The sequence below is a fragment of the Microcaecilia unicolor genome, chromosome 14 (genome assembly GCF_901765095.1).
Source record: "Microcaecilia unicolor chromosome 14, aMicUni1.1, whole genome shotgun sequence".
NCBI lineage: Eukaryota > Metazoa > Chordata > Amphibia > Gymnophiona > Siphonopidae > Microcaecilia > Microcaecilia unicolor.
In genome coordinates, this window is record NC_044044.1 from 49777742 (window position 1) to 49897370 (window position 119629).

Below are 119629 nucleotides of genomic sequence, written 5' to 3' on the forward strand. Positions count from 1 at the left end.
TGTCAATTGAATCACCTTTCTTACGCTTGCATGTGGCATGCTCTAGGCATAAGTCTATAGCGCTGGGCAAGGCCATAGTTAGCACTATTTCCATAGCTGATTTCACAGTTCTTCCCCTTTTTCTTGTGATTTGCAATTCTTCTTCCTTCCTGCATGTCACAGACTTTCAAAGCCCTTTGGATTCTCCATAGTCTTCATATAAACCAGTCAAGGTCTCTCTCCTGTAATGGTTAATCCTGTTGACACTCCCTTCTTACTAGTCTTTGCTGTCGTTAGTGTTTCCAGCTTTGTTTTGTCAGCTCCGCTGGTTTGGAGAAGACAGAAGCAAAGTGCATTTGAGTTTGCAAGGAAGTTGCCAGTTACTCTCCTGGAGTCCCCCTGTCATCCGTGTCTCAAAGCGGAAGCTGTGAGGGTTGTTTTCCACAGGCTTCTCATCCTTCAACGGTTGACACAGTACTTCTGGTAGCTGTTCCTGGATTACTCTTGTGTCTGCTCTGCGGTCTACCTCTTGACTCTGCCTGTATCTGCATTACTCTCATGTCTGCTGCCTGCCTACTGCCTGTACCTGGATTCACTTTCTTGCCTCCTGCCTGTCTGGCTGTCACGTTCATCATCCCCGCTTCCTGCTCCTTCTCATAAGCCCTGCAGGCCGCCCGCACCTAGGGGCTCAACCTCTGGTGAACGGCGGTCAGCGCAGGTGACACCCGGGGTTGTCCAGCCGCTAAGCAGAGCCTGGTCCGAGTTCAGTGCTCGGCAGCGCTCTATTTGGTATGACAACTCGCAGATCTGACATCGACCTTTCTCCAACTTCATGGTAGTAGTGGCTGCAACTTTCAGGTTGGAGGGTATTCTAGTTCACCTTTACCGAGAGGATTGGTTAGTCGTCACTAAGTCACTCCTAAAGAGGCTACAAGGTACTTCGCCAGTTACCCAGTTTTTTGTCTGCTGCCCTCGGTTACGTAGTAAGCCCTGTTGAAAGGCGATTTGGAGCTCTCTCAGTTCCTTCTTATCTTCTTCGATGTGGAGCCCTCTCAGTACCTCCTTATCTTCATCTTGCCAGGGGAAGGCCACTGGATGCTCCACAGTGGACAATGGTTACGACGGATGTCAGTCTGAAGGACTGGGGAGCACATTGTCTGGGACAATTTGCTCAAAGTCTCTGGGTTCCGGAGGAGGCAAATAGCTCTGGAACTCATTGCTGGAGGATGTGGTAACAGAGGTTAGCATATCTGAGTTTTAAAAAGGTTTGGACAAGTTCCTGGAGGAAAAGTCCATAGTCTGTTATTGAAATAGACATGTGGGAAGCTACTGCTTGCCCTGTAATGTTGCTACTAATTGGGTTTCTGCCAGGTACTTGTGACCTGGCTTGGCCACTGTTGGAAACAGGATACTGGGCTAGATGAACCATTGGTCTGACCCAGTATGGCTACTCTTATGTTCTTATGAGTTGGGTGTCCAGATTTCTTTATAGAATACTAGTTGTCAGTATTTATGCACCATTCATTTCTTTATTTATTCACAATATTCATAGCCTGCCTAAAACTCAGGAGTCCCTTTACCAAGCTGTAGGAAAAAGAGCCCAGTGTGAGCAGTGGGGGCCATTTCCCTCACACGCCAGGGCCCATTTTACCGCAGTGGGTAAAAACCCCCCAGACACACATGGCTGTACAGTGAGAGAACTCTTACAATGTGGCATGGAGCCCTTACTGCCACCCACTGAGGTGGCAATAAGGGCTCCCATGGTAACCCAGCGGTATTACCACTGGGTTACTGCAACGCAAGCCATTTCTGGGGGTTTTCTTTTTCTCCCGGAAATGGTGCACACTTGGGGCGAGACTATTGCCAGTGGCTGCATTGGGCCAGTGGTAGTCCCAGAAGAGCTAGCAGTAAGCCTGCGTTGGGTTTACTGCTGCTCTGTAAAAGGGTCCCCAAGTGGGAATACATGCAATACACACCTAATCAGAAAAACAAGAAAATACACAAGACACTAATAAACACAAGACCAAACATAACACAAGAACATAAGCATTGCCATACGGAGACAGATTGAAGGTCCATCAAGCCCAATGTGTTTCAGCGGTCCCTCCTTTTCCTTCCAAAAGAGAGAGTATTTTGCATAGAGATTTTATCATACCGTTTTAATACTGGCTTTCATCCCTTGCAAGAGACATTGCTCTTTTTATTAGAGGTCGCATGTCAAAAATGAAATTACCGAAAGGGCCACGTGGTAGCCGGGCGGTAACTCCAAATTGACCCGCATTGGGCGTGCGTAGGCACCTACGCGGTTTTGTAAAAAGGTCCCCTGAGCATACTAATTGGCTCCATGTTTATTTGGAAAAGTGCAGCCCATTCCTGATTTTCCTTCATCACATGGACAGGCACATAGTTCCTGGGAAAACAGAACTACAAGTCCATGCAGGGGGTAGCAAATAAAAACCTTATTAGTCCATAGCACACACATGGCACAAGGGGGAGGGTATTTTTTTTATGCTGGTGTGATGTCATTTGTTCCAACCTGAGCAGATAGAACTAGTGAAGAATTTCAGCAGCGTCATTTCTTTTAGGAATGTCTACTCCCCTAATGCTTATTGCACAGTGGCTGCAGTGTGCCAGTTGGGCCTGCCCTGTGACATTCAATCTATGCTTTTGCTTCCAAGCACACATCAGCATCGTGATTCTAGGCACCCTAATTTTGGACAGGGTTTTAAGCCTCGGAAATCATTAGACTGTTGCAGGGCATCAAATGCACTAGACCCCTCCATAAGTATATAAATATTGCCATACTGGGACAGACCAAAGGTCCATCAAGCCCAGTATCCTGTTTCCAACAGTGGCCAATCCAGGTCACAAATACCTGGCAAGAGCCCCAAAAAAGTACAAAACATTTTATGCTGCTTATCCCAGAAATAGTGGATTTTCCCCAAGTCCAATTTAATAATGGTCTATGGACTTTTCCTTTAGGAAGCCATCCAAACCTTTAAAACTCTGCTAAGCTAACCGCCTTTACCACATTTTCTGGCAACGAATTCCAGAGTTGAAGTACACGTTAAGTGAAGAAATATTTTCTCCGATTCGTTTTAAATTTACTACTTGAAAACCCTCTGCTCAGTGTGTAGCGGTGGCTAAGAAAGCAAATAGAATGTTAGGTATTATTAGGAAAGGAATGGAAAACAAAAATGAGGATGTTATAATGCTTTTGTATCGCTCCTTGGTATGACCACACCTTGAATATTGTGTTCAATTCTGGTCACTTCTGGTCACTTCATCTCAAAAAAGATATAGTGGAATTAGAAAAGTTACAGAGAAGGGTGACAAAAATGATAAAAGGAATGGGATGACTTCCCTATGAGGAAAGGCTAAAGCGGCTAGGACTGTTCAGCTTGAAGATGGCTGAGGGGAGATATGATAGAAGTCTATAAAATAATGAGTGGAATGGAACAGGTAGAAGTGACTCACTTGTTTACTCTTTCCAAAAATACTAGGACTAGGGGATACACAATGAAGCTACAAAGTAGTAAATTTAAAACGAACCGGAGAAAATATTTCTTCATTCAAAGTATAATTAAACTCTGGAATTCATTCCCAGAGAATGTAGTAAAAGCAGTTAGCTTAGCGGGGTTTAAAAAAGGTTTGGATGGCTTCCTAAAGGAAAAGTCCATAGACCACTATAAAATTGGACTTGGCAGCATAAAATGTATTATACTGTTTTGGGATCTTGCCAGGTACTTGTGACCTGGATTGGACACCGTTGGAAACAGGACACTGGGCTTGATGGACCTTCGGTTTGTCCCAGTATGGCAATACTTATGTACTTATGACAAAAAGAATCTGGCATGAAGGAGGCAGCGAAAGCATGAGATGACACCAAGTAGTGCAGACCAAGCTAGGAAAACCAAACACTGACTGGGTTTATATAGGACTTCAAATGGGAAAAAGATAGCCACTGGCAGAAAACAGCAGACATGGTGTGACCAGACAAAGCCAGCTTGCCTGATAAGGCACACTGACATCAACTGGTAGGCAGTGGCGTACCAAGGGGGGGGGGGGGGCGGTCCACCCCGTGTGCACGCCGCTGGGGGGGGGGGGGGGTGCCGCGCGCATGTCGGCTCTTCGTTTTCATGCTCCCTCTGCCCCGGAACAGGTTACTTCCTGTTCCGGGGCAGAGGGAGCATGGAAACGAAGAGCCGACAGGCGCTCGGCACCCCCCCTCAGTGGCATGCACCCGGGGGGGGGGGTTCTTTCGCCGGGGGGTCACGCTGCACCCGGGGGGTTATTTTGCCGGGGGGTGTCGCGCTGTTCCGGGGGGGGGGGGGGGCACTGCACCCGGGGGGCGGGGGCGGGGCGCATCGGCAATCCGACCCGGGTGTCAGCGCCCCTAGGAACGCCACTACTGGTAGGAGGTCAGAAGTTCAACCAGCAAAACTCTTTCCCCCGCCCCCTCCCCCCCAGGAGCTGAAGCCCCTGCAGGCTTGCAGGTTGGGATGAAACCTAGAAGGTCTTTTACTAAGGCGCGCTTATGGTTTTGGCACACGATGTATTCCTATGGGCGTCTCTAACGTTTAGCGTGACCACAATTTTAGCGTGCGCTAAAAACCTGAGCACCGCGCCTTAGTAAAAGACATCCATAGAGTCCTTGGAGAATTGGCCCTCATATGCACTTGATTCTTGTTTCATCTCAGGGCCAAAGCAGTGGGGTTGGTTGAATGAGCTTTCTGGGGTTATGAATAGATTTGTTTTGTAAAGGCCAGGTATGATTCTCCCCTCTACAATAGAGTTCTTCTATGATTTATTTATTTATTTTGTTACATTTGTACCCCGCGCTTTCCCACTCATGGCAGGCTCAATGCGGCTTACATGGGGCAATGGAGGGTTAAGTGACTTGCCCAGAGTCACAAGGAGCTGCCTGTGCCTGAAGTGATCATTTTATCTTTAACTTGCCTCTTTTTTTTCTTTATAGGTCTTTTGCCTCTTTGCATTCCTGACTTTTTCTCTGCTTACTATTATCTCTAGCTTCCTCTTCATTATCTGTAGGGCATTCTCTCCCTCCCGTTTCGGTTTCTAGTTCTGCCTCCCTCCTCTATTCCTGCTTCTTTCTGTCAGCCTCTCCCTCCATCTTTTTCAAGTTCTTTGCCCTTTTTCCAAGACTTCATCCCCCTCCTCCCAAACAGCCAATTTTTTCTTCTTTGAAATTCAGAACGTTTATTGGTCCCATGCACTGTTCCCGCTGTGTGCCAGCCTGGCTCTTTCCTTTCTAGTTATATCCTCTTTGTGCTAGTCCCATCTCTTTCTCAAGCACGCTGAGACAGAAGCTGGCAAATGCGTTCTTGCCTACAAACAGTTGCTGCCTAGGACAACAAGAGGCCCTTGGACATTGGACTTCAGAAGGTCTAGAAGCACCCCATATCCTGAATTCTAATTGGCTTTGCCATTGACCTTGAGAGAGGATCTCAGGAATATTAATGAACCTATAGAGGAAGCCAAGATGCAATTCATTGTAAACTGGAAAGATTAATGTATTGCCATGAATGTGCCCGAAAATCCCTGTGATAAATCCATTAAAAAAAAAAGTCCTTCTTATTTTTTGATGAAACTTTTAGCCAAGAGGCCAACACATAAGTTGTCAGAAAGCAAATGTAATTAGGTTAAGCTCAGGGTTTTTTTTTTTATTAATTCTGAACTTATAAATGAGGTATGTTGTTCACTCAGAGGAGAGGTACCCTGCATACAAATGCAGCTATAGATCTTTAAGAAAAATGCTCAGGACGTTAAGAAAAAAATGCAGACAGAGACTAGTGAATAATCAAGTGGCGCTTTTAGTAAGCTGTGGTAAAAGAGATCCTGCGCTAGCAGTGGTGGCCATTTTTGCCACACGCCAGGGCTCCTTTTACCACAGCGGGAAAGAGGATCGAAAAAAGAAATGGCTGTGCGGTAAGTTCACAGTTGCTGTGCAGCCATTTCAGGGGTGGGGAGCACTTACCGCCACCCATTCAGGTGGCAGTAAGGGCTCCCGCGATAACCCAGCGGTAATCGGGCAGCATGCGATGCTGCCTGATTAACGCAGGGTAACCCCCTGCAGAAATAAAATATTTCCGCTAGTGCAGGAAATGGCGCATACTGGGGCGGAGCTACCGCCAATACCTGCGTTGGGCTGGCTATAGTTTCAGGTTGCTGTGTGGCAACCCTTTAGTAAAAGGGCACTTTACACTCTTCAGGGATTTTAGGAATTCTGTGCAAAGATAAGAAAGCTATATAACAAATGTAAAGCTGTTCAGAACTTTGAACTTTAGGCTTCCAGCTCATTCAGAACCTGCCTCTTTTGGGTTTGGCCCCATGAACATTTATTCACAACTGTCCACAGATTTTCTTCCAGTATTTTATCTTTTTCGCCAGCATACTTAGAGGCCTTTTTACTAAAGCTTAGTGCACACTAAGGGGAAAATTCTATATATGGCGCTTAAAAAATTGGCATTAAGCGAATTCTATAATCGGCACCTAAATTTAGGCACCAATTATAGAATACACTCAGTTATTTCAGCGCCTAAATCTATGCGCATCCATTTACACCAACAAAAACATGACGTAAATCTCGGCGTGTTGATGTAGGTGCCATATTCTATAACTAGACATGGAAATTTTGGAACACCCATGAAATGCCCATTTCCCAGCCCAAAACCACGCCCTGTTTTGTCTGCACACGTTAGAAGTTCAGCGCACATCGCTACAGAATATGTTTAGTGAGTTTTGCGCCTAAATTCTAATCAGTGCCAATTAGTGCTCATTATTTCTTGTTAAGTGCTGTTATCAGCACTCAATAACTTGTTGTCAGAATTGTGAGTTCTTGTACCAAGTAGAGCGCTGCTGAGCCCGGTACTCAGGCCAGGTTCTGTTTGGCGGCTGGACAACTCCGGGTTTCACCTGCACTGACAGCTGTTCCCCAGAGGTTTAGCCCCTAGGTGCGGGCGACCTGCAGGACTTACGGGATGGAGCTGGAAGCGGGGTGATGAATGTATCGGCTAGGCAGGCAGCAGGTCAAGAGAGTAATCCAGGTACAAGCGGCAGTCAGTAGGCAGGCGGCAGGCAAGAGAGTAATCCAGGTACAGGCGAAAGTCAGTAGGCAGGCAAGAGAGTAATCCAGGTACAGGCGAAAGTCAGTAGGCAGGCGGCAGGCAAGAGAGTAATCCTGATGCAGGCAAAAGTCAGTAGGCAGGCAGCAGGCAAGGAAGTAATCCAGGTACAAGCGAAAGTGAGTAGGCAGGTGGCAGGCAAGAGAGTAATCCAGATGCAGGCAAAAGTCAGTAGGCAGGCGGCAGGCAGAGGGGTAATCCAGGTACAGGTAAAGTCAGCAAAGAGGGACCAGTAGAAAGAAGCAGACTACAGAGTTAGAAACACCTACCAAAGTAGAAGCCAAAGCACAGAGGCAAAGGAAAGTTCAGTAGAAATAGTGCTGGTGTTTGACGTCAGCAGAAACCAGCAGAGAAGGGAAGCTGCCATAGGACAGAAGATAACAAGGAGACAGACAAGGGCCAATGAGAGAGAGGCACAAGGGAATCCAAGACGCCCCCGTGAACTTTGGTCATCCTTGCGACGGAAAGCATTTGAGGACGCCCAAAATCGGCTTTCGATTATGCTGATTTGGGCGACCCTGAGAGAAGGACGCCCATCTCCTGATTTGTGTCGGAAGATGGGCGCCCTTTCGAAAATAAGCCTGATAGCCAGTCAGGTTTTCAGGATACCCACAATGAATATGCATGAGATAGATGTGCATGCCCTAGCTCTATGGTATGCAAATGTATCTCATGCATATTCATTGTGGGTATCCTGAAAACTGAAAACCTGACTGGCTAGGTGTGACCTGAGGATTGGGTTAAGAACCCCTAATTTAGCCAAACTGTGAGGAGATGGTCCCATGGATGAATTTTTTTTTTAATTATTTGTACCTTGCACTTTCCCACTCATGGCAGGCTCAATGCGGCAGGCAATGGAGGGTTAAGTGACTTGCCCAGAGTCACAAGGAGCTGCCTGTGCCTGCAGTGGGAATTGAACCCAGTTCCCCGGGACCAAAGTCCACCACTCTAACCACTAGGCCACTCCTCCACTCAGTTGGGGGGGGGGGGGAATAAAAATAATAGGTGTAGATTGTGTTTTCAGTTCTATGATGTTCTCCTTGAAAAAGGTATGCATGCAAAAACAAATGCAAATATAAATTTAAGTTTATTTATATTCTGTTTGAAACAAAAGCGGAGTACATCATAAAACATCTATATAAATAATTCTCACCTGCAACATTCTGAAGCTCACTCTGTGGGAGGGAAACACTGAAGCCCTGCACTGTTGGTAGGCTAGGCTGTCAGCAACACTCACTCTCACTGTCAGTCATAGACCCGCCCTCAGCCACGCCCCATCCACACATAATTCACAACCCCAACGTTCTAAATGAAGCCTCCCGGAAGTGTGAAGCGTCCAGATATCCTTTTTGCCCATGACTGTGTGCCCCGCCCTCACGTCACAACGTGATGACGACGAGGGCGGAGCACTGACACTCCACGAAACGTGATCTCCCCCTGCCCCTCGGCGGCCATTTTTCATACGGAACCCGCATCACGGAGCGGACAGGTGCCTGGAGGGGGGGTTGGGGGACAGCTGGGTCGCTGACGATGGGTGGCTGCAGGGGGGCCCGGGGGACAGAAGGCTCGCTGGACACCAAAACCTTGCTAGCGCCCATTTCATCTCTCACAGAAACAGGCCTTTTTTTTTACTAGTATATAATTAAAATACAGTAAAAATTAAAATTCAATAAACAGAGCAGAAAATTAAAAAAATATATCCACGATTTCGCATAGAAAACTGATGCAATATCCAATGTAGACTGAAAATTGTCCATTATTTTTACAAGCTACATACGGTCTTATATGGCAGAATATAAACTCATCAGTTAACATTGCTGCGGTGGGGGGATTTTTCTACCACTGACACTAGTAAGAACTTATTTTATTTTATTTATTCATTTATTTTACAGTTTAGCAAGGGTGCATTCTCATTTGGGAAGCCGGAATTCCAGCCCTAGCAAGGGCATGAGTAAAATCTGCTGTGCCCGGAACTGCTGCAAAATCCAGGGCGGCACCTGTGTGAGTCTGAAATTTATTACTCTGTGATTCTTTTCTAATACTCAGGGAAATGCTGACCTCTGCTGGTCACTTGGAAATTTGATATGACTTTTCCTCCAGAATTTTAGTGGCTTTTTCAGGGACCTTTGACATTCCAATCGTTGATGTATGCATCCCTACTAGTAACATAGAGGAGCATTTTTGATATGACGTTTAAATTTAACATTGGATGTTGTTGCTCAAAATGTCTAAAATCCAAGTGGTGAAATTTAACAATTTTCAAAAACGAAAAAGGTTTATCTTTCTTTTCAAAATGGCTTTTTTTTTTTTAGATGTTGCTGTACTCAGTGTCAGGGCCACCGAGAGACTGAGCTGTTGCCTCCCTCTCCTGCTCTCAGGCTGTTGGTGTCGCAGTCCCCTGTCTCCACCTGCCCACCCCTGGCCCCGTCGACAGCCCCCTCCATCCACCACCGGGCCCCCTGCATTCAAATCGGCAGCGCCTCACCTCCGTGTGAAAGCGGCAGATCGCCTCCCTTCGGGCCCTCCCTCACTGTGCCCCGCCCTCGCGGAAACAGGAAGTTATGTCAGATGAAGGCGGGACACAGTGAGGGAAGGCCCGAAGGGAGGCGATCTGTAAAGTTATGTCAAGCTGGATACAATATTGTATCCATATTGTACTATAGCAAAAAGAAGAGGGAGTGTTGGCTTTTGTTTATAAATCTTTTTTTAAGGTAAAAGTTCTAAAATCAGTGCGTGAACCTGGTTTGGAGTTAATGGTTTTACAAATTGTTGATGATGTATTGGATGGCTTTTGTCATTGCATTTTGTTTTATTGTCCTCATTCAAAATAGCCTGAGGTTAGGGAAGAATTCTATGATATTCTGTCTCAGAGCTCTATAGGTTGCGATCATCTGCTCCTTCTTAAAGGTATCAATTTACATCTAGAGGATACTTCAAATCTTAATGTAAAAGATTTATTAAAAATTATAGAATCCTGAAACCTGAGCAGTTCCTGAGTAATAAGGCAGCATCAGTCCCCTGAGGAAGCCATTTGGTGAAACGGGTCTCTATAGGGATGTTTCACAACTGCCACAGACTGCTGCTCAAAAGATAAGTTTATTTTTTATATTTTTAACAAACGAAAAGTTAAACATTTTGTTTCATTTTTGCACAAATAAATTGCATCATTGGGGATTTTTATGACCTGTGATCGAAGTCAGCACTGTGACGCAATCGCTATACCATATTATATAACAGCGTAAGCATAGACTACTACTACTACTTATCATTTCTATAGTGCTACCGGACGTACGCAGCGTTTCACACTTGAACATGGAGAGACAGTCCCTGCTCAATGGAGCTTACAATCTAATTATGACAGACAGACAGGACAAGTAAGGGATAAGGGTTAGGACAGACAGGACATATCAGGGATAGGGGACAGTTGAAGGTTTAGGTTTAGGAGTTAAAAGCAGCATCGAAGAGGTGGGTTTTTAGCTTAGATTTGAAGATGGCCAGAGATGAGGCTTGGCTTACCGGCTCAGGAAGTTTATTCCAGGCATACGGTGCAGCAAGATAAAAGGAACGGAGTCTGGAGTTAGCGGTGGAGGAAAAGGGTGCAGATAAGAGAGATTTGCCCAGTGAGCAGAGTTCCCAGGGAGGAGTGTAGGGAGAGATGAGAGTGGAGAGGTACTGAGGAGCTGCAGAGTGAATGCATTTGTAAGTCATAAGTACATAAGTAATGCCATACTGGGAAAAGACCAAGGGTCCATCGAGCCCAGCATCCTGTCCACGACAGCGGCCAATCCAGGCCAAGGGCACCTGGCAAGCTTCCCAAACGTACAAACATTCTATACATGTTATTCCTGGAATTTTGGATTTTTCCAAGCCCGTTTAGTAGCGGTTTATGGACTTGTCCTTTAGGAATCCGTCCAACCCCTTTTTAAACTCTGCTAAGCTAACCGCCTTCACCACTTTCTCTGGCAACGAATTCCAGAGTTTAATTACACGTTGGGTGAAGAAAACTTTTCTCCGATTTGTTTTAAATTTACTATACTGTAGTTTCATCGCATGCCCCCTAGTCCTAGTATTTTTGGAAAGCGTGAACAGATGCTTCACATCCACCTGTTCCACTCCACTCATTATTTTATATACCTCTATCATGTCTCCCCTCAGCCGTCTCTTCTCCAAGCTGTATAGTCAGTAAGAGGAGTTTGAACTGAATGCGGAAACGGATAGGGAGCCAATGAAGTGACTTGAGGAGAGAGCTAATATGAGCATAACGACACTGGCGGAATATTAGTCATACAGCAGAATTTTGAACAGATTGAAGAGGAGAGAGATGGCTCAGTGGGAGACCTGTGAGAAGCAAGTTGCAGTAGTCTAAGCGGAAGGTGATAAGAGTGTGGATGAGGGTTCTGGTTGCATACTCAGAAAAGAAAGGGTGAATTTTGGTGATGTTATAGAGGAAGAAACGACAGGTTTTAGCAGTCTGTTGAATATGTGAAGCGAAGGAGAGGGAGGAGTCGAAGATGACCCCAAGGTTACGTGCTGATGAGACAGGAAGAATGAACGTATTATCCACAGAAATAGAGAAAGGGGGGAGAGGAGAGGTCAGTTTAGGTGGAAAGATAAGAAGCTCAGTCTTGGTCATGTTTAGCTTCAGATGGCGGTGAAACATCCAGGCAGCAATGTCAGACAGGCATGCTGAAACTTTGGCCTGGATGCCTGCTGAGATTTCTGGTATAGAGAGGTAGATCTGAGAGTCATCGGCGTAAAGATGATGAACCATGGGATGAGATCAGAGTACCAAGCGAAGACGTATAGATGGAGAAGAGTAGAGGTCCAAGGACAGATCCCTGAGGTACACCAACTGACAGCAGGATAGAGGAGGAGGAGGATCCACCACCAGAGTATAAGCTAAAAGTACGTTTGGAGAGATAAGAAGAAAACCAAGAAAGAATAGAGCCTTGAAAAATCAAGTGAGGATAGCGTATCGAGGAGTAAGCTGTGATCGACTGGGTCAAAAGCAGCAGATAGATCAAGAAGGATGAGGATAGAATAAAGCCCTTTGGATGTGGCCTGGAGCAGGTCGTTGGAGACTTTAGTAAGCGCCGTTTCAGTTGAATGATGGGGGAGAAAGCCAGATTGAAGTGGATCAAGAATTGCTTTAGATGATAGGAAGTCAAGGCAACGATGGTGAACAGCACGTTCAAGCATTTTGGATAGGAAAGGGAAGAGGGAGATGGGGCGATAGTTGGAGGGACAGGTAGGGTCCAATGAGGGTTTCTTTAGGAGTGGTGTTACTACAGCATGTTTGAAGGCATCGGGAACAGTCGCAGTGGAAAGTGAAAGATTGAGGATATGACAGATGAAAGGGATGACAGTGGGTGAGATAGTGTTGAGTAGATGAGTGGGAATAGGGTCAGAGGAGCAGGTGGTTAGTTTTGAGGAGGAGAGAAGGAGTATAGTTTTGTCTTCAGTGATTTCAGGAAAGAAAGAAAAGGAGGCGGGGGTTGGGGGGTTGAGAGAATGGACTAAGGGAGGGAGAGGTGGGGGTGAACTGGTTGAGAATTCAACCTTATCGTGGAAGTACTTAGCTAGAGTCTTGGGAGAAAGTGAGGGGGGAGTTGGAGGAGAAGGCACTTTGAGGAGAGAGTTGAGAGTGGCGAAGCGGCGTCGAGGGTTTGAGCCAAGAGAGTTTGTCAACTGGATGTAATAGTCCTGTTTGGCGAGGAAAAGAGCAGACTGGAAGGAGGTCAGCAAGAATTTGAAATGTATGAAGTCAGCATGGGCACAAGATTTTAGCCAGAGGTGTTCGGCAGAGCGGGCGCAGGAACGTAAGTAGCGGATTGTAGAGGTCAGCCAAGGCTGGGGTTTGGTATGTTTTACAGGACGAAGCATGGGAGGGGCGAGAGTGTCCAACGCAGAGGAGAGAATAGTGTTATAGGCCAAGACAGCCTCATTGATGGACTTGGACACCATAGCGGTAGAGAAGAGATTTGAGACGTTGGAGGATAGGGTCGAAGGGTCGATAGCCTGAAGATTCCTAAATGTGTTGCTTAGGATTGGACGTGCCTGGGGAGGAGGGTGTTTAAGTGTGAAAGTTATCAGATGATGGTCGGAGAGGGGAAGAGGTGAGGCACAGAAATGGGAGAGTGAGCAGTTTGAGGAGAGGATAAGATCGAGACAGTGGCCATTCTGGTGAGTCGGAATAGATACAGGCATCTGTCTTTCCCCCCAATGTTTCACAGAATCTTTGCATAATTATTATAATTGCATTGGTAGCACAGCAAGCACATGTTTTTCCCACTTTTTTTGGATTGTATGATTTGATCTTTAGTGGGTTTCCAGCGTTTTTTGTTACTAGAGGTAAAATAGACAAATTGCAAGTAGAAATAACCCTGTCTAAAAAAACGTACAGGCTCTTTGGAAGTTTTACCAGTTGTTACCGACTCAATACCTGCAGACAGAGTATGGCATGATTTTGAGACTATCGGTGAACCTGATTTGCATTCACTGTTTTGCCAATGTATTTCATCCTATTTCTCTCTGGACACCTGCCCTCCCTATTTAATGAAGTCAGCCCCAGAATCGTTTTTGTCACTATTATTGAATTGGATTAATCATCAATTAGCCAAGGGTAAATTTCCAACTAAATATGGTAATATAATTCTCACCCTTATTGTTAAATTTAGCACAGAAACATTAGTAGCGGAAGAAAGAACACTCTTGGGTAAAGGCCAAAGGGCCATAATTTTACAATTCAATTTACTGAGTGCATTTGACCTTGTGGACCATCAGTTGATTTGGAATATCTTAGATAGCTTCGGTATTGGTGGCAATGTATTGAGAGTTTTCTCACCTCTAGGACCTATAATGTGAAATTTCAGAACTTATCTGAGCCATGGAGTGTTGGCTGCAGGGTTCCACAAGGTTCCCCTTTATCAACATCATTGTTTAATATATTGATGTCATCATTGGGTCATATAATGAATTTGACTGGTTTTAAGGTGAATTTGTTCCCAGTTGCTCAGACATCAGGACTAACTCCAGAAAAGGAGTATATGACACTTATAGTTTATTGAGAACTTACTAAACCGCTCAAACCTGAACAAAACAGAGCTAGGCGATGTACAGAAAACAAAGGAATTCTGATATATTGGCAGGACATAAATGACATAAAGTAAGGTAAGCAGAAAAGGGAATTAAACAGAGTAAAGAATCAGATAGGGGAGGGAAAAGGAACAATAGGGGTGGTTTCAGGACTCACGTCAAACGGACCAAGGCATCAGCCAGGGGTGTCATAGGCTTGATTAAACAGCCAGGTTTTGAGGTCCGATTTAAAACTCTTGTAAAACAAATTACCACGGAGGGTCAAGGGGAAGCTATTCCAAGTACAGGGTGACAGGAAATAAAATACACAGTGCCTCGTTGATTCTGGACGAGCTGATTTCGTGTTAGGCAAAATGAGGCAGTGGCTTTAAAGGTGAGTATTGCCACTTTGTAAATAATTCTTTGTTGAACTGGTAACCAGTGGTGGTCTTTCAGTAAAGGTGTAATATGCTCAGAGTGGCAGGCATGACATTTATCAGGCACCTTTGTTGTGGAACTCAAAAACTATATTCTTTTTAGAAAACTTTTAAAATCTTTTCTTTTTCAAAAATAATTGGGATAACTGAATTTGTCTTATGGCTGGTTTTAGTTGGGGGATTTTTCAGATATGTTCCTGTTAGAATTAGGCCAGAGGATTATATTATTACATTTTTTATGCTGCTGTTAATTCACAGGCTATGTCTGTTCTTCTTTTCTGCTAGCCACACTGAACCCTTTTGGGCATTAGCGGCATATAAGAATTTAATGTAATGTAACAATTTTTCAGCAATATGGCATAGAGGCTTATTTTCAAAGCACTTAGCCTCCCAAAGTTCCATAGAAATCTATGGCAGTTAGCCTCCCAAAGTGCTTTGAAAATATGCCTCATATTGTACTATTTCTATTCTGATGATATTGTTTTGTTTTTCCCTTTTAAAACATCTGTAGAATTTACTTATAAAGTGATGGATGAGCTATTTCAGCAAAAAATCAACCAAGTCCCACAATTTCCCCACTGAGGGGTCTTTTACAAAGGTGCAGTAGCGTTTTTAGCGCGTCCTAATCATTGGCGCACGCTAAATACTAGAGACGCTCACAGGAATACATGGGCATCTCTAGCGTTTAGCACACACTTATTCTTAGCGTGCGCTAAAAATGCTAGCACGCCTTTGTAAAAGGACCCCTACATGAGATTAAGCTGTTGGATATTTTTGTAGATTCCTATCTGACCATGAATTCTCATTTAAATTTAATGGTGAAAACGACTTATGGTAAATTGTGACATGTTAGATTCATTACGCCAGGAACGTAGACAGACCTCGACTCACAGCACAGATCAGCAAATGCGCTGGAGACCGGCGCTGAAGAAGACTAAAGCTGGCGGGGTTTGGAGACCCCCGCCAGCAAAGGTACCTTGCAGCGGCGGGTCTAAAGTGGTGGGGGAGGGTCGGCGGCGGGGGGGGGGGGGGGGGTCGAAAGTAGAGGGGGCCAGGACTAAAACTTTTGGGTCCCATGCCCCCACCTAGCTACGCCCCTGCATTACACCATATCTGAACCAACAGCAACTACGAACAGTAGTTCAAGCGGTTATTATGTTTACTTTGGACTAAATAGCGTCCTGCTGGGACTACCTGAGGTTCAGTTGGCCAGACTTCAGATTTTACAAGATGTGGCAGCTAAAATGATTTTGTGAGGTTCCAGATGGGACAGTTCAACACCATTTTTAACTGCATTACACGGGTTGCCTATTTACGTAAGAACAATGTTTAAAACTCGTTTGTTTTTAAAAATCTTATTAGTCCCAGTTTATATGGCCCGTTGGCTGACATGGGATGTCCAAGCACGTAGCTTACGTTCTGAGAATCAATGGAAGGTAGTTCTTCCATCAGCCAAGGAATTTAACTTGGTTTCCTGGAGAAAAAGATGTGTAGTGGGATATGGTCCCTTATTATGGAACACTTTGCCTTTAAATTTACTATCACAGCAGCAGGTTTTGTCAAGATTTGAAGACTTCTCACCCAACTAGTTGTCTCCCTTATTAAAGTTGTTACAAAAAACTCCAGTCATAAATCTAGATACCAACTATGTCTTTTATTGCTGCCGTATGAATTCATACAGTAAACAATCCCAATATGTAATAAAATCTAACCTTCAACTCATTCATACCTCATTCACTCAATCACCTACCCCTTCAAATCCACCATCCTATTTATTTATTTATTTTTTGCATTTGTATCCCACATTTTCCCACCTATTTGCAGGCTCAATGTGGCTTACATAGTTTTATTATGACACTATCATTCCAGGATATCAGATACAATTAGTAGTGTGCAGAGATTGAGTAAGGGAAGAAAGAGGAAGTGATTAGGCGGGTGAGTATAGAGGTGGACTTTCGTAGCTGGGTGGGTTGGTAAAGTGGATTAGTGAAGCTATTGGTTCTCTTTGTAGGCCTTGTTGAAGAAATGTGTCTTCAGAGATTTGCGAAAGTTATTTGTTTTGACAATTGATTTCAGGTTTGTGGGTAATGCATTCTGAGTGCTAGTGTAAGAGAAGGTGGTGGCATGCATCAGCTTGTATTTTAGTCCTTTACAGCTGGGGAAGTGCAAATTAAGAAATTTGTGGGATTTACAAAGTCTACATTTCCATCTCCATTGTTCATATGATGTCATGCAATGGTATATCACTGGAACACAAACTAATGATCCTGATATCATGATCTATCATAAGTATTTATACACTTAGCAGTTATTAAATCCAACTGTTTCACAGATTGCAGATAATAATGTCTGTTCCCTTATAGGTCATAACCACCATCTCCCCTGCCCACAGTGCCCAGGCTTTATCTGGGAATATTTAAAATTAAAAAAAAAATGGCGGGCTCGCCTGAAAGGCAGGATTAGAAGATTGAAGCGTTCCAAGCCTCGTTCTCAACCGAACGGGTTAGAAGAGCGCCCAGCGCAGCAACAGAACGAGGCTTGAAACTCGCATCCAGCCCCGCCCCTTTCTTACGCTCGTGCCGTCGCTATGGAAACAGCGTGTGAAATAAAAGCGGGTGTAACGGCTTTCCTTTCTTTCCCCCAAAAATTGCGCTTTAAATTTAAAAAACCTGAACCTTCCTGTTGTCTTTTGTCACGTTAGGGAGTAAGCAGAATAATGTGTATTAAAGGGGAAGGGTCTTCCTAAGAAAGGAGGGAGAGGCGGTGGTGCTGCGGAGCTGGGCAACAACAAACCCAGGAGGGGGCGGTAGAGAAATTAATTTTACCGAATCTCCAAGTCAATATTGCAAAAAAACGGTAAAAGCAAAAACGTTCTAGTTCCCGCCCAGCGCCCGAAGTTTTCCTGTTGATTGAAATGTGTGTGGTGGGCGGCGAAGGAGAGGCAGTGAAAACAAATTTGAAGTCCAGAGGGGAATAAGCGCAAATCAAGGCCTGGCGTGGGCTCGGGGGAGATTATTATTGCTACGATACAGAATTTCTTAATAGACGTCTATTTTTTTTTAAAAATACAAGCGCAAATCGTCCACTGCTGCGAGACGTTCCGGGTCAACGCCAGCAAAGTCCTGCTTTTGCTCTGTTATGTGCAGTTCTGATTTTTCTTAGTGATGTTAATAGAAAATGTGAACTACAAATCCGTGGCTGCGAAGGGGATCAGCTCGTTTGGGACTGATCTGGCGTGAAGTGGCAGCAACCCCTTAATTCAGAAAAATCTTCCACGTCCAGAAAAAAAAAAATAAGAAAGAATTAAAGAAGGAAAAGAAAGAGAAGAGGTGCTAGGAATAAGATCGGCTCCATTTTACAACACTGCCGTTATCTGATCTTTGTCCCTGCTGAAAAAATGTTATGTAATGCCCCCAGGCACCTCCTGTCCTGAAGCAACAACTATAGATCATATAAATGTAAAGAAAAATCAGTGGCAGTAATTAGAGAAGGGGAGGAGTTGGCAGGGGAAGAGACCAGCGAAAAACAGAAACTGAAAAGAAAAAGCAAAACTCGGGGAAGGAAGGGGAAATCCGGGCTGTGGTTAATTTTTTATTCAGAAGGCAGCAGAACAAGGGGGAGGAAAGATTATTTTTGTTTTCTGCATATCTGGAGGGAGGGGTAGAGAGAAAGTGCGATAGGATAGGACAAAAATCATGAGCCAGCACAGCAAGGGGAGGACACCAGTTAAAGAGAGAAAGAGGAGTTACCCCTTGGTCTACAGAGCTAGTGCATAACAATCAGGTTCCCCTTTATTTTATTTTATTTTCACAGTATTAGCATTTTTATTAAAGTTCCATTTTGAACGGTGCCAAGATGAAAGGCATTGGGATCCTCCTGCTGCTGCTGCTGCCTGTATTCCTGGGTGAGAATTCCATTTATTCTATGTGATTATGTGCAATGGTGGTGAGGGCTGAACCTGGTGCATGCAAAATCTTTGTTGAATGCAATCAGAAGTATCTATTACATGTATATGCTTGAAAAAGAAAATGCTTTGAGGCTTCCCCGGTAGCATGGATCTGTTATTGCACCTCTGCAGTTATCCCCTTAATGTTTGTTTATGATTGGATGTCAGCCACCCTTTGAAGTTCCAGTCATTGAGAAATGTCTGTATATAATTCTGTTTTTGTTTTCTTTGAAAGTATAATCCAGCCTTTTATATGGGCTTCTTCTGAATATATTCAGTACTTGTCTGAATTTGTTTTTCAGTAGCCAAGACATCCTTTTTTTATGAGTTTAGGCTAGCCTCATCTTTTTGATTTTCTCCTCTCCTAATGCCATTTCACATCTGTGGTTGATTTGAAATGAAAGAAGCAGGGACTGCATATCTCATAATGAACCGGGTGTAAATAAAAACCGAGGGTTTCAAAAAAATGGGTTGTTTGATGTCCTTGAATTCCATAGGAAGTATGCAATACAATTCAAATAAACGGAACCTTAAAAATATAATAACTCAAGTCGAAATAAACGCTGTATATGAAGAACTTAACATGTAACATTTATAAATCCATTTCGGAGGCAATTCTGCAACTGGGCACCTAGATGCAATGTGCTAAGGGCTAGATTCTGTACATGGTGCCTGAAAAAAATCTGTACAGAAAAAATTACGCCTAGGTGTATTCTCTCCAGGGTAGACTTAAATTTCTGCACGGTATATAGAATACGCTGAGCGGCTTGCCACAGGACCAAATTTGTGCACGTCCGTTTAGGCCACATTTTACTTGGTGTAAATTCCGACGCCTTAAATTAGGCACATATTGGAGGTATTCTATAATAATGCACATAGATTTTAGAAACGCCCATGCCCACACCTTTTCAACTATGCGACTTAGAATTTAGTTGCACCACGATATATAGAATACATCTAGCGAGTTGTGTGTGTAAATCTCAATGCCAATTAGTGTTGATAATTGCTTGTTACCATCCAATTAACAGCAATGATTAGCTAGTTAACCAATTAAGTTATGCACATTGTTATAGAATATGCTTTGGTTTCCGTGCAAATTTTCAGGTGCCATATATAAAGTCTTGGGGGTAAGTGCTAATTCTGTAACAGCATCTGGATTCCAAGATTCCATTATAGAATGATGGCATAAGTTGGTATCTAGATATTTTGTTGACCCCGAAAGCTGATTTTGTGGTATATGTCTTTTATTGATATTGATTATATCTCAAAAGGGGGCATGGCCATGGACGTGTTGGGGTATTTCAGAAAACCTGCATGTGGAATTACAGAATACAGCCTAATTGTGCCTAAATTGGATGCTGGTATTTACACCAGGTTTCAGCAGGCCTAAGTCCAGCGCTCAAAAGTTAGGTGCGGGATCCATGCTAAATGCTATTCTATATAAGGCATGCAACCTTGCTGTTTATTTAATTTTTTTTTTTTTGTTAACACCTATTTTGTTCTCTCCCACTCTCCCACGCCTCTCTTTCAGTGGCAGCTAGGCTTGGCTTTTCTCACAGGAATATTCTAATTCAGGTGAAGCATTTCTGTACGGCCAACTTTCAGTGTTTGTTTTGCTCAGGTTCAGGGCCGCCGAGAGGGGGGGACAGGGGGGACAAAAGTCCCCGGGCCCGGGCCTCCGGAGGGGGCCCAGCGCCACCACAGTCAGGCCCGCTCGCCGTCGCTCCCGAACTAACTAACCTTAAATGCCTCCTTCCTTTCCTTTCACCACCTTCGCGGCAAGCAGCAGCAGGGCAGGCCACTCCTTCCTTCCGTGTCCCGCCCTCGCCTGACGCAACGTCCGCGAGGGCGGAGCACGGAAGGAAGGAGAGGTCTGTCCTGCTGCTGCTTGAGGTGGTGAAAGGAAAGGAAGGAGGCGTTTAAGGTTAGTTCAGGGTCCGGTAGCGGGTGGAGGGGGGGCCCGGCGACCTCGGGTGGGGGGGGGGGGCCCGGCGGCGACGACGATGACCTCGGGTGGGGTGGGTGGGGGGGCCTGGGGGCGGCCTTGTCCCGGGCCCGGCTCTGGCTCTCGGCGGCCCTGCTCAGGTTCAGAGTTAATTATTTTTTCTTATCCAGGGGACAGTGCACTAAGCTTTATTTGGAGGCGTGCTATCATTTAGCTCACGGCTTCCTAATGCAAGCCTAACACAAAATGTAGCTCCCCAGTGCACGAACCAAACAGTATGCAAATGAGACCGGTGCAAAAAGCATATGCTCACAGGGTAGATTGTACTGGACCCATGCACACACAGGTCTTCACTAGCGTCAGCGGGAGACTTTGAGCAAGACCTCCAGTTGATGTTAGCACAGACCTAACTTCCCAATTTCCCTTCCTTCTGCTAAACACCTGCAACACCTCTGTCCCTGGTGGCCCCGATCTTCTGACTCCAAAAATGTCCATGGTGGTCCAAGTAGGCACCCTGGACAGCAGGAGAGAGTTTGCTAAAACAATGATTCCACCTCTTCAATTACCATCTGGTTTTACAGTACTGTTTTCCTCCCTCCCTTCCCTTTAGCAGTTTCGTTCTAGCTCGATGCTGGTGTTCTGAGCTCTGACCCCTTAGCAAACCGTTATCATCAGGGGACCGTACTGGGCCATAAAGAAAAAGGCTTGTCGGTGGGCCACTACCTGTTGGATCTTTGCCAAAGGGCCAAACCAAAGGGTCTTTGTCTAGCAGGTGCAGCCAGGATAGTTCATTGTTTATGAATTTTACTTCCTTAAAAAATTCTGTATTTCACCACGAGAGGGCTTTTTAAAATTCTTGGTATTTATTGTGGGAGAGTTATGGTTAAGTTCAAATGTGTATTCTGTTGCTGTTTTACAGAAAGCATATTATCATTGGTTTAAATTTAGACCGAAGTTCACTTCTCAAAGTAGATGCTTAACTGTGCTGACGTAATGCAGAAAAATATAGAGATAATTATGGGTTATGCTTCTCATAAACTTACTAAAAAAAATCTTCAGGTCATTATGAGCAACTGACCTGTTTAAAACCAATTCCTAGAGCTTCTAGCTGCTTTAGAGAAATTTACGTACCTGTTCCTTGCTATTATTCCCGGGTCCTGGAAATAACCCTGTTTGTGAGGTGGCTCGCAAGCAGCATCATTCTTTTAAAATGGGATTCAGCTCCTTGATTAATTCTCCCCTAAATCTTTTTTATGAAGGCACAAAGAAAACTACAGCAGCTCGTCAAGATTCACAATATATCACACCATGCAAAAAATTAACTTCAAGGTCCAACAAGTTCAATTTTCCAAAAATTACTTCCCGACTCCAACTAGTTATGTAGGACACCTGGACATTTATAGCACCCCACGCGACTACCTCAGTCTCCTCTCTTAAGCCCCCAACCCTTCCCTCCCCCCAAAACAGAAGTTATCTATACCTGGTAGTCTTATTCACTACTGCACTCCTACATCTAAAGTGTTAAAGGTAAACTGCAAGCTCTTGAATTCCGTGATCGTAGATAGGAATCCCACACCTTTAAAACTGTTTCCTATGCTTAAGAAAGTATCGGGCTCCTGTGCTTCCAGGATCAAGGATTCCTCCAATGCCAATACCCTGGTGGGCGTCCTGTGTCCAATATTGCAAGATAACTTTTCCCCCTACTACATCACTTTTTCCTAGTAATAGCCAAGCTCCTCCGCTACTTATGTTTTGTTGATTTATAGGCCTCCAATGAGCTGGGAGCAAATCTAGGAACTTATGCATTTACTATGCAGAACTCCCTGTGAATTAATCAGATGATTATTTTAAGTGATTTAAACTCTCACCTTGAGGATAAGACTTCTTAGCATTGATGGGTACCCTGAATTTATATCCTTTTAATTTACAATGTACTCATGTAAAAGACCATCAATTAGATTTTATTATGTTCATCTGATATCATTTGGGAATGAGTATTGTATCTAACTGTAAATCATATCCTGTAATTTGGCCAGATCGTCATTTGATAGATTTATCTAGAGGGAAGATGAAGCCTATTGGTCTTTAGGCACTTAATTGAATTAACTGGTCCTGACCCTTTACAAATGTTGGCTAGTTGGAATATTATTATTATTATTTGTAGCATTTGTATCCCACATTTTCCCACCAATTTGCAGGCTCAATGTGGCTTACATTTGCCGTAGTGGCGATTGCCATTTCCGGTCAATAGGATTACAGATGGCATTACATTCAAGTGCGTACATTCATGGTAGAAGAATACATTATGATATTACTTAAGTATCAGCATTATGTTGTTGCATAGGTCTCGACATTACCGCACCATACCCCATATAGGTTACAGGAAGATGTATGGGGGAGGGGGGCAGGCTACTCAAAAACGAGCCCTGCTTTGCTGCCTCAAACAACCGGCTAAGGAGCAAATGACCCTCCACTGTCACAGGGACTCCTAGCAGCTCTCTCTCTCACACACACACATATACACACTGTCACTCTCTCTGTACCCCCAACTTTTCCCCGCACCCTTTCAAGCACTACACATTACGTTCATCAAATTTTACATTATATGTCAGAAATAAAAAATATTGCCCGTTTTATTGGGCTTAACGGCTTGTATAGGATAAATATCCTTCATGCCCGTAGCCAGACAAATCTCGGTGCCACAGCTCAGACATGTCCCCCAGGTAACAATAACTGCCCCCAGTTGTCCTTGTCTCCCAATAGCTAGCTGCACCACTATGCAAGCCATGTAGGATGACACCACTATGCAAGCCATGTAGGATGTGTTCATCTCAATTTCAAACCTTTTAAATACACAGGGCACACTCTTGCTTCCAACCAGGCTGCCCACCCAGGACCAGCCTGCCCTGGACCTGCCCTCTGGAGATGCCCACTTAGGACCAAGCTGCCCCTGAGAGAACATTGGAAGTGGTCATGGACCCTGTGTCCTGGGAGGTGCCACTCTCTCCACAGCAAGCTCACACCTCACAACATCTGGAGGCTGAGGAGGGGGACCCCTGGAGGGATGCCTGCTGGGGAGCCCCCCTCCCCAAGAGACACCATAGTCTAGCTCCTACTGTATGTCTCAGCCATGCACAGCGACTTTCAGCAGAAGCTGGTGGCCCAACTACACATACAGGGCCAGATTTTGGCAGAGTTTAGGATGCTCTGTGAGGAGCAACAGCAGCCTCAATGAGGTCAGTGGACTAGCACCAGTGAATATAGTTGATAGTGGTTTTTTTTATTTTTGCTAATGCAGTGTTTACAGTTTTTGACATACGAAGGTCTGTGTCTCCATTCTGTCAAAAATATGTTCATATCCTGATATACAAGGCTGACAGGTGCTGTGGTGCCAGCACTACTAGCCAATCCATTTGGAAAGGGAGACTACAGAAATGGGGGGGAGGGGAGAGGTGACAGACAGGGAGAGAAGTGTCCACAGTCACAACAGCTTCCCCTAAATGTCAAGTTATCGACCAAAGGGCTGCACTAATGGAGAGGAATCTAATGAGCCCTGCAGAAGAAGATTCACTGTTGGACTTGAACCTGGCCTTCCAGGATCACCTGCCACACCATCATGCTGTGCCTCCAGTAGGCAAAAATTGGTAATGGGAAATGTCTTAGGGCCTGCCAGTGATAATGGTTGAACTAAGGTTGCCCACCACAGCACTTGTAAGGTCAATGGAAACTTCTTCCTAGTTCCTAGTGTGTGTCTCCCTTTCCACTCCCTTCTCCTACCTCATGGCTGTAAGGCAACTGGGAGTGGGGTCCTTCCCAAGCTGAGTCAAGAGGCCAGATATTGCTCTGCCAGGTCCTGGGGACAGGCCGGTGCCTCACTTGGCGAAGAGATGACTAGACATCTTTCTGAGAGATATGTGCAGGGAATGTTGGTGCATTCACATGTCTCTCAGACAGATTCTTGGGCTAGCTCCCCACCAACTCAGGGGCCAGCCTGCCCCCAGGACCTAACAGGGCAATATCTGACCTCTTGACTCAGCTCTGGAAGGGCCCCATTTCCAGATGCCCTACATCCATGAGCTCAGCAAGTGTCCCTCTGGGGATAGGGGAGGTGTTTGAAGGTGAAATGAACAAAGGAGATTATCCCCTAATGTAGCTACAGTTACTTGGACATGAGAATACAAAGCAGGTCACAGAAACAGCATCGTGGGTCACAGTATACGGCCACCTCCATCACCATTGCACTCTGGAACCATCTGTCCCTTGGGGGTTCACAATCTGGCCATTATCCTTTACCAGTACTGCCACCAGATATCTGATACGAGAGAGAGCTCCTCAGAGTAAAGGTGTGTTGTTTCACACTAGCCACCCATCTGGTACCAACCAGCAGGTGTGCATAGGCAGTGCCTAGATTATAGTTTACTTTGGGTTCTGCATACGTCCTTGCCCACAACCAACATGGCTGAAGGCTTTAGAAAATGCAGAAACAGCTGTTTCATATCTACAAACTATATACAACTATGCGGGATATATACATTTGGAGGGAAAAGAACTGTTATACATGTGTCTGTTGTCTCCCAATAGCAACTACTACTACAAATCATTTCTATAGTGCTACCAGCTAGTCAGGTACTAACCAGCAGGTGTGCTTAGCCATAGCAGATATTAGAGTTTACTCTGTGTTCAGCAGGCCAGAGGGCAGGAGAATAGTGTAGGCACCAGACAAGAGCTGCCTGCGGGGGAGGAAGAGTAGGAGCAGTTACTGGAGAACCCCCCCCCCCCCCCCCCATCTTTACAGATGGCCCTGTAGAGGGTGGAGGGCTCCACCTCAGAGCCTGCTGAACATGAGCGGCACGACAGGGATAAGGTTAAAAAATGGTAGAATTCTGATGATTGTGGGGTGAATTACTTTTTAGGGAATTGCAATACATAAAATGGTCTCTCTCAACCCTGGGAACAGGTGGGAACATGGGCAAAGCTGAATGGGGTTTACCACACAAATGGAAATGTGGAGGACTGCCACTAAGCAATAGGAAGTGCAAGGCTGGAGAGAAACCACAATATGTGGACCCCGTGAACCTCAGGCCTGTGGAGAACTTGGTGCCACTTGTTGGTACTCCTGGAAGCCTGGTTTAGGTGGAATTGTGATATACCTGTGTACGTTATAAAATACACATAGGGCTTTGGAGCAGGTGTAAATTTGTGCTGTTGGGGATAGTTCTGGGTGGTTATTTTATAAAGACACATGGGTGCCTATTTTGCCTTTATAAAATAAGATGGCATTTTAGACTTTTCACGAACGCTCCTTGTTATAAAATGGCAATCTGTGCTCTCCTCAACCTTGAACTCATTTACATTTGTCATTTGTAAGATAAAACTTCAAAATAATGTCTTTATTGATCCTTAGTTTTGTTACTTTGTGTCCTAAAACTACAACTCGTATCTACATGTTGCAATTTTGCTGCTCTTGTTCTGTTTCCTACACTTATTCTTCTTTTCAGTAATTCATTAATCAATTGTTTACACTGTTGTCTCTCTGCCTTGCTGATCTTATAAGCAGCACCAGCAGTAACAAAAACTATATTCCTTTTGTTTTGTTTTTGGTTGGTTTGTTTTGGTTTTGGTTTTTTTTTTCTTCAGGCACTTGTTCTAACAGGGACTTCAAAAAGTGATCAAATAACACTTGTATTAAAATCCCTGTGTTGTCTTCCAACCATTTCCCAGTACAATTTAAAGTGTCATTTCTGTTTTTTAAAGCACTGCTGCTCTTACATCCTCTCCACTGGTGATTCTATTAAAACTGCATTCACTCATCTGGTATTTATTTGTTCAAGTCCAACATCTTCTTCACGTCAGTTCAATGCGAGATTAACAAATACAGGGTCTTTTGCATGTTAACTAGCAATCCCTAGAGACTTTGGAATTCCTTGCCAATGGAATCAAGGTGGTATATGGATATGAAAGACTTTTACTCACTGATGCATATGTGGGTTTGAGCATTTTTGTTTTACGAATAATGGAACTGTTTAAATGATTCGTGTTTTGTTCACCAGTTGTGGATATTATATTGTAAATTGCTCAGAATTTAAGATGGATGGCATAGAAAAGCATTAAGCATGTATTCTTCTGATCTCTTCAGGCACTTGTCTGGCTCGTGAGGTCCACGTCCCTGAAGGCCCCCTCTATCGTGTGGAAGGCACATCCATCTCAATTCCCTGCAATGTTTCGAACTATGAAGGGCCCTCTCTTCAGCATTTTGAATGGTTTGTTTACCGTCCCAGTGCACCGGATGTTTCCATTGGTATTATTAGCACCAAAGACCCCCGTTTCACTTATGCGGTATTTGAATCTCGCCTGAAAAGTGGAGATGTGCGCATTCACAGAGTCCGTGGTGACAGCGCAGAGCTTCAAATAAAACGCTTGCGAACTGAGGATGCTGGAATATATGAGTGCTACACCCCCACCACAGATGCAGAGTACTACGGCACTTACAGTGATAAGGTGATGGTTAAAGGTAACTATGTTTCACTGCTTCATTCGTGTAATCTTACATTCATTTTATAATTAGTTTAGTTTATTCTTTTGTCTGTTTATTTTGGATGCTTCCCTAGCATATGTACATTTCTGAGTTTTTTTAAATATGGACATTTGGATATGAAAAAAGGCCATATGAGCCTGTCAGCACATATTTAATCAAAAGGTACAATGTGACAACTGTTATATTTTGGTGAGCTAATGCTGATCTCTGAACTTTACAGAGTAAATATTTTATTGGGCCAACACAAACTGTGTGTGACAGTCGAAGCGGGAAATAGAGGAAAATGTATTAAAATTGAAACTTTAATACACATGAAGTAGTATTGGTGGTTGAGGGGAGAGGAGTAGCCTAGTTAGTGCAGCATCCTGCAAGCCAGGGGAAGTGGGTTTGATTCCCACTGCAGCTCCTTGTGACTCTGGGCAAGTCACTTAACCCTCCATTGCCCTAGGTACAAAATTGCTACTTGTATATGATATATAAACCACTTTGTAACCACAGAAAGAAGGTACTGTAACAGAAATTGTAAATTGCATAGTCGCCTCAGGGATCACTTGCGGTATATCAAGCGATGGAAATAAATAAATAAACATCAAATCCCATCCCTCTAAAATGCAGCAGATAGCACACACTGACCATTAGTAAATGACCCCCATTATGTGTAATGTGCATTAAAGGCTTCACATTTTGATGGCTAGTTAGATATTTTCACATTTCTTCCTGTGCTTGACTTGTGATAATTTTGCCTTTTTCCTGTTTGGTTAAAGATACTATTAAGTTCAAATGTCTTTCCAGCATTGATAAAAAATGCAAATTTTACCTCTCAAAGATTTCTTTTGCTAGTGTTGCTGAAGATAGTGATTGGCAGATTGATATTGATGAAAAGAGTAATGGGAGGTAATAAAATGTCTGTATACAAGTAATGCTATACTCCAATATGACTAAACTGCAGAGAATTGGGTGAAGTTAAACATGATAGCATAGACGATGGATATGGACTTGATTAAATACAAAACAGAGTTTTTTGTGGCTTATTCCTGGGCTGGTATATGGAATGACCTTAGAAGGCAATACTCAGAGGACTTACTTGGTTAACTTTGGAGTTCACAGCGTAATTCTTTTTGGATTTGGACCCAGACAACAAATGATGTTTGATAGACGTCTCGGTGTCAGACAAAAGCTATGCAGGCAGTAGAGGCACGACTTAAACTTCACCAGACAGTGGTGATTTTGAGTTGCTATCCAGTTAAGTTTATCCATATAATTAGGACCATATAAGTTATTCAATTAAGGTTGGACAGCTGCTTATTTTTTTACATTTAGATTTGCATATCCAGTGGGTTTGCTTATTGATCTGAAAGAATTCCTGCCAACATATACCTTCAGAGTGGTAGGTTGGCTATCATGGCACCAGATGAGAAACATCCCAGCTGCATTCTTCAACTATGATGAACAGATAGGCAGTGACCTCTTCTTGCAGGTGGCCAGCTTGTAGATTTGACAGCTGGGAAATATCCTTAATTTGCAGGTTGATGGCATGACCAGAGTTAAAACAGTGTAGGTTGAGGCAACTGAGAAGATTGGATGGGACAAATCTGCTGACATTTAGCCCTCTTGTTACATGTTGGGATATGTTTGAATTCTAACAGGGTAGATGATAAGGGGCTAAATTAGCACAAGTGTGAAACTTGGGAGCAGTAGCATATATCATTAGATTTTCATCTCTGACTGCTGTCTGGTTGTGCTTCTCTCAGTGATCAGTTGATCAATGAGAAAGTAGGTTATTTGGTGAAACTGTCTCATGAATCTGTTGATGCTTAAGTGACAGATGCTGGGGTAGAAATTATGCAATCAAAATTGTATGTTCCCTAGGTTAAGATGCTGGCATGCAAGAGGAGTTTTGTTATTGATTTGTTTTTCATGTTAACAGTATGTGTAATTCTGCATATGGCTGCAGTGACTTTCGCCATAGTAGATTCATCAGTAATTTGTACCATTTCTACTTCACTTTAAACAGCATCTGTGTTCAATTTGAACCTCCTTCTGTTTAAAAAAATGAGGAGCGATGAAAGAGCCCTAGTGCAGTTCTTGTATTAGCTTGGAGTCAAAATAGCTGCATGAAACCCATAGGGCAGCTATGTGATAGGCAGCAAGCTGCTGGTGCTATGCCGACAGGCTGCAGCAGCATGCATAGCATGAAAATTCCCAGTCATATCCTAGAGCTTCTCCATCATACAGTTGAACAAATACCAGTTAAGTGTGCTCCCAAAACATTGCTGTGTTTAGATACTACTACTACTTACTACTGCTTAACATTTCTAGAGCACTACTAGGGTTACGCAGCGCAGTACAGTTTAACAAAGAAGGACAGTCCCTGCTCGAAGGAGCTTACAATCTAAAGGACGAAATGTCAAGTTGGGGCAGTCTAGATTTCCTGAGTAGAGGTGTAGTGGTTAGGTGCCGAAGGCGACATTAAAGAGGTGGGCTTTGAGCAAGGATTTGAAGATGGGCAGGGAGGGGGTCTGGCGTATGAGCTCATGGAGTTTATTCCAAGCATGGGGTGAGGTGACTGTTAACTGCTCGTGTTTTAGTCAATGCAGGATCTAGGATGAAGCGACAAGGAGAAAGTTTGTGGCTTATGCCTCCTCTGTTGAATTGTTGGAAAGAATTTTATCTATGATTTGAGGGCAGACCTAGAGCATCCTTGAATGCTGTCAGTTTCCTGGGTGATCAGTGGTGCAGGAAAATTCAGCAAGCTGGCATCCTGGATTTTTTGTTGATGACTAAGCAAATAAGATTTTCTCAGCTGTGTGTAATAAAAGAAAAAAAAAAGACCCCTTTTAGAAGATTTTCTATTCTCCTTTGTCTTTAAAAAGAAAATCCAGGGGCACACCGAAAAGAGAAACAAATTTTAACTTTAAATTTTAAAAAAATGCTATGTTGTAGTGTGGTGAACCATTGTGGTTCACAAATTGCGGAACCTTCAATTCAAACAATATGGGAAGCAAGAAACTCTGATAGAGGCAGAATGATGTGGGGAAGTTGATGTAAATTCTTAAACCCATTGATCTTCAGAATGTGATTGAATTATACACAATAAAGTTTCAGTTATATTTTGGATCACAGGCAATAGTCGCAAGTTAAGTTCTGCAGTTCGGCCGTGCAGAAATTAAGAAGCCTTCTGCTACTAAACTCTATTTTCAAAAACAGGAAAGGCACTTCATTTATTTAATGGGATTTATTAACCGCCTTTATGAAGAGATTCACCCAAGGCAGTGTACAGCAGGTACAGTTTAACATAAAACTTACAATTTTGTTAACAACATAAAATAACCAAGAATAAACATAAATACAATAAATGAGTTAAACTTGAAAACAGTAAAGTGAAACCTAATAAGTACCGTGAAACAGTATCAAAATATACATATTTAACTTTATTGTTCTCCCTCTAGCTACTGTTAAGTTTTTGTTCCAGACTGAACTAACTTGTTTAACAAAACTTGCCTAAGGCAGAGAAGGGCATCCTTCTGCAAGTTCCAAGTATTTAATTCTAGCTGCTTTGCATTTTGCTAGCTGAGGGAATATTTGTTGCCAGTTTCCTTTCTGGAGTTTTCTTGCATAGATTTTTGTCTCCTTTTTTTTTTTTTTCTTCCTTCTAATGGATAACAGGTGAGGTCATTAATCTTCATTGTTTTGTTGGCAGAAAATAGAAGTCCACGGTGGATAGGGTATCTTTAGTATGAATGAAGCTGCTTCTACCTTCATTATATGGGTGGGGGTGACAGTTTTTCCAAACAATTTTATCTTGGTAACTAAGCAGTTTAACAGGGAAAAATTTGGGACTCTGCTAGATGTCTCATCTGGATATCTACCACCCTTCCAATATGTTCTCTCCTGATTTGGGGGGTCAGTTATTGCAGCTGCTCTTGGAAGTCAGAAGACAGACTAACTGATTTATTCATGTATTTATTTTAACAAATGCAGAAATAGCTTAGCCGAGGAAAATAAAATTACATCTGTTCCCTATCACAGCTTGCTAGCAGTAAAATGGTTTAGATATATTCTTGAAAACTGAGCAGAGGACTTTTTGTGGTTGATTAAACACAACAATGTGATTTTGTGGTGAACAATAAATAGAAAGGCACATTTATATTCAGAATGGGCTGCTTGCCAATCAAATCAGGAGGATAATCTGGGAGATATTGTGGATCATGAGTTACACACTTTTGCTCACACACTATTGAAAAATGCAGCACAAAGAAAGCTGGTGGGATAAATGTGTTCCATATCATCAAGCTGATCAATCCATAGACTGGTGGGTTGTGTCCATCTACCAGCAGGTGGAGATAGAGAGCAAACTTTTGCCTCCCTATATGTGGTCATGTGCTGCCGGAAACTCCTCAGTATGTTCTCTATCTCAGCAGGTGGTGGTCACACACAGCAGCAGCTCTGGCTAGGCCTCCAAGCCTAATTTTTAGGTTTTGTTGAGTGCCTGGGGTTGAGGGCTCTTTTGAGCAAGTGCAAACCTGGTGGTGCCAGGTCCCTCCTTTTCTCCCCCCTCCCGCTGGCTCCGTTAAAAAAAAAAAAAAAAAAAAAAATTTTGAACGGCCTTAAAGGCGTTTATTTCGACGTTTATTTAAGCGTCTATTGCAGCTACTCACTGAGACACCAGGTCGTTACAACTCGGAGCGGACAGCAGGTAATTTTACCTTTTTATAGCGGGCGGGGGTTCCCCGATTCTTCTCCTCGTGGCACATGGCGTCGGAGGGCGAGGGCGCAAAGGGTCGCTCCCCGGGTCGCTCGAGCGCTTCTAGAGGGGATGCGGGGGTCTTCAAGCCTGATTCGCCCTTGGTGGGTGACAGTTTCGCGACCGATGCATGTCCCGGTCCTTCCTCCGGCGTGGCGGTTTTTCCCGCCATAAACGCCCATCCCCCGCTCCTCGCCTCCGCCATCTTGGCCGGCCACGCGGCTCGGACGGCTTCTTCTTGGGCCGCCCTTGAGGTTGGAGACATTAATGCCATGAACGCCCTTAATTTGGGCGACGGCACAGAAGCGGCTAAAGTTAAGAGCCGTTCTTCCCGCGCGGCTCCTTCGCGGAGTTTCGCGCCGGACGCCATTTTGGATGCGCAGCATGTCTCTCCCCCGCTGTTGCGAGCGCCTAGGGCTGTTGCCCAGGCTGCGGAAGTGCACAGTCTGGGGGGTTTCTCCCCCGAGTTTGTTTTGCTGCTGCATCGGGCCTTCCTCATGCACAACACTGCCCCCGCTCCCTCCTCTGGTAAAGAGGTTGAGGTTCCCAGAGGTAAACGCCCTCGGGTTGATTCCCAGGCCTTGGAGGAATTTGTCTCCTCCGATGTAGATGAGGGCAGCGTGTCTGAGGTCTCCCAACGGTCCTTTGCGGATTCCTTGGAGGAGACGGATCCCCGCTCGGATGGAGCGGATGACCCCTCTGCAGCGCGGCTTTTTCGCCCAGAGGATTTGCCCAACCTGTTGTTACAGGCCATGGACACTTTGAAGATATCCTCTCCGGAGGACGTCTCTCCCTCAGCCCCTGTTGGCTCTGCCATTATGCTGGGGACGAAGCGCCCGCCTAGAACCTTCCACGTGCATGATGCCATGCACACCTTAATTTCGGCTCAATGGGATGTCCCAGAAGCGAGCCTTAAAGTGGCTAGTGCTATGTCCCGCCTCTATCCTTTGGCTGTGAGTGAACGTGAGGCCTATCTGTGGCCTACCGTGGATTCTTTAATCACTGCGGTGACTAAGAAAACGGCATTGCCGGTGGAAGGTGGCACGGCCCTAAAGGACGCCCAAGACAGGAGATTGGAGGCGGCCTTAAGGTCGTCCTTTGAGGCGGCTGCTTTAAGTTTGCAGGCCTCAGTTTGCGGCTCCTATGTGGCCAGGGCGTGCCTGACTATGGTGCAGCGGGCTTCCCCCTCGGATCATTCCTTGAGGGATGATTGGCCAGCCCTGGAATCGGGCTTAGCCTATTTGGCAGACTTGCTGTATGATGTCTTGAGAGCCTCAGCTAAAGGCATGGCTCAGACTGTCTCTGCGCGGCGGTGGCTTTGGCTGAAACATTGGTCTGCTGACCACGCCTCAAAATCCCGCCTGGCTAGATTGCCTTTTAAAGGCAAGCTGCTCTTTGGGGTCGAGCTGGACAAAATCGTGACCGATCTCGGCACGTCTAAGGGCAAGAAGTTACCGGAGGTCAGGGCTCGGGCTAGTGCTCGTCCTGGTACCTCCAGAGGACGGTTTCAGGAAGCCCGTCGGTACCGCCCGGGCAGGTCGGGTGCTTCTGCCCCCTCTTCCTTTAAGAGGAATTTCTCCCCCAAGCAGCATTCCTTTCGCAGAGACCGCCGTCCCGGAGGTGCTCCCTCCGGTCCTCCCCCAGGGTCTCGTACCCAATGACGGGGTATTGGTCCACGCCCCAGTGCAGATTGGAGGACGGCTGTCCTCGTTTCTGGGCGAGTGGACCACAATAACTTCAGACGCGTGGGTGCTGGAAGTCATCAGAGACGGCTACAAGCTAGAGTTCTGCCGACCCTTAAGAGACGGGTTTGTACTCTCTCCCTGCAAGTCTCCGGTCAAAGCTGTGGCAGTGCAGCAGACTTTGGACAATCTGATCCGCCTGGGTGCGGTCGTTCCGGTGCCAGAAAGTCAGCTTGGCAAGGGGCGTTACTCCATTTACTTTGTGGTACCAAAGAAAGGAGGTTCTGTCCGGCCTATCCTCGACCTCAAAGGGGTCAATCGGGCCTTGAAAGTGCGGCACTTTCGCATGGAGACTCTCCGCTCTGTTATAGCGGCAGTGAAGGCAGGGGAGTACCTGGCATCCTTGGACATCAAGGAAGCGTACCTGCATATTCCTATCTGGCCTCCTCATCAACGCTTTCTGCGTTTTGCAGTCCTGGGCCGACACTTCCAGTTCAGAGCCCTCCCGTTCGGGTTGGCTACTGCTCCGCGGACCTTTTCCAAGGTAATGGTGGTCATAGCGGCCTTCCTGCGAAAGGAAGGAGTACAAGTCCATCCTTATCTGGACGACTGGTTGATCCGAGCCCCCTCTTATGCAGAGTGCGGCAAAGCTGTGGACCGGGTAGTTGCTCTTTTGAGCTCCCTGGGATGGATCATCAACTGGGAGAAGAGCCAGCTGCGCCCGACTCAGTCCCTGGAGTATCTGGGAGTTCGATTCGACACCCAAGTGGGCAGAGTGTTCCTGCCAGACAATCGGATTGTCAAGCTTCAGGCTCAGGTGGACCAGTTCCTAGTAGCCTCTCCTCTTCGGGCTTGGGACTATGTGCAGCTGTTGGGCTCTATGACGGCCACGATGGAAGTAGTGCCCTGGGCCAGGGCTCATATGAGACCACTACAACACTCTCTGCTGCAGCGCTGGACTCCGATGTCGGAGGATTATGCGGTGCGTCTTCCCTTGGATCCAGCAGTGCGCAAGGCGCTGAGCTGGTGGATGCAGACAGGCAAGTTGTCTGCGGGAATGCCTCTGGTGTCCCCAGAGTGGATTGTCGTCACGACGGACGCCTCGTTATCGGGCTGGGGAGCCCACTGCTTGGGAAGGACAGCGCAGGGGCTCTGGTCTCCTGCAGAGGCAAAGTGGTCTATCAACCTCCTGGAACTCAGAGCCATTCGGTTGGCGCTTTTGGAGTTCATCCCGGTACTGGTGTTGAAGCCTGTACGGGTCCTGTCGGACAATGCCACGGCTGTGGCCTATGTCAACCGCCAGGGAGGTACCAAGAGCGCACCTCTAGCCAAGGAAGCTATGAGTCTATGCCAGTGGGCGGAAGCGAACCTGGAACAGCTGTCAGCGGCCCACATTGCCGGAGTCATGAATGTCAAGGCGGACTTTCTCAGTCGCCATACCTTGGAGTCCGGAGAGTGGCAGCTATCTGCTCAGGCGTTCTTGGACATCACAAAGCGCTGGGGCCAGCCGAGCCTAGATCTTATGGCGTCATCGGCCAATTGCCAAGTGCCGCGCTTCTTCAGCAGAGGACGGGACCCTCGATCCCTGGGAGTAGATGCTCTTCTCCAACAATGGCCGACACAAGAGCTTCTCTATGTGTTCCCGCCCTGGCCCATGTTGGGCAGGGTACTAGACCGGGTGGCAAAGCATCCCGGCAGGATAATCCTGGTGGGTCCGGATTGGCCCAGGCGTCCCTGGTATGCGGACTTGATCAGGCTCTCAGTCGACGATCCTCTGCGGCTGCCAGTGGAGCAGGGCCTGTTACATCAGGGTCCCGTGGTGATGGAGGATCCCTCCCCCTTTGGTCTTACGGCCTGGCTATTGAGCGGCAGCGTCTGAGGAAGAAGGGCTTCTCAGACAAGGTCATCGCCACTATGCTGAGAGCGAGGAAACGCTCTACTTCTACTGCTTACGCCAGGGTTTGGCGTATCTTTGCAGCGTGGTGTGAAGCAGGCTCTCTTTCTCCTTTCACTGCTCCAATTTCTTCAGTGTTGGCGTTCCTGCAAGAAGGTCTGGACAAAGGCCTGTCGCTCAGTTCCCTTAAGGTCCAGGTAGCGGCTCTGGCTTGCTTCAGGGGCCGCCTGAAGGGTGCTTCCCTGGCTTCGCAGCCAGATGTGGTGCGCTTTCTCAAGGGGGTTAATCACCTGCGCCCTCCTCTGCACTCAGTGGTGCCTGCGTGGAATCTCAACCTGGTGCTAAGAGCATTGCAGAAGCCGCCGTTTGAACCCTTGTCAAGGGCATCTCTGAAAGACCTGACGTTGAAAGCAGTCTTTTTGGTGGCTATCACTTCAGCCAGAAGAGTTTCCGAGCTCCAGGCGCTCTCATGTCGAGAGCCTTTTCTACAGTTCACTGAGGCAGGAGTGACTATTCGCACAGTGCCTTCCTTCCTGCCCAAGATTGTTTCTCGCTTCCATGTGAATCAGCAGCTATGTCTCCCTTCCTTTCGCAGGGAGGACTACCCAGAGGAGTACTCTGCTCTTAAATATCTGGATGTGAGACGAGTCATCATCAGATACTTGGAAGTGACCAATGATTTCCGGAAATCGGATCATCTGTTTGTCCTGTTTGCAGGTCCTCGTAAGGGTCTGCAGGCTGCTAAGCCTACAGTGGCAAGATGGGTCAAGGAAGCCATTGCAGCGGCTTATGTGGCCGCAGGGAAGGTGCCGCCTATCCAGCTGAAGGCTCACTCCACGAGAGCTCAGGCGACCTCGATGGCAGAGGCCGGATCCGTCTCCTTGGAAGAGATATGCAAGGCGGCAACTTGGGCTTCGGCTCATACATTCTCCAAGCATTACCGTTTGACTGTGGCTGCACGGGCGGAGGCCCGGTTTGGAGCTTCAGTGTTGAGGTCAGGGATTTCTATGTCCCGCCCTGGGTGAGTACTGCTTCGGTACATCCCACCAGTCTATGGATTGATCAGCTTGATGATATGGAAGGTAAAATTATGTATAATCATACCTGATAATTTTCTTTCCATTAATCATAGCTGATCAATCCATAGCCCCTCCCAGATATCTGTACTGTTTTTATTCTGGTTGCATTTCAGGTTCAAGTTTAGTCTTCAGTTACTTCAGAAAGACTTCGTGTTCAAGTTTTTTCACTTGGATTCTTCAAGAGTTAAGACGAGTTTGTGTTACAGTGAGCTGCTGCATTCCTCTCCCCTCCGTTTTACGGGGCTGGATTGAGACATAAATTCTGCCGGCACTCCCTCCCGCTTCGTGCGGCTGTAGGGCAGCTTTGTACCCCTCCCGCTTCGGCGGTGTTAGGGTCAGTCAGCTCCTCCCGCGGTTGCGGTTGCAGGATAAGCCAGATCCCCCCGCATCGGCGGGTGTGGTGTCCCTCCCCCGCTCCGCGGGGATGAGCTGGACGGATTCCCCTCCCCCACTTGTGTGGGGATGAGCTGGGTTAATTCCCCTCCCCCGTTTCGGCGGTGGTGAGCTGGGCAGAGTGTCCCTTTGTGGGTGTAATTCTCTAAGTGCTGAGTCCTGCGGATGGAGCTTTGATATCGACATACTGAGGAGTTTCCGGCAGCACATGACCACATATAGGGAGGCAAAAGTTTGCTCTCTATCTCCACCTGCTGGTAGATGGACACAACCCACCAGTCTATGGATTGATCAGCTATGATTAATGGAAAGAAAATTATCAGGTATGATTATACATAATTTTACCTTCCTTTTTTACCATCCATTTTGTACAAGTGAAGGTGAACTCCCAACTGTACAAGGCCAGGTTTTGTAGTTCCCCCTATAGCTATTCTTACTGACTTGGTATGTTTAGTTCTGCGGAGGTTTCAGCTCTTCTTATCACAGTGGCACTGCAATTTCCCTCTGGTTTTTGACTTGATGTACCACATTCAGCACAGTGTGCACTGAGGCTTTAGTACATTACATATTCATTATTTGATACCAAGTGTTGAATGAATATTGTACAAGAAGTATTCTCTTTTTTTCCCCTCCCTTCTGTCTGGTAGCTCTGAATATCCTGCAGAGTCCTATGAATCTAAGGTTTTCATTTCTATAATTTTAGTTATTCCAGACCTGCTGCAGGTGTCTGCAACTTCAACATCTCCTCTCAAAGGCCGACTTGCTTCTGTTTCTCCGCTGCATCTGACCATGACAGAGAGCAAAGAGCTGCAGCTCAGCTGCACAGCGTTGACTCAGTCCCAGCAACATACCCATCTCTCCGTCTCTTTCGGTGTGTCTGCACCTGATACACCAGTTGGGCGACAGACCCTACAAGAAATTATTGCAGTACGACGAGATTTTACCACAGAGGTTGGAGCCAGCAGTTTGTTTGCTGACCGTTATGAGAGTGGGGAGCTCCGCATAGAGAAAGCAGGCAATGACAAGTACAAGATGGTGATCACCAGCCTACATCCGGAAGATAGGGGCACATACCATTGCACAGCTGCAGAATGGATCCAGGACCCTGATGGAAGTTGGCAAAAGATTACTGAGAAGCGCTCTGTGTTGGCTCAAGTTAACATTCAAGCAATAGGTAAAGCTACTTACCATAGTGTTGTCAGTTCCCCTGAATTCTATATAGTGTGCCTAGAGATCCGCGCCAAAATCCAGGCATATTCTATAACAACGTGCATAGCTTAATTGGCTTTAAAAGCTAATTAGCATTGATAACTGCACTTAACAAGCAGTAATGAGCACTAATTGGCAATAATTAGAATTTACATGCAAAACTCACTAAGTATATTCTGTAACATAAAGGGGCAAGGAAATAGGCATTTCGTGGGCGTTCCAAAATTTACCTGCATTGTTATAGAAAATGGCCCTCTGCCCCTAAATCTACGTGCCGGGATTTATGCCAAGTTTTGTTGGTGTAAATGGAGGCGCATAGTTGTATGCACTGGGATATCAACTAAGCATATTCTATATACCACGTCTAAATCTAGACGCCATTTATAGAATACGCTTCAGTGGGCATTGTTTCCGTGTGGATTTTTCAGGCACCAAATATAGAATCTAGCCCTTCATGCCTAGCTTTGGGAACATTAACAAGTCTGGTTGTATTGGTCTAGGAAGGGGGGAATATGTTCAGACTAAGCTAGATATGCACCAAAGCTGCTGCTGATGTCAAGAAGTCTCTCAGTGCATTCAAGTGAGCAGACTTATTACTGTTTAAGGAGCCCTTTTACTAAGCCGCATAAGCATCTACGTACGCCCAATGCGCGCCAAAATGGAGTTACCGCCCGGCTACCGCGTGGCTCTTGCGGTAATCTCATTTTTGGCGTTCATCTGATATGCGCATCCGAAAAATAATTTTTCGGACATGCATATTGGATGCGCGCCAAGTGGCATTTGACGCATATAGGTCATTACCGCCCAGTTACCATGCGAGACTTTACCACTAGGTCAATGGCTGGCAGTAAGGTCACAGACCCAAAATGGACGTGTGGCAATTTTGATTTTGCTGCACGTCCATTTTCCGCAAAAATTTTAAAAAGGCCTTTTTTACAGGCGCTGGAAAATGGATCAGAGCGCGCCCAAAACCCATGCCTATACTACAGCAAGCCATTTTTCAGCGCACCTTAGTAAAAGGACTCCTCAATGACTTACATTTGCGTTTATTTGTAACTTTTTAAAATTCTATTCAACTATTTCATCATTTCTTCCTCTTTGTTTTTCTTTTCTACTGTTCTTTTTATAAGGGTCATTAGCATAAGTGTGCTCTTAAGACGTTTATTTTAGGGCAGTTCTATAAGGAAAGTAGGTGCCTACTTGTCTTTTAAAAATAATAGTGTAAATGGCAGAAATTGTCTACGTTATTGGGTGCAGCCGCAGTGTTTACTCATGTTCTGGAACAGGTGTAAATGTCTGCACTTGTAATTTTTAAGCATATGCATAGATAAGCATATTTTATAATCTGCTCATGTGCATGTGTGCTCCACCCAAACTCTGCCCCTGTTTGTGCCTTTAGCAAAACACATGCCATCATGTCAAAGTGTGTGCTTTGGTAAGAGGCCATTTACATGCATGCAAAAATGACTTTATAAAATTGCAGACAACGCTGGAAAATGGAATGTAGGAAAATCCTCATACAAATACAAAAATACTCCGCTTAATATTTGCCAAGTTCAAATCCAGAATAAGTTCTCAGGATTAATATCATACAAGAGGGAAAAGCCTCAGAGAACAACGAAGCCGTTCTCCTTACTCTTAAACATCGGCAAGGAACATTCCTGAGAAAAACCCAGTCAGTGGGGGCAGAATTTAGAAGTACATCTCAGTATTGCAGTATTGCCTGTGCAATGATAGTATATTGAGAAATCTGTCAAAGGTCACCACTATTGCAGTAAGTGCCAGACTTGTGAAATTACGGTTCAGTTGTCGCATTTTATTAATTCAGTTGATCCAAAGGATTATGTTTTATCACTGTACCACCTGTGACATGGAACTTGCAGTATAGTGTATTATAGAATGAATAGCTTTGGGGGTTCAGCATCAACCATATGCTAATGATATACATTAGGAGTGGAGGAGTGGCCTAGTGGTTAGAGCACCAGTCTTGCAATCCAGAGGTGGCTGGTTCAAATCCCACTCCTGCTCCTTGTGATCTTGGGCAAGTCACTTAACCCTCCATTGCCTCAGGTACAAACTTAGAATGTGAGCCCTCCTGAAAAAGGTGTGAGCAAAATCCAAATAAATAAATAAAGACACTTTTTTTTTGCCAACAAAAGATAAAGTTTCTGATACCTTAGCTTTGCTTGGATTATATTTGAACACAGAAAAATCATGGCTGAGAGCTAATAAGTTTCGATTAAGAACAACTAAAACACAAATGTTATTTTTATCTGGGAAGGATGATTGTCTTCCCATCTACTTTTCATGGTTGTGTTTTTCCCATTGTGATTGAGTTGAAATATTTAGGGGCAACTTTAGATACTATTCTCTGCATGAAAACACATCTTAGAAATATTTGTCAAAAAATATTTTTCAAACTAAAATCTTTAGGAAATTTACGAGACTTCATTAATTCTGAACCTTTTTCATAGTATAGTTCAGGCTTACATTTTTCCATTCCTTGTCATCAGCAGCAGATGAATCCATTAACTGATGGGTTATGTCCACCTACCAGCAGGTGGAGATAGAAAACCCTGAAAAACCATAGTGCTCTATGGATGGCTAACGCCATCTGCCTTCAGTATTTCTCTATCTCCCAGCAGGTGTGGATGTAGCTTGTTCAGCTCCTGGAAAAAATTCTGCGTGGGGTGGCTCCTGTGCTATGCCAGCTGGGGTGTTTGGCTGGTAGCACCCACTTTGAAGGCATATAGGTTCGCCCTTTCCCTACCTTACCCAGCCCCCTGCCTACTGGAGTACCTCTGTTGCTGCCTGCCTCTAACTTTCCTCACAGCGTTAAAAAAAAAAAAAAAAAAAGGAGTACGCATTTATCCTGCGTAATTATTCTGAGGCTATTTCCTGCGTGGAGCTTGACCGGAGCTCGGTTGACTCGGTCTTTGAGTGGTGCCCAGCTCCTCCGGGGAGGTCCTGCGGATGCCGTTCCAAACGGGGTAAGTGTTGGCGGGAAGCCGCCATTTTTCTTATTTAATTCCGCCCGGTCGGGCGATGGCTGCTGAGGCAGTTAAACGCTGTTCCCGTTATAGTAAACAGAGATCAGCAATGGGGCTCTGTAAGACGTGCTCTTTAGACGCTAGAGCTAGTACGAGCATGGCGAGCGATGATTCTTCCCGCTTGATGGAGCTGGCAGCGGGCGCCATTTTGGAAGCGCCACGTCTCGACCCTCGCTGTTGCGGAGGAGTGTGAGTGCAGGAGGACGCCTCGTGCAGAGGCTACCAGAGGAGCTCCTGTTCCCGTTACTCCTAATTCGGAGACGGAGGGTCAGGGTGAGTTTTTCTCCCCTGAGTTTGTGCTGTTAATGCATAAAGCCTTCATGCTGAAAAGAGCTCTGCCGCAGGTGTCTAACACTGCGTTGCTACCTGGTGTTCCCCTGGGTGATGATGGCCCGGGGCTGGTTACAGAACTTATTTCTTCCCCTGAGCGTTGGAAGGATGCTAAACATAGACGGGTAAATTCCCCATCGGAGAGTGGCACACTCCCCCCCACCCACCCCCGTGGTCGGGCTGTGGAGATTCTGAGGGTTCTGGCAGGCCTTCGTGGTCGGATGAGCTAGAGGAAAGTGCCGGTTTGCCACTGGATCTGGATGATTCCAACGCGGTTCAGATTTTCCACCGCGATGAGCTGCCAGCGCTCATTTCGGACGCCTTGCAGGCCCTCTCTATTGATGATCCTGTCAAGAGCGATGCCTCCTATGGGAATCCGAGGATGGCAAGTACTAGGAAGGCTGCTCGAGCCTTTCCTTTGCATGACTCCATCGAAGAGCTTATTTCTGCTAAATGGTCTGACCCCGATGGGCCTTTGAAAGTGGCCAGGGCTATGGGGCAGCTTTACCCTCTGAGTGAGGAGCACTTGGCCCCTTTTGGGATGCCTGAAGTGGATGCTTTGGTCAGCAAGAATTTGAAATGTATGAAGTCAGCATGGGCACAGGATTTCAGCCAAAGGCGTTCGGCAGAGCAGGCACAGGAACATAGGCAGTGGATTCTAGAGGTCAACCAAGGCTGGGGTTTGGTACACCTTACAGAACGGGGAATGGGAGGAGCAAGAGTATCCAAAGCAGAGGAGAGAGTAGTATTATAGGAAGAAGACAGCCTCATTGACAGACTTGGATGACATAGTGGTTGAGAAGAGATTTGAAACACTGGAGGAAAGTGTAGAAGGGTCAATAGCCTGAACATTCCTAAATGTTTTGGTTGAGATTGGACAGGACTGGGGGTGGAGGGTGTTTAAGTGTGAAAGTTATCAGATGATGGTCAGAGAGGGGAAGAGCTGAGGTGCAGAAACTGAAGAGTGAGCAGTTGGAGAAGATAAGATCAAGACAGTGGCCATTCTGGTGAGTAGGGATAGTGGAGCACAGTTGAAGATTCAAAGAGGATGTTAAAACAAGAAACTGAGAAGCATAAGAGAGGGATCATTAGCATGAATGTTAAAATCCCCAAGAATGCAGGAAGGAGATGAAAGTTCAAGAAAGAAGGAATGCCGGGCATCAAAGTGTGGGAGAAAGGAAGAAAGGGACTTATCAGGGGGTCGATAAATGACTGCTACCCAAAGAGGCAGAGTTGTGCTCTAACTACTGCTTTTCTTCAACTCAACTGGCTTACATCCAGCATCAATACTCTTATTCAATACTTGGACAAAAACTGGAGCAACCAAATCTTTCAAACTCTTTAAGAAAACAGGGTGAAAAAAATCTAACTTACAGTAACTACAGTAAAACACCGATTATGCGAATGCCAATTATCTGGAACAGGAGCACCCCCAGTCTCCATTTCCCACAGATAGTTGAAAAATTAAAATCGCTCACCTGAAGGATGTGGAACCGTCCGGAGATGGATAGAAAGAAGCCTCGATGAAGCTCCACTGTATCACGTGTGCCTGCGTGCCATTTGTGGTTATATATACGTGCATTCGCATCAATATGAGGCTCGCGCTACTCAACAGAGTTTTGCGGGGCCTTCTTTCTATCCAGTTCCAGAAGGTGCCATATCCTTCTGGTGAGCAATTTTAATATTCCAAAGTTTTTTTTTCCAATTATCCAGATTTATGATTATCTGGACCACCCCTTACAGAGGATAATCCTGGCGTTTTACTGTATTTTTAACTTGATTAAAAGTTTTTTTTTTCACCACATCAATAGTCACTGAAGTAATGCAGACCACTTTTCTTCATCCTTCAAAGGACATTCCAATTCAAAAGGCTCTCCCCCCCCCCCCTCATATCCACCCATGTGAACGCCCACCTGCAAAATACGTGCCATTGAATATAGAGATGTACTTACACAACACTGCATAGCTGGAAAATGGTTATTTGTTAGCGTCAGCGCCACTGTTGTGCACGAATGGTATTATCTCTTCCTACCAGCAGGTGCAGGTAGAGAAAAGAATGAACTCTATGAGTGATATCACCGGTAGTATGCTGTGGTGCCCCTGGAAGTTTCCAGTATTTTCTCTACCTCTAGCAGGTGGTTGTGCTGGTTGGTGCTTTTGTCCCTGGCCTAGCTCCCCGCTCCGCTGGATCAGCCGCACATCATGGTAGAACCTAAGGGCTGCTCCCAGAGTTCCGGTATTAGGACCGAACCTGATTGAGCACAGAGTTTAGCTCCACAGTCCCACCCCATGGGATCTTGCCTGAGGGATGCAGCTCGCAATCCCCTCACCCCTCCTGCCCATATATCCTGTTTGACTGTAAACCTATCTCCGAGCTCCCCCTGTAGCTCAGGGAAATAACTTTCACTCACATATAACGGATTTCTCTGCTTTAGCACCAAGGATAGTCAGGGGAAATGGCGGAGTTGCTGAGACCTCGGGCTGAGGCAGGCCCCGATCTATCTGCAGATCCCAGTGCGTCTTCCACATGGTCTGACATGTCATCGGTTAGATGCTATTTGACCTGTAAGAACCGGCAGCTCAGCACAGATACCGGTTCTATTTGTCCACAGTGAAATGGACCATTTCTGACTTTGGAAACAGTCCGGAGAGGGCCCATCAGGTCTGCTTTGGCGGGAACAGCAGCCATTTTGCCCTCACTTTCTTCTGCAGCTGTTCCCGTAATACTGCTATATTCTGGTTTATGCAGGGTAGCGAGTGCCACTCTGTGGTGTTATGCTCACTTACTTATCAGTGCAGCTGCTGTGGTTGATGGGGCATGGGTGCATTACAGAAAGGGACCTTCTGCTGCTTGGGCAGATGCATACTGAAATCTTACAGGGAGCACCACAGCATATTACAGGTGATGTCACTGGTAGAGTTCAGTCTTTTCTCTACCTCCACCTGCTGGTAGAAAGTGATAACACCGTTCATGCAGAATAGTGTTGCGGACTAAAAGAAAATGATCGTGTAAGACATAGTTCCTCCTTTATGAACATATTTATCCACATACACATATAAAGGACTAGAATACCAGCATTTACATGCTTTTTGGAGCCTAAAAATAGGTTGTCTTTATAAAATTTCCCCTGTGTGTTTGATTTTGCAAAATGCACTTACCCAATAGTTAGCTACCTATTGAAAGAAGCAGCAGTATACAGCAGGCTGAGTCCTTAGGGAAAGGTTTACTAAGGCACAAATGTCAGCAGAATCCTACCAAAGCCTCAGGTCACTGTAGCTGATCAAGGTGACACAACATTAGGCTCGCCTGGCCAGGAAAATAACAGAGACGGCCAGACCAGAGCATGTGAATGTACTAGTGTTATTTAATGTGCTTATTTATGAACATAAGCAGTTGTTTTGTTTCTCTGTTACCCTCTGCTGGCTTTGGACTAAACTACTTTCATTACTTACTAATCAGATATTTCTTTTTAGTTGTGGAATAGAACACAGCTACTCTTAGTCATGGTGATGATCACACTTGTTTTGGTTCTAAGTAGTTATACTTTGTATCAGGCTAGCCTAAATTTCCGATACCGATTACAGCAGTAACAATCCTTCCCTCTGTGGCAATTGATGTTATTTTTTTATTCTTGCAGATGATCAGCTCAAAGTGTTAGTAAGTCCTGCAGAGATCCGCGTAAACTCGGGTGACACCATGGAGCTTTTCTGTAATGTGACTGGCATCATTTCCCCATTGCCAGCTGTTGTTTATTCTGTGAGCTGGGAGGTTGCCACAGACCAGCATCCTCAAGGACAACTAGTGGCATCACTGACTGTTAATGGAGCAGTTATCTTAGGCAATGACTATAACAATAGTGAAAATGGCAAGCGCCATATCTCCCTGGAGAAACTGTCAACCTTGCCAGAATATTACCGCTTAAGAATCCATGCTGCTCAGCCTGGAGACTTGGGCACGTACAGATGCATAGTGAAAGCCTACATTCTGCACTCTAACCTGATCCTACAACCTGTTTCCAGACAGAATTCAGAGGGGCTGAAAGTGCTCATGAAATCTGAAGGTAAGTCTCTCATTTTATGAAATGTTGCCGTGTGAGGCAACCGACCTGAGCCCATTTATTTCATAGGGTTCCCTACATTCCTAAATACCTACGGGCACTGTTACAAGATCATACTTTGCCAGCATCCACACCAGGCTTCCAGTGCTTCACAAGTAATTAGAGAGTAATTTTCAAAGTGCTTCATTAATGGGCTTTCTGAAAACTACTTTTCCTTCATTGATGTGTTGGGTTAGCGTTCTTCCACATAGTAACGCATATAAATACCTACATTGTCCATCCAGTCTGCCCAACAGGGTGACCAGAGGCATTCCCATCACTGTGTGCCAGTTACGAACGAACATTGGCATCACAATCAGGGCAGCTGGCAATTTTTTACCATGCCTATCACATATAGACAAATGTATATGTTACCATGCCTGTATGCAGTTCTATATGATGCCACGATATCATACCACCATGCCAGTAGTCTGAATAGTAGTTTAATTATGTATTCAGCATTATCATATTCATGATGATAATGATTATACCAACAATCCAACAATATTGCTAATAAATAACATCTTGATCTTAAGGTTGAAATTACCCTCCCCCACAGAGATACACAACATCTATACTCATAGCGTATGATATAAATCTACTATAATAAAACTCACCCTCAACGTTCTGAGGACACTGACGTCAGTGAAGCCAAGCTCTGACTTCCTTCAAAAAGGTTCGAAGGTTCGTGGTGGTGAAGCCACCAAAATCGCTCCGGGCCCCGCCCTCGAGGGCGGAACAATGGCAGAACAATGAAGGGGTTGGCAGGGAGGGAGGTGGGGGTGAGAAATCGCTCCGGGCCCCGCCCTCGAGGGTGGAGCAATGGCAGAACAACGAAGGGGTTGGCAGGTAGGGAGGCGGAGGGGTGGAAAATTGCTCCGGGCCCCGCCCTTGAGGGCGGAGCAATGGCAGAACAACGAAGGGGTTGGCAGGGAGGGAGGCGGGGGGTGGGAAATCGCTCCGGGCCCCGCCCTCGCGTCAGACCTCATGATGTTGGGGGCGGAGCAATGCCAGAACAACGAAGGGGTTGGCCAGGGAGGGAGGGGGGTGTTGGCGACGAAAACCTTGCTAGCGCCCATTTCATTTGCTCTGAAACGGGCTTCTTTTACTAGTGTGATATAAAATACACATACTTGATCCTGACCTGTTTTTGCCATTTTTTGAATAGAGCGTAGACGCCTGCCCAGCACTGGTCTTACTTCCCAACTTTTGGATTAACCTTCTATTCACCAGTCCTACCCGTCATAGCACTTCAGTCATGAGGTCATTTAAGTTTTTTGTTGATTTCATCCTCTTTCCAAATAGGGATTCAAAAATGTGTGTTTATCACACACATTTTTGAATGCCATCATTGTTTTTATCTCTACCACTTCCATCAGGAGGATATTTTAGGCATCCACTACCCCCGCCATAAAAAGGTATTTCCTGATATTACTCCTAAGTCTACCGCCCTTCAACCTCAATTTCCTTAGCGTCCCTCCGGACCAGCCCAGGATTGGACTGATGGGTTGTGCACTGCTTCCAGCAGGTGGAGACTGAGAAGTTCTGAGTCTGAGATCCAATAAGAGCCATGGCCATGTGACCCCAGACCTGTAGGTATGCTATATACAGGAGGACAACTCCTAATATATATCCAGAGATACTTAGCTGACAGAACACTACTAAATAGCATTTATTCTGGACCCGTGTCTAGGGGAAGTGTACCTCTTTGGCCCAATGGCAAGCTAGCTGTGTTGGAAAAAGGAACAATGCCACAAATGGAATATATTATTTATTAAGTAAAGAAATATATATATATATAAATAGTTCTGGAGCAAAATGCCAAGCAAAATACAAAATAACTTGCTATGAAAATAGATTATCACCAAAACCTCGATAATGGCATATGATATCCTAATGATTATTATGAGAACTTAACACCACACATCTTATGCAAAATACACAGCAGCCAAATTCAGACCATAAGTCATGACCTAAAACCCATCTGTCTCAGACAAAAGCCAAGGACTAATTATCCCCATGAATATCTGGGTATGTGTGGTCACCTGGACGTTAAGTAGACACTGGCCGATATTCAGTCACAGACAGTTAATTAGCTTGCTGCCATCCTAACTTTATTCCACTTTGCTGTTTAACAGACTGAATATTACCACTATCTGGTTAAGTACTGGCTGTGCCCAAGCTCCACCCACAGACCCCCCTGCACTAACTGGGCAGTGTAGGGGCAGTTGCACTGTTTGGTTAGGTGCCACTGCCTGTCAGCGGATAGGCAGGCACCAGCGATTTAACGCTTTAGATTGCAAGCCCTCCAGGGACAGGAAGCTACCGACACTACCTGAATGTAGCTCACTTTGAACTGCTTCTGAAATATAGCACAAGAAGCATTCTTTCTACAAAGCCATAAGCTAAAGACCACATATAAGTAGTGCTGTTGCATTCACTGTATTAGACAAGTAACTTCATTTAGCAGGGGCACAGCCCAGGATTAGGTGATTTGAAATTTCAAATTGCATATCTGTAAGGGACCATTACCTCTGCTAAACACAAGTGTGTGTGGGGGGAATCTTGAATTTGACTCTGTATTTATAGTAAGACAGTTTGCCTCTATGACTAGCAGATATATGACCAGGGGGCTCATTTTTCAAAGCACTTAGACTTACAAAGTTCCATAGGTTACTATGGAACTTTGTAAGTCTAAGTGGTTTTGAAATACACCTCCAGGTGAATTAAGAATGAAAAAGAAGGTAAATAGAGTTCCAGCCCTTTCATGTTGAATTATAGCCTCTCTCCTCTGAAAGTTACAGAACTATATTTTTTTGAGTAGAGAAAAATTCCCTGGAAGACAAGTTTTATGTTTACTCAAGGCTTCTCCAGAATTGTGATCATCTAATAAATCAGTAAAAAAAAAGTTTAATATTTCCTCTCAAAGGGAAGGTGTCTCTAATAGGAATACACACTAGTGTTACATAAGTGGACAGGATTCATATACACAAATGTATGTTTATGGCCTGTATACTCACATAGCAGTCTATGATAAATCTGGACAGCATTTGTAACGTACAGATGGCATTCTCTACCCCTGCACTTTCTCATTACCTACCAATTCTTTTGGGTGCGTTTAGGTGGTAGACACCATTTTAAGTAGATTTAAGTAAATATCATGTACATAGGGACCCTGTTTACTAAGGTACACTAGTGTTTTTAGCGCACGCTAATGCTAAAGACACCCATGGGTGTCTCTAGCATTAGCTCACGCTAAAAACACTAGCGCGCCTATAGCGAGGCTTAGTAAATGGGCCCCTAGAGTTGACTGAAAATAAATGAAGTGACATAAGAAAAACCCCAGACATTGATAATAGGAATGCAGAATAAAATGAGGGCTATGTTTCTTTCTGATCTGTAGCTGTGGTACTTCAGGCCTATTCCTGGATGGTTTCATCTTCTGTTTACCGTGGAGAAACAGCTGGGCTACTGTGCAATATTACCTTGGAAGCAAAACAGACTGCACACGTGGCAGTTAGCTGGTGGGCAGAGCTGGGCATGGACAAGCAGCAGGAACCCAAAAGCCACCTGATAGCATCAGTGAACCGAGAAGGAATGATGGAGCCATCCGAGCGGGCGTCTGGAGGAGAAGTGAGCATCGACAAGCTGGGACCTCTGTGCTACAAGCTGCGGATGCATCAGTTGCAGCAGGCAGATGAAGGGCAATACTACTGCACTGCCACTGCTTGGATCCAGTCTCCGGACCAAAGCTGGTACAGCGCTGCCTCTGCAAAATCGGAGTCTGTCACTGTGTATCCTTATGCACGGGGTGAGTTAAAAGATGCATGCATCTTCTGTTTTTGAATACTATGGAAGCTTGCTAAAACCAACAAAGTAATTTTGTAGAGCTGTCTTTTATTATGATATTGAGTGTTAGCCGATGTGAACTTTCAGTTCAGACAGGTTAAAAAAGGAATCTGAGGAGACAGAACCCACGGGGGCGGGGACAGGGACAAACTTTGTTCCCGTGCCATTCTCTACTTTTCGGTTCTCCTTTTGCTTTCTTAATTGTCCTGAAGCAGTAATAGACTCCACTGTGACATATGAGTACATGCTCTCCCAAAGTAATTGGTGAAGGTTCGGGTAAAAACTGCCTGGTAATGATGACAGAACATTTCTTTTGTTGAAGGTTTTTTATTTTTTGTTACATTTGTACCCCGCGCTTTCCCACTCATGGCAGACTCAATGCGGCAGGCAATGGAGGGTTAAGTGACTTGCCCAGAGTCACAAGGAGCTGCCTGTGCCTGAAGTGGGAATGGAACTCAGTTCCCCAGGACCAAAGTCCACCACCCTAACCACTAGGCCACTCCCGTTTGTGTAATAAGGCAGAAGGTTGATGACAGAATGTATCTTATATATCATGTTTGTGCATCAGGAGTATCAAACGTTGCTTAGGTGCTAACTAGGACTGGAGACGCAGCCATCCTCTATAAAATGGTGTCTCAGTGTTGATGCCCACTTTGTAATGCTAGATATTTCTTTGGCATATGTACTCTGTCTTTCACGTCTGTTTGTGCCACTTACAATTCCCTAATACATGCGTTTGCTTAAAATCATTCAGTACTTTGTCAAAATATCAACAATAAATATTGCACTCGCAATCCTGCGCTCTTGTTATCGGTAAACGATGCATCAATATATGCACAAGGGTCAATATTCAAAGTGATTTAACCAGGTAGGACCAGCTTCTGCCCAATTAAATTGCACCGACCAGGTCAAAGCCAGATATTCAGCAGCTCATACCTGGATAGTGCCACTGAATATTAGGGCAGACACTGTGGTACTATCTGGCTAGTGTGGTCCAGGGATGGAGCCAGGATTTTCCCCGGCACTGCCGATTATTAAGCGGTACTACCTGGTTAATAGGACAGCCTGGGCAGTGCCTGGATAAATCTAGCAGGCCGCTGAGTACGTTTAAAGCTGGGCTTCTTAACCTTTAACTGAACAATCAAACCCTCACACCCCTGTGTCCACTAGTGAATACTGACATCTATATATGTTGCTAACTGTTAGCTTTTAACAGTGCAAATGGCTAACGTTCTATTTTGTTCTGGGTATTTATATCTTGCCACAATCAGTAAAGAATCTAAGTTTAAAACACACAATTAAAGATACTGACAGCACTACTATATTATTTATCCAAATATTTACTAAAAAGATAAACCTTCAATCCTTTACAAAATTGTAAATATCCAAAAAACATTTGAATTTGTTTAGTTACAGAATTCCACAATTTGCTAGCTTGATAAATAAAAGAGCCATCAAGAACAGACAGAAACCCCAGTAAAGAGCAGAATAGAAGCAAGAATTCTTCCGAAAGCCTGGATAAGCTATTAACTGTGGAAGAAGAGAAGAGCAATTCCCCTGTAAGATTTTACGCAGAAACTGGTATTCAGTGCAGGCTTTTGAGTAAAGGAGTCACATGATCATATCAGGAACAACCATAGATCATTTTAGCTGCAGTATTTTGCAGCAGCTTAAATTTAATCTGACATACAGGACACTTACAATAGTCCAATTGAGACAAAACAATAGCCTGCACCAGCATATGAAAGTGTTCTGTAAAAGAGATCGATCTAATTGTTCTTAATTGTCGCAATTAAAAAAATATTTTTTTATTCAAGCAATTTATTTGAGTAAATACCTTATAGAATCTTTCAAATGACAACTGCTCTCCTGAATCAGTTGTAACGTTACAAGGGATCAAAGACACATCGTTACAAAAGTACATGTCTCTAAAATTACAGTAGTACACTCTTAAACTACCAATAACTGTCCTAATAACTGCTTTCACTCTGTCTAGAAAGTTTCAATAAATTGCCTCAGATTTCAAGACCCTTCTCCACACCCTATTTGACCTCTTTCTCGCACTCCTTGGGGGTGCGGGCACCAGTGGTTAAGATCATCTAATTTAAAGAAATACTGACTGCCACTGGCTAAATATAACCCCCATCATATTCAGCTCTTGCGAGCAGGATGGCAGCTATCAGTAGCCAGTGCTGAACATTAAATTATGATGTCTCATCAGTTCTATGAACACATGATAAAGTACTTAGTAACATAGTAGAAGACGGCAGAAAAAGACCTGCATGGTCCATCCAGTCTGCCCAACAAGATAAACTCATATGTGCTACTTTTTGTGTATACCCTACCTTGATTTGTACCTGTCCTCGTCAGGGCACAGACCGTATAAGTCTGCCCCGCCTCCCACCACCAGCTCTGGCACAGACCTTATAAGTCTGCCCAGCACTATCCCCGCCTCCCAACCACCAGCCCCGCCTCCCACCACTGGCTCTGGCACAGACCGTATAAGTCTGCCCAGCACCATCCCCGCCTCCCATGTTACTGAGGAATTGCAGATGTCCAGCACTGTTTTCCTGTACTGTGTATGACAATCAAATAGAAAGCCAGACAGATGCTGTCTTATTTAACTGGTGTTTTATGTAAGTCCTGCTATCAGCATTCCTTTTTCATTTTGGGCTTACTATTCCTCATTTTACCTGTTGCCCTACATAGATTCCTTTTTTCAACTTTTTATAGATCAATTGAAGTAGAATTATCTAAATCAATTAACTTAACAGTATTAGCAGCCAGGAAAGGGTTGTTAGATGGCCAGTATAGGTCTGTTGTGGTATTCTTGACATGATTTTCTTGTTTTCTGGTAGCTATGGATCTCTTGTTAATCCCTCTCATTGTCGGAATAGCCAGCGCCCTTTTTGTCGGGATTACCATTGTTGCCACAGTGACATGTTGCTTCATGAGAAGGCTGCGATATCGAAAGAGGTGAAACAGAACAGAAGGAGAGAGGTATGTGGAAACTCCTGCCTTTCTTTCCTTGTGGTAGGGGAACACACCTGTCATTGTACTTAATTCAAACTGCAGTCAGGTCTGTTTTTATCCATTGAGCTGGATCCACAGGTGACTCAAGTTAATTAGCTGATTTCTCAAATGAAGGACTATTATGTACAGATAAGACTCCAAGCATTATGGTAGGTTATCTATTGTCTTCATCTGATATAAATATACAGTAAACGTAATCCAGGTCCTTCAGTCCTTCATTTTATTATTGTACCAGCAGCTTGTTTTGCTTCATACTTTGTTTTGTTTTAGGGTTTTTATTTTGTTTTGTTTTTGTTTCACTGTGTTTTGGGTTTTTGCTTATTTGTTTGTATTGTGACCCTATGGTTTCCTCCTTCTCCCTTATACTTTCAGCTCAATGAGAACCAAAGGCTGGAATCTGGCACCGTAAGCCTTTACTTCATTTATTCATTAATTAATTTATTATCCAGCAATACAACTTCTAGTTGACCTAAGTGGAGTACATCAAAACAGCAATAAAATAATATATAAACAAAACAGCATAACAAACAATCAAAATTTAGGCTTGCCTGACTGTCTACTAAAAGTATAAATACTTGGGTATTTTCACCATGCTTCATATTCCAGCTATCTGGACCTAATCTGTCCTTGTAGTCATTATCTTGGCGCAGGTATCAAGCTAAGATTTCCTTCCAGACCCCTGTAATAATGTGCTCTGAATCCAGCCACTCACTGTTGCCCTTAAGCAGTGATTGCAACTATTTCTCTTCCCCAAGGCTGTGAATGCTGTCTCCACAGCACACTCGACTAACCGAGAGAGTGAAAGACTCAACTGTGAGATTGAACTGGGGATTTTCTGTGTGGCATTGTGCAGCTTTCTCAGAGTTGCGGTCCTGGCCTTGTAAATGTTTTAATAATGTAAGCATGATGCTTTGGCTGTTACACAACTGGCAGAAGAAGATGCAGGTTAGGGTGAAGCATCATGGAAGGGTGTGACTTGTTTTTTCCCCCTCCAGCTTTGGGCAAATCATTTTTCTTCTGTTTCTAACTATAGCCAGCCATATGCACTGTTCCTTTGTCCATCTCCTGTTGGAACACATTCTTGCAGTCCACTTGGCAAGGATATGGTGCCAAATATTCTGCCTCAAAGACAACTGTAAGCATATATGTAACATTAAAATAATTGTAACTAGTGGACTTGGTTTTATTTGATTTATCGGAAAGGGGGGGAGGTGTTCAGTACATTGGGCAAGACATAGAAGGCACTGCTTAGAAAGTTTTTAATAGAGGGGAAAAATGCATCTTGTGTTCTTGGGTGAATCCAGAGCCTCCATCTTTTTGAACATGGCATTCCAGTATCCGTAGTCTGGCATTGTGGGAGGTGAGAGAACAAAAAGAGAAATGAATTACCTTTCTGTTTGGGATCCATATTTACAATCTCTATCACAGGTAGCGAGGAGTTTGATACCGAATCACTTATACCCTCCTGGTAGCTATTAGGAGACTTTTGTGTTGCTCTGTAGTTTCCACTTATTTGGAACGTTTTAATCTTCAGGTATGGGAGGAAGAGGGGTTCAGTTGGGGGAACGGTTCTATTTGTTTTTACTGGTGGTGGAAGGGTATAAGAAACTAAGCTCTCTGCATTTTTTTGTTAATTTATTATTTGGTCATGTACTGTTGTTGATTCTCAAACAGTTTTGAATATAAAATAATTATAACTTTACTGTAATCTTCTTTGGATAAAATGTTCTTATGAAAACTGGAGGATGGCATCAGAGGAGCAAACACTCTTAAAACCAAATGGCATGATCATAATAAAATACGCTTTTTATTCTGAAAAATATGGTGAATATTGTGATGCAGAACGAACAAAAAAAGATAACCTAGCGGTCAAGTAACAGGAGAAAGAAGACAGATCCAATAAATAGGCAGTTTTGATTTCTTTAAGTGGTGAGCATGGGGTGGGAGAGGGAATGCCATCTTCCTCCTCCTCTTTTGTCCTTACAGGTCAGTCATAGTCAAGGATGAGATCTGGCACCATAAGCCGTCATTTGCAATTACTATATACTATATTTTGTATCCCTTACCAACTAACTTTGTTCTATTTATTGTAGTAATAGTCCTCAGCAGGAGGCCATGCATCTAAGGGCCTTCCTAAACCCTGTAATCATGGGCCTTATCTGGCTTTTGCCATTGTACAGTGCCCATGATATGCCCTTCCCAGGGACGATAAGTGCTGCTTCCACAACATCCTTGGCTAGCTAGGGAGTGGAAGGCTGAGCAGGAAATCAAATTCACATTCTTCTACACTGAGCTGACCCAGCAGTTTGATAGCTTAAAGAAAATAAGTAACTTTGAATATCAGGCAGTTATGTCGATAGCAGGTGCTGCTACCTGGATAAGTAATGCTAACTACGGCCATACTTGGATTGCTCTGAAAATTTCTACAGACTTGTCCTTACACTATCTGGATAGCACCAGGATGGTATGGGGCAGAGCAAGGAGTTACTTGGAGAACAGCATTGAATATTGCCACTCGCCATGTAACTCCCAGTGTTGCCCTTTCTACCTGGATATTCCATGTCAGCGAATACTCGGATATTGATGCTGAATACGCAGGTATAATTTGACTGTGGCGGCCAACGTTTAACACAAATGCTAACTGCCATAGCGGAATTTGGGGGGGATTAAACATTGTCGCTGCATCTTCAACATTTTGCAAGGAAGAAATTGTATCTTGCTTTTGCAAGATTAACGAATTACTACAAATTAATTCAAGTTCTTTTCTTTCCACAGGACGCAATTTCATGTCAGTCTTCCCTAGCTTGCTGGATTTCCTTTTTTGACAACAGGCATCCATTCTCTCTTCTGCTCCAGCTCTTTCAGATTAGACAATAAGTACTGTAGTTTTGAAAGAACTAATATTGTTAAAAGTTTTGAAAATCTTGCAAAACTGGTTTGTCCATAATTTGTTATGGAAGGAAGAGTGCAGCATGAATATTTTCGTACTCGGCTCTGGACTTCACAAGAAGGAAGACACAAAAGGGACAAGAGAAAGCACCAGTCATTTCCCACAGACATTAACGTTTAACTGTGAACATTTTTAAATATGAAATAAATTAAAAATGCCCTCTGTGAATTAAGGATGGAAAATTGGTCCTTGTCGTGCTCTGTTCATGGAGCCTGTCTTTGTGATCTCATAACACACAAGCACACACTTTTGTTTGTGAACCAAGGACTTAGATCCAGCTGTGCTAGTATAATGATAAGTTTGATTCTGGTCCAATGGTCCTGGTGTGATTTCTGTCCATCCTCATGGACACCACAGCAGTCAAACTTCTTATTAACATGACAACGTTTGGAATTCAGTTCTGTAGCTAGAACCCGCCAGTGGCACACAGAGTGTTTCTCCTGAAGACCCATTTAAGAATTAATTCTATTTTAATGACTTCTGTTTTAAACATATGTTAGAGTAGAACAGCCCACAATAAATGCTACTGCAGAATGATTTGTGAGGTTACAATCTTGAGTAACAGGTGATTTATAAGGTAACCATCTACTATTATGAGGGCTGGCTTTTAGAGCATGCAAGCTGTGCAGCCACATAAAGAGCCATGCCAGAGGAGGTGTCATTATGCCAGTGTCCCTTCTTCCATTGACACCTCTTGGTATTAGACTTTGGGCTGCAGCCAGCAGCCAATCCATGGCAGAATTGGAGGCAGAATCTGCTTTAAAATGCTGGAGGCACATGCAGGAGGTGGGGCTTCCCACACCATTGTCTTTTTCTGAGGCTGATCCAAAGCAGAAAAAGTCCTTCTTCCCAGTCTGCATGGAAACTGCCACCACAAAGCTGAAGCAGGGTTATGGGAGGCACCACTAGAGAAATCTGAGGGGCAAGTAGGAGGGACTCAGAATGTAAGATAGTGACTCTTCTGTCTTCTTTCTGTGATCAATGTGCAGGGAGGAAAGGGGTTGAAGGAGAGACAGTTTTGATACTGGGTAGAGGGTAGGTGAGTAGATGAAAGAGGGGAAAATTGTGGGGAAGAGAGGGAGAAGCTGCTGAGCATTCTGAGAACTGGAGAAGTAGTCTAGTGGTTAGAGCAAGACTGAAAACCAGGGAAGCTGCAGTTCAAATCTCAGCTCTCCCACTGACACCTCCTTGTGACCATGGGCCAACTCCTGACCACTGCTTGATCTGCTTGCCTCTTAAAATTGGAGTGAGTTTACTGGTCTCTACTAAAGCCTCTTTTTCATAACTGGGAAAGACAAAGCCTGGAGCAGCAGTGAATGCTGTAGTTCAGCACTGCATAGCAAATATGTGACTTAAGACAGCAGCAGCAAAGAGAGGAAATGAGGGCTGACATGCTGCCTACCAGATAAAACTAAAGTTTTTCCCAAGTGCAACAAATGGGAGAAATCGTATTACTGAAAGGACTGAAGGTCTTTCCTTTTGTGCTTACCAAGCACACAGATAAATGCAAAAAGGACACTCTGGAGGGGGATCTATGTCCAGTCTGTGTTGAGAATTCATAACCCTATCTGGCTATTGGATTGGGCATACAGCTACCCAGTGCAGTCGCTTGTGAGCAGTTTTTAGATATTTGAGCTTGTTCAATCAGGCTACACTCCAAGCTACCACACTCCTGAACGTGTAACGTTTTTGCTGTTTAATTCTGCTTACACACTTGTTTCCTTGAAAGTTTCTTAGAATCTGTTTGGCAAAGTGGTCTGGTTTCTGTTCTAGTCAATTTTGAATAGAGACTTTATTGGACTGATGTAATACGTCTGTGATTAGCTTTCAAGAGTTGTTCTGTGCTCTTTCTTGATGAAAGGAGCATAACTCTCCAAAGCTGGTCACAGCTGTATTGAGTTAGTTCAGGGGTTCTCAACCCAGTCCTCGGGACACACCTATCCAGTTGGGTTTTCAGGGTACCCATAATGAATATGCTTGAGATAGATTTGCATGCCCTTCCTCCGTTGTATGCAAATTTATCTCATGCATATTCATTGTGGGTACCCTGAAAACCCAACTGGATAGGTGTGTCCCAAGGACTGGATTGAAAAACCCTGAGTTAGTCCAGTAACATGGTCTTATAACTTGTTTGTTGACCCTTTTGACGCTTCTTGCATGGCTGTATTGTGATTTTTAGGCACCTACCTCTTCAAAATTTAATCCTGAATGTTTGAATTGTGTTGTAATGGGTTTCAATTCAACATAAAGGACCATGTATATAATCAGCTGAAGTTCACAAAATGCTTTTATGATCACTGTTTCTATGGATGCTCTGAAACGTTTATGGAAAATTGGCTGAGATTTAGTGTTTTTAAGGTCATTGTCAGTGCTTAAGGGCTCTCATAAATTGTTTTTGTTCATCCAGTTATTTGTATTCTCTTTAATATAGTTTAGGCAGAAAGTGGAAAATGTATTAATGCTTATTACTTGGAGGTGAAAAAATGTGGGTATGGCAGGGAGAGAAAAAATGTGGGTATGGCAGGGAGAGAATCTCATAGATGAGTTTGCAGCTTTATACAGGTGCAAAGACTTGAACTGGCAAAATTGAAATCAAAGCAATTTAAGAAGTAATTCTGCTTTATACTGGGTAAGAAACATCAAAGACAATGATTAGGGTATCATTTGGGCAAATAAAATACCATCACACATCTTCAAGGCTCTCCTTAAAACAATCAACTGGCCCATCCAGTCTGCTTTTTTGTTCTGTCCATGCTACCAAGGCTTCATACCAGATGTCAACCATAGAGCTTGATTAGTTATAAGATAAGTTTGTCATCTTTCTCCTCTTGGATAAATTCCCTATTTAATTCATCCCCATTCCTTCTCTTCCCAGGTCTAAACACAAAGCTTTATAATAATCTAAATAGCTAGTAATCCTAGTGTGGCTGTTGTCCAAACATCTGGCTGTTAGCTGATGCTGAACTGAACTGCTATGTTTACCTGCCATCTTGTGTGCTTTATTGTTATAATACCAGGCTGGTGAGAATTTATTGCATAACACTGGTTGTTTGGATTGCCCTGATGCAGCCCTTGCATGGGCAAAACATTGCTACTGTCGGGTATGCTTTTGTGTCTTGCTTTTAGCTTATAAACCTTGAAGAAAAGAAAAGGATTTCCTGCCAGACAGACCTGGCTTCATGAGCACCTGCATTTCTGTTAGGAAATATAGCTATTGCTGTACTTACAGCCTGCCAGACAGACCCAGCTGTATGCTTGGTTATGTTTCAACTAGGACACCTAGTAATTGTTTCTTAAGAAACTCCAGACTTCTTAAGAAGCTCCAGACTCTCCAAAATACTGCATTCAAGTTGCTTCACCATGCCCAAAAATATGATCGTCTCTGCTCTCTTTGTCAAATCACATTGGCTCCCATTTGATCAACAGATCATTTTTAAGACTCTCACACTCGCCTTTAAAGCTTATCAGATGGGACACCCTCTTTATCTCTCTAACCTTTCTATTCCTTATTCCCAAGCATGTCTTCATTCTATAAACGACCACCAATTATATCTCCCTAGTCCCCGTTCTGCACAACTGGAGTCTAGAAAACAAAGTCAAGCATCTATTGCTAAATAATATGGTGTCAATCTCAGTCAAATTTCACGTATCTTGAAGCAAAAAGACCAGCTTCTGGAAGACTGGCAAAACAATACAAATCCACACAGAAAACAAAAATGGGAGGGAAAAGCTGAGGAGGTAGAAGATGCTCTTCGGTGGTTTTCTCGAGTCAGGAGCAGACAGTTTCCTGTCAGTGGTCCACTGCTTATGAAGAAAGCTAATCAGCTAGCTGAAAGTCTTGGACTAACTGAATTCAAAGCCACTGTTGGATGGTTGGAAAGATGGAAGGAGAGGAACAACTTAAAATTCAAGAAACAGCATGGTGAAAAACAAGACGCTGATTTTGGTGCTGAAAATTGGGTTGTTTCAGTTCTTCCTACCATCTTGAACGAGTTTGCACCTTGTGACATTTTCAATGCTGATGAAAACGGTCTCTACTGGCGAGCGATTCCTGATGGAACACTTGCATTCAAACAAGCTGAATCTACAGGAGGTAAAACGTCGAAGGACCAACTGACGATCCTTCTTTGCTGCAACATGAATGGGAGTGAGAAGTTGAAACCCCTCGTCATTGGAAAGAGCAAACAGCCCCGTTGCTTCAAGAATGTTAGGCGACTTCCTGTGTCATATGAGGCTAACGCAAATTTATGGATGACTGTGGAAATTTGGAAACAGTGTCTAAAGAAGTTAAACACTAGAATGCGGGCACAAAAGCATCAGATTTTGTTGCTTTGTGATAATTGTGCTGCACACAGTGATGATGTCAGGCTGTCTAACGTCAAGGTGGTCTTCCTGCCACCAAACACTACCTCTCTGATCCAACCTATGGATCAGGGCATAATAGCCAATTTCAAACAACATTATCGGGCTCTTGTGCTGCGACGTCTGATGAGCATTATGGATGACCAGACTGGCAAGGATAAGCATGCTGTTGAACTGGCTCGTAATCTATCACTGTTGGATTCCCTACATATGCAGAAAGAAGCCTGGAATCATGTTACACAGGCAACCATTGTGAACTGTTATAAGCGGGCAAGCTTTGTTAGGGATGTGGACGAAACAGATGCAGCTGTTGCAAACGCGTCAGATGAACAGGCTATTGACATCCCAGCCGATGTTACTGAAGAGGAGTTTCATCACTACCTAGCTGTTGATTACGATCTACAAACAGCTGACGACAGTACTGATGTCGAGATATGCGCCTACACGCAGACAACAGCTGATGATGAAACAGATGAGCAGCGAGGCACATGCTGACGAAATTCAACAACCTCCTGTCACTTTTGCAAGAGCGCTGGAGAGTCTCAACACCGTGCGGGCCTATCTGGAGGCCACTGGATGTCAGTGCTATGACAGTTTTTACCGTCTGGCAGACGTAGTCTATGGAACTCAGACACAAGAGTGTACAGAGGACTATGACTGATTACTTCAAGTAAGCCCAACGTTAGTTAACGGAGACTGTATACTGTAGTATAATAAACAGTACTGTACATATGTTTATCAGATGTCAAGCTTCTTTGGGTCACAACGGTTAAGTGCACGCTCCGGTTAACTGCATGCATTTCTTTGGTCCCAGACCCTTGCACTTAAGCGGATTGCACTGTATTTGGGTTTCTGCCAGGTACTTGTGACCTGGATTGGCCACTGTTGGAAACGGGATTCTGGGCTAGATGAACCATTGGTCTGACCCCCAGTATAGCTATTCATATGTGCTTGTGTTGCTGTTGGCCATAAGCTCCTTGAGCAGGGACTGTCTCCTTTTGGGTATGGTGTACAGCGCTGCGTATGCCTTGTAGCGCTATAGAAATGTTAAATAGAAGTAGTAGTATGCACCTAAGCATCTTTCTGGATTTCACCTTTGCCTTTCTACCTGTTTGACCACCTTAAGATCATCAGCTATGATCACCCCTAAGTTTTGCTCTTCTTTCATGCACAAAACTATCCACCCCTTATGTTAACATAATATAAGTGTTACCATACTGGGACAGACCGAAGGTCCGTCAAGCCTAGTCTGTTTCCAACAGTGGCCAATTCAGGTCACAAGTACCTGGCAAGATCCCAAAACAGTAAAACAGATTTTATGCTGCTTATCCTAGAAATAAACAGTGGATTTTTCGAAGTTCATCTTAATGGCTTTTTTAAAGGAAATTATCCAAACCTTTTTTAAACACCGCTAAGCTAATTTCTTTTACCACATTCTTTGGCAATGAATTCCAGAGTTTAATTACACATCGAGTGAGGAAATATTTTATCTGATTTGTTTTAAATTTACTACTTAGTAGTTTCATTGCATGCCCCCTAGTCCTTGTATTTTTGGAAAGAGTAAACATACGATTCACATCAACCCGTTCCACTTCACTCAGTATTTTACAGACCTCCATCGTATCGCCCCTCAGCCATCTTTTCTCAAAGCTGAAGAGCCCTAGCCTTTTTAGCTTTTCTTCATAGGGAAATCACCCTTCTCTGTACCTTTTCTAATTCCACTATATCTTTTTTGAGATGCAGTGACTAGAATTGCACACAGTATTTGAGATGCGGTCGCACCATGAGTAATACAAAGGCATTATTATATTCTCATTTTTGTTTTCCATTCCTTTTATATTGTATTACTCCCTAGGGTTTTTGCAGCCAAAATGAATGACCCTGCATTTTTTAGCATTAAATCTTAGCTGCCAAAAGCTAGATCCTTCCTCATACTATTTACCCTGTTACAGATTTATGTTATTTGCAAAGAGCAAACCTTACCAGACAGCCCTTCAACAATACTGCTCACAAAAAAATGTTAAAAAGAGTCAGTCATGGACCAAATCATTTGGCACACTGCTGATAGCATCCCTTTCCTTTGAGTGAACTCTGTTTACAGCTACCCTTTTTTCTTCATGGTTGCCACTATCCCCATCTCTCCCCAGCCCTCATTTGTCTTCCTCTATATCTCATTCCCCCACCAACCCCAGATCATAGCATAACATGCCAGAGATTGACAGCCTTACATTATTAACAGAAAATAAAAATTCCCTTTAGAATTAACAATAAAATCAGTAACAAAGTAATGAACGACCAATAATTGTTAAATCTATAGAATTTATCACAAATTTCCTAAACAGACATGTCTTAGTCATATCAACCTTTCTTGGCATCCTGGCTGCTGTTTAGGTGGGTGGGAGGGGGAAGAAGTAGTTCGGTGGGGAGAGAGTAGATGGAGCCTGGATTACCAATTGTCAGTTAATCCAGAGTATCGGGTAACCGAGGGTCAGTAAACTGGGACTCTATTGTGTACAGTTCTGGAGACCACACCTTCACAAAGACAGAATGGAGTTGGTCCAGAGGTTAGCCACTAAAATGGTCAGTGGTGTTCATCATAAATTGTATAGGGACAGACTTAAAGATCTCAGTATGTATACTTTGGGAAAAGGCAGGAGAAGGGAGATATGATAAGAGATGTTTAAATACCTCCATGGCATAAGTGCACAGGAGGTGAGTCTCTTTCAATAGAAAGGAAGCTCTAGAATGAGGGGACATAGGATGAAGGTGAAAGGGGACATACTCAGAAGTAATATGAGAAAATACTTAATTCACAGAAAGAGTGGTGAATTTGTGGAACAGCCTTCCGGTGGAGGTAGTGGAGATGAAAACTGTATCTGAATTCAAGAAAGCTTGGTGCAAGTACAAAGGATCTCTAGGAGAGAGGAAGGGATGGTAGATGGCATGGATGGGCAGACTGGATAGGCCATATGGCAGTGATTCCTAAACCTGGTCCTGGAGGCACCCAGCCAGTCAGGCTTTTGGAATATCCACAATTAATATTCATGTGAGATATTTGCATGCACTGATTTCACTGCATGCAAATCTCTCATGAATATTAATTGTGGATATCCTAAAAATCTGACTGGCCTGGGTGCCTTCAGGATCAGATTTGGGAACCAGTGCCTTATGGTCTTTATCTGCCTTCCTTTTTCTCTGTTTCTTTCTGGTCACCCCACCCCCTTTTTTTTTAAATTTATTGAGAACATTTATTAAAAGACAAACATAACAGATCATGGTTCCAGTCAAAACAAAACACAGAAGCCAACACCGTCAAGAGTCATCAGATAGTGCAAACAGTAGCTGTCTGTGAAAGGACCACTTTCTCATAATGTTACAAACTTCAATGGTATATACGCACAAGTACATCTCCCCTTTTTCTATTTTTTGTTACCTTTGACCCCCAACCTAACCTGCAGTTCCCTCCCCTACAAATTTTAAGTATCTTCCTTGAGATAATCCCCCCCCAAAAAATCCGCAACCTGCACAATACCCCTGGATCCAGTCCCCTTTTTATTTGCTACCAGGTTTCCTTACTCCTGCTTACATCTGTTCCTTTTCAGTGCTTCTCAACCATTTTCTACCCCCTCCAGCTCCTTCATCCCTTTCTCTTTATTACCCTCTCCCTCCCTCCAGTCTGTCACCTTCTCATCCTTTCTTTCCACATTTTTTCCTTCTTATCCTATCTCCCTTCTCATCACTTCACTCCCTCTTGCCTTCCATTTTGACTCCTTCCCTCCAGTCCACTTTCTCTCTTCTTCATCATTACCTGCACTCTTAACCCCTTCTCACCCTCTGCCTTCTCCTATTGCCCATCCCTAGTTTCTGCATTAGGCCCCTCCAAGTTCCAATCCCCTATCTTTTCTTACCTGCCTCCCTATCATCCCCAGCCTGTATGTCAGCCTCCTGACTTCAGCCCTCTTCTTGGGTGCCTAGCCCTAGAACTCTTCTCCTACACTCATTCCTTAATATCTGGCATTTCTCCCACACCCAGCCTCTATTAACTCCAAGCTGCCTTCTCCCAGCCCTACTTTGCACCCCTTTCATCCATCCCCACCATCTGCCGATATCATACCTCTTCTTTCACCCCACCATCTGCCCACATCACTATGCCAACATCAGCCTCCTTCTGCCACCTCATCATCAGTTCCCTCAATCATGTGTCAGCCCCCAGACCCCTTCTGCCATTCCCAGCCCCATGTCATCTCCCCCCTCCCCTGTATCAGTCTGCAGCCTTCTTCTCCAAGTCCAAGCACTAGATTTAGGACAATAGTTTCAGAACCCCTGGGCATAAATAGTAACAGTTTTGCAACTCCCCTCTCCTCCTCCCCCCCCCCCCCCCCCCCACACACACATGGTGCAACATTTCTCTCTTCCCCTTCCCCGGTGGTCCAGGACCTCTTCTCTCTTCCCTCCCTTCTGCCCCTGGGTCTGGTATTTCATCTTCCTCTCCCTTCCCTCTTTTGATTCTGCATCTTTCCCTCCATTCCCCTCCTTTCCAGCCCACGAAATGACATCTCTGTCTTTCTCTCCCCGCCCCACAACCCACCATCTACTCTTCACCGCTAAAGTTGCCAGCAGTGGCAGAACTTCATACCTGCAGCCTGCCTCAGAGCCTTTTTTCTGATGTGTCCTTCCCCTTCTGATGCAGCTTCCTGTTTCCGTGTGCACAGGTTGCATCTGAGAAAAGGCTCCAAAGCTGGCTGCAGGCAGCGGGTATGAAGTTCTGTTGCTGGCAGCCTTAGCAGTGGGGGATGCTAAGGTAGATGCAGTGGGGGAGGGGGGAGTGAGAGAGAGAAAGTCACATATACCAGATTATGAGCAGGGGAGGAGAGACAATGGACCACCGAGGGGATAAAAGGAGTAACTTGGTAGGCCTAGCAGCAAGTGGTCCCTATCAGTGGGTGGCCCTGGGCATTTTGCCAGTTTTGCTGTATGATATCTATGTTGTTGCTGTCTTGTCATCCTTTCAAAATAATTAATCAGATTTGTCTGACAAGACCAAAATCTAGTTCTGCAATCCATTCACGCCCTTAGGTAAGTTGCCATGTCTCAGGAAGATAGCTTAGGATGTTTGAGGGGTGTCAGTAGTATATCCAGTCTAGTATAAATATTCAACACTATAAGAACAGACATAATTTTTCCATGTTAATTGTATAAATAGAAAGTTGTTTTGAACGTAAAGGTTTTCACCTATTTTGTAACAGTTTGGGAGGAGGATTTTTTTAACATCAGGCTTTTTGCTATAGGTTCTGTTGCCATGGAACAGTGCAGTATCTCTTGTGTATGTTTGTGTACTGACAGGAAAAGTTATCATTCAAAAATAAACCCAGAACATGTTTGTACATGCAACAAGTGTCTGTATTCATGAGACAGTACTCTTACTATGTTCTATAGAGATTTACATTCACGCTTAGAACAAGGCCAGATAGCTCTTGTCATCTCCTTAGACCTATCTGTGGCATTTGACCTAATTGATCTCCAACTTCTTAATAATCTGTGCTCACTTGGTATCTCTGATACCGTTTATAGATGATTCTCCTCTTTCCTAGAGGAACGTCTTTTAAAGTACTACAATCTGCCTTTACCTCACATTCCTACCCCACTTCATATGGAGCTCCTCAGGGTTCGGTCCTTTCCCCATTGTTGCTTAACCTGTTTATAAGCCCCTTGACACTGCTTATTCAGTCACTAGGGATCAGTTCATACTCCTGAAAATTTCCTATTGATTCATTACACTAATCCATCTTCACCTGATGTAAAACTGATTCAGAACTGTCTTCGTGAGGTGACAACTTGGCTTAATACATATCACCTGGATTTAAACCCAGGTAAAACAATAGCATCATGGATAACAGGTCATAACCCTACACCAGTATTAATTCCTACCCTATTTTTCACAGACATATCACTCCAGTTTCCTTGTTCAATTTATCTTGGCGTAATCTTCGAGTCAGCCCTCTCATTTAGCTCACAGATATCCGCTGTTGTGAAGAAATCATTTTACTTTCTCTGACAGTTATGGTCAATTAGAAAGTCAATAGATCAGAAATCAATATGCACTCTTTCATAGGCATATATTACTATGTGCTACGACTACTGTAATGTTATTTATGCTGGTATCACTAAAACTAACTTGAAATGGTTACAAACCATTCAGAACACTGCAGCTCATGTTATTTGTCAGGTCACTAAATATGATAGTGTAGAAGAGAAGTAATCCTATCTTCATTGGATCTCTATTGAATTTATCCAAAATTCTTATACTAACACATAAGGCACTTCATACCAACATACCATCTTCCATAGCGTCCCACAGATCAATCCAGAGACGAGTGGGTTATGTCCCCCTACCAGCAGGTGGAGGTAGAGAGAACTTCAGAGTCTTAGTATATGTGGACCTGTGCAGCCAGCTTACTCTCAGTATTCGCTCTATCTCAGCAGGTGGATGGACATAACCTGTGCAGCTCTCTTGATTGAGATTGCTCCTAGCCTGTTCCCTCGGGATTAGTTGAGCCTAAGGGTTTGTGGCCAGCTAGAGCCAGTAAGGGGTACACTTGTGAGTGCCATGTCCCTTCCCTATCCCTGTTATGGTGCCAGGCTTGGTAACACTCCGGGGCACTCAGCTTCTGTTTCTAAATACAACTCCTGCCTTAAAAATAAAAGAAGACTTGGGAAAAGGAAAAGTCGAAGAGAGAAGAAAATAAGCAGAGCAGAGGGCTTTTCACCTCTTGCACCACAGCGGTTGGTAATTTCCTTCCTTTGGGGCTCTGTTTTTGCTTCACATTGAGGTGAGTGTTATTTTCATCTTTGTGTTGGAGCAGTTCGTCAGTTTTATGCAAGAGCAACTTTACTTTGCATGGCATCAGCATGGGGGTATTTTATTTTATGTTTGAGCGCTGGCAGAGGAGTTTTTTGTTTACGGTTCCATTTGTGTCCATATCAATCTTTAGTTTTGGCAGGCTCTCGCCGTCGTGGGCGCCATCTTGTACTTTCTGTCACTGCATGGTGAGCAGAGCTTATGGGTCTTATGTGATAATGGGCACTAGTGGATATGCGCGGGTTTGGAGCAGTAGGATCGTTCTGGACCATCTTTTTCATCCGGTCCTTGGCAAGAGGGGACTTTGAGGGCTTTCTGCCGTTGTGTACCGCCGGTGGTGAGAGTGTTCAAGGGCTAATCCTCGTTTTCCTGCTCGGGATGACTGGTGGCGCTAGTGACTTCCTGGTGCCTCATGTTCTTTGGACAGCGTTGTGTAGCCGCATGGTAACTTTATTCGCGGCCCTTCTGTTAGGAGGGTATTTGCGGTTGTCTGGCTTTCCCTGCTCTAGGCTCTTGGTATCCGGTATCTCTTCTCAATCTACACCTCTTCCCTGGGCTCCCTGATCTCATCTCATGGTTTCCAGTATCATCTCTATGCTGATGACACCCAACTGTATCTCTCCACACCAGACATCACCGCGGAGACCCAGGCAAAGGTATCGGCCTGCTTATCCGACATTGCTGCCTGGATGTCCAACCGCCACCTGAAACTGAACATGTCCAAGACCGAGCTTATCGTCTTTCCACCAAAACCCACTTCTCCTCTTCCTCCACTTTCTATCTCAGTTGATAACACCCTCATCCTCCCCGTCTCATCTGCCCGCAACCTCGGAGTCATCTTTGACTCCTCTCTTTCCTTCTCTGCGCATATCCAGCAGATAGCCAAGACCTGTCGCTTCTTCCTCTTTAACATCAGCAAAATTCGCCCTTTCCTCTCTGAACACACCACCCGAACTCTCGTCCACGCTCTCATTACCTCTCGCCTGGACTACTGCAACTTACTCCTCACCGGCCTCCCACTTAGCCATCTATCCCCCCTTCAGTCTGTTCAGAACTCTGCTGCACGTCTCATATTCCGCCAGAACCGATATACTCATATCACCCCTCTCCTCAGGTCACTTCACTGGCTTCCGATCAGATACCGCATTCAATTCAAGCTTCTCCTTCTTACCTACAAATGCACTCAGTCTGCTGCCCCTCACTACCTCTCTACCCTCATCTCCCCTTACGTTCCCGCCCGTAACCTCCGTTCACAGGAGAAATCCCTCCTCTCAGTACCCTTCTCCACCACCGCCAACTCCAGGCTCCGCTCATTCTGCCTCGCCTCACCCTATGCTTGGAACAACCTTCCTGAACCCTTACGCCAAGCCCCCTCCCTGCCCATCTTCAAGTCTTTGCTTAAAGCCCACCTCTTCAATGCTGCGTTCGGCACCTAACCCTTACCGTTCAGTGAATCCAGACTGCCCCAATTTGACTGCCCCGATCGGACCGACCGTTCACTTGTCTATTAGATTGTAAGCTCTTTGAGCAGGGACTGTCTCTCTTTGTTAAATTGTACAGCGCTGCGTAACCCTAGTAGCGCTCTAGAAATGTTAAGTAGTAGTAGTAGTAGTAGATCAGCTGGGAATATGGCTAGCATTGCTAGAGTTTCTGGCAGATTTGCTTCTTGTTCACCCCCCACCCAGGAGAGAGGTCAAAGCTTTATGATCAAAAATTTACATCAGGTGTGGATGCTGTTCAAAAATACCATCCTGGAAGCCCAGGCCATTTATATTCCATGTATTAAAAAAAAGGAGGAAGGAAGGCCAAGCGATAGCTGGCATGGTTAAAAAGTGAGGTGAAGGAAGCTATTAGAACCAAAAGAAAATCCTTCAGAAAATGGAAGAAGGATCTGACTGAAAATAATAAGAAACAGCATAAGGAATGGCAAGTCAACTGCAAAGTGCTAATAAAGAAGGCAAAAAAGGATTTTGAAAAAAAAGATTTTGTTGGAGGCAAAAACACATAGTAAAAACTTTTTTAGGTATATTAAAAGCAAGAAACCAGCAAAAGAATCAGTTGGACCACTAGATGACCGAGGGGGTAAAAGGGGCACTCAGGGAAGATAAAGCCATAGCGAAAAGATTAAATGAATTCTTTGCTTCGGTCTTCACCGAGGAAGATTTGGGAGAGATACCGGTACACTTTGTGGCCTTGGCATGAACTCATGGAAATTATAAAACTGGGAGTGTTGACCAAGCGATTAGAAGGGCTCAAGGGACCTGGGACCCAGGGTTATTATCACAATACATTGAAACCCTCTGCTTAGTGTGTGGCGGCAGTGAAGAAAGCAAATAGAATGTTAGGTATTATTAGGAAAGGAATGGAAAACAAAAATGAGGATGTCACAATGCCTTTGTATTTCTCCATGGTGTGACCACACCTCGAATATTGTGTACAGTTATAGTCACTGCTTCTCAAAAAAAGATAGAGTGGAATTAGAAAACATACAGAGAAGGGCAACGAAAATGATAAAGGGGAATGGGATGACTTCCTTATGAGGAAAGGCTAAATTGGCTAGGGCTCATCAGCTTGGAGAAAAGACAGTTGAGGTGAGATTTTTTTTTTTTTGTTACATTTGTACCCCGCGCTTTCCCACTCATGGCAGGCTCAATGCGGCAGGCAATGGAGGGTTAAGTGACTTGCCCAGAGTCACAAGGAGCTGCCTGTGCCAGGAATCGAACTCAGTTCCTCAGTTCCCCAGGACCAAAGTCCACCACCCTAACCACTAGGCCACTCCTCCACTGATGAGGTCTATCAAATAATGAGTGGAGTGGAATGGGTAGACATGAATCGCTTGTTTACTCTTTCAAAAAATACTAGGATTAAGGGGCACACAATGAAGCTACAAAGTAGTAAATTTAAAACAAACCGGAAAAAATATTTCTTCACTCAGTATGTAATTAAACTCTGGAATTCCTTGCCAGAGAATATGGTAAAAGCAGTTAATTTAGCGGGGTTTAAAAAAGGTTTGAATTACTTCCTAAAGGAATAGTCCATAGGCTGTTATTAGGATGGACTTGGGGACGATCCGCTGTTTGTTTCTAGGAAGGACAGCACAGGATGTTTTGGGATCTTGTCAGGTTCTTGTGACCTGGATTGGCCACTGTTGGAAACAGGATGCTGGGCGGACTTTCAGTCTATCCCAATATGGAAATATTTATGTACTTATGTAAGATATTTCCCAAGCCTCAGAAAGTCAGGGGGACTTTGACTTAAACTCAGATCTCAGAGAACTCAACGTCTTTATTTAAATAATTGAATAAATATATTTACTGGCACCAATCTTAACACTACCTCATCAAAATGATTGGTTAGCCTTTATGGATCTACTAGGAAAAAAGGCCCGTTTCTGACACAAATGAAACGGGCGCTAGCAAGGTTTTCCTCGGTGTGTGTGTGTTTTACAGAGTGTGTGTGACAGTGAGTGTGTGATATAGAGAGAGTGAATGTGCGAGTGTGTGTGACAGAGAGAGTGAGACTGGGTGCGAGAGTGTGTGTGTGAGAATGAGAGTGTGTGCCAGGGGCCCCCCTCCCTCCCTCCCAGTTCCAGGGTGGCCCCGCCCCCCTCCCTCCAAGTTCCAGGGTGGCCCCGCCCCCTCCCTCCAAGTTCCAGGGTTTTTCCCCCTCCCTCCAAGTTCCAGGGTTTTTCCCCCTCCCTCCCAGTTTCAGAGGCACCCTGCGATGTTTAACTGCAAAATTAGGGAGCTGTGTAGTGTAATAAAACACACCTGCAATGTTGTGAAGCTGACTCCGTGGCTTCACTGAAGTGAAGGGTTCGTAAGGTTCGTCAGATTCGTCAGTATGTCACCATCTCTCTCGGCCCCGCCCTTGCGCCTCTGATAGGTCCGCCGCCCTCGATGTCATCACGTTTTGATGCGTGGGCGGAGCCGAGAGAGATGGTGACAGACTGACAAATCTGACGAACTTTACGAACCCTTCACTTCAGTGAAGCCACGGAGTCAGCTTCAGAACGTTGGAGGTGCTTTTTATTATAGTAGAGATATGATATCTTATGCTCATATTCCAATTCATGCACATTACTGGAAGTACCTCAGACCTGTCAAGATTTAACACTATCAATACTGTGTATTGTCCTTTGGCTTCCTATAGTTCAAAGTGCCTAGGTACTTGCCATTGCACATCTTCATAAATTGAATACAAATCTTCTTTTACGTGGATGACTTGCTCATAGCAGCAGCAACTCCAAACACACAAAGATCTCTTGAGATAACTGCATGCATTCTGGAAACCCTGGAGTTTCTGATAAATATATTAAAATCCCACCTACTCCCAGCACAAGAACTACAGTTTATTGGGGTGCACCAATACCCCCAGCAAAGCAGAGAATTTCTCCCCAATGGGTGACCAGAAAATTTCATGGCATGGCAGCTGCTCAGCAACGTACCAAGGGCGGGGCGGTGGGGGCAGTCCGCCCCGGGTGCATGCCGCTGGTGGGGTGCAGAGAGCAGCTGCACGCCTGTCGGCTCCGCTGGTTCCCTGCTCCCTCTGCCCCGGAACAGGTTACTTCCTGTTCCGGGGCAGAGGGAGCCGAGAGCTGTGCAGCTGCTCCGAGCAGCCAAGAATGCACCAACCTAGGATCGTCACTGCAGCTGCTTTATATGCAAGGCTGCATTTGAGACCAATGAAACCAGCTTTGCCAGTCATTGGTGTGAAACAAGCACTTTGACTGTGGCAAGTACCCTTCAATTAGCAGAATGGATGCAGTTTCCAACTATCTCTGTAACATTGGGTACTAATAAGAGATGCCTGCATGTTGGAGTGAGGAGCACATTCCCTCTATTAGATTGTAAGCTCTTTGAGCAGGGACTGTCTTTCTTCTATGTTTGTGCAGCGCTGCATATGCTTTGTAGCGCTATAGAAATGCTAAATAGTAGTAGTAGTAGTAGTACCACTAATATCCAGAATCATCCAGAAGATTGTTCAAGACCAGGCTCAGGTCTTTCTAGTGCAAGGGTTCTCAACCCCAGTCCTCAGGACACGCCTAACCAGTCAGTTTTTTTAGGATAACTACAAATAATAGGCATGAGATAAATATGCATGCACTAGATCTATCTCATGCATATTCATTGTAAGTATTTTGAAAACCTACCTGGCTAGGTGTATCTTAAGGGCTGTTCTAGTGGTACCTTTTTGGCCCTGGCAAATATGGCTCCAATGGTTCCTTCCTGTTACACTGTACCAACCAATACATTGATAACACACAGCTTTTTACTCCATCCTAGTTTTATGTCCGTAGCACTAAGGTAAAGGGTAATGGATTTGATTTATTGCCTATGGTACAACCAAAGTGGTTTGTATGTATTATAACTCAACAAAGGGAAATTCAAACTTCAAGTAATAAGTCCCTAAAGCTATGTAAGTTTTGAAACAAAGCAAATGGTTTTGTGTCACACCTCCTTAGGATTTCAGGAGGTGTGACACAAAACCATTTGTTTTTGCATATATTATATATGCAGGTACTTTCTCTATCCCTAGTAGATCTTGAAAAGAAGATTGTCTCTGACTTAAAACATCTCACAGGAAGTCTTAGATGTTTGGCTTGCAGCCTGAAGGCCTGACACCTGGACTAGTGTTGTAAGGAGTGCTCTTAGGATCCTTTCAGTTTCAACTTCAGTAGAGCATCCATTATGTCTTTCTAATTCAAGCCTGGAATCATGTGTAACTACAGAGACAAGAGAAAAGCAATGAGTTCAGATAGGAAACAAAAGTGCAAAAAAACAGCATTCATGTTTCTTGAAGTGCGTCCTTTCATTGTGGAATCAGTTGGCATTTGATGAGGAATAAAATTCACCCTGTTTGTTGTACTTCTTAGTCTTACATTAAACTTACATTATATGCTTTTGTAGAGGGGCAGTTCTCTGGTTTTCAGGCTTGTTGGAGATCTTCAGTTTTTTTTCCCTGTATGCCACATGTGGTAAAATTTTCCTTCCTTTTCTGGAGCATTATGGTGCTTAGCAGTGACCATACAGAGAAAGAGAAGAATATTATGAGAGATGTTTCCACTGTATGCAAATCTCTCATGCATATTCGGTGTGGATAGCCTGAAATTCAGATTGCCCATATGGGTCCTGAGGATTGGGTTGAGAACCCCTGGTCTATGCAGAGTGTATGTATATGGAGACCATATAGATCTGGGCCATATAAGCCAGTGCTGTTTGGAAAGCTTAAAAAAAAAAGAGAGCAAGGGACTGTGCTATGCTTCTGGTCTCCTTTTTAAAGAGGTGTTTTATAATCTACAGAATCTCTGTGATGTACAAGTGAGTTCATTTGCTGAAAATATGCAACCCATGGCATTTGTTTCAGTCTCTGGCCTCTTTTTGCAAGATCGTGGCTCTCTCTAGGAATTATACTTAGGATTTATTGTTTAATTAGAGCTTTTATTTTTCCCTCTTGGCTCAAGAGGATGAAAGGTCAACAATACCAGCATCTGAACTGGCAAACCTTGGTGATGAATGAAGATACTGCAGGTTGATTCCACAGATGGCAGAGTTGGCCCTTCCCTGAGGTTACTTGCTTACCTACCTCAATCTTCCTAGTAAGCAGGCTGTTAAATCAACAAGATTCATTGTGGGCCTTGTACTGCTATCATAACTGCAAACTTGGGCAGCTTGCTGTAAAAGTTGAAAGCGCTGGCTGGAAGAAAAGAACGAGAGCTTTCCTCATGTAAGAAGATGTGAACAGTCTGTTACAGTCTGGTATGGATGCGCTCAGTATTTCATTGGCCTTGGCAGGGAGCTCTAATGTTTAAACAGAGGCCTGGCTAACACCCAATTCTTGAAGAAATGCTACCTCTGCCGTCCTTTACTTGCAGGGCCCCTACTACAAATAAAAATAGGTATCTGCTTTAGAAAGTACATTTTGTTAGAAGCTTTTCAGTTTTTTTATCCTTTAATTTTGCTGGTATCTACAGTGTTCTACTACCAGTGGTCTTAAGCTTTGAGACTGGCTTTGCTACATGCAATTTCTTTGGGTTGGGTGTTTTGTTTTTTGATTTTTTTTTTCATGATACTGAATTTGGAATTGGAGCCTCTACTTTTTTTGTAGTTCTTTTACTGAGCTGCAGTAAAACGTGGCCTTAGCTTGACCTTACAGGCGTTTTCCTCCATGTGCTAAGGTCATTTTTACCGCAACCAGAAAGTGGCCAATTTCCTATTTTCCCTTATGTGTTAATGTTGCCATTTAGCGTGCATTCATTAAAAAGAATTACTGCAGGAGCACTTACTGACACCTATTATGTAGGCGGTAAGGGCTCACGCTCTAATCCTGTGCTAACCAGTTAGCATGCGTGGTAATGTGGATGTGCAAACTGATTAGCACAGGAACGCCTGCTCTCTGACCCCCAGACTGACACCCTCAAACAAAAATTTTAAAATATTTTGTAGCGCACACAGATTTGGAACTTACACCTGAATGCGTCCCGCAGTAAGCCATTTTAAGTGACGGTAAGTGTGCACCAGTGTTTACTACAGCTCAGTGAAAGGACTGGAAGAGTAACCTAGTGGTTAGTGCAGTGGGTTTGATCTTGGGAAACTGAGTTTGAGTCCCACTGCAGCTACTTGTGACTCTGGGCAAGTCACTTAACCCTCCATTGCCCCTGGTACACAATAAGTACCTGAATATATGTAAACCACTTTGAATGTAGTTGCAAAACCCTCAGAAAGGCAGTATATCAAGTCCCATTTCCCTATGTTCTGTAAAGTAACAAGTGGGGAAAGCAATCAGAGCATGGCTCATTGAATTCTTTCTAACCCCTCTATGTGTGTGGGTTTGTACCTGCATTTACTAGTGTGTATGTGTATCTCTGTTTTGTATGCCTATCTGCTTTGTTTGTGTGTGTGTGGGCTGGTAGGTCTGTGTCTGTTTGTTTACATAGGTGCCAGGACTGGCATGGAGGAGGTTCAACCGGGGCAACTGCCTTGGGTCCACATACTACAGGGGGCCCCAAGCCTGTCTCAGGCTGAAGGAGATATACTTTGCTGGTGTGGTTAGGCCCTTCCTAAATTTCTGTTCTAGGCCGCAGAATGTTTAACATTGGTCTCAAATGTGTGTGTCTGTCTGTCTGTCAATGCATATGTGTACATACCGGTGTGCATGAATGCTTGTTTTTTCATGTTTGTGTATGGGCATATTTGTGTGTGTGTATGTGTATTTTATATCTGTTGGTTCTCTGCATCAGGAGAGGAAATGAGAGGGGAGGGCTGCTTTGAAGAGAGCAGTACCTTAATTACTATATTACATTGGATTAAGGGTTATATGCTGCAGTTGTTGGAACTGCTTCTGCCATATAAATGCATTAGGGCGGTTTTTTTTTTTTTTGGGGGGGGGGGGGAACATCCTTTCTGTTTCTCACTTGCCATATTCAAAAACCTCACATGTACCTTGCCTCCTCCCTTCCAATCCATCCCTCACTACCTTCCCATTAGCTAGATCCTACCCCACAGCCTCTGCTCCTAGTTACACTGGAAGCAGGCAGGACAAGCTCACTCACCAGTGGGATTAAGGAACTGAAGATAAATTCAGAAAAAATATCCACACATTAGCCTTCCTTCTGGACATTGATGCAAAAGTCAGTAGAATCATGAAAAAAGCTAGACAGTTGAGTTGTCGGTCCTGACCTCAACACATTTCACAGGCCCCCACTAAATATTTAGACCCAAAGCATGTGTACAGTTTGCCGTTATGGGATACTAGTTGTTAGCACACATAGCAATCAATAAGAAAATTGTATGATTCAGGCGGTACTTTTCACAATAGAACCAAGGACAAAGAAAATGAAATAGGGATCAGAATGACTCAAATGCATCCCATCGGGGTTAGGCAGTTATTTACAGTCCCTATATGTATGTAGTGTGAGTGGTGGGTATGTGTTGTCTAGGAGGGAGAGGAGGTAGTTGTGGGTGGTGAAACAGTTGGAGATGGATAGTTTGGGGAGTAGGCATGTTGGAGTAGTTACAGAGGGTAGTTTTGGGTCATGGGTGCAGTTAGCACGATGGTGGAGTAGTTTGTGGAGAGGACGTTTTAGGTAGAGGCTGACCAGAACAGCTTTTTTCAATTTCGGCTGAAACTGAAACCTTTCAAAGCTTCAAAAATCCAGTTTGGTTGTGTGAATGTGAACCAATGAGTGCCACGGGGTATTTGCAGCGCTTGTAGTCTGCATCATCCTGCTAAGTCCACAGTATTCAAACCAGAATATAATATTTAAATAATGAGACTGTAGTTTACTTCCAAGCAAAATAGCCTGTATATAATAAATGTAAACCACTTTGGTTATACCATGGAAAGGTGGTATATCAAATCCATGACCCTTTACATAGTCCGCAGCTAATGAAAACAAATGCCACGGCACTTACAGAGACTGACTTTGCATAATACTGTATGTAGAATGACAGCCCATGTCATAACTTCACAGAGAAGCTAATTTCTAAGAAGCTTATCATCCCTGATGTAAAGACTTAAATTTCTGCTAAAATTTTGTATCAAAAGAATTTATTTGGTGCACTCTAAATAAATAAATAAATCATGCAAAATCATAGCTGTATTACTTGCAATCACAGCACAAATGAAAAGAATTTAACCCCCCCCCCCCAAGAACTACCTTATAATACTTGATGGTCTAGGGGTGTAGTTGGCAGGAGCAATGCCCCAGTCGCAGCAGGCATTTTGAGAGCAGAGCCATAATAAGCAGGAGTAACTGAGAATCGCTCCTGCCCCAACTACACTCCTAGACCACCTGGGATTGTACAGTAAGCTAGGCCTAGGGTGGCCTATAGGTTGGGGGGGGGGGGGGGCTCTGGGAGGGAGACAAATGGGACAAAGCACAAACTTTTAGCTTCCACTGAAAACATATTGTCATTTTCACCCAAAATTGAATTAAAAACATCTTGTCGAGAAATTTTATGATTAATCAAATGTACTACTATTGCTCTTTACTGCTTATAATTGTAAAAGAACAGTGTAGTATCTCCTCTATGTCCGTTACTTTGAAAGATCTTCTTCACCTGCAACTTGTTCAGAATACTGCAATTAAACTTACATACTGTGCCCGGAAGTATGATCATGTTATTCCTCTACTACGATATCACCTATAAAATCTTGATTCTTGTCTTTAAAATAAGCTGCACAGGAGAGCCTTTATTTCTTACCTGTTTGCTCTCTCAATACATCCCAACACGATGTCTCCACTCCGCTGCGCAGCACCATTTGATTGTTTCTACAGTTAAAGCCGTTACTCATGCTGGGATTCGACGTTATGTATTTTCAGTACAGGGTCCAGAGCTCTGGAACCAGCTTCCGGAGCATCTCTAATCCCAAACCTCACTGGAACGGTTTAAGGCAGACCTTAAAACTCATCTCTTTGAAAAAGCCTTCTACTCCCAGTTATTATCTCACCCCTAGCTTCTTGCACCATGGGCTTGGAAATTACTCCCCCACCTGATGTGTTTCCCTTTTTCCCTATTTCCTATCACGATTATTATAGTTCTTCCCCATCTAATCTGTATTGTCCTTTCTTTTTCTCTCTCATCTATTTTTAGTCTAGCATTGTTGATAAGCAGGGTATTCAGTCTACAATAAACTTAAAACTCTAGGTTGAAAATGGGACTCAAACTCTGGCTTCAATACCACTTGTCTAGGACCCTGGCCCTACTACATTCAACTTCTTCTGACTTCTCAGCTTCTCTACTAGGACCGAAAAAGCTTTGTTCTCCTTTCCTCTTCAGTCTCCTTCACCGTCTTATCCCTTCCTCAAAAGACTGGTGTTGTAGTGGCTACATCAGCATAAGTTCAACAGTACTACAGTACTGTTGGCTCAGCCAACCAAAACCAGAAACTGTCTTTGGGTTGTAATATTTATAGATTCAAAATTCTCCTTCTGTTATCTCTCTGGTTGCAAACTCTCCCAAGTCTGGAAAGTTCTTTCTTTAACAAAATACCAGCTTATTTACCTGGTAGAGCCACCAGATAGTGGTCATTTTTTTGCTATAAGGAAGAACATCAACAAAAAGTCAAAGTACCACAACAAAAGAAAAAATCCTTACCATCTTGCTGAGGGATTTCAGGCACTGTGGTAGATTTTGGCAAAATCAAACAAGTTGACAGAATCAGGCAGGTAGCCAGACCTTCGATTTTGCAGGGTCTGGATCCCAAAGTTGGGGCAAAGAATTTTGCCGTACCCCCTTCCACTCACTGCTCCCCCACAACCCCACATACCTGAGCTGGTGGGGGTCCTCAAGCCCCACCCATAGAAGCCCTCCTCCATCTGAAGCCTGCCGGTTAGCAGCATTTTACCTACGTAGCTTTCTGAGACTCATGGGGTACTATAGACGTTTCATCCCTAACTTTGTGGAGATCTCCAGCCCCTTGACAGATATGTTAAAGAGGACCCACCCCAATATTTTGATATGGGAGACACAGGGGAGGGCAGCCTTCGACACCCTACGACACATCTTATGTCAGGAACCTGTCTTGAGGGGGATAGATTTCGGGAGGCCCTTCCTTTTACAAACCGATGCCTCCGAAACAGGGCTTGGGGCTGTCTTGTCCCAGGACTTTGGGCAGGAAGAGCACCCAGTGCTGTTTCTGAGTAAGAAGCTGACGCCTGCAGAACAGCGCTATGCGGTGATAGAGAGGGAATGCCTAGCCGTTAAGTGGGCCATGGAGACTTTAAAGTATTACCTTCAGGGACGATCTTTTACGCTCATAACAGATCATTTCCCGTTAAAATGGTTGCTGCAGATGCGCGGCCAGAACAGCCGCCTTAAGAGGTGGTATTTAGCCCTGCAGGCTTTTTCCTTCACAGTGCAGCACCGGGCAGGGAAGCTCCATGGAAATGCAGACGCCCTGTCCCGAATTGCGGACCCTCGGGAGATCCCTTGGTGGTCTTCCGAGGGTCGCAATTTCTTGAGGGAGGGGGTGTGTGACAAGACTATGGCCAGGGGGGCTGGGATGAAGCATTTAGACCCTGAAATACAAGTACCAGAAGTCATTGCAAGGAGGGAGGCAGAGAGTAATCGGGAAACAAGGGAATGGATTCCCAGTTCCAGCAGAGGGAGCCAGGGGGATGGCCAGGCTGAGCCTATAATTTTGTCCCCCACTAGGGGGAGGTGGAGGGATGAAGCTCAGTTCCCCTGGATACACAATCAATATACCATGCAGCCCAGCTGGAATAGAGAGGGGCCCCTTGGAGAGGGAAGAAGATGATTGGATGGATTACATGGAAAGAGGGGTAGATCAGAGGGGAGAGGAGTCCCATGAGGGGGGAGAAGCCTCTATGGAGTGGGAGAGATCGAAGGCAGGGATGGCCAGCTCCTGAGGGTTTGGAAACCTGCTTTATTGAAAGCCTGAGGTATTTGGAAACCTGCTTCATTTACTTGCTTTATTGGAAGCCTGACTTATTTTGAAACCTGCTTTATTCACCTGCCTTATTGGAAGCCTGATTTATTTGGAAGCTTGCTTTATTTACCTGCCTTACTGGAAACCTATGTGGTTGGAACTTGTTTGTGTGGAGATAACTTGTGTACTGAAGTTTGAGACAGCTGATATTGGCCTGATAATAAAAGCTTTTAACCTAGCCACTGTCTGCAATTGTGGTGAGCTCTGGAAGTTCGTTTGGTGGGTGGCTCCACCTAGCTGGGAAGCAGTGGACCCTTTTCACAATGTGGGGAGATGTTGGGGTGTGTATATGGGGGAGTAGGGAATGTATATGCAGAGGAGATTGTGTGGGTGTATGGAGGGATAGCAATGTTGAAGGGGTGACAGTGTGTGTGGCAGGGATGGATGTGTTGGGTTGTGTGACGGAGGAATGTGTATGAAGGGGGAACATTAGGTGTGTGGGGGGATAGGTATGTAGGGGGGTGTTCATGATGGGGAAGATATGGACTTCTGTTCTCTGCCCTCCAACACTTGCTTTTCCCTTCCCACCCTCTTGAACTCTTCTCCCTCTTTACCCTGTGCCATTCTTCCTCTTGCACTCCCCTACCCTTCTCTACTACTCCCTTGCACTCTTCCCTCACTCCCCTGCCGCCCACCCTTGCACACATTCCTATACTCTTAACACCCTTTCCTGCCACCTTCCTCACTTACCAGCCATTCACTCTTCCATTTCCCAGCCCTTTCATAACACCTTCCTTTTACTCCCTCCCTCTTCCTTCCTGCACTCTATCCCATCATGGGTGTGGATTGTGGACCTGTTTGGGATATGTGTGTATTGCCAGCATTTGTGTGTTAGGCCAGTGTGTGCAGGGTGTGTGGCTATGGCCATGTATATTTCTCTTTTCCTTGTATTTTCCTCTGTCCCTCTCATGGCATGTTTGCATATATTAGAATGGATCTGCATATTACATTATGTCAGTTTCTATTTTACTTGATCAAAATAAGGCTTTTTTATGGGGTTAATTTGTTTCTTTTGGGGGGGAGCAGACTAAGGGATTTTACTGATTATTACTGCAAAGAGAGAAGAGATGGAGATAGGGAGGGGATCTCATACCACAACCACTTCAGTCTCTCTTACTCTCTCTCTCTTCCTGGCACCCTTGAATTCCCTCTCCTTTTCCTCCCAGACCATTCAGGGCTTTGAGGAGGACAACAGCTGCGCTGTGCCTTAGGCCATATTGTTGTCCTCTGAGTGTCCTGTTTTGAATCACATGGTACAAAGTATGATGCTGCAATTATGGGCAGTAGAGATTCTCCTGGATGTAGCAAAAAGTGCTGCACTACCTCTGAACCCTAAGATGACATTGGGAGTGTGAATGAAGATATCAGGAAGAGAGGGCTGTACTACCATCTCCACCTCTACAGAAGCTTTGTCCTATGGTGATTCTGCAGGGACTGGTCAGTTCTTCAAGTGCTGAACTACGCAGCCCTTACCACAGCTGCAGAATTGTGGCAGAGCATGGATTCCACCCGTAGTGATTATTACGGTGCTTAGAGCTAGTTTGGTGCAGTAACTGATACTAGAAAAGGCCAAAATGGTAAGAATGGGATAGAGAGGAGGTGTCTACCAGGAAAGAAATAGTCTGAAAGCTGGAGAATACTCAGTGATATTGTAGAAGAGCCCTCTGCATTTCACTTAGCTTATCAGAAGCTTGGAGAGATGTCAGCCTCACATCTAACTCCTAGGGTCCTGTAACCTGAAAGGAGCACCGTACCAAGACCTGGGCAAGAGATGCAGCTACACAGGGTGTAAATAATGGAGGGGCACAAAAATTACTCCCAGTCCTCTGTCTCCTCTCATTGGCAGTGGTGAAGCAAGGGATATGCCAGCAGGCGAGTCAGACAGGGTGCAACCGTAGCTCAGTACAGAGTCAGAGTCAGTGCATTAAACACAATGTTAATAGACGGAGCAACAGGATCTCTTCCTGAAACAAAGGCAAGCATCATTCTCAAAGATTACGGAAACACATCAAAATAAAGACACAGAATGGAAGACATGGCAGGAAAAATATAGTGATCAGTCTTTAGATAATAACAAGGCATTGAATATTGAAAAATATATTTTTGGTATTCCCCCATTTAAAGACATGCAGCGGTGACACATATGTGGGCTTAACCATCTCATGGTGAAAGTGTTATAACCTCCTACAGCTGTTGCATTACTCACAGAAATATACATAATTGCTATTTACAAACATATAATAGAAAATCCTAAGAGCTCAATCATTACAGCTATGTATTACAGCATTATTAAATATGTTGATGTTATGTTTCTGGTGTTTTAATTATTGTTTTTTTGTTTCATGTTGTAATCATTTGTTTCTGGATCGGCAGATAAATTCTTTTAAATAAATAAACTATGCTATCACTCCACTTTTTAAATTACAGATGTACATACGAAATACTACTTTATCCCCACTAGGCACATCACTTCACAGCATTGACTTTGGTTTTCTCTGCTTTTATTTTTTTTCTCGTTGTGACCCAGCAGTTTCCTCCTGCTTCTTTATTCTCCCATTTAAGTCAGAACCAGGACTGAGATCTGGTAGCACGAACTTACATTTGACACTTCCAAGGACATTTTGCCCTATTATGCTGCCGCACCTAGCATTCTTTTCTTCTGGTCACTGTAGCAATGGTCCTGGGCTAGGGGTCATGCACCAGGACTTCCTCTGGAACACTGCAGTCATAGGTCCTGAATTTGGCTACAAGGTGTTACCCTTCAAGTGACGACCCAACTACATTCCTGCCTTCACTAGGGATATTCTACAAGGCAGCTCAGGGCACTTCCTACTCATGGCACCAGACCAGCACTCCCTTTTCTATATAATTGAATTATATTGGAGGTTGGGAGGCGGGGATAGTGCGGGGCAGACTTATACGGTCTGTGCCAGAGCTGGTGGTGGGAGGCGGGGATAGTGCTGGGCAGACTTATACGGTCTGTGCCAGAGCCGGTGGTTGGGAGGCGGGGCTGGTGGTTGGGAGGTGGGGCTAGTGCTGGGCAGACTTATACGGTCTGTGCCCTGAAGAGCACAGGTACAAATCAAAGTAGGGTATACACAAAAGTAGCACACATGAGTTGTCTTGTTGGGCAGACTGGATGGACCGTGCAGGTCTTTTTCTGCCATCATCTACTATGTTACTATGTTACAAATGTTTAAATCTGGAGCCATAAAGAGATTATCAAGAGCGGGGCCTTGGATTTATTGGGAGTGGGGTGCAGAAGAACAACAATGCAAAACACTGAGTAGACGTGCCAAATATCACTAGCCATCTTCCCTGTCCATTGGTCTAGCTTTTCTTTTTCATATTCCTGAGGCATGTGAATATCCCCTTCCAAAGTAAGTGGCTGGTTGAAATGCTTTGGTTCATGTGTTATTTTCAGCAGTGGACGGTTATTCTTGTTAACTTACCTTTTTTTTTTCTTGCTGTCAGTTCATTCACTTTCTTGTTTACCTTGGTCTTTTTATCCTTTCCTATGTCTGTCCATTGATTATTATTTGAGCATCTGGCCATTTGTTATAAACTGTTCTCAAAAGCCCATACAACCCATGCATGCAGTCTCCTCTCACTGATTTAACTGTTTTACACTTATCCACATTCACAGCTCTAGTCATAACTCAGCAGCTACTGTGCTTGTCTATGGATTCCAACTTACCACTAATTATTAGTCTGTAAAACTGCCTTGTTATGTCTTCAGGAAAGGCAGTTTAGCAAATGAAATACACAATAAATTTATTTATTTATTTTAGTTACATTTGTACCCCGCGCTTTCCCACTCATGGCAGGCTCAATGCGGCTTACATGGGGCAATGGAGGGTTAAGTGACTTGCCCAGAGTCACAAGGAGCTGCCTGTGCCTGAGGTGGGAATCAACTCAGTTCCTCAGTTCCACAGGACCAAAGTCCACCACCCTAACCACTAGGCCACTCCTCCACTGTTGCTACTATTTGAGATTCTACATGGAATGTTGCTATTCCACTAGAAGTCGGCCCTTGCAGATCAGCAATGTGGCCGCACAGGCTTCTGCTTATGTGAGTCTGACGTCCTGCACGTACGTGCAGGACGTCAGACTCACAGAAACAGAAGCCTGCGCAGCCTTCTACATGGAATGTTGCTAGTGGAATAGCAACATTCCATGTAGAATCTCCAATAGTATCTATTTTATTTTTGTTACATTTGTACCCCGCGCTTTCCCACTCATGGCAGGCTCAATGCGGCTTACATGGGGTAATGGAGGGTTAAGTGACTTGCCCAGAGTCACAAGGAGCTGCCTGTGCCTGAAGTGGGAATCAAACTCAGTTCCTCAGTTCCCCAGGACCAAAGTCCACCACCCTAACCACTAGGCCACTCCTCCACTGTTGCTACTATTTGAAATTCTACATGGAATGTTGCTATTCCACTAGCAACATTCCATGTAGAAGTCGGCCCTTGCAGATCACCAATGTGGCCGCGCAGGCTTCTACATGGAAGTGGCTAGTGGAATAGCAACATTCCATGTAGAATCTCCAATAGTATCTATTTTATTTTTGTTACATTTGTACCCTGCGCTTTCCCACTCATGGCAGGCTCAATGCGGCGGGCAATGGAGGGTTAAGTGATTTGCCAAAAGTCACAAGGAGCTGCCTGTGCCGGGAATCGAACTCAGTTCCTCAGTTCCCCAGGACCAAAGTCCACCACCCTAACCACTCTCACACCTAAGTATTGCCTCCTGTACTCATGTATCCTTTTCCATGCTCACAGAGCTAGCCAGGTTTTGCACTTCTGTACGCTCCCCAACCTGCCTTGCCTTCCCCTTTTTCCTTTGTATATACACATGGTAGTAGCTTCTTCTTTTCTCCATTCACTTGCTGGTTCATGCAGGCATGCACACATCTCTGCTTTCCATGTGTCCTATTGATGTACACTAGAATTTTTAGTAGACCATTCTTTGGCCTGCACACCTTATCTGACTGTTCACCTGTTTAGGGATACATCAAGAAGTGAAAGTCCACATTGTGCTTACATTTAGGACTTTATGCTTACTTTGTGGTAGATTTTTCTTTTAAACAGGGGGACAGCACCTTTAAACCTTTGGCCATTTGTATGAGAACCATACAAATCTCATATATGCCTTAGTGCATGCAGTCATGGCTTCATGTACATTAATCACGCTTTTGACTCTTTACATATACTATCATACATATGTGGGTGAACCAAGCGGCTCTCAATCATAGGCACATCAGTCCTTTAAAAGTTATCTTGCATACTTAGAATCATATCTTATTTTTACTCTTATTATTTCACCTGCTTATATTGTACCCTTAGCCTCTATTTATACATCCATTTTGCCACCTGCTCACCAGTCCATTATAACTTGGACTCATTTTCACAGTTGGTTAAACTGCCATTTCTCTCCTTACTCCCTGCTTCTTTCTCTGTCCCCTCCTCCACCTTCTCATCCAGTTGGCTGGGAATTGACCAGTACAGGTGAGCGTCCATGCGGGCCGTGGCCTCAGCCAGTTCTCTGGCACTGCAAGAAGGGGTGGGTACCTCAAAGGTCTGGTGAAAGCTGTTGTAGTCCACCTCATAAAAACCATCCTCCAGAGTCAGAACGGACATAAAACGGTGACCCCAGAGCACTTCGTCCACGAGGTATGAACTTCTGGCCTGGCAGGTCATTCCTGGGACAACAAAACCCATATGGAACAGTCATTAGTCATAATTATTTGGAGCCTGTCAATGTTTAAGCTCTAACCTGACAGCTCTCATCTGTAGATGTGCTGGTATTAACCTATGTTTAGACTGACAGTTCACATTAATTCTGCACATCTTATAATTCTGCACTGCCTTACTTTAATGTTTTTATTTAAACATTCTATGCAGGTAATGCCAGTGGAAGGGATTTGCTATCTTTTTTTAAACAGCAGGGGAATTCACACCAGCATTTCACGCATATTGTGTCATTTCCCTTCAAAGCAACACCAAAAACAAGGTGTGATTTTGTTTCTGTGTCATTGCATATGCTAAGGATCATTTTTAAAAATCATTCACATGCTTAAACTGCAATTCATGTGCAGAAACAGCTTCCCAGAAAATTGTGCAGAGTTTATGCGGGCGAACGTATACCTTTAAGGCCATTTCACACTTACATTTTACCCACAGGGATGGAGTTAGGGCAGGGTTTGCTTTTGACATGCATGCCCTCGGGTACCAAATAGCAGATGTAAATGTTAGTGAGTAATTGCAGTAGGATAATTTTCAAAGGGAAATTATGAATGCATTATCCATTAGAAAAAAGGGTTATCTTATACCAGAGCTTCCCAAACTAAGACTCGGGACCCCAGATAGGGGGCCACCTAAGTAGGCATCATTATTCTGTACCTCCACTGTGGGGACCTCCCATGGTTCCCTCTTGTGAAGACTTACCCATTGTTCTTCCTCTCTCCCATTATCCTATATGTTCTTATTGTTTGCATTTCTCTGTCTATTTGATATAAGATGGTAAATTGCCTAGAAGGCTTGTCTGTATGGCTGAAACTTGGAGGGAGGGGGAATGGCACAATTTTATTTGGCCACAAAAAGGTTGGGAAGCGTGGACTTAAACACTTAGGAAGTAATTAAATAACTATGTTCCTAGTAAGCACCTGCTTTCTTTTATAGAATACATGCATAGCAGGTGAAATATGCATCTGTAATTTAGGCGTGAGCACTTACACCAGCCATACAGAGCAAGCATAACTTATAGTATTCTAAAAGTTACACATGTACATTTCAGTCCTATGTCTACTTGTAAAATACTCACTATGTAAGATGGGCACTATTTTGTAAATATGTGCATAGGTGGAATTTTGACAGGCATGTGCACACTGTATGTATGTACCAATGTTCATGCAGACTTTATAAAATAGTCCCCTTATTCATTGTACAGTTATAAAATTACTCTCTAAATGGTTTCAGCATATGGGAGTAAATTGAGCACATGCTAAAAACACAGAACCAGAACAAAATCTTTGTGAACAAATTATTATACATTAGAACTCCCGTAGCACTAGACATGAATCCCTCGATTCTGTGTAGACCGACCAAAGTTGGGCACAAAATTTGGGTGCAGATTCCATATTTGCTAATTAGATGATAATCAATTGGTGTTAAGCACCTAATTGGCAGTAATTATGCGTTATAGAATATGGCATAGGAAAGATTCATGCATAACATAAGCACCTAAATTTTATAGCAATTCCAAAAGGGGCATGGCTATGGGAGGAGCATAGGTGGATTGGTGGCATTCCTAGAAATTAGGTGCAATGTTATAAAATACCTGCATTGCACGCCTAGCTGCCATCAGTTGGGTGCAAGCATTTACACCAGTCTTTTGCAGGCATAAATGCTTGCACCCAAAGTTAGGCGTAAGTCCTAGATTCTGTATATTGCAGATTTCTCTGTGGAAATTGAAGCGTATTCCATAGCAATGCACATAACCTAATCAGCACTGATAATTGGATGTTAACAAGCAATTATCAGCACTAATCGGCATTAATAAGAATTTACACGCACTTTGCACTGTAAATGTGCATGTAAATTATAAGTTGCATAGTTGAAATGGAGGTGTGGCATGAACGGGTCATGGGCATTTCTAAAATCTATATTCGTTGTTATAGAATACACCTGGTCTGCGCCTAATTTAGGCATCAGCATTTACACCAGGTTTTACTTGGTGTAACTGCCTGTGACTAAATTTAGTTGCACGGAACGATGCTCAGCATAATCTATAAATCGTGTGGAAATTTAGACTTATTCTATAAAGTATACTTTATAGAGTGCGCTGAGGCAAATTTCATTTTGGTGCTGAATTTTTAGTCGTGATATATAGAATATAGACCTAAATGCACTTTAAGCTAGTATTCTATAAAGGTCATTCTGTGCAGAGTAGAGAGTTGCATGGGGACAGAAATCTAACCTGTCCCCGCCGGTTCCTGTGGGCAATCTAACCTGTCTCTGCCCACCCCATGGGAATCTAACCCATCCCCACTCATCCCCGCTGAAAGTAATCTCCTCCATCCCAGCTCCAGGTCCATCCAGCCCTTGCCATGCTGCAGTCACCTTGACCCCCCCTCTCAAGAACGCCACATTCTATAAACAGTAAAGATTCTAGTAAAAGTAGTCTATAAAAGTCCATAGTCTGCTATTGAGACAGACATGGGAAAGCAACTGCTTGCCCTGGGATTGGTAGCATGGAATGTTGCCACCATTTGGGTTTCTACCAGGTACTTGTGACCTGGCTTGGCCACTGTTGGAAACAGGATACTCATGGGCTAGATGGGCAATTGGTCTGACCCAGTATGGCTACTCTTATGTTCTTCTGTACTCTGGTAAGACAGCAGATGTACACATCAGCACATTACCCAAAGCAGTCCAAATTCCAAAACAAGTAAAGTCAGAAACAGCACAGTCTATACCTAATTGTTCAACCATCCTTAGGATTCAGCTTTGGGTTTAAAAAGCAAACCATGTGCATGTAAGGACTGGATAGTAACATAGTAAATGACGACAGATAAAGACCTGTACGGTCCATCCAGTCTGCCCAACAAGATAAACTCATTTTACATGGTATGTGCTACTTTATATGTAAACTGTAAACTGGACGCATGCCCCAGCTACTTAATAAAATCTGCCCACCAGCGTTTCATAGTAGATCTCACCTCCTACCTGAATCACATGCTTCAACATGGATTCTTTCCCACGGATAAAGGAAATATCCTACTAACACCAATTCCCAAAGACCAGAAGAAAAAACTAAATGATATATCTAATTATCGTCCAGTGGCATCCATCCCATTGGTAGTCAAGCTGATGGAAAGCCTGGTAACTAAACAACTTACCAACTACTCGAACAACTTCTCAGTATTGCACACATCCCAATCTGGCTTCCGTGCCAATCACAGCACCGAAACAGTTCTTTTAACACTCATGACCAAATTTAAACAAATTATTGCAAACAGTAGACTGACTTTAGGCAAAACTTCTGCATGAAGGAAGCCCTTCCCTAATTATTCAATACCTGTCTGTGAAAAAGTAGTAATAAAAAAGACAAGTGCATTTCTATAATATACCACTGCAATCCACAAAACAAAAGGAGCAAGTTCCCACATGCTGTTTTTTTCTTTTGATGTAGGCACAGGGAAAAAAAACCAGATTTTAAATGCTCCCAGGTTTCAACCTAATTCATGTTTAATGTGGGACATAAATGTCATAAATAAGTAAATAGAAATTCTGAATGCTGAGCACCTGATTTTCATAACATGATGTCTGTTTTAGTGGCCCTTTACCAGGAGAAAAAAATCTCTGCACGAATATAACAGTGCTAGAGTGTCCCTATAACCAGCCCCTTCAGATGACAGACTGATTATGATTTATAACAAATTAGTACTCTACCTATGAAAACTTATTCCATTATTATACTTCCTCTGTATAGATCCGTATGCTGCACAAACCGGCATATTTGAAAATATAAATGAGATTAAATAAAATACCACCAACAATACAAAAATGACAACGTGGATACAGCAGCTCATAGGTTTGCTTGTTTTGATTTGAATGTACGGCGATGATGGCCATGCAAGAAAAGGGAAACTGAGACTCACCTAAATGGCTTCAACTTTTTGTCATCCTAACTCCATCTATCCACCTCCCCTCTGACCCTGGGTGCCCTCCCGGCACATACCTCAAGGCACCCTGGTGGTCTAGTGGCTTCTTCGGAGCAGGAAAGATCCTCATTCTTTTCTCCCCACTGCCGTGGCACTAATCCGCTTCTCTCTGCTTTTTAAAAATGGCTGCTGAGACTTCCAGTAGTGGCCTCACAAGACTTCTGCTAAAGTCTCAGCAGCCATTTTTAAAAAGCAGAGAGAAGAGGCTCAGTGCCGCGGCAGGAGGTCACCCTGCGTTCAGGGGAGGGAAAGCACTTCCGCGGGGATCCTGCAGGACCTAGATCCATCCCAGCGGGAATCTCGCTATCCCCGCTCCTGTACAGCTCTCTATTGCAGAATGCCCTGTACAGAATACTAGCAATAGCGTGCATTATTTCAGCTCTTATCTTTTGGCACCATTTGTAGAAGAATCTAGCCCAAAGAGCTTTTAAAGAAATACCATAATAATAGTCTAAATGAACTTTTGTACTTATCGCTGTGTGTGAAAGATAATTTCTCATCTTGGAAGTAAGCAAGTACATTAGATAAGTGAAAAAAAAAAAAAACAAGCGAACATCCTTCTGTCTGAAATGTTAATCCTTCTTGAAACCATGAAATAATTACATGATTGCTGTGTTCTGCACTGCAGCACAGATCTGTCTGCATTCTCTCCACCCTTATGACATTACATGGATGCTATAAGCTTGAAGTTCTTGCTCTACATGCTCTTTTACCACTAGAGGTCAGAAAACCCTTAAAAATATAAAACATAAGACCCGGTCTGTAGGATTTGCAGCAACTGTGAGATTATTCTGGTGCAAAAAAATGGGATGAGTAAACATTTCAGTGTTAAAATGCGATTGACTTACAAGAGCAAGCAGTACTGCTTGTTGGCAGCTTCATTGGTTTGAAAACGTAAGACAAATCTGTGTAGTTATGAGTGACTAAACCAGGGGTGCCCCGTCAGTTTTTCCAAGCACTTCTGTGTGTCTGATATTCAAGTTGTCCGCAATGAATATGTATATGAGAGATTTTTATGCATTTGCTCTAACAGCCAGAGCTTGTGTGTGTGTGTGTGTGTGTGTGTGTGTTTAGGGGGGGGGGGGGGTGGTCAAGTACCAGATTTGGTTCACTGTTCTAAAATCAGTCGTAGGCACTTTAAAATGATGGAGTTCAGTTGTCAAATAACCACGGGCATGGCCAAATTCTGAATTAAACCTGGTGACAAAGGATCCTTGGTCTCCTCTATTTCTCATTCTTGTCCTTCCTTGCTACCTTCTGTTGTAGCATGGAATGTGGGCCAATGGCATGGCAACAAAAGTGAGGAGAGGAGGGAGAAAGAAGACTGAAGGTATATCAGCCACCCTTTTTCAGGTGTGAGTCAGCTCTCAATTAACTGCAGTTAGCTTCAAAATAGAATTGTACCAGGAAATGCATTCCCATGCATAGGTGTCAGCTGTATAGATGTTGAGTCCCCCCCCCCCCTATATTTAGCAAGCTCCTTCACTGTGCCCCGAGAGGGATTATTTATGTTGCGATTAGCACCCACAATCATTTTGATAAGTCATTGCTATGTTCCCATATGTTTTGTCTGTTAGGGTATGAAAATTAAGGTAGTAAAATTGAGGTAGGTATGAAGGGTGGGTTAAGAAATGAGGTTTGTTTTTATATATGCAGTAATTAATTTTTTTAATTGAAACTGGCCTTGAGCTTGCATGATGAGGCAGAATATTAAATATTGTAAAGTGAAGTACAATACAGTACAGAGTGGAGGAGTAGCCTAGTGGTTAGTGCAGTGGACTTTGATCCTAGGGTACTGAGTTCAATTCCCACTGCAGCTCCTTGTGACTCTGGACAAGTCACTTAACCCTTCATTGCCCCAGGTACAAATAAGTACCTGTATATATTATGCAAACCGCTTTGAATGTAGTTGCAAAAACCTTAGAAAGGCGGTATATCAAGTACCATTTCCCCTTTTGATTAGCTTTTCAGGGTCAATTCTTCTTTTCTCATGTAATGGTAGCAGAGCCTGCTTGCTGGTCCTGAGGAACACCTCATCACCCTTTCCCTCACTAGGTCGATAGCTGATATCTTCAGGAAGTCTAGGAGTCCAATATTGGGAGGGGAATGGTTTTGCCACTGTATGTTCCTCCTTTTTCCTAGGGTTTCCATTCAGTCAGAAGTGGCATTAGGCTCTGGTGTCGTGAGCCACTTTGATGTGACTTGTGCTTGCAATGGTTAAGTATTTATTCCTTAGTAGCAGATTTGGAGGCTTTTTGTTTTTTTTAACAGACACAGCTGTTCTGGGGAAGGAGAAAGGAGACGGGCTAGAGAGGGCAGAAAGGTGGAGGAGGGACTTGGGGTGACCAGGTGTACCCCCTAAAGGTGGCACCACTCAGCCGCACACCCCTAGCTCAACTGGACTGAGAGACCCAGAACAAGACCTGAATAGAGATGAACCCAAGAGCTCATGAGAGACGATCCATCTGCCTACTGGAGATAGAGAATACTGACTGACCAAAGAGAATTCTATCCTGTAAGACAGTGCAGTTCAGCGCTCTCTGTCTCTAACTGATGGTAGATGTTCACAACCCACCAGTCTCTGGATTCATCTGCTGCAAATAAAGGAAAGAAAATTATCAGGTAAGACATAATTTTTCATTATATTGTATTTGCAGCAACCCTGGGATTTTCCCCTTTTTTCATATATCCCTTCCAACTTCCCTACCTGGGTCATTACAGCAACAATCCTAGGCCAGAGACCTTTGAGGACAATTCCGTCTGGAACACAGTAGTGTGGACTCCACTAGCTGACAATTTGTCACCACTGAATACTAGCTGGGACACCATCCAGGACTTGCGAACACTACCTCCACATCATTCTCAATCCCAGACAACCTGAAAAGCAGAATTCTGGCCTGGGAATCAAACTCACATTTTCCACATGGTATTGATAATGATTCAATAAGCTAGCCTCCGTATATTATTTTTGTGATGTCAGAATTTGCTTGTGATATAGCCACAACAGAGCTGGAAATAGAAGGGAGTACCTTAGTGGCACGCATATCTGAGGATGACAAACTGAAATTTTTTTTTTAATTTGTACCCCGCGCTTTCCCACTCATGGCAGACTCAATGCGGCATAGGTACTTATTTGTACCTGGGGCAATGGAGGGTTAAGTGATTTGTCCAGAGTCACAAGGAGCTGCCTGTGCCTGCAGTGGGAATTGAACCCAGTTCCCCAGGACCAAAGTCCACCAATCTAACCACTAGGCCACTCCTCCACTTCATTTTATTCACACAGCTTATTGTTCTTTGTGATTGTGTGTGAAAGTGCAAGGACTGAAGAGAATTCAGTGTGTTAGTGTTAGTTGAACAGAATGCTACTAAACACCAAGAATTATTTTTTTCAATTTTTGTAATAACACACGGGATCATATTTCATACTGATACTGAGACAATACCTGTGGCTTCTACCATGCCTTCCAAGATGACGACAATTTCAAACTCATCCTTCTCCAGCTGATGCTTTGAGACCTCCCAGAATGGACTGTGTTCGTTAATCTCATGGCTGATAATGAGAGGTGAGACCAGAAAAAGCCGATCGTCTCCAGTCTCAAAACCCACGTTGATGTCTGTCTGATTAAGTGGGATGAATTCCCCCTCCAGTGTCTGCTTTGACTTAATAAGCTTAGCTCGGATAGAGGCCTCCACTATATGTGAGTTACGCAGGTCCCCAACCCGGAACATGAGGCAAAGCCTGTCGTCTCTTAATGAGATGACCGCATGAGAGGAGAAAACCAATGTCTCTGCCCGTTTATTAGGCTGTGAAATTTTCACGAACATGCAGCCCACCATGAAGGCATTGACCATGGAGCCTAAGATGGCTTGGAGGAGCAGCAGCACAATACCCTCAGGACATTTGTCTGTAATGACCCTATGGCCATATCCAATAGTGGTCTCCGTCTCAATGGAGAACAGGAAGGCGGAGACAAACCCATTGAGATTATTCACACAAGGTGTCCAGTTCTGGTCCTCCAGGTGATCAAGATCCCCTCGGCAATAGGCAATGAACCACCAAATCACACCAAAAAACAGCCAAGTGATGGCATATGCAAGAATGAAGACCAATAGGCTGACCCGCCACTTGAGGTCGACAAGGGTGGTGAAAATATCAGTCAGATAGCGATAAGTCTCTCTCACATTCCCATGCTGCACATTGCAGCGGCCGTCCTTCTCCACATACCTCTGTCGCCGCCGAGATTTCTTGTCCCTTCTTTCTGTCTCTCTCTGTTTCTTGGTGGGAACAGGGAGCTTGGAATGCCGGGAGAAGATTGGAGGCTTAGCATCAGACCCAGAAGTTTCAAAGACATTAGAGGAATTGGAATTCTCTTTAGCCATTTTAATCCTCTGAAATGACCATGCTGACTAGGGTCTTCTTAAAGACTGCTGAAAAAGAAATTACCAGAAAAGAAATTTAAAATAATAGGAAAACATGGCATAATGGGCCTAGAAAAAACATCTAGTCCATCTCCTACATCTAGGCAAGATCCATTATAGAAACATAGATACTCCTCACCCCCCCCCCCCCACCCCGATGATATTCAGAGCAATTTAAGCAGGCAGGAGAAGCTCCAGGTAGCTTAAATTACTCTGAGCCACCTAACTGCTGATATTCAACGGCACTAAACCAGGCAGTGCCGCTGAAATCTTCTGAATGCCCATATCAATAAGACTAGATGAGATGGCTGCTTCATTTCCAATAGGGAGAGCATGCTAAAAGGACATATGGGAATCCACACTGCAAAAGGTATAAGAAAGCATTCAGATTTTTAATGAACAACTCTTATTTTCTCAGACTAGAATAAATGCCCCATTACTAAAATAATGTGTACATAATGTAAATTTGACCACTGGTGGGATATAATGTCAATTGGTACTTTGCTGAGCCAAAAAGAAAAAATCCCCTTGCTCCTTTATAAACCTGGGTAGGGAGCCAACACAATCAGCCTTAATTTGAAACTACCTGGGGATTTCCCTCCTATTTTATACCTCTTCCATCTTAATGATTGCAGTTATTGCCATGATAATACTTGGCTAAAGATCCTGCATCTGCACTCCTTCTGGACCTTTGCGATCTTGGGTCCTAAATCCAGCCACTAGGTGTCACTGCTGCTTGATGACTTCAGTTTGGCCTGACCTGGGAATCAAGCCTAGGTCTGTCTATATTGTAGTGCACAGCACTGCCATTGAGCTACCATGCTAGTCCCAGTACATTCTCTTTCCATTGTTACTCTATACTATACCGTTTTTCTGGTAAATGTAGCAACAATACATGCTTACTGCTGAGGTTGGCATGGAGAGGCATTGGTCTAGAACACAAGCAAGAGTAGGCTGTAGCAGGAGGTCAGACAGCATGCCTTGCAAACTGATGATGAGTTTTAAAGGATTGAGAAGTGATGTAAAAGACATGAGGAAGGGAGATTGGGTTGCGTAAGGAAATTTACATGTCACCTATTCAAAGTGGACAAATCTCAATTGGGCAAGGGCCATTATTTGCTATCATGTCAGAAATCAGTTTAAAATGTTGATAATGTTTCAGTCTTTGTTTCTAAAAGGTCTTGATTTTCATGAAAGTGTGGTTAAAATTGTTCTGTAGAGGATAGGCTGTTATGTGTTCCCACACCATCCATACGCCTACAGGATACTAGGAATCAAGCATTTTCCTGTATGGTAATGGAATTTAGTGTTGATAGAGGGTTGGGAGCTGTGAAATTTTTTATCAGACTGGGATAAAAGATGCAAAAGCATATTAGACGAAATAGCACCCTTACAAACAAGAACCTCACATAGGCACAACTCGACACCATGGTTCAACGAAGAACTGAAAAAACTGAAAACACAATCCAGGAAACTCGAAAGAGCATGGAATAAAATAAAAGATGCACAAACTCTCAACGCATGGAAATAAACTCAAAGAAAATACAAATAAGCAATAAGACAAACCAAAAGACTTTATTACAAAACCAAAATAGGGCCTGAATACAAAGACATGAAAAAATTATACCAACTCGTGAACAAACTACTAGACACTACCGTGGTCACCACAACCAACACAGACACCCCAACGGCAGACAAACGTGCCAAATACTTCAAGGAAAAAATTGTAAATCTATGCAACACACTACCTCAGAACATCACTGACTTTGAAAACTTCATTGAATGTATGGACCCAAACCCCGATGAATCCCCAGCGGACAGATTCTGGACAAGATTTGCACTCCTCACCACTGAAACAGTCAATCAAGGGCCTAACAGGTTCTCCAAGACTCACTGTAAACTGGATACCTGCTCAAGTTACCTAATAAAATCCGCCCCCCACCTCTTCATAGCAGACTTCACATCCCACATAAACTACATGCTTCAACATGGCCTCTTCCCTAAGGACAACTGCAACATCCTCCTCACCCCGATATCAAAAGATACCAAGAAAAAAACGATATCACTAACTACCGCTCAGTAGCATCTATCCCACTGGTAGTCAAGCTGATGGAAAGCATGGTAACCAAACAACTTACTGATTACATAAACAAATTCTCAATACTACACAAATCACAATCAGGATTTTGCGCCAGCCACAGTGCCGGAACAGTACTAATTACTCGCTTAGCCAAATTCAAACAAGAAATTGCATTAGGCAAAAACGTATTTCACCTACAATTCGACATGTCTAGTGCGTTTCACATGGTAAACCATAATATACTACTAAGCATCCTAAAATACTTCGGGATTGGGGGAAGTGTGCTTAGTTGGATCAAGGGTTTCCTAACTACTAGAACATATCAAGTGAAATTGAATTCGAACATATCATCACCATGGAAAGCAGAATGTGGAGTACCTCAAGGATCACCACTATCACCGCTCCTTTTCAACTTAATGATGACCCCACTAGCCAAGTCCTTATCCAATCAAGGCCTTAACTCCTTCATTTACGCAGATGATGTCACAATATACATCCCTTACAAACATGATCTAGCAGAAATCACCAATGAAATCAAACAGTCTAAACATCATGAACTCATGGGTGAATGCATTTCAACTAAAACTTAACACAGAAAAAACACACTGTCTCATCCTCTCATCCCAATACAACACGAACAAACCCACCAATATAATCACCCCAGAACACAAACTCCCTATCTCAGACAGCCTAAAAATTCTCGGAGTTACAATTGACCTTAATATCACACTGGAGAGCCAAGTGAAAGCCACAACAAAGAAAATGTTCCACTCAATGTGGAAGCTCAAACAAGTAAAACCTTTTTTCCCAAGGGAAATATTTCGCAACTTGGTACAAACCATGGTACTAAGTCAGCTAGACTACTGCAATGGAATCTACGCGGGATGCAAAGAACAAATCCTGAAGAAACTCCAAACTGCTCAAAACAAAGCAGCCAGGCTTATATTTGGAAAAACGAGATTCGAAAGCGCCAAACCCCTACAAGAAAAACTGCACTGGCTGCCAATCAAAGAACACATTGAATTCAAAATCTGCACCATAGTTCATGGTTGCTGTTTAATTGTTATTTCTATCATACTCTCTATTGTGTAATTGTACCTCTTGTACTGTAGCCTTATTACAGATTTATTGTAATCCACTTTGAGCCTGCAATCAGTGGGATAATGTGGGATATAAATGTAATAATAAATAAATAAAATCATCTATGGAGATGCCCTGGGATACATGACAGACCTCATAGACCTACCAACCAGAAACGCATCAAGCTCAACACGAACATACCTAAATCTCCACCACCCAAGCTGTAAAGGACTCAAATACAAATCAAGCTATTCATCCAGCTTTTCCTATATGGAAACTATGGAACACATTACCAAGCACCGTGAAAACAACAAACAACCACCTAAAATACCGGAAATTACTAAAAACGTACTTGTTCAAAAAGGCATACCCTAACGATCCAACTTAAATGCCTTAACCCTGCAACACAACGAAACCAAAGCTCGTACTGGACACAACTTAACTCTTCCCCCTTACGATTCTCTAACGTGTCTGTAACACATGAACCGTACTCTAGTACAACATCACTCTGTATTTGTTCATACCGATATTAGCGATCACCTGTACGGTACTATGTAAGCCCCATTGAGCCTGCAAATAGGTGGGAAAGTGTGGGCTACGAATGTAACAAATAAATACAATAAAATTTAGTTGAATTATGGGAAGCAGTATAAGGTTTCTTAGGCTTGTTTTGTTTAGCAGTACTACCTTTTGGAAAGGCTCCATCTGTCTGGCCACCATCTGAATAACTTATTCAGATGACTAGGTGCAGAAGAAGGCTGTCCTAATAATCATTATCTGTATAGGGGACTGAATATTGCCATTATGCAGATAAATTCCAGTGCTGACATCCTTATGTCATGGAACATCTGGATATTTTTTGACCGCTGACCATGGCAGCTGAATTTGACCCGATTGTTCTTTCTCATTGTTTGAGTTAACAAGGGCTCAAATTAACTTGCTAGATCTTGCTACAACAGTCTGGAGTTTAGATGAGCAGCAGACACCCATACAGCCCCAAAGGTCACACCGGAGGAAAAGCAGATAATTAAAACCAGTGAATTGAGGGTGAAAAAGAGATGAGATTCTGCCTGATAATCACCTGAGAGGAGATGAGATGGACTCGGATCCAAGGAGAATAAAGAAGTCGATTTTGTGAGTTTGGATCCCGGCATCTTAGGGTGAAATTTATAAGGGATTGTTGCACTGAAAGGCCATTTTATGCACGTGAAAGGGTTCTTCTAAGATTACTTCAGGGGTTATGTGCATATCGTTAATCAATGGTGCCAAGAAGGCACGTACTCTTATGCAACCTGCGTCTAGTTGTGTACAGGAGCAGAAGTTTGGCAGAAAGTGGACAGGATCGTCATTTATACAAAATGTGGCAGATAAGCAGACTGCCAAAACCTGTCGCTTCTTCCTTTTCAACATCAACAAAATTCGCCCTTTCCTCACTGAGCACACCACCCGAACTCTCGTCCACGCTCTCATTACCTCTCGCCTCGACTACTGCAACTTGCTCCTCACTGGCCTCCCACTCAGCCATCTATCCCCCCTTCAATCCATTCAGAACTCTGCCGCACGTCTTATATTCCGCCAGAACTGATATACTCATATCACCCCTCTCCTCAAGTCACTTCACTGGCTTCCGATCAGATACCGCATCCAATTCAAGCTTCTCCTCCTTACTTACAAATGCACCCGGTCTGCTGCTCCTCACTACCTCTCTACCCTCATCTCCCCCTACGTTCCTGCCCGTAACCTCCGCTCACACGACAAATCGCTCCTCTCAGTACCCTTCTCCACCACTGCCAACTCCAGGCTCCGCTCATTTTGCCTTGCCTCACCCTATGCCTGGAACAGTCTTCCTGAATCCCTACGCCAAGCCCCCTCCCTACCCATCTTCAAATCCTTGCTTAAAGCTCACCTCTTCAATGCTGCTTTCGGAACCTAACCTTTCGAACATATAGGTTGCCCCAATCTGTCTGACCTTTCAGATTAACTGTACATTTGTCTTTTAGATTGTAAGCTCTTTGAGCAGGGACTGTCTTTCCATGTTAAATTGTACAGCGCTGCGTAACCCTAGTAGCGCTTTAGAAATGTTAAGTAGTAGTAGTATTCAGAGTGATTTAAGCAGACAGAGAGGTTCCTGACTACTGAAATCATTTTGTGGCCGCCTAACCCCTTGATATTCAGCGGCACTAAACTGGGCATTGCTGCTGAATATTGGCTCTGACTACCCTTGTTAAAAGTGGGCATGTAAGGGCGGTGAAGGGGATAGTGTTGGGAAGGAGCTGGCAATATTCAGTGTCAGCATCTGCATATCTAAACGACCAAATCAGACTGCATAAAAAGCAGTCCTAACGGTTGATTAGCTGTGTGGACCCCGGGACCAAATATTGGCTGGCACCCACATTAAAAAAAATTTCTACTTTCCCACCGATCCCCACTCCCATTCCCCTAACAAGGTTCATATACCCCCTTTCAATCCCCTTACATAGTCCATAAGCCTCCATAAGCCCTTGTCCCCCCGGACCTACCTGGTGGCCTAGTGGATTGATGGAGGCAGGAACCCACTCGCTCCTGCCCCTAGCGGCTGCCTTCATAAAAAGGCTGCAGTGCCCTCTAGATGCAGCCTCATGGTACTACCAAAATACCGCAAAGCTGCCTCGAGATGTCACAGCAGCCATTTTGTGAAGGCAGCCACTAGAGGCAGGAGCGAGTGGGCTTCACTCTTGCCCCTATCGCCCCACTGGAGCGCCTGGGAGATCAGGTAGGCCCGGGGGGAGGGATCCTGACTGGTAGATAGGGGTGGGGCTGGGAGGTTGTGTGGACCTGTGGCAGGGTTTGAGAGCTATGGACCATATCAGGGGGGTTGGGAATGGGGCCTATGGACCTCATCAGGGGGTGTGAGAGAGGGAATTGGAGGGAAATGGCAATATTGTTATGCAGATCCCTGCCAATATTCAGTATATCCAATATATGTTGGAAAATAATGTCCTCCTTCCAATGAATCTCAACACCAGTGTAAAACCCTCTATCTCATATCAAATGTCCCTATCTTTTATGAAATAAGGCAAAGGAGTGAATTACTAGTCTTAGTCAAGTAGTCAGTGGTCAGATGTCATACTCCTAAAATAAAAAAAGTGCCGTTCAAAATGGGTTTCCCAGTAAACTCAGAGCACAAAGCTTGATTTGGCATGAAAATAGAATTAGCTTCTCCGCACTTACAGCTAAACCTTTCCACAGAGGCATCTGAAAGCATGATGTATGATTGATGCTTGCTCTGCTGCTGCACAGTGTATGCTCACACTGCTTCTGCTGCATCTGCATGTATCTGAAGCTTGCACTGTTGCTGCTGCATCTCGTATGTATCTGAAGCTGATACTGTTGTTGCTTCTATATCTGTGTGTATCTGAAGTTCACCCTGATACTGCTTCTGCTGCTGCATTATTTATTGAGGATTTACTATACTGCCTGTCAGTGTTTACGACTATAAAGTGGTTCACAAACTAATAACAAGTAGAAAGGAATGCCAGTACAAAGACGGGGAACTAACCACTATTTCAAAGGAATATCCAAAAGAGCAAAACAGTGGAACTAGGCAAAGTATTCCAAAGCTGACAGATGACCAATTAAATGCACACCTAAATGTGAAGGATATCAGTTTTATACTTAAGGACTTTGTTGTAGGTTATAAGGCCTCTAATGAGCCATCCCCACTTCAGACCACAAGCATAAACCCACAGTCATCAATCATTTACCTTTCCTATACAATACAAACTAAAGATCACATTAATTTTATTAGAAAAAAATATTTGACAAAAAAGTGACCAAAAGAAGCATTTAGCTTAAAAAGAAGAGACAGCTGTTCACCATTAACTGGACTTGTGAATTTTTCCTATTAGCATCAAGTCCAATTAATGGTGAACAGCTGTCTCTTCTTTTTAAGCTAAATGCTTGTTTTGGTCACTTTTTTGTCAAATACTTTTTTTCTAATAAAATAATGCGATGTTTGTATTGTATGGGAAGGATAAATGATTGAGTGGCCTAGTGGTTAGGGTGGTGGACTTTGGTCCTGAGGAACTGAGTTGGATTCCCACTTCAGGCACAGGCAGCTCCTTGTGACTCTGGGCAAGTCACTTAACCCTCCATTGCCCCATGTAAGCCGCATTGAGCCTGCCATGAGTGGGAAAGCGCGGGGTACAAATGTAACAAAAATAAAATAGATACTATTGGAGATTCTACATGGAATGTCGCTACTATTGGAGATTCTACATGGAATGTTGCTATTCCACTAGCAACATTCCATGTAGAAGGCTGTGCAGGCTTCTGTTTCTGTGAGTCTGACGTCCTGCACGTACATGCAGGACGTCAGACTCACAGAAGCAGAAGCCTGCGCGGCCACATTGATGATCTGCAAGGGCCGACTTCTACATGGAATAGCAACATTCCATGTAGAATCTCAAATAGTAGCAACAGTGGAGGAGTGGCCTAGTGGTTAGAGTGGTGGACTTTGGTCCTGGGGAACTGAGTTCGATTCCCACTTCAGGCACAGGCAGCTCCTTGTGACTCTGGGCAAGTCACTTAACCCTCCATTGCCCCATGTAAGCTGCACTGAGCCTGCCATGAGTGGGAAAGCACGGGGTACAAATGCAACAAAAATGAACTTATGCTTGTGGTCTGAAGTGGGGATGGCTCATAAGAGGCCTTATAACCTACCTCAAAGTCCTTAAGTATAAAACTGATATCCTTCTCATTTAGGTGTGCATTTAATTGGTCATCTGTCAGCTTTGGAATATTTTGCCTAGATCCATTATTTTTTGCTTTTCTGAGTAATACAGAGAAGACAAAGACAAAATGTAAGTAATAAGTAACGCTAGAAGACTAGAAGGCAAGTATACTATCCCCCTCAAGACCCACAATGCATCAGTCTAAAGTAAATGCAATAGTGACGTAATGGGTTTTCAGGCCTACTTTTAATTTGTATAGGAAAGTTCAGTAAGTGATAATGGCAGCAAGTTCCCTAAGGCAGCCACCAAGTTAAATAAAAAGGATGAGAGACGAATAGAATCCAGGTATGCTTTTGACAGTGATGGGAGAAAGAGCAAAGCTCAGCTGGACTGATAAGGATCAATGAAAGAAGCTAGGTATGGTAGGGAGCTGGTATGAAGTGTCTTATGAACAAGAATTCAAATTTTAAACTTAAATTGATAACAGACTGGGAACCAATGATGTTGATACAACATTGGTGACACACAATCATATTTTCAGGCACCACAAAGTAGTCTGTGGTGTTCTGCACTGTTTTGTAAACATTTAAGGGAAAAGATTGTGGGAGACCTGCATAAACTACATTGCAGTAATCCAGAGGAGACTTGATGGTAGCATGTAAAATAATCTGATCTTGTGTACCTAAGATATCACTTGACCACTAAGGAAATATAAAGATCAAATGAGAGCTGTTTATCTAAAATGACCCCCAAATATCTGAAGGAGTCAGCAAGGTGTATGGAGGATCCCAGAGGTGTTGAGGACAAAGAAGGAGAAGAAAGTCTTCCTGTCAGTCAAGTGGCTACCATTTTTGATGGGTTAAGAACTACTAAGTTATCCTGGAGCCAAGATGAAGTTAAAGATAGTGATCAAGATGCAGCAGGTCTGGAGACAATGAATCTATGAGATAAACCAATAGAATATCATCCACATAATAGTATTTGCTAATAGTGCAATCTTGAATAATTGTAGATAATAGATGTTAAAAATGGTGATAATACGGAACCCTGAGAAACTCTGCAGGTCATAGGATGTGTAGATGAAACAGCAAAACATGCTGCTACAGTGAATGCACTATGCTAAAGAAATGAAGAGAATCAATTAAAAACTGTGTCTTTAGGCCAATATTAGATAATCTGTTCTATAGCCGATTGATAAGATCAAATGCTGCTGTAAGATCAAGTGACACTGCCAATACTATGCTACCGGTCTCAAAGGCACCATGGACTTCATTCAGCAGAGAGGTGATAATACTTTCTGTGCTATGACCAGCTCAAAAACCAGACTGCCATGGATTTATGTTCACAGAATTGTAGAAGTTGATTGTAGACTTCTTTTTCCCCAAGGATCTTAGACAAAAATGATAAATTAGAAACCAGATGGTAACTAGAACAGGCGGATGGATCCAATGAAGCATTCTTAAGCAGGAGGCGAACAAGAGCATGCTTCCATTCCTTTAGAAAGAGACCTGTTGAAAGACTGTTATTGATGATGGAAAGTATATGAAGAAGGGGATCAAAATGTGAAAGTTGGAGCCAGTGTGAAGAAAACAGATCTAAGGAGCACACTGGTCACAGAGGAAAGGTTATCATATTAAGAGGACCAATGTGATGTTCTGGATCCCTTTGAAACTTGAGTCCCTAATTGATTAGAGGTTGCAACGGGGTTCATTTGAAAAGTGATATCATCAGATAACTAGTCCTGAGACCAGTCTAGACCAAGAAGTGAATCTCCTTGATCAATGTCTTAACTGGCTGAATGAAGCAGCACAGAATGTAGATTAAGGGTCAAGGCTTTAGATTTAAATGCTCTTGCTAGATCCTCTGCAAGTGAAACATTTAACTTCTCAGAGCCAGATTTAAGGCTTGTTAAACGGGACAATATCAATTATAGCTTCTTTGGGTGATTTGCTACTGACATTAGAAGTTATGAGGAATATATTTTTGGCCTCTCAGTGAGATTTGATAATGTTGTCAACATTCTTTGCCTGTTAAATCTGATGCTTTAAGAGGCACAGGGTGCTATTAAACCAAGGGAGGGATTTGGCTGTTGGTTGAAATGATTGAAAAGGAGCAATAGCATCCAGGGCTAAGTTCCATGTAGATACCATGGAATCTAGAGAGGATGACTGAAAGTTTGACGGGAAGCTGGAGTCCAAGGAATCAAGAGTTAAAGGATCAATCTTACGCAGGGCTCTTGTGTGAATAGTAGAAGAGAACGTAACGGATAAACTGCAGAATTGTGTTTGAGTGAGCCAGTACAAGATCTTAATTGTGTCCCATGCGGTACATTGGACCTGAAACAAATTGTTGCAATTAAGATCCTGAAGCAATATTGGAAGACTTTTTTTAAATCTTGTACTCTAGCTAGGAGGACAATCTGCATGACAGTTAGTTTTCTAAAATGAGCAGGTTGGAGAATGTGATCGTAGCCATGATAGTCTATCCATCAGTCAGCAGTAAATGATGGACAAAAATAAATGAAGAGTAGTATTGACACACAAAAACAACAAATTTGAAAGGGTAATTTGTTTACTGTAATAGTTTTGAGATGAATAAATGCGAGACCACTCCCTTTCTGGAACAGTCTGTGTGTACCTGAAGGCCACACTTTTGCTACTGCTGCTGCATCTGTGTGTATCTGAAGCTTACATGTTGCTTCTGCTGCTGTGTCTGTCTATGTGAAGCTTGAATTGCTGCTGTTGCTATGTCTCTGTGTATGTGAGCTTACGTTGCTCTGTTGTTGCAAAGTCTGTGTGAATGTGAAGCTTGCACTACTGCGGTTGCCACTGCATGGGTATGTGTTTGTTTTCTACCTGTGTGGATATCTATTCTGTGCAAAGCTGGTGATACAGAGGTGTTCTCCTTATTTGGCCCTCTTTAATACCACGGTTCAGGCTAGATTTAGAGTAGGATGAGCATGGAGGTCACCCTGGACCCCGTGCAACAATGGGCACTTTCAAAAGTGAAGAGACAGGTCTTGTGCCGGAAAAGGTGGATATACAAAGAGCGTGTGTGAAATGGAACTCCCCTCCTTGCCTTATTCCAGTCTCCTGCCATGCTATTGCTGCTTCCAGTCTTCCAGGGCAGTGCTAATGCCTTTACAAAAAAAAAAGTAAGGGGCAAGATTGCAAGAAAGCCTCTTAACTCCAGGGGTCAGGAGGGCACCTCTATCGGCATTCCTGTAGGGACCAGTGGGGTGGAAGAAGGGTGCCATTGACATTCCTGGACAAGAGCTGGAGCTGACCATGGTGATGCACTGTTTTTGTGACCAGTGGCATCCTTTCAAAGCCTCTGCCACCTCACCCCAGAAATAACGGTGCACTGTGCGACCACACAGGTCACATACCCCCTAATGCCAGCCTTGCCTGGAGGAATCCAATCACTTTCACCAGCTGTGAATTCACTACAGTACACTTAATTAGCACACACAGCTAAAAACCCTCTGAAAAAAAGTTATTTTTAAACTAATTTATGTGAATGGCCCTAATGTCCAAATCACTTCTTTTAACTATTACTTCCCTTTGTTAATTATAAGAAAATTCAATGAGTCAGAAAAACAATTTTGTTACCCAGGTTAGTAAAATGCAGGACGTCTAGGGCATGTGGATGGATAGATGCACTTGGTGCTGGTGACAAGCTGTGAGTCACAAAGCAGAAAGGATTGCCCTGGGGAGACTGAGCTCATCACAGCTGACACAACAGGGGCACTGGCCATCCTGTGCAGACCTCACAGGTTAGGAGAGGGACACATATGGAAGGTAATGTTATAACAGGGCATGTGGGCAGGAAAAGCACATAATGCATGTGTTGTACCCAGTTTATAAGATTACTGCGCCAGATGGTAGATAAGGACATTAACACCTGCACTGACCCTGGCCACAAATTTCCTGTTCTGTTTTCCATGACATTTTCCATATTTTATAGAGTGCAATCATTGCCCCAACTCTGCCCAAATTCTACCTCAGTGAATGCCTGTTACGTCCTATCATCTACTCACGTGCATGTCTATGCCGGAACAATGTATAAAAACAAGCACTAATAAACTCCTAACACTGAATTACAAAACCTTTTCCAGAGTTTTTTTTTGGTTACATTTGTACCCCGTGCTGTCCCACTCATGGTAGGCTCAATGTGGCTTACATGGGGCAATGGAGAGTTAAGTGACTTGCCCAGAGTCAGAAGGAACTTCCTGTGCCTGAAGTGGGAATCAAACTCAGTTCCCAAGTTCCCCAGGACCAGAGTCCACCACCCTAACCACTAGGCCACTCCTCCTTTCAGTATAATGTTTTACAAAACTGCTATAAATTAAAAAATATTGAAGCTGGTGTTGCTGTTCTGGAACAGCATAAGCTTTTAGTTGGTCGTTTGTTTGTCCAACCCAAATCCCTTAAGAAGTATATTCGAACCCCTTGCAGCATTGGGCATTGAAGAGGGAACTAATGGCCAATGGAAAGTCATTATATTGTGCTGCCTTTTTTTGTCAGATAAGTGGCTTTCTTTTTAAGTATGCACAGCAATATGAAAGATTAATTACATTTATAGTGTTTGGATTTAGAATATTTTTAATATTACAATTTGGAGGACATTGTGAGGTTCATTTTTTAAACAGAAAAACATCCAAAACATTGCACAAAACAGCAGATACGTTTTCTTGCAAAAAGTCCATATCACTTTTTTTTCAAAACTAATTTTTAAGACATTTTTCTCCATAGTTTGTCTAAATCATAAGGGTGTGTGTTTTGACCTGGACTAGGACAGGCTTACGATTTGGATGTGTTTCTGCAATAATTGAACATTGTAAAAATGGCCAGGGTAAAAAATAGGGCATTTTTGGCTAGATCTGTTTCAATAACGACTAACTACCATAAAGGTGACCAAACTGACTTGATGACCATTGGAAGGATGAAGACATGACTCCTTAATCCCCCAGTGGTCACTGACAGCCTCCCACCCTCTAAGAGGTGAAAGTGACAGTACATACCAGGCTCTAGGACAGCTGCAGATATAATGGTAGTTCCTATTACAGCAGCAAACAGGTCCCTAGAGTACCCTAGTGGTCGGTAAAGAAGGGAACCCAGGCCCATATCCCACTCTAGCTCCAAAACCCACAAAATCTTCTGAACTCACATATAGGTGACACCTACTGGCATAAGGGCTATTGTAGTGGTGAAAAGGAAAAGGGATCCACACACCTTCCACAAAAGAAATCAAGGGAAACCAGCAAGGGTGAAAGTGGGAATGTTCTGAATGACCAAGGCAAAGTGTTTGAAAGTTTATTGCCAAAGGTAAACTGTTGTAGACACACTGAGCTGAATACGTCTAAAATAAGGGTGATTTTCAAACCAAAAAGATAGACATCTTTCTGGTTCGAAAATGACCAAGTTTGGCACTAGATTTTTGGATGTCCAAAATCGGATTTGGATGTCATATGGAAAATGCCCCTCCACATGCTTATGTTGAAGAACACTATTGTTCACTATAATGAGAGGATACCTATGAATGAAATAAGTAACCACCAGATGTGGGTGCCTAATGGGTGAGTAGGTTTTCTAGTTTCCCCTTTTTTCGCACACATTTTTGCTTCAATGTTTTAATTGCTGTAATTTATAGCAGTTTGGTCCTACATTATACTGAACTTTGAGTTCTCCGAGGACAAGCAGGCTGCTTGTTCTCACGACTGGGTTGACGTCCGCGGCAGCCCCCACCAACCGGAAGAAGCTTCGCGGGACGGTCGGCACGCAGGGCACGCCCACCGCGCATGCGCGGCCGTCTTCCCGCCCGTGCGCGACCGCTCCCGCCAGTTACTTTTTTTCCGCGACTGGAGAGAGTTGTGCAATCGCCTCTCTCTCCGTTCAGCCGCCGGATTTTTCGACCGCGTTTACGCGGATCGTTGCTTTGACCCGTTCGGTTCCTCTTTCTTTCTTTCTTTCTTCGTATTGTTAAAAAAAAAAAAAAAAAAAAAAAAAAAAGATTTTCGCGCGTGTGGAGCACGCGCTCCCCTTTTCCCTCGCTTCCAGCGGGGACGCCTCGTTGCGGCCTAGTGGCCGCTCGGTCGGCTAGTTTTTTCGTGGTGTGATTTTAGCCACCATTGCCGACTTTGACTTCGCCGACGCGATTTTTCCGTCGATGTCCTCGAAGGTCCCGAGTGGATTTAAAAAGTGTGGTCGCTGCGGCCGGCCGATCTCGCAGACCGACACCCACGCTTGGTGCCTCCAGTGCCTCGGGCCGGAGCACAATCTCAAGTCGTGCGCGCTGTGTCTCGGTCTCCGGAAACGGACTCAGGTTGCGAGGCAAGTTCTGCGGGACCGTCTTTTTGGAACTTGCGCCGGCCCCTCGACGTCGACCTCGACGGCATCGGTATCGAAGGCCGGATCTTCGGTACCGGTATCGATGCCCGAGACATCGGCACCGATGGCAGCGACCCCAGGAGAACAGGTCCCGTCGGCCCGCCGGTCCGCCGGTGAGAGTGGGGTTGAGAGGCCGCGTGGGCTGTCGGCCCCGGTCACTCCCTCAGCTCGTGAGCCACGGGACCGAACCCTGTCGGACCCGGTACCTCGAGACCAAGGGGGATCGACCTCCTCCTCCTCCATGCCCTCCGGCGCCGGTGACGTGCACCGGAAAAAAGATAAGAAGCGCCGTCACCGGGAGCCCTCGGTGCACCCTGAAGGGGAGTCGACGCCGAAGCGTCATCGCAGAGAGGAGAGATCTCCGTCGGTGGTGGAGGTACCGACGCGTCGGGGTTCCGGCACCTCGGTGCCGTCTCCTGGCCCCCAGCAGCTTCTGGCACCGACACCCTTACCGGCCCCACCGCCTTTCCCGGCAGCGGGCCTGGACGAGTGCCTCAGAGCCATCCTTCCGGGGATCCTGGAAGGGCTGATGCGCCAGGCTGTGCCGGCGTCGGGGGTGCTTGCGCCCCCGGCGCCGATGACTGTGGCGCCGGCGAGCTCTAGCCCGGCGCCGGGGCTGTCGACACCGCCGCCGCTTGCGGTGCCGGTCTCGACCGCCACGCAGGTGGAGTCCCCGTCGACGTCGATGGAGGGAGCTCCGTCCCCGCCGGCGCGGGAGTCCACCGCTCGACGACACCGAGACCTCGGTGCCTCGACGTCGAGCCGGGCCCGGTACCGGACTCAGCTACATGAGCTAATGTCCGATACCGAGGATGAGGACTCGTGGGGGGAAGAGGAAGACCCGAGATATTTCTCCTCAGAGGAGTCTACGGGCCTTCCCTCGGACCCCACGCCGTCACCGGAGAGGAAGCTCTCACCTCCTGAGAGTCTCTCCTTTGCCTCCTTTGTGCGGGATATGTCTATAAGCATTCCCTTTCCCGTGGTCTCTGTGGAAGAGCCGAGGGCCGAGATGCTCGAGGTCCTCGACTATCCATCACCACCTAGAGAGTCCTCCACGGTACCGCTGCACAATGTCCTGAAGGAGACGCTGCTTCGGAACTGGGTGCGACCACTAACTAACCCCACCATTCCCAAGAAAGCAGAGTCCCAGTACAGGATCCACTCTGACCCAGAGCTCATGCGGCCCCAGTTGCCCCATGACTCAGCGGTCGTGGATTCTGCTCTCAAGAGGGCACGGAGTTCGAGGGATACTGCCTCGACGCCCCCGGGGCGGGAGTCTCGCACTCTGGACTCATTTGGGAGGAAGGCCTACCAATCCTCCATGCTCGTGACCCGCATCCAATCTTACCTGCTCTATATGAGCATCCACATGCGGACCAATGTGCAACAGCTGGCGGACCTGGTCGATAAGCTCCCGCCGGAGCAGTCCAGGCCATATCAGGAGGTGGTCAGGCAGCTGAAGGCGTGCAGAAAGTTCCTGTCCAGGGGGATTTTTGACACCTGTGACGTGGCATCTCGTGCTGCGGCCCAAGGTATAGTGATGCGCAGGCTCTCATGGCTGCGTGCCTCTGACCTGGACAACCGCACCCAGCAGAGACTGGCTGACGTCCCTTGCCGGGGGGATAATATTTTTGGCGAGAAGGTCGAGCAGATGGTTGACCAACTGCATCAGCGGGAAACCGCTCTCGACAAGCTCTCCCACCGGGCGCCTTCAGCACCCGCCCCCGCGGGCGGGCGTTTTTCCCGGGCTCGGCAGGCTGCACCCTATTCTTTTGCGAAGCGTAGGTACAACCAGCCGGCCCGAAGGCCTCGTCAGGCACAGGGACAGCCCCAGCGCGCTCGTTCCCGTCAACAGCGTGCGCCTAAGCAGCCCCCTGCGCCTCCACAGCAAAAGCCGGGGACGGGCTTTTGACTGGATCCACGGGAACATAGCCGCCCTACAAGTGTCCGTACCGGACGACCTGCCGGTCGGAGGGAGGTTAAAATTCTTTCACCAAAGGTGGCCTCTCATAACCTCCGACCAGTGGGTTCTCCAAATAGTGCGGTGCGGATACGCCCTGAATTTGACCTCCCTGCCTCCAAATTGTCCTCCGGGAGCTCAGTCTTTCAGCTCCCATCACAAGCAGGTACTTGCAGAGGAACTCTCCGCCCTTCTCAGCGCCAATGCGGTCGAGCCCGTACCACCCGGGCAGGAAGGGCAGGGATTCTATTCCAGGTACTTCCTTGTGGAAAAGAAAACAGGGGGGATGCGTCCCATCCTAGACCTGAGAGGCCTGAACAAATTCCTGGTCAAAGAAAAGTTCAGGATGCTTTCCTTGGGCACCCTTCTGCCAATGATTCAGAAAAACGATTGGCTATGTTCCCTGGATTTAAAGGACGCATACACTCACATCCCGATACTGCCAGCTCACAGACAGTATCTCAGATTCCGCCTGGGCGCACGGCACTTTCAGTATTGTGTGCTGCCCTTTGGGCTCGCCTCTGCCCCACGAGTGTTTACAAAGTGCCTCGTGGTGGTAGCGGCCTACCTACGCAAGCTGGGAGTGCACGTGTTCCCATATCTCGACGATTGGCTGGTCAAGAACACCTCGAAGGCAGGAGCCCTCCGGTCCATGCAGTGCACTATTCAACTTCTGGAGCTGCTGGGGTTTGTGATAAATTACCCAAAGTCCCATCTCCAGCCAACTCAGTCTCTGGAATTCATAGGAGCGCTGCTGAATTCCCAGACGGTTCAGGCCTACCTTCCCGAAGCGAGGGCCACCAATCTCTTGGCCCTGGCTTCGCAGACCAGAGCGTCTCAGCAGATCACAGCTCGGCAGATGTTGAGACTTCTGGGTCATATGGCCTCCACAGTTCATGTGACTCCCATGGCTCGTCTTCACATGAGATCTGCTCAATGGACCCTAGCTTCCCAGTGGTTCCAAGCCACCGGGAATCTAGAGGATGTCATCCGCCTCTCCACCAGTTGCCGCACTTCACTGCTCTGGTGGACCATACGGACCAATTTGACCCTGGGACGTCCATTCCAAATTCCGCAGCCCACGAAAGTGCTGACGACGGATGCATCCCGCCTGGGGTGGGGAGCCCATGTCGATGGGCTTCACACCCAGGGTCTGTGGTCCCTCCAGGAAAAGGATCTGCAGATCAACCTCCTGGAGCTCCGAGCGATCTGGAACGCACTGAAGGCTTTCAGAGATCGGCTGTCCTGCCAAATTATCCAAATTCGGACAGACAATCAGGTTGCAATGTATTACGTCAACAAGCAGGGGGGCACCGGATCTCGCCCCCTGTGTCAGGAAGCCGTCGGTATGTGGCGTTGGGCGTGTCGCTTCGGCATGCTTCTCCAAGCCACGTACCTGGCAGGCGTAAACAACAGTCTGGCCGACAGACTGAGCAGAGTCATGCAACCGCACGAGTGGTCGCTCCATTCCAGAGTGGTACGCAAGATCTTCCGAGAGTGGGGCACCCCCTCGGTGGATCTTTTCGCCTCTCAGACCAACCACAAGCTGCCTCTGTTCTGTTCCAGGCTTCAGACACACGGCAGGCTAGCGTCAGATGCCTTTCTCCTTCATTGGGGGACCGGCCTCCTGTATGCTTATCCTCCCATACCTTTGGTGGGGAAGACCTTACTGAAGCTCAAGCAAGACCGCGGCACCATGATTCTGATAGCGCCCTTTTGGCCCCGTCAGATCTGGTTCCCTCTTCTTCTGGAGTTGTCCTCCGAGGAACCGTGGAGATTGGAGTGTTTTCCGACTCTCATCTCGCAGAACGACGGAGCGTTGCTGCACCCCAACCTTCAGTCCCTGGCTCTCAAGGCCTGGATGTTGAGGGCGTAGACTTCGCTGCGTTGGGTCTGTCTGAGGGTGTCTCCCGGGTCTTGCTTGCCTCTAGGAAGGATTCCACTAAAAAGAGTTACTTTTTCAAGTGGAGGAGGTTTGTCGTTTGGTGTGAGAGCAAGGCCCTAGAACCTCGTTCTTGCCCTGCACAGAACCTGCTTGAATACCTTCTGCACTTATCAGAGTCTGGCCTCAAGACCAACTCAGTAAGGAATCACCTTAGTGCGATTAGTGCTTACCATTATCGTGTGGAAGGTAAAGCCATCTCTGGAGAGCCTTTAGTCGTTCGATTCATGAGAGGTTTGCTTTTGTCAAAGCCCCCTATCAAGCCTCCTACTGTGTCATGGGATCTCAACGTCGTCCTCACCCAGCTGATGAAACCTCCTTTTGAGCCACTGAATACCTGCCATCTGAGGTACTTGACCTGGAAGGTCATTTTCTTGGTGGCAGTTACTTCAGCTCGTAGGGTCAGTGAGCTTCAAGCCCTGGTAGCTCATGCTCCATATACCAAATTTCATCACAACAGAGTAGTGCTCCGCACCCACCCAAAGTTCCTGCCGAAGGTGGTGTCGGAGTTCCATCTTAACCAGTCAATTGTCTTGCCAACATTCTTCCCCAGGCCGCATACCCGCCCTGCTGAACGTCAGTTGCACACATTGGACTGCAAGAGAGCATTGGCCTTCTACTTGGAGCGGACACAGCCCAACAGACAGTCCGCCCAATTGTTTATTTCTTTCGACCCTAACAGGCTAGGGGTCGCTGTCGGGAAACGCACCATCTCCAATTGGCTAGCAGACTGCATTTCCTTCACTTACGCCCAGGCTGGGCTGACTCTTGAGGGTCATGTCACGGCTCATAGTGTCAGAGCCATGGCAGCGTCGGTGGCCCACTTGAAGTCAGCCACTATTGAAGAGATCTGCAAGGCTGCGACGTGGTCATCTGTCCACACATTCACATCTCATTACTGCCTCCAGCAGGATACCCGACGCGACAGTCGGTTCGGGCAGTCGGTGCTGCAGAATCTGTTTGGGGTGTAAATCCAACTCCACCCTCCAGGACCCGAATTTATTCTGGTCAGGCTGCACTCTCAGTTAGTTGTTCTTCGTAGGTCAATTTCTGTTGTTCCCTCGCCGTTGCGAGGTTCAATTGACCTGGGTTCTTGTTTTGAGTGAGCCTGAGAGCTAGGGATACCCCAGTCGTGAGAACAAGCAGCCTGCTTGTCCTCGGAGAAAGGGTATGATACATACCTGTAGCAGTTGTTCTCCGAGGACAGCAGGCTGATTGTTCTCACCTACCCTCCCTCCTCCCCTTTGGAGTTGTGTGTTTCATCTTTTGCTAGTCATTCAACTGGCGGGAGCGGTCGCGCACGGGCGGGAAGACGGCCGCGCATGCGCGGTGGGCGTGCCCTGCGTGCCGACCGTCCCGCGAAGCTTCTTCCGGTTGGTGGGGGCTGCCGCGGACGTCAACCCAGTCGTGAGAACAATCAGCCTGCTGTCCTCGGAGAACAACTGCTACAGGTATGTATCATACCCTATACAAGCCGTTCTATATAACATAGTAACATAGTAGATGACGGCAGAAAAAGACCTGCACGGTCCATCCAGTCTGCCCAACAAGATAACTCATATGTGCTAATTTTGTGTATACCCTACTTTAATTTGTACCTGTGTTCTTCAGGGCACAGACCGTATAAGTCTGCCCAGCACTATCCCCGCCTCCCAACCACCAGCCCCGCCTCCCAACCACCGGCTCTGGCACAGACCATATAAGTCTGCCTAGCACTATCCCTGCCTCCCACCACCGGCTCTGGCACAGACCGTATAAGTCTGCCCAGCACTATCCCCGCCTCCCAACCACCAGCCCACGCCTCCCGATCTTGACTAAGCTCCTGAGGATCCATTCCTTCTGCACAGGATTCCTTTATGCTTATCCCACGCATATTTGAATTCCGTTACCGTTTTCATTTCCACCACCTCCCGCGGGAGAGCATTCCAAGCATCCACTACTCTCTCCGTGAAAAAATACTTCCTAACATTTTTCTTGAGTCTGCCCCCCTTCAATCTCATTTCATGTCCTCTCGTGTACTTGAGTAATAACGCTCTGTTCTTTAAACTGAGTTCTCAGAAAATTATCTCCTGCTGTTTACCCCTGTCTTTCCAGCAAAGCGAGCTTCTACACCCTTCATCCCCTTCCACACATTCTGCCAAGGCACCTCACTCTTGTCCTGCAGCACCCTCTCTCCCCCACTATTCCAGTACTGAAGTTCTCCCACACATAACTTGCTTTTGTAGATTAATCCTGCCAAGCAGCCCTTCCAGCTTTATGTATGTTTCTGTAAATAATATAAATTATCTTTACCTAAGGATTTTTTTAAAATAGTGTGACGCACAGTTCTGCCAATATACCTCAGTCCTACTCTGCATCACCTCTGAATGTTGTACCCTGTGTCTGACAGTATTCTGTTGCTGCACCAGTTTGATTTTCTATGTACCATCACAACAGGTTTAAACCTCCAAAGCTTCTAATATGCGTGATATTGTCTAGATGCAAGACTAAGTCTGGATAGGTGAGAAAGGGAGAGATGAAAGGTCTTGGTCAAGAAAAGTTGTTTTTCCATCAAAGGCAGTGGAATGGGGTGGAATACAGGGGCAATGCCCCCCCTTCCACCCACACACATTTTGCCTAACACAGCATCACGAACTAGAGAGCTTGGGATGGGGCTAGAGATTCATTGGTTTGGCTTCTCCAACCAAAATGTTGTTCCCCTGCCCCTGTTTTACATAGTCGCACAAGTTGGGAAATCCCATACAGAATAAAAGTCTGAAGTCCCAAGAGAGCCTGCCAAAGTGATAAGACCTTCATTCTGCAGATTCTTCAGTAAATCCTGAAATTTAGCCATGGACCTGGGATTTAGATTCCTATTTCTGCACACAAAAAAAAGTGGCACAAAATCTTCTTAAAATAAAGGGATAACTTGCAAACTCACTGGGGTGCTTAAGACCCACAGGTACTCAGGGGAACATGAAGTATGTGATGTATTCTTTCACCTGTTCTCTTCAATATTTTCCTTACTCCATTGGCCGCTCTAATTCAGTCTTTTAATGTCAGAGCTTACTATTATGCAGACGATATTCTCTTGGTACACTATACAGATGACTGCTCCATTGACCTGCAGCCTTTACAATCCTGTCTCATTAAGGAAGCCACCTGGCTATACCAATCTTCTTATTCTCAACCTTGAAAAGACTGTTTGCTGGATTACTGGTCACAACTCATCCCCTTCCGTAACCCCTAATCTTTTTAACTCTACAACTCCTACTTTTGACTCGTTTTGCTACCTGAGTGTCATTTTTAACTCATAGTAGATGACAGCAGCGAAAGACCTGTACGGTCCATCCAGTCTGCCCAACAAGATAAACTCATATGTGCTACTTTATGTGTATACCTGACTTTCATTTGTATCTGCCATTTTCAGGGCACAGACCGTAGAAGTCTGCCCAGCACTAGCCCCGCCTCCCAACCACTAGCCCCACCTCCCCCCACCGGCTCTGCCACCCAATCTCCGCTAAGCTTCTGAGGATCCATTCCTTCTGAACAGGATTCCTTTATGATTATCCCACGCATTTTTTTTATCTATGAGTTTTAATATAATTTACATAGAGATGAAAAACATCCAAATGTATAGAAATAACACAATAATTATAAAGTAATAATTCCAGTTCCAAAGAAATTAAGTCTTATAAATTTGTCCACAATTACAGGGACCAAGATAGTAGGAAATAGACAAAAAATACTTTAGAACATCTCTAAAGAAATAAGAAATAAGAAATTTTCCAAGATCAGAAGGAACTTTGATTCATGCAAGCCTATACAGCACTCTAACTAAGGGGTACCATCACAGGGGTTTCTCTCATACTTTCCTTAGCTACTACAAATTCCTCTAACTTCTTAGGGCAAAAAAAAAAGGTAATTAACAGCATTTAAAGAAATAATACATCTGCAAGGAAATTTAACAACAAAAGTTCCTCCCAATGAAAGAATTCTTGGTTTAAAAACCATTAACTCTTTCTTCCTAATTTGAGTTTCCTTAGCTAGATCAGGAAAAATTTGAATTTTTGCGCCTAAGAAAGAAGCATTAATATTGCGGAAGTAAGTACGTAATATTATATTCCTGTCCATTTCCAGGGCGAAAGTTACAAGTAATGTTGCACGTTCTGATTCTACAGATCGTTCGTTCTAGAAATTCTGATAAGTTTACTACTACTACTACTTACTACTTAACATTTCTAAAGCGCTACTAGGGTTACGCAGCGCTGTACAATTTAACATGGAAGGACAGTCCCTGCTCGAAGAGCTTACAGTCTAAAAGACAAATGTACAGATAATCTGAAAGGTCAGACAGATTGGGGCAACCTATATGTTCGAAAGGTTAGGTTCCGAATGCAGCATTGAAGAGGTGAGCTTTAAGCAAGGATTTGAAGATGGGTAGGGAGGGGGCTTGGCGTAGGGATTCAGGAAGATTGTTCCAAGCATAGGGTGAGGCAAGGCAAAATGAGCGGAGTCTGGAGTTGGCAATGGTGGAGAAGGGTACTGAGAGGAGGGATTTGTCATGTGAGCGGAGGTTACGGGCAGGAACGTAGGGGGAGATGAGGGTAGAGAGGTAGTGAGGAGCAGCAGACCGGGTGCACTTGTAAGTAAGGAGGAGAAGCTTGAATTGGATGCGGTATCTGATCGGAAGCCAGTGAAGTGACTTGAGGAGAGGGGTGATATGAGTACATCGGTTCTGGCGGAATATAAGACGTGCGGCAGAGTTCTGAATGGATTGAAGGGGGGATAGATGGCTGAGTGGGAGGCCAGTGAGGAGCAAGTTGCAGTAGTCGAGGCGTGAGGTAATGAGAGCGTGGACGAGAGTTTGGGTGGTGTGCTCAGTGAGGAAAGGGCAAATTTTGTTGATGTTGAAAAGGAAGAAGCGACAGGTTTTGGCAGTCTGCTGGATATGCGCAGAGAAGGAGAGGGAGGAGTCGAAGATGACCCCGAGGTTGCGGGCAGATGAGATGGGGAGGATGAGGGTGCCATCAACTGAGATAGAGATTGGGGGAAGAGGAGAAGTGGGCTTAGGTGGAAAGATGAGGAGCTCGGTCTTGGACATGTTCAGCTTCAGGTGGCGGTTGGACATCCAGGCAGCAATGTCGGACAGGCAGGCCGATACCTTGGCCTGGGTCTCTGAGGTGATGTCTGGTGTGGAGAGATAGAGCTGGGTGTCATCAGCATAGAGATGATACTGGAAGCCATGAGATGAGATCAGTGAGCCTAGGGAAGAGGTGTAGATAGAGAAGAGAAGGGGTCCGAGGACAGATCCCTGGGGAACACCAACAGATAGCGGGATGGGAGTGGAGGAAGATCCATGAGAGTGCACCCTGAATGTGCGGTGGGAGAGATAGGAGGAGAACCAGGACAGAGCCCTGGAACCCAAATGAGGCCAGAGTGGCGAGAAGTAGTTCGTGATTGACAGTGTCAAAAGCGGCAGAGAGATCGAGGAGGATGAGGATGGAGTAGTGGCCTCTAGATTTGGCCAGGAGCAGGTCATTGCAGACTTTAGAGTGCTGTTTCTGTCGAGTGGAGAGGGCGGAAGCCGGATTGGAGTGGGTCGAGGATGGCATGAGAGGAGAGAAAATCAAGACAGCGGCTATGAACGACGCGTTCAAGTATTTTGGAGAGGAAGGGTAGGAGAGAGATGGGGCGATAGTTGGAGGGGCAGGTAGGGTCAAGTGATGGTTTTTTGAGGAGAGGTGTGACTAGGGCGTGCTTGAAGGTATCAGGGACAGTTGCAGTGGAGAGAGAGAGGTTAAGGATGCGACAGATGGAGGGGTTGACAGTAAGGGCGATGGTGTTAAGTAGGTTGGTGGGGATGGGATCAGAGGAGCAGGTGGTGCATTTCGAGGAGGAAAGAAGGCGGGAGGTTTCATCCTCAGTGATCTCTAGAAAGGAGGAGAAGGAGGCCTGGGTTGGTTGGTTGAGGGAGATGGTTAATGGGTGAAGAGTTTAAATTTTGTTCTGGTAGTCCATCTGTTGGTCTTAAAGATTTTTTAAAATATTGCGTTCTTGTCACAGGTGGATGACCTTCAGCTGGGATACCCAGAATCTCAGAAAAATATCTTTTTAATAGCTCAATAGCTGATATATATGAAGATTTCGGAAAATTCAGTAGTCTTAAATTATTCCGTCTGAGCTGATTTTCCATATATTCCATTTTATGTGCTTGAATTTTATTTTCTTTTATTACAGTCACTATCGTATTTTGAAGAGATTTCAATTCAGAATAAAAAACTTCCATTGTAGTTTGATAACTTTCAACCTTGGTTGATATTTGTTGGTTATTAGCTTTAAGTTATCTTATTTCCCCCTGAACAGAGTCAAATATCTGCTGGAGAGACGTGTTTACCCCCTGAATGGCGTCCCAAAGTACATCCATAGTTACTTTTTCAGGTTTTATCAATCCGCTTCGAAACCCAGGAGAAAAAACTCCTTGGGTTATACAGGGAGATAATATTCTCCCTTCTGTTGTTAAAGTACCTGGAGTGGATGCGAGAATGGGACCTCCTGCTGTCGTCGGGAGAACGCCAACTTCGGACGTCTCTTCGTGCGACCCAAACTCGACTCCGCTAATCCTTCCAGGTTGCGGAGGGGTCAAACCAGAGGGAGAGCTTAATGTAACTCCCTCGGTGCTGTGTTCCACTGTTGGCGTTGCAGAGTTTCTAGTAACTTGAACCAGCGTTCCCGGTGTTCGGATTCCAGAGATTTCCAATGTGGGCTGAGACATGGTGGGAGTAACAACTGCGCTCGAGGAGGTAGGAGCAGCAGTTTTTCCTTTTCTCTTCCCCATAATAACACGTCTGCACAAACACGGGTTCTCAGTAGCTCACAAACACACATCCGTTCAAGCGGCCATCTTGGATCCCGTCTGCATTTTTTAATTCGGTTACCGTTTACATCTCCACCACCTCCCACGGGAGGGCATTCCAAGCATCCACCACTCTCTCCGTGAAAAAATACTTCCTTACTTTCTCAAAATCTGGTCCTGAGGTCTGGTTTCTTCACTCTCTGTAAGCTTCGAGCCATAAGATATGCTCTGGAGTCCACTGCACTTCAAACCTTATATCAAACCTTTTGACTCAAAACTTAACTATTGTAATATGCAGACTTGACACAATCTGAAATCAAGTGTCTACAATCCCTTCAGGACACTGCTGCTTGTCTCCTTCGCCAAGCCTGCTGGTCTGACCATGTCTTCCTTCTTTTACATTAGCTCAACTGGCTTCCTGTTAAATACAGAGTGCAATTTTAGATCTTTGTCCTCACCTTTCAGGCCTTACACTTGGGTATGCCCTCTTATGTATCCTATTGGTTATCCTCTGTACACCACCTCATGCTTTACACTCCTTCAAGGATCATTGTCTTGTACTCCCTGGCCCCTCCCTAGCTATATGGGAAGGGACCAGGGACAGTACCTTATTTTTTCTTGCCCTATAGCTCTGAAACAACTTGCCTCTTTCTTTATGTGCTGAATCCCCAATCAAGTCCTTTGACCTCACTGGTGTAGAATCCAAAGTCATAGCCTAATGGCGTCTGGAACCTGAATGTTTTACTCTTGTTGTTTTCTTTCAGTGCCTGATTCCTATTTTGCATTGTATTTCTGTCTGCTTTTCCTGATTTTATTCCCCAAGGCTCACCACTTTCACCTACAGTTTTCAATGTTTTAATGCAGTCTCTACCTGTGACTCGGGGTGGGGAGGGTGTGAAAACATCCATTTATGTGGATGATATCACACTTCTTCCCATATATTAGGGGTAGAGGTGGATAATCAACTCCAGTTGAGACTATAGGTCAAAAAATAGTAAAGAATTGCTTTACTGTACTAAAAACAAACTCAGAATTCTGCAAAAAATATTTTGATCAAGCAGTGTTTAGACTTCTTGTTTAATCTCGTTTATTAGTACAGTAATGTGGTATATACTGGTTGCTCAAAGGGTCTAAAGATTAGGCTGCAGTTGGTCCAGAATGCAGCTGCTTGGCTGATTTTTTTTTCAGCTTTTAAATATGAATCTGACACCTCTTTCATTCTTAAACTACATTGGCTGCCTGTCAAAGCAAGAGTCCAATTCAGGTTTCGTATCCTAATTTTTAATCACTTTATGGCTGTATTCCTGCTTATCTATCAAAAAGCCTCTTTTATCAAGCTGCACTAGCGGTTCCCATGTGGCAATGCTGACAGAGCCCATTCAAAGTGAATGGGCTTTGTCAGCATTACCACAACAGGAGCCGTTAGCGCAGCTTGATAAGAAG

The 119629-nt window shown here is 44.7% G+C and overlaps 2 protein-coding genes across 2 annotated transcripts; one reads left to right on the forward strand and one right to left on the reverse strand.

The window, feature by feature from the left end:
* The first annotated feature begins 17288 nt into the window (after positions 1 to 17288).
* IGSF8 (immunoglobulin superfamily member 8) lies at positions 17289 to 57336 on the forward strand. Its single transcript, XM_030187106.1, has 7 exons — positions 17289 to 18539; positions 26663 to 27037; positions 37557 to 38027; positions 45081 to 45503; positions 48943 to 49350; positions 52247 to 52388; positions 55197 to 57336. Exons 1-6 carry the CDS (start codon positions 18491 to 18493, stop codon positions 52366 to 52368), a joined length of 1848 nt encoding a protein of 615 aa, XP_030042966.1. The 5' UTR covers positions 17289 to 18490; the 3' UTR covers positions 52369 to 52388; positions 55197 to 57336.
* Positions 57337 to 84432: 27096 nt separating this feature from the next.
* KCNJ9 (potassium inwardly rectifying channel subfamily J member 9) lies at positions 84433 to 93149 on the reverse strand. The gene is made up of 2 exons (XM_030187107.1): positions 92213 to 93149; positions 84433 to 84746 (listed from the first exon to the last, which is right to left on the reverse strand). Exons 1-2 carry the CDS (start codon positions 93147 to 93149, stop codon positions 84433 to 84435), a joined length of 1251 nt encoding a protein of 416 aa, XP_030042967.1.
* Between the last annotated feature and the right edge of the window lie 26480 nt (positions 93150 to 119629).

Coding starts and splice junctions, on each gene's coding strand:
- IGSF8 (XM_030187106.1), top strand. CDS start 18,491: ATGAAAGGCATTGGGATCCTCCTGCTGCTGCTGCTGCCTGTATTCCTG. Junction 27,038..37,556: donor TGATAAGGTGATGGTTAAAG/GTAACTATGTTT, acceptor CTATAATTTTAG/TTATTCCAGACCTGCTGCAG. Junction 38,028..45,080: donor AGTTAACATTCAAGCAATAG/GTAAAGCTACTT, acceptor TTATTCTTGCAG/ATGATCAGCTCAAAGTGTTA.
- KCNJ9 (XM_030187107.1), bottom strand. CDS start 93,149: ATGGCTAAAGAGAATTCCAATTCCTCTAATGTCTTTGAAACTTCTGGG. Junction 84,747..92,212: donor AGGCATGGTAGAAGCCACAG/GTATTGTCTCAG, acceptor TTGTTGTCCCAG/GAATGACCTGCCAGGCCAGA.